Source organism: Eubalaena glacialis, chromosome 2 (assembly GCF_028564815.1).
Source record: "Eubalaena glacialis isolate mEubGla1 chromosome 2, mEubGla1.1.hap2.+ XY, whole genome shotgun sequence".
Taxonomy (NCBI): Eukaryota; Metazoa; Chordata; class Mammalia; order Artiodactyla; family Balaenidae; genus Eubalaena; species Eubalaena glacialis.
In genome coordinates, this window is record NC_083717.1 from 130,710,179 (window position 1) to 130,854,357 (window position 144,179).

The window sequence follows — 144,179 nt, forward strand, 5'->3', positions numbered from 1 at the left end:
AAAATAAACAAATGGGACTCAATGAAACTTAAAAGCTTTTGCACAGCAAAGGAAACTATAAACAAGACGAAAAGACAACCCTCAGAATGGAAGAAAATATTGGCAAACGAATCAACGGACAAAGGATTAATCTCCAAAATATATAAACAGCTCATGCAGCTCAATAGCAAAAACACAAACAACCCAATCAAAAAATGGCTGGAAGACCTAAATAGACTTTTCTCCAGAGAAGACATATAGATGGCCAAGAAGCACATGAAAAGATGCTCAACATCACTAATTATTAGAGAAATGCAAATCAAAACTACAATGAGGTATTACCTCACACCGGTTAGAATGGGCATCATCAGAAAATCTATAAACAAAGGGAACCCTCTTGCACTGTTGGTGGGAATGTAAATTGATACAGCCACTATGGAGAACAGTATGAAGATTCCTTAATAAACTAAAAATAGAATTACCATATGACCCAGCAATCCCACTACTGGGCATATACCCAGAGAAAACCATAATTCAAAATGACACATGCATCCCAATGTTCACTGCAGCACTATTTACAATAGCCAGGTCATGGAAGCAACCTAAATGCCCATCAACAGACAAATGGATAAAGAAGGTGTGGTACATATATACAATGGAATATTACTCAGCCATAAAAAGGAACAAAATTGGGTCATTTGTAGAGCCGTGGATGGATCTAGAGACTGTCATATAGAGTGAAGTTAAGTCAGAAAGAGAAAAACAAATATCATATATTAATGCATATATGTGGAATCTAGAAAAATGGTACAGATGAACCAGTGTGCAAGGCAGAAATAAGAGAGACAGATGTAGAGAACAAACGTATGGACACCAAGGGGGGAAAGCGGGGGGCAGGGGGGTAGAGGTGGTGGGATGAATTGTGAGATTGGAATTGACATATATACACTAATATGTATAAAACAGATAACTAATAAGAACCTGCCCTATAAAAAATAAATTAAATTTTTTAAAAAAAGGCTGTGTAGATGGTAGACCCCACACACACAAGGCATTATGGCACTCATACTCATGATCACATATTCACACACACACACACACAAAATGCCTGCAGCTGTCCAGAGAGATGAATGGCCCAATTGCCCCGCAACCAGTACCCAATTCCATGGCGACTGGATTTCCAGAAAGCCAAAGCTGAGGGACGCTGGGGTCCCCGGCGTGGGAATAACTGCCAAGGTCCCCATCAGGTACCCAATAACTGTGAATGAGTGGACCTTATGAACAAATGGGGCCACTGGGCAGTTTGACCAGCATTAAGACAAAGACAAAGCACCTCATCTGGAGTCTTGTACATCCACAGAAATGGTCTAGCCAGAGGCAGCCAACATTGAACATGGGATCTCTTCTCCCTGGAAAATTACCCTTCCACCACACCCACCCCTTTCCCAATTCTCCCCTCACCCTGGTGAAAGCTCACAGGCAGTGTCCCACCCACCCTAGCTCACTTCCCATTCACTCACTCATTCAGCAAACATTAACAGGCACCCACTGTGTGTCAGTCAATGTGCCAGGCCCTGGAGAGACAGGGAGGCCAGACACAGCCTGCTTCTCAGCCCTGCTGGGGACAGGGAGGGAGCTGTCCCTCTGTTCCTCTCATTCCGGGCATGCTCCACACCAGGCCAGCTCTTCAGAGAACCATGGCTTCTCCATTTCTTCTTCCTGAGGTCTCACCCTCGTGCAGGAGCAGCAGCTCAGAAAATCTCTGTCTTTTCACTTGCATTATAGGATTTTTTTTTTAAATAGCAGCAGCAGCCTTACCCTCCAAGAAGCCTGTTAGGCTTTGGCTAATATTTACATGTATTTGCATTTCCTTTGTACACACGGCTGGGGAAAGAAAGGGTGGGGAAGTGAGTTTTGCCAGGGAATGAAAATGCACCCTGGGCCAATCCTCAAAGTGCTCTTGCAATTGCCAACTTAAAATCAAGATGCAACTTGTTTAGCTAAAATTCAGGTAATTTCTGTCACTCCTACTCTGGCTCTTCTTCCCCTGCAAACTTGCAGCTCCTTAGGTGGCCTGTGCATCGGTCCCATTCATGTGTGAGGGAGCTGTAGTTGGTCTTGGGCTTATATGCACTGGAAATTTTCTTTTTCTATTTTGCAGGTTTGGGTCATTTTCAGAGAGCTCTGTGGGCACCCTCTGGTGGCTGACCAAAAATTTTACCTGCAAAAATTATAGTTGAACTGGGAAGGCTTTATTTGGCAGTCAGGCTCTGTGGCTGGATGGTGGACATTGTGAGTTTATTCTCTGTACTTCGTACCACCTCTTTCATCACACGATACATGGCTGGAACCGTGGTTCTGCCCTCTCAGAAGGACTGGAGCTAAGAAAGGGCAGAGCTAAAACACAGGGCCTCCTTGTGGGCGCAGTTTTTCCAGATCAGCCTGGGTGAGGAGGATGAGGGCAGCACTTCCTCGGGCTCTCAGAGGACTCACCCCTGAAGGAGAAGCCACTGCATTCCCGGAGCAGGCCAGGCTTGAACAGCATTCTTCCCAGAGTTCCCGCTCCTCCGCTGGTCCTAGGGGCAGCCGTTCCTGAGAATCGTCCTGGTCTGTGGGGAAGGGCAGGGACGGGAGGGAGCTTGGAGGAAGAGAGGCAGGAAGGAAAACTCTCCACCTGAGGATGATGCCCCAGACCCTCAAATCAGGGGATCTGATGAGCATAGATGTTCTGTCAACACGATAAGTGCCCGCACCTGATTTTCCTTAGCTCATTCTCCAAGGATTTTATTAGTCTCAGGAGAGTCCCCAAAGTCAGCTCAGGTTGCCTTCATTTTGCAAAAAGAGGTCCCAGGAGGTTAAGGACAAATGTGACGTCACCCAGCCTGTCAGCGCAGGCCAAGCCTGGAGTTTTCTCACCTGCCAGGTTATGATGCTTTGATATTTACCTGCAGCCCCTGTGGTCTCAGTCACCTCCGCCCCGCACTCTATCAGAGCAAACCACTCTCAACCAGCAAACCGTGACGAGACCTCTGAAGAGCAAGATCTTAAAGAAGGGTACACTTTGAGGCACAGGGAAGTGCCGTGTCACAAGTGGGTTCCAGAAGCTGGCAAGAGAACCAGGTGGCTCAGATTCCAGATTCTGCAATCTTAGGCCCAAACCGTATCATCTACCTGGAAACAAAGAGGTGTTGTCTACCACGGGCAGCCTTTATTGCCACCATTTTTCATTTGTTTTCTTTCAAAACCAGGCCCCAGGGCACAAGGGAAGCCCAGCTCCCAATGACCCATCAGTCACCCCACACTGGTGGTGGCAGCCCCGTTCTGCCCGGCTGGGTCTGAGAGCACCACGGGGCAGCGGGAAAATGTCGTTGGTGGGCAGCCCAGAAGCTAAGATGTGACTGGAGCAGAGCAAGAAAAACAAACAGAACAAAACAAAACCCAGTGTGACCACACCTGTGGGAACAGACCATTCAACTACACTCAGAACAATCAACCCGGAGGCAGGGCAGTCCAGGGAGCTCCTGTTGAATCTGAACTGAGCGTGTGGGTTTCTCCCTCTAACCTGTGCTTGCAGCAGAATGAAAATACTATTGCGAGGTCACTATGTGCCAAACACGCAGGATGGAGTAGGTATCGTGCTCATTGCAGCTAAAGGAGAGCTGCCGCCCACTCTAAACCCTTCGTACGGATTACCTCATTAGTCCTCGTGACAACCAAATGAAGGAGATACAGCTAATCCCCCATAAAAGAAGACACTGAGACAGAGAAATTAAATAATCTGCATCATGCATATTGCCAGTGGTGGAGTCAGGATTCAACCCTGGCCATCTGGCTTCAGAGCTGGTGCTCTTAAACCACTTCACCCTGTGGTTTCCTCCAGTATGTGCTAAGAGCTCATTAAGCCTTCATAAAAGCTGCACATAGTATGTACTAGCACCCCCGTTTTACTGATGAGAAAACAGAATCATAGAGGAGCTAAATAAGGTTATACAGCTAGCAAGAGGCAGAGCCAGAATTTGAATCCAGGTAGATAGACTGCTGAATCCCAGCTCTAATCATCACATTCTACCACCTCCCTTTAAGCCAGGGCAGTTTTCCAATGCTCCCACTCACTAGGTTTTGCAAAATTCCTGCTGGATGTTGGCAAGTGCCACTCTGGCTTTACGGCTCACCCCAGAGCCCAGGGAGTGGCCCTCCTGCCCTCCCAGAGGCAGATGTGAAGGGGCACCTGGCCCTCCGCACACTGCTCCAGGGATCCCCCCCAGGAGCCAGTGTGTTCATTGCCACTGCTGACTAGCAAAGTAACCTGAGTCTTGATTCTGCCCTGGTCGCCTGGGTTTGTCTATCTGGGGCTTCAGACCTGGGAAGGTGTCCTTCTCTCCTTAGCCAGATTATTCCTATTTCCTTGGAAGCACAAATGTTTATTTTATGGGACATAAAGGCAGAGCCAGTTCCTTCACTGGGTATCAGGCTCCCCAGGGCTCCCCCTGGACGGCCACTCAGGAAATTGGGAAGGCTGGCTCAACCCCAGTGCTGCTCTGAGGGGCCAGCATCCATAGGGTGTTACTGCATTTTCCATTTGAATTAACGTTGATTAAATCAAACATTTAGCTGTTTGATTAAGAAATACCTCAGGCAGATTTTTCTCCTTTCTGGCTTATTGATCACATACCTGGTTACCTTCCAAAAGAGATTCTGGCCTTTGTCTTTTAAGGTTCATGTTCTGCTAGGTTGAGTGGTTGAGTTGTATCAAATGGGGTCGACACCATGACACCAACTTTAAATTGCCTGGTGCCTGTACTGGCTGTCTCCCATCTGTCACTCCAGAGCTCCCTTCACACTTCTCCAACCTGCTCTGTGTGTGTGCCAGGGGGCTGACCTACAAGGACACGTCAATGGGTTCCTTATCTTCTGGCTTTCGTTGGGTCCATTCGATGGAGGTCACTGGCAGTAAATAAGTAGGCAGGAGGTGAGAGAAGCCAACGGGGTTGTCCCCCTGGCTCTCTTCCTGCCAGGCTACCATGGATTATCTGTGTCCCGCCACTGAGGCCACAACTCATATATTCTAGTAACCACTGGTGGTTATAAACTACCCCCAACACTTCATAGCTTAAAACAACCGCAAACATTTATTTTACTGATGAAGCTATAATTTGGACAGGGCTTGGTGGGGCAACTCATCTCTGCTCCACGTGGCATAAGCTGGGGCAGCTTGACTAGGGTTGGAGAATCCACGTCCAAGATGGCTAGCAAGTTGGTGTAGGTTATGGTCTGGGCAAGCTTAGTCAGGACTGCTGGCAGAGGCCTCAGTTCTCTAGGTGGGCCTCTACTTGGGGCTGTTAGACTTCCTCCCAGCAAGGTGTCCACGTTCCAAGAGCAAATGTCCAAAGGAAAGGAAATGGAAGCTTCCAGTCTCTTAAGACCTGGGCCTGGGAACAGATACAACATCACTTCTGCCATGTTCTATTGGTCAAAGCAGTTGCAGAGGCCCCTCTGATTCAAGGGGAAAGAACATAGACCCCACTCTTGATGAAAAGGGTATCAGAGAATTTTATCTATCTTTAATCCACCACATTTTATAAGTGCCCCTCCTATGGCTATTCCCTCCAGGTTCCAATAACTGGTCTCCTCCCTTGCTCCATCAGGCCGGGGGTGGAGCAGCTCGCTCCCTGATAGTGCTTGCCCAAGGTGCTACACCACCCCTGGCTTCCCTAAACCCTGATCGCACATCTGTAACAGTCTCTTTACTAAACTCCCCCTCAAAACATCCAGTTGGAGTGTGCCCAGGTATTTGCTGGGACCCTGGCAACGTTTATCTGTCAAGTTCTTTTTTGCCCACACAGGAATATCCCATGAGACCACCCTCCTCAGGACCTTTCCTCCCAACTCCCACCAGCCCCCATACTCCCCACACTCCAATCTCCTTTCAACTTTACCTAGTGCTTTCCTTCTGGCCCTTGGAAGACCTCTGCTCAGTCATTAACTGTGGTAATTTATCAAAATAATTCGTGCTTCCATGCTTCCAGGGTGCTCAAGGCTTCATGCCCACCTCTCCCAGGAAAATGCTTACACAGTTATAGAACTCTATAGTTAAATCTAAATCCAAAGAGAAATGCCTAAAGACAGAAATTTGTGACCCTCCAATTAAGTTAATAAGGGCGTCCTTTTGGTCAAGCTAGCCTTTCAGATCCCCTCAGACCACACAGACAACCTCCAAACCTTCCTGCTCTTAGCCTCCCCTAGACATTTACCTTGACCTTGGATCCCCAGGCAGAGATTGACGATCTATTTTCCTTTCCTTGGCTTTTCCCTGATGACTCTCATGCCTTCAATGTGGGAACTGTAACTGATAAATTCAGGACCAGGGCCAAAGGGCATGTTTACTGCCCCAATGCCTCATTTCATTCAAAGACAAGTGTATTTCCAGCAATTGAGAAGGAACAAAGGTTGTATTTCTATGACACTGTAAAAGATAGCATTTTCTGGATTCTTATCTGGAACTCTGATAAGAGTTGGTATCTGTCACGTACTTAATCAGCAGAGACGAGAAAGGCAGCACTAAACTATCTCTGAAGCACTTTCTTATCTTCTATTACTTCCAGAACTTCTTTTCATTAATTAATTCATTGAAGAAATATTTATTTGAACATTTGCTGTATGTGGCAGGCACTGTATGAAGCACTGGGAACAACGATGAGCAAAAACAGGTGGACTAAAACATACATGACACAAAGAATTACACAAATAAATGCGCTATAACACACTGTGATGCCAGTTTCCTTGTAATATGAGGGTGTATAATAGGGAGATAGTGGTAATCAGTGAGGTCAGGGATAGGTTTCCGTCACCCTTAAGTTCCACTAATGCTCCCACCCTCTACCAAGCTCAACCCTGCCCTGGGATAATGTAGAACAGATAAAATGAAAGTGTTAGCCCTGTTGCCTGTAGCCCTGAGCTGCTGAGTGCTAGGGACCTCCACCTACAGCAGCCCTGTCAGGTCCCTAGTCAAACCCACCCACCCTTTGAGATATCAGGAGAACCACTCCCATCGGTGGCAGCTATGTGGAGTCTGTCTAGGGCTTCTTCTAAAGCACAGTGAACCTTGTTTCACAGTGACACATCCAGGTCTTCCATGATATCTACCTGTTGCCATGTCAAGTTGTCCAAGGTCTCGCTACCAAGCAGTCCCAGCCCCATTTACTAGGATGCCTCAGAGGTAATGTTGCCAGAGACGTCAGTGGCGTATCTGGCTCAACTCTTTGTCCAGGTCTTTTTTTTTTTAATTGAAGTATAGTTGATTTACAATGTTGTGTTAGTTTCAGGTGTACAGCAAAGTGATTCAGTTATACATACGTACATATGTTCTTTTTCAGAGTCTTTTCCTATATAGGTTATTACAAAATACTGACTATAATTCCCTGTGCTATTCAGTAGGTCCTTGTTGGTTATCTATTTTATATACAGTAGTGTGTATCTGTTAATCCCAAACACCTAATTTATCCCTCCTCACCCCCTTTCCCCTTTAGTAACCATAAATTTGTTTTCTATGTCTGCGCATCTATTTCTGGTTTGTAAATAAGTTCATTCGTATCATTTTTTTAGATTCCACATATAAGTGATATCATGATATTTGTCTTTGTCTGACTTTCTTCACTTAGTGTGATAATCTCTAAGTCCATCTATGTTGCTGTAAATGGCATTATTTCATTCTTTTTTATGGCTGAGTAATATTCCACTGTCTATAGATGCCACATCTTCTTTACCCATTCATCTGTAGATGGATATTTAGGTTGCTTCCATGTCTTGGTTATTGTAAATAGTGCAGCAATGAACATTGGGGTGCAAGCATCTTTTCAAATTAGAGTTTTCTCTGGATATATGCCCAAGTTCAGGTCTTTAAAGAGCTGGGTTTTATACCTTCCCTGAGTCCATGTGCTATAGGATCCTATGGAAGTCTTTCTGCCATGAAGCTGGGTATTACTATCCTGATATTTACTTTTAGTTGCTCCTCTCCTTATAGCTAATCATGGGGGAAACTACACATTTAGGCAGTATCCAAGGTTCTCTGGGCCCCATGTTCACTCTGTCTTCTAAGGAGAGCCAGGCGCAGTGGGCAGCCCCCCGGGGATTCTGTGTCCTCCAGATGCTGCCCATGTTACTAGAGCAGACACCCCATCAAGCCCTGCCCTGCCCTGCTCCTCCCTGCCTGTGTGTACAGAACGTGTGTCTGCCTCGCAGCTGAGGCCCACGTGTTAGGATGAGTGTTCCCATCTGAGGATGCTAGTCTGGTAAGGCAACAAACAGTTGCTGAGAGAAACATGAATCAGAATTGGATATAAATGCTGGTGCTGCCACGTACCAGCTACGTGCATTTGGGCACCATCCTGAAACGGCCTCAGTTTCTTCATCGGCCAAAACAATGAGATAATCATTTCCACATTCCAAGAATAAATAAAATAACAGCAACCCTACACAATACTGGGAACCCAGACGGCTATACTCAGCCATCTGCTCCAAGACTAAAGCAAAGGTGCAGATCATGAAAAGCACACCCCATTTGCTGAAATAAGACACTCTACCCCGGAGAGGAGGACTGCATCCTGAACACTTTGGTGGCAGAGAAGTCAGATCCTGCAAAGAGCACCAGGGTAGGGGCTGAGTTAGGCTTTCAGGTGCAGTGGAAGTTCAAGGGCTGCGGCAGGAGGAGGCCTGCCAGATCTAAGAGATTCTGTCAGTCCGAAGGGAACAAGTGTGGATATGGGCAAGGTTTCAGACAGAGCGGGCCCACTGCCCTAAAATGCTGCACTGACCTTGACTCAGGCCAGCCTGTGCACGCCCGCCCCATCCCGTGGGGAAAAGGAGGGAGTAACACTGACAAGTGCCCCACGCTCCCCTAGAAAGAGCGAGCTAGTGCCTCCCCACTTCTGGGACCACCTACAGGATCTGCGAAGGGGTCTAACACCACCACCACCACCAGCAAATGGACCTTGACGACCCCTCCAAGCTGAGTCCAGAGAGGAAGAGCCTCCCTCTGCCTGGCTTGGAAAGAGGCTGCAAGAGGCAACAGCCACTGGGGCTCAGCACAGCGGGCCAGCTTTCGGAGGGTCTGAATAAATGCATGCTGTGCTGCGCGCCCAGAGGACAAGACTGCCTCTCCTTGGGTGACCTTGCTGCCAGCAGCGGCTTTGTTAGCGCGTGGACTTTCATCATATTCAAAAGAGTCTACATTTGAAAGAAGTTAAGCTGAAGGAAGCTGGGAAAAAAGGAGTCAGAAGAAGCCCGCTGGGATAACATAACCCTTCAACCAAGTTGTCACCCGGGGCCTAAGTGGGTAGTGGGCAGTACACAGAGGGGGGCTTTCTCTCTCACACACACTTTGCCAAAAGCAAGGCTTACCCGAATCACCGTGATCATCATCGCCGTTACTGAGAGTTGACCATGTGCCTGGAACCTTCCTGAGCACTCCCCACCCATCGTGGCATTCAACCCTCACCAGCACTCCGAGGTAAGTGTACCTCTGTTATACAAACAAGGAGACCGAAGCTCAGAGATGACGGAGCACCAGCCCCGGGTCATCATTGTTGATAAGTGGTAAAGCTGCAAGATTACTCTTTGTGAAGAGTAATGAAGAAAAGTACAGCATCTTCGAATTAGAGTCCCCTCGGGATAAGGGCTTCAAAGTTACAGACTCTCAAGATGAGAAGGGACTTTAAAGTCACCCCAGTCACTCACTCCAGGCTTCTCTGTCTCCTGTTCACCAAGGGCAGGAAGGACGGATCCCTGGGCCCTCGGTGAAACATCATCTCATCCCTGTGCTCTTCCCCAGACGGCACACACTGTAAACTGTGCCCGGGAGGATTCGGGTACTTCCTTCTTATCCCACCTTATTTAGGAAGTTCAGAGCGAGATCTGGCTTCGCCGGCCTGTGACCTGTGAGTCACACAGCACCCCTTGCTTAGAAGGGTCCCATGCTGGATTTACTGCTTTGCTGTCACTGCCTTGAAATTCTTAATAAAATTTTTAACAAGGGATCCTGTATTTTCATTTTGCAATGAGCCCCGCAAATGTCATATCTGATTGTGGACAGAGCTTTAGGTTTAGGGCAGGGAGAGGCAGCCATTCAAACTACAGTTAGCGTCTTTTGCCTGTACCCTCTTCTCATAGAAGTGGGCTGCCTAGTGACAACACCACACGTGATGAAGCCCAAAGGGCACTGATGTGCCCCTTTCCAACAAATGCAGATAAAACAGATACTTTAAATGTGTCAATATGGGAGAAATTGTTTTCTCAAAAATTTAACTGTATTGTACCTGGTATTGATACCAACCACTAAAGCCGGCCACTGTCTCTCTCAGGTTTTACTTGATTTCATAAAAACCACAACGAGCTTGCCACCCTTTCCTCATCACCGCTGAGTTCGGGAATTTCAAGTGTACAATCATAGCAATCGTCCTAATTTTGCACAGATTTCCACAGCAATACAGACGGTCAAAAGGAAGAAAAGGAGCATTGTTTGTTGTCCAATTATGGGGAGCATGCAGGAACAAGATTGGAAGTCCTGATGTCAAAAACTCCTGTGTTGATCATACCCTACACTTTCGGACATGTTTTAACAGTGTTTAAAAGCCAGAGGCCTGGATAAAGAGAAAACAAGCCTTAATCGTTTTCCTAGGACTGTGATCCCCTGAAATAGCATTTGCTTTCACACAAAGACAAAAGGGAAAATACGAGTAGAGAATCTGTGTTTGTGGAGAATTAGGCTCCTCCAAATCTTGATTTCATGGCACTTAAAAGTATGTCGGTGATATGAGCCCAGGTAGATGTAAAGGACTAAACTAAATCAAAATTAAGCAGAGTTTCCAAGGTTTTTTTAAAAGAGAGGAGCCACTATTTAGGTCTATTACCCCTACACACACACACACACACACACACACACACACACACACACGCACACACACACGCACACAATTTTACCTCTTTAACTCAAAGCCCAGGGATTTTTCTCTTCTAGGTCTGGTGTTAGAATAGCTGACACTAGTGATATTTATTCCAAGGCACCATTCATTCATTCCTTCCTTCATTCACTGACAAGGTCAGTTCAAAACATGTGGGTCCCCTGAATAGGCTAAGAGTTCAGCACCCCTTCCACCAATATGCTTTTACTATTTGTTCAGCGTCTGCTTAATGGAGGTGGGGAAAGCTGATTTGATATTAATAAAAAATGAAAATGTCTTTGTTGATAACCCACATGTCAACTATCCTCATCCTCTTCTGAGTATTTTCAAAGCACAATTCCACTCGCAGAAGAGCACTGGTGAGCGATGTAATTTACTGACATGTTCGACACGATGATGTAGAAAGGCATTTACATTGCACAGCAGACAGTGCTGTGCTTGAAAATTCCCAATACCACATGTGTAGGACAAGGATATATGTTCCAGGCAGACAAAAGAAAAATGTGTTTAAAATAAACCTGCTCCTTTATCCTCACCTTTTTATTATTACTCTTGCCCTCACTCTTCTTCTTGCCTTCAGAGTCTTTGACATGTCAGTGGAATTAGTGCATCCCTGGTTAATCCAGGCGGTATGACCAGGAAGCAGAACAAAGGCAGCAAACTCTTCTAGTGCTTGTAGTGAGCAAAGACTGGCCATCCCAGGGTGGCCACTGAACCTGTATTCCCCTCGCCTCTCCCAAACATCTCCTCCACCCCACACCCACCTACACAGTCATGCTCACACAGTCTTTGAGAAAACCCACCTCCCCAACGGCCCACATTCACTAGAAAAGCCAGACTCTGACACAGTCTGTTAGTGTAACTCAAAGGGCATGCTGCCCATCTCTTACTTGCCTGGACCTCCCCCATCGGGGTTCAAGGGCCCAGGGCCCACTCTGAAATTGCTTCTGTAAACTAGATGTATGATCCTCTCTGAAGGGTCACCCTTATCTGGGATCTCTTCAGTAGAAGGCCTCCTGGGAAAGAAGACCGTAAAATCTGGAAACAGACAATGGGGAGCTAGAACCGACCAGGACTCTGGGGACCAGGGAGAAAAGGTCCCAAATGCCTGCAGGAGTGGGACAGAGAGGAGAGGGGCGTATAAGAAGCTAAGGGGAAAGCCTCCTGCTAACAGACCCATGGCAGGTAAACAGCAGGAGCTGTTAGAGTTGGCTACTCCTCCCTCCTCCTTTCCATTCCAGAACTCTCCTGAAGGCCCTCCTGGCACGTGCAGAAGTGCGTAGTGATAGCTTCCTGCTCCCATTTACTTCTTGCACAATCTTCTCTCCTATCCATAGAGAAGGCTACTCCTTGAATAGTTTTGACTGGGAACCAATAGTGATGACTAAAAAAAATCATTAACTGAGCCTCAGAAGGAAGGAATATCTTCAGAATGAGACCTGCAAAATCCTCCCCTCATGTCATTTATATTGAATGGGTGTTACCCCCGGACTTTAAATTATTTTAATATGCCTTTCAAGTCACTTTCCTCTCTGCATAAGCTCCCTGTTGAACCATTCCTGTCTGTGCTGTTGCCACCATTGCTGGTGCCCCTCAACAGTACCCACTCTCCCCACCCTCACATTCTAGGTGAAGAAACAGGGAATACAGTAAAACAGCAACAACAGCAAACTCAAAGAGGGTCAAGGGTGCAAATGTCCAAAGAGTGTTGCAGAAAGAAAGTGCTAGAGGAATCAAGAGGGCAGAGAGAGTTTTGACCAGAGGCAAGCAGAACAGGAGTAGCATTAGAAGTAGAGGTTAGTGGCAAGGATTTTGAGACAAAAGGCAGCTCTACTCAGGCAAAAGTGAATTCCTCAGTCCAAACTAGTCCATTCATTCCAAATGGAAGGTCTCAAGACAGTGGTGCACCGGTACATGTTGGACAATTAGACATGGATTTGTAGACTTTGCCAATTTCCATGGTGTCAGTACTCCCGCCAAGGCCCATTTCATGCTACCAGCTTATGACCAAACACAGAGTTGGAAGACACACATAAAATTGACTCTCCCCAAGCACATGCAAGTTAGCTCAAGCACACCACTGGGGCAAAACCTCTGATACCTATTGCTTAAATTTAGCCAGATTTCACTAGCTCCCAAACAGCACTTTTCAAGATGGCGATGGGCTGACACAAAGCACAAAGCAGCTACATCAATACTGGATGTGCTGCTTTCATACATAGCACAGGGAACTTGGCCTATTTTTAGCACTGCAATTCCCTGCATACTCTTTGCAATTCTCTGGCCCACCTCTAGTCTTAGTATTCCCTTCCATAAAGGAAAGGACATCTTATCAGCCTCTGCTCAGCCTTTTGGGCTCAAGAGAATGTGTACCAGCCCCAACTACACTGTTTACCACCATGGCTGGTCAACCTGATATCACCTCCCCAACTTCTGTTTGGATCTGCCTGGAAGCACAGGTGGTCACATACTCTGACTCTATCCATTCGTAGTGCTAAAATGGTGACCTTAAGCCTCTAACCTGGTAACCTGTACTAATATAACTCTTAGAAGTAAAAATACCTCAAGACTCTCTAAACTCAAAACTGCTTTTGTGCTGCAAAGAGAAACTGGAAACAACAGAAAGCAAGAGTTAGGGCTCCTGAGCAGACCTCTTATAGAAATCTCAGCTTGCCCTGGGGGCCCTTCCAGCATTACTCCACTTGCATTTTATAGCCACTCAACAAAACGGACTCTACTGTAAGGGTCAGGCCATAGCAACACTTCAGGACCTACCTCCAGTGCAAGTAGGGTGGTGGGAAGCAATTGGCTGAGGGTAAAAGGGAGCCTGTCAGAGGCAGGTGAGGCAATGTCTAGTCTACGAGTCTATACAAAGGACTTTTCTTCTATCCTGCAAGTGTCTCAAAGGCAGAGCAGTTTCAAGTGTAAGGAACGAAAAAACATTTTCCAAGTCCTCCCTCACCCTCTCTTCCAGGTGGAGATAAACACAGCCTTTCTCAGAGAACAAGATAAGCCAGAAATAAGTGAAGAGACAAAAAGATGTCCTGAAAAAAATGAATGTAAATATATATGTGAGAGGTTTTTTTTCTTTTACATCCAAATACTCCTGCCAATTATTTTTGAAGAAGTGGTTATGGTTCAACTGGAAGGAACTATTCTAGGTAGCTGTTCTGAAACATAGTCAATAAGTCCATTTATCATTTCTTGGAGTGATCTGAGCTTTACAACCATTCTCTCTTTCTCTTGGCCTCTACCCTTTGCTTTCCAAGTGAATTGCACTAAATTCATTATGAGAGATTTTATTGTCTCATATTCCCCCTTGCTAAATACCTGGCTGATTTCATTGTTTTCATGAACCTAAAAACCTAATTGACAGAGGGATGTCCATTCCCTTCAAATTGCACATTCATCTGCTGGAGGAGGCTCTGAGTGTATACTAGCTAGCGTTCCAGAGTCCCTGGATATTGATCCTGATATTGCACAATTTTCCAATAAAGACCTGAATCACACAGACACAAATTAGCAGAAGTACTGAAAATCTTCCTGAAGATTCACTGGGTAAGAGATGCAGGTGGTTTCTTTGACTCGAAAAGCCTACAGGCAATTGCGTGCCATGTTGGGAAGGGGAAGAGATTTCCACTGGGAGAACTTATCATTCCTTAAATGTTTATGTTTGTTTTCTCAGTTATAAAATTACCACCAAATATGTCTATTGTCTGAAGGGACTGATTTTTTTTTCTTTTACTTCAGCCTTCAAGATAGCACATACATGACTTTTTAGAACATACTTTGATAAGTCAGGGGACTCTCTTTTGTTGCAGGAGAGATGTGTGGGCTCACCAATTTCTTTAACATTTCTCTTTTTCCTACCTGCACAGAAACACCACCCTGCACATTCTCAACACTCTCCCAGGAAGCACAGCCTATGACAAGAGAGAACCTAATATGGGACACACCTTGCACCTGACATTTATAACCCTTTTCCTTCCTGCAGTGAAATCTTAAAATTTCAGAATCAGATGAATTTATCTGAAGTGACCTCTACAATTTAATTAGCTTCACTTTTGCTATCAGCAAAATGGGGAGAAACATATCTGCTGCTACCACACAATGAAGGAAGAATGGATAGCTTGACTTCCCTGGGGAAAGTGGCATTCTATAGAGCACACGGTAAGTGCTGGTGGAGATGGGAGACAATCTTACCAAGTAACTTATGATCCAGGAGCCCAAGACAGGCCAAAGTCTGTAACAGAAGCCCAGAGACAACTCCATTCACTTATACTCCAGGATAAGACCTTCATCTTCCTTTCCTAATTTCTCAAGGTGCTTAGCACATTTTTATGTACAATAAATGTGGCTAACTAATGAAATGAAAGATCACTGGTCAGGCCAATTAGTGTCTTATCTTTGGTTAACAGCTATACAATATTTATTCCTATAAAACTGAAATGGAGGAGATTGGTTCAAGATGGCATAGAAGAAGGATGTGCTCTCACTCCCTCTTGCAAGAGCACCGGAATCACAACTAACTGCTGAACAATCATCGACAGGAAGACACTGGAACTCACCAAAAAAGATACCCCAGATCAAACACAAAGGAGAAGCCACAGTGAGACGGTAGGAGGGGTGCAATCACAATAGAATCAAATCCCATAACTGCTGGGTAGGTGACTCACAAACTGGAGAACACTTACACCACAAAAGTCCACCTACTGGAGTGAAGGTTCTGAGCCCCACGTCAGGCTTCCCAATCTGGGGGTCTGGCAACGGGAGGAGGAATTCCTAGAGAATCAGACTTTGAAGGCTAGTGGGATTTGATTGCAGGACTTCGACAGGACTGGGGGAAACAGAGACTCGATTCTTGGAGGGCACACACAGAGTAGTGTGCGCATTGGGACCCAGGGGAAGGAGCAGTGACCCCATAGGAGACTGAACCAGACCTACCTGCTAGTGTTGGTGGGTCTCCTGCAGAGGTGGGGGGTGGCTGTGTCTCACCATGAGGACAAGGACACTGGCAGCAGAAGTTCTGGGAAGTACTCCTTGGTGTGAGCCCTCCCAGAGTCCTCCATTAGCCCCACCAAAGAGCCCGGGTAGGCTCCAGTGTTAGGTCATCTCAGGCCAAACAACCAACAGGGAGGGAACCCAGCCCCACCCACCAGCAAACAAAGGGATTAAAGTTTTACTGAGCTCTGCCCACCAGAGCAACACCCAGCTCTACCCACCACCAGTCCCTCCCATCAGGAAACTTGCACAAGCCTCTTAGATAGGCTAATGCACCAGAGGGCAGAGAGCAGAAGCAAGAAGAACTACAATCCTGCAGCCTGTGGAATGAAAATCACATTCACAGAAAGATAGACAAGATGAAAAGGCAGAGGACTATGTACCAGATGAAGGAACAAGATAAAACCTCAGAAAAAAAACTATACGAAGTGGAGATATGAAACCTACCAGAAAAAGAATTCAGAATAATGATAGTGAAGATGATCCAGGACCTCGGAAAAAGAATGGAGGCAAAGATCGAGAAGATGCAAGAAATGTTTCAAAGAACTAGAAGAATTAAAGAACAAACAAACAGAGATGAACAATACAATAACTGAAATGAAAAATACACTAGAAGGAATCAATAGCAGAATAACTGAGGCAGAAGAACGGATAAGTGACCTGGAAGGCAGAATGGTGGAAATGACTGCCGCAGAACAGAATAAAAAGAAAAGAATGAAAAGAAATGAAGACAGCCTAAGAGACCTCAGGGAAAACATTAAACGCACCAACATTCGCATTATAGGGGTCCCAGAAGGAGAAGAGAGAGAGAAAGGACCCGAGAAAATATTTGAAGAGATTACAGTCAAAAACTTCCCTAACATGGGAAAGGAAATAGCCACCCAAGTCCAGGAAGCACAGAGTCCCAGGCAGGATAAACCCATGGAGAAACAGGCTGAGACACATAGTAATCAAACTGACAAGAATAAAGACAAAGGAAAATTATTAAAAGCAACAAGGGAAAAACAACAAATAACATACAAGGGAACTCCCATAAGGTTAACAGCTAATTTCTCAGCAGAAACTCTACAGGCCAGAAGGGAGTGGCATGACATATTTAAAGTGATGAAAGGGAAGAACCTACAATCAAGATTACTCTACCCATCAAGGATCTCATTCAGATTCGATGGAGAAATCAAAAGCTTTACAGACAAGCAAAAGCTAAGAGAATTCAGCACCACCAAGCCAGCTCTACAACAAATGCTAAAGGAACTTCTCTAAGTGGGAAACACAAGAGAAGAAAAGGACCTACAAAAACAAACCCAAAACAATTAAGAAAATCATAATAGGAACATACATATCAATAATTACCTTAAACGTGAATGGATTAAATGCTCCACCAAAAGACACAGGTTCGCTGAATGGATACAAGAACAAGACCTGTATATATGCTGTCTACAAGAGACCCACCTCAGACCTAGGGACACAAACAGACTGAAAGTGAGGGGATGAAAAAAGATCTTCCATGCAAATAGAAATCAAAAGAAAGCTGGAGCAGCAATTCTCATATCAGATAAAATAGACTTTAAAATAAAGAATGTTACAAGAGACAAGGAAGGACACTACATAATGATCAAGGGATCAATCCAAGAAGAAGATATAAGAATTTTAAATATATATGCACCCAACATAGGAGCACCTCAATACATAAGGCAACTGCTAACAGCTATAAAAGAGGAAATCAACGGTAACACAATAATAGTGGGGGACTTTAACACCTCACTTACACCAATGGACAGATCATCCAGACAGAAAATTAATAAGGAAACACAGCTTTAAATGAGACAATAGACCAGAGAGATTTAATTGATATTTATAGGATATTCCATCCAAAAACAGCAGATTACACTTTCTTCTCAAGTGCGCATGGAACATTCTCCAGGATAGATCACATCTTGGGTTACAAACCAAGCCTCAGTAAATTTAAGAAAATTTAAATCATATCAAGCATCTTTTCTGACCACAACGCTATGAGGTTAGAAATCAATTACAGGGAAAAAAAGGTTAAAAACACAAACACATGGAGGCTAAACAATATGTTACTAAATAACCAAGAGATCACTGAAGAAATCAAAGAGGAAATTAAAAAATAGCTGGAGACAAATGACAATGAAAACACAATGACCCAAAACCTATGGGATGCAGCAAAAGCAGTTCTAAGAGGGAAGTCTATAGCAATACAAGCCTACCTCAAGAAACAAGAAAAATCTCAAATAAACAATCTAACCTTACACCTAAAGGAACTAGAGAAAGAAGAACAAACAAAACCCAAAGTTAGTAGAAGGAAAGAAATCATCAAGATCAGAGCAGAAATAAATGAAATAGAAACAAAGGAAATAATAGCAAAGATCAATAAAACTAAAAGTTGGTTCTTTGAGAAGATAAACAAAATTGATAAACCATTAGCCAGACTCATCAAGTAAAAGAGGGAGAGGACTCAAATTAATAAAATTAGAAATGAAAAAGGAGACGTTACAACAGACACCACAGAAATACAAACCATCCTAAGAGACTACTAAAAGCAACACTATGCCAATAAAATGGACAACCTGGAAGAAATGGACAAACTCTTAGAAAGGTATAACCTTCCAAGACTGAAGCAGGAAGAAATAGAAAATATGAACAGACCAATCACAGGTAATGAAGTTGAAACTGTGATTAAATATCTTCCAACAAACAAAAGTCCAGGACCAGATGGCTTCACAGGTGAATTCTATCAAACATTTAGAGAAGAGCTAACACCCATCCTTCCCAAACTCTTCCAAAAAATTGCAGAGGAAGGAACACTCCCAAACTCATTCTATGAGGCCACCATCACCCTGATACCAAAACCAAAGATACTACAAAAAAAGAAAATTACAGACCAATATTACTGATGAATATAGATGCAAAAATCCTCAACAAAATACTAGCAAACAGAACCCAACAACACATTAAAAGGATCATATACCATGATCAAGTGGGATTTATCCCAGGGATGCAAGGATTCTTCAATATATGGAAATCAATCAGTGTGATACACCATATTAACAAATTGAAGAATAAAAACCATATGATCATCTCAATAGATGCAGAAAAAGCTTTTGACAAAATTCAACACCCATTTATGATAAAAACTCTCCAGAAAGTGGGCATAGAGGGAAGCTACCTCAACATAATAAAGGCCATATATGACAAACCCACAGCAAACATCATTCTCAATGGTGAAAAACTGAAAGCATTTCCTCTAAGATCAAGAACAAGACAAGGATGTCCACTCTTGCCACTATTATTCAACATAGTTTTGGAATTTCTAGCCATGGTAAACAGAGAAGTAAAAGAAATAAAAGGGATTCAAATTGGAAAAGAAGAAGTAAAGCTGTCACTGTTTGCAGATGACATGATACTGTACATAGAGAATCCTAAAGATGCCACCAGAAAACTACTAGAGCTAATCAAAAAAAAAACTACTAGAGCTATTTTGGTAAAGCTGCAGGATACAAAATTAATGCACAGAAATCTCTTGCATTCCTATACACAAATGATGGAAAATGAAATGAAAATGAAATGATGGAAGATGAAAGAGAAATTAAGGAAACACTCCCATTTACCATTGCAACAAAAAGGATAAAATACCTAGGAATAAACCTATCTAGGGAGACAAAAGACCTGTATGCAGAAAACTGTAAGACCCTGATGAAAGAAATTAAAGATGATACAAACAGATGGAGAGACATACCATGTTCTTGGATTGGAAGAATCAATATTGTGAAAATGACTATACTACCCAAAGCAGTCTACAGATTCAATGCGATCCCTATCAAATTACCAATGGCATGTTTTACAGAACTAGAACAAAAAATCTTAAAATTTGTATGGAGACACAAAAGACCCTGAATAGCCAAAGCAGTCTTGAGGAAAAATAAAAGGAGCTGGAGGAATCAGACTCCCTGACTTCAGACGATACTACAAAGCTGCAGTAATCAAGACAATATGGTACTGGCACAAAAACAGAAGTACAGATCAGTGGAACAGGATAGAAATCCCAGAGATAAACCCACGCACCTATGGTCAACTAATCTATGACAAAGGCGGCAAGGATATACAATGGAGAAAAGACAGTCTCTTCAATAAGTGGTGCTGGGAAAACTGGACAGCCTCATGTTAAAGAATGAAATTAGAACACTCCCTAACACCATACACAAAAATAAACTCAAAATGGATTAAAGACCTAAATGTAAGACCGGACACTATAAAACTCTTAGAGGAAAACATAGGAAGAACACTCTTTGACATAAATTACAGCAAGGTCCTTTTTGACCCACCTCCTAGAGTAATGGAAATAAAAACAAAAATAAACAAATGGGACCTAATGAAACTTAAAAGCTTTTGCACAGCAAAGGAGACCATAAACAAGACGAAAAGACAACCCGCAGAATGGGAGAAAATATTTGCAAATGAAGCAACTGACAAAGGATTAATCTCCCAAATATATAAACAGCCCATGTACCTCAATATTAAAAAAACAAACAACCCAATCCAAAAATGGGCAGAAGACCTAAATAGACATTTCTCCAAAGAAGACATACAGATGGCCAAGAAGCACATGAAAAGCTGATCAACACCACTAATTATTAGAGAAATGCAAATCAAAACTACAATGAGGCATCACCTCACACCAGTCATAAATGGCCATCATCATAAAATCTACAAACAACAAATGCTGGAGAGGGTGTGGAGAAAAGGGAACCCTCTTGCACTGTTGGTGGGAATGTAAATTGATACAGCCACTATGGAGAACAGTATGGAAGTTCCTTAAAAAACTAAAAATAGAATTACCATATGACCCAGCAATCCCACTACTGGGCATATACCCAGAGAAAACCATAATTCAAAAGGACACATGCACCCCAATGTTCATTGCAGCACTGTTTACAATAGCCAGGTCATGGAAGCAACCTAAATGCCCATCAACAGACGAATGGATAAAGAAGATGTGGTACATATATACAATGCAGTATTACTCAGCCATAAAAAGGAATGAAACTGGGTCATTTGTAGAGACGTGGAAGCATCTAGAGACTGTCATACAGAGTGAAGTAAGTCAGAAAGAGAAAAACAAATATCGTATATTAACGCATATATGTGGAACCTAGAAAAATGAACAGATGAACTGGTTTGCAGGGCAGAAACAGAGACACAGATGTAGAGAACAAACGTATGGACAGCAAGGGGGGAAAGTGGCAGTGGGGGGTGGGGGTGGGATGAATTGGGAGATTGGGATTGACATATATACACTAATATGTATAAAATGGATAACTAATAAGAACATGCTGTATAAAAAATTAAATAAAATTCAAAAAAGTAAATAAATAAAATAAATCTGAGCCCAAAAAAGACAAATAAACAAAACAAAAAAAAAAACTGAAATGGAAAGACTGATAACTCTTTTTTTTTTTTAAGTTTTTGGCAGCACCACACGGCATGTGGGATCTTAGTTCCCCAACCAGGGATCAAACCCGCGCCCCCTGCAGTAGAAGTGCGGAGTCTTAACCACTGGACCGCCAGTGAAGCCCCAAGACTGGTAACTCCTGCTTTGAATTATAAAACGTCCAAATATCCAAATGAAAAGTGTCTTTTTGTTACCATTAGTGTCACTTTGTTATCATATCTCAATTTTATCCCATTTCACAAATTCCTAGGATACAAAGTAAAATGATAGAGTCTTACAGACATCTCCTGAAAAAACCAAGAGTTTATCTCATCCCATCTTTCACTTTTTGGAATTCCTTTGGTATACTTCTGTTTGACACCAGTCAAAACATCATCAGTATGTTTTAATGTGATTTGTTAATTTGCAGAGAGGAAGGTATGAATTCTAGGCTGAATTCAATGGTCAAAGAATGTCTCAGCTGGATAAAGAGCAATTGGAGTGATTTTTAGTGTGTGCTATAGCATATCTCTACCTGATTTCTCTGAAATGTTACCTGGGCAGTTAACTGTTGAAAGTGAGCTTCTAGTGTAAATTATATCATTCTTCTTGTAAAGTTTTCTTTTTACCAACTAGATGGACTGCCATATTCAGAGGAAAACCATCAGAGCTGATTAGCTTATTTTACAAGTGAGTCCTTAATAAGTATCTCCCAGTGATAACCAAGATAGTAGTGGCAAAGATAAGCTTTTAATGGAAGCTGAAAGCCTTTGAGCATCGTGCTGTCGGACTTCCTATACTGCTACTTTCCTGCTGAAAATTACTCTTTGATCACCATAATAATGCTTAAAGTATAAAATGTCCCCGATTCTTGAATGGCGATCATCAAAAAGAACACAAATAACAAAATTTGGCGAAGATGTGGAGAAAAGGGAACCCTTGTGCACTGTTAGTGGGAATGTAAATTGGTGCAGCCACTGTGGAAAATAGTATGGAGGTTTCTCAAAAAACTAAAAATAGAACTACCATATAATCCAGCAATTCCACTCCCAGGTATATATCAAAAAAAAAACAACCCACAAAAACACTAATTTGAAAAGATACATGCACCCCAATGTTTATAGCAGCATTATATACAATCACCAAGATATGGAAGCAACCTAAGTGTCCATCAACAGATGAATGGATAAAGAAGATGTGGTGCGCTTTGGTCTGGAGCCTTTGGACCGTCCGTCCCTGTGCAAGAAGTGCTGTGGTTCGGGTGGCTCCTGGTAGAGCACCTTTTCTTTCTGTCATCATTGCCCGAAGAAGGCTGGAGTTGCTCTGAGAGCAATTTGGTTTTGGATGATTATATTTGGGTTTCTGTTTTTATTCTTTTGGATCACCATTCTCCCTGTCCCTTTTTGCCTCCCTCCCTCTTAAACATGTACAATAACTATACAGAGACTGCTACAGACTTGTACATAGTTTTTGGATCAAATAGCATGAGGAGATGGGGAACCATTAAAAATTGGGGCTCCTGCTCTCCTTTGCTTTGTAAATTCAAAAGTGGGGGGTGGGGAAGAGGGATAGTTAAAATGTTTACAAAACTTTAAGCTCCCTCGGAACTTTTGCCAGTGTGGAGGAAAATAAAAAGGAACTTAAATTAAAAAAATAAAATAAAAAAAAAAAAGGAAGACGTGGTGTATGTATACAATGGAAACTACTCAGCCAGAAAAAATCATGAAATTTTATCATTTGCAGCAACATGGATGGACTTGGAGGGCATTATGCTAAGTGAAATAAGTCAGACAGAGAAAGACAAATACTGTATGATATCACTTATATGTGGAATCTAAAAAATACAAAAACTATTGAAAAATAACAAAAAAGAAGCAGACTCACAGATATAGAGAACAGACTAGTGGTTACCAGTAGGGAGAGAGAAGTGGGTAGGAGCCATATAGGGGTGGGGAGACAGAGGACAGTAAACATTATAAGCTATTGCACGGTGCTGCCACCAAGCCACCAATGGTTGGTTTACTTTCAGCACCATTAGCTTCTTTGTTTGTACAACATTAATTTGAATAGTTTATTGCATTATAATCCTATTTTTTAAGAAGAAGAAAACAAAAAACAAAGTGCAGGTGCCAGTGATGCAAAGAACATATTTTATAAACATATTCTAATTGAGTTCAAGATAGAAATCATTAATAGTGCCAAGTAACTCATTTAACATTGACCTAAAATAGACTCCTGAGCGCTTGAGAAAACACTATTTCTAATCCCCTGCATTCTAGACAGAGGAACAGCCAATCAAGTTCAGGCTAATCAAATTCTCCACCTCAACAACATTCACAGTCTTTCCGAAGCCTGTGGGCCCCTCCAGAAGGACCCCAACCCCAGAAATTGGAGGGAAGGCAAAGGGACTCTAAGAAAGACAGACTGTGTAAATAGCCAAACAACTCCAAGAATTTCTTCGAGCCAAAATTTTCTGGGGTGTCCTCTTTCAAAACCCAAATTAACTGCAGGAATTGCCACACCTTCCCTCTGCAGACACAGGCTTTTTGAACTCTTTGGAAGCAGAGCACCTGATAAATAAACCATAGCGCAATAAATTAAATTTGGATCACTGCATCTATCTCCTAGTATGAAAGAACTTCCTGGTCTTATTCTTTCAAGGTTTATATTTCAAGGCAAAACTTCATCATAATTTAGAAAGTTTCCTTTTCTATTGAGTCAATTTTCTGTTTTTGAAATATTGTACAAATAACTCACATATACTGCGTTGGGTGGGTGAATCATCTATCTTTTGATGAAAAGCATAAGTTCTCTTTAGAAGGAATCATTTATTTCTTAACATCCCCAAGGCAAAAACCTCCCAAGATAAAGCTAGGACTCTTACCTTCTCTGGCTTGACACCATATTTATAAAATAAATTCTCTAAATCAAATGATCTTCAACATATGACTTTGGAGGTATGTGCTCTTTACCGCCTAAAAAGAATGCTATTCAGAAATGTTCACTTATTCATTCAATCCTTCATTCACTAGACATTCATTGAGCACATAGGGTTTGCAGGGCACTGTGCCAGGTGTTAGCACTAAGGATGAAGATGGATAAAATTATAGATGACTAAGAAAGGATCCCTGTGCATTTGGAGCTCAAAAGTTTACAATGCATGAGCTAGGCACAAAATACAAGGAGCAATTAGGAGGAACCAATACGCTTCCTAAATCTGGTTGCACACCAAGATCACTTGAGAAACCAATTAAAAATAAAGATTCTTGGCACCCATCTACTGAACCCAGATCTACTGAATCAGAGGGGCCTGGAAGAACCTCAGAATTCATGTTTTAAAAACAGCCCAGTTAATTCTGAGATTTCAGCCAGATTTGGGAATCACTAAGCCTTAAAAAATATTCTAGTGGCTAGAAAATCCCACGCAGCCCCTACTACAACCATCAAAAGCATTTTGCTTCATGCCCGTGTTCAAGATCAGGGTCACTGAGATCCTCATTTACAAAGCCAGAAAGCTAGACTACAAAGAAATGGACTCACTTGCCCAAAGAGAATCTCCAGGGAGAGATGCATATTTGACTAGGAAGTCAAAGCTTTCTAGATGTCATGATGTTATTAGGAATTCAAATACCCATTTCAGCAGTATGCAAGACGATTCACACAGACTCACAGCTCATCAGAGCTGGGCAGGACCTCAGAGATCAGAGTTCACAAACTCAAATGGTGACAGAGCTCAGGTGGTGACATAAATGGCTGAAGTAGGCTGGAGGGGACAGAAGTTAAAGGGGCACCTGCTACTCCACTCTAGCTGGAACTTGCCATGAAGAGTATAGGCCCAAATGTGCCAGGTCCTCCAAATTTTCAAGAGAAGCCAGAAATCTGGATTTGAAAAACTAGCCATGCAAATAAAACAGACTTTTCAGTCAGATTTGACATGTGGGCCACCAGTTTGTAATTCCTGGTCTAGTCCAAAGTCTTCATTTGACGTCTGAGAAAATAGACTCGTCCTATTTCTCTTATCATTTCAGTTTGGCCTGCCACAGCGTGGGGGGAGAGTTGTTGTTGAATTTAGTTTTGCTTTTTTTTTTTCCTGGGTTTGAATTTTCAATGTTATCTATTGGTCCAGATGTTCAAAGGCAAGTTTGCTAACAGCCTCATGCAGCATTCACTATGCGGCACCGCCCAGAACCCTATTACCACGGTTGGCCAGCCTCAGCTCCAAGCCCTCTCCTGGAGTTGCCTTCAGCTGCCTCACTCAAGGGTGTGTCCCCTCCCTGTGCATCTGGCATCCAGTGACTACAGGATGGTCATGTATCAAGTCCCGGCCTCCGGGACCAACTCAGGACAACTCTGCAGGGCCATGCCAGCTTCAGAGCTCCGCATGGAATTGGCTCAAGGCTTCCTGTGGCTGCATCACAGCTCAGCTTCTCTCTGTGCCCAGTCCTACCTCCCCTACAGGTGTGGATCCCAGAGTGGTTCCCAGTACACTTCCAGCACCGTAGCTCTGCCTTTGAGTCTGCTTCCCAAGAACCTGGTCTACAACACCAAGCACATCGGGATCTCAGTGAAAATAACCTCATCTGTGACAAAGTCCAGATTTGCGAACTCAAATCAGAGAACAATTTTTTGCTTCGTGAAAATGTCTTCTGTTGTTTATCTTTTTTTATGGTTTTATTAGTGTTAGAAAATCATACCATAGCAGATGCCTCCCATTTCATGCCCCCCACCTCTGATCTTAGCTCAGCTGTGGTGGGCAGTTCTAGAAGCTCAGACTCACCTGGTGCTCACAGGGCCCCACCTCAAGTGTGGGCCACGCCTCTTTCTGCCTTCAGGCTTGGGGCCTTTTCTGATCTGCAGAGGTTCATTGGGCCCTTGAAAGTAGTCTGGAAAGGGGGGGAAGTTCCTGTCAACAAGGACTAGGAGCCAGGAGATTACTGCTCCCATCTCCCGGACTTCAAGCAAGTCCCCATCGCGAGAACCTCCCCGCAGCCCTTAAACACCCCAATGTGGGCTTTCCCCCTCCCCCTCTCCATCTCCTTGCTCCCTCACCCCTCTGCCTGGGATCATGTTCCATATCAACTACACCAAGTCCTTCTTCATGAGGCTCTTCTTCAAGTGGGACCCAGAATAAGACCAATGCATCCTCAGTTTCTAAAACTTAACAATACAGAATAGTACAAGAAGAAAGTGAAAGTCCATTTTTGAAACATCCCACCAGTCTTATTTCTATGCATTAATGCCTACTTATAGTGGGTTTAGAAACTTTAATAAACCTGATCAACCTAGATACTCTGTTCAGTAACTCTGCAGGTCACTTCAAACACTGGTCTTATCAAGTACATTTACTTCAGTAAATTGACTTCTACAATTGTTTCATTCATTCACCTATTCATTTAACAAATGTTCATTTCAGGTCTTATCTGTGCAAGGCACAGTGCTAAATACTGCAGATGTTACAAAGACATGTCCCATGCCCTTAGGATGTTTATACATATTTTTACTATTCAATTTTTCAGGACCATATTGATTGAACAAATTAAGGCATGCTTGTTTTCAAAAATCATATTAGGATTCCTTGAAATCTAGTGCCATAAGCTTTAATTAAACAGAGTTTTCACCCAGATGGTATGTACAAGATGAATGGATTCCTGGGTTCAAATCTTGACTCTGCTACTAAGCAGAAGTGTGACTTGAAGCTCATTTTTCTTGTTTGTAAAATGGGGGATAAAAATAATAACTATCATAAGCAGTTGTGAAAATAAAATGAGAGAATCAATATAAATAACTTGACGTAGTGCCTGACACAAAGTCTTCAATGCATATTCCCTATAATAACAATTATTATTTTCCTCTAACATGAACCTCAGGTCCATATGCATGTAGCATGGGTCCAGGCACCACGGGAATTGAGCAGAACAGACTGGAAATGAAAATACAGACACTGTCCAATGCTGTTCCACTCAGCACAGTTTCACCAGTTTGGGAACCTAAGGCACCACCAAAGTATAGTGCCCACCTGGTCAGTCCGTGTAACCACAGAGAGGGTGGGCTCACCTGTCCAGTTGATGCCAGTGCACAGGTGCAGGTGGGGATCTGGCCACAACTGGAGTTCGCTCCAGTCCCTCAGAGTCCTGCACATAGTGTTTACCAGTCCTGCAGGGGAAACACAAACCAGAAGAATGCAAAAGAGATGTAAACACCAGATTTGCTCAGCTGTCTGGGCAAATATCTTGCTGACATGGAGATTCACATTGTGTCTCAGGCCCCCAAGAAGTATTAGGTCAGGCAGTCGCTGCCTAAGACGTGCGGTCCCCTCAGTAGGAGGGGCACGTTCTCACGGAGCTGCTGTCTTCTTTCGTATGTAGTCCTCCCAGCACCCAGCACAGCCTCTTCCTCCGAGATGCTCAGTAAATATTTGTTTGACTAATGGATCGAGTGCTTGCAGAGCTCCTTGAATATTGTCCTTGTGTGGAGAATGTCTTAGGCAGTACATCACTTTTGAAAACCTGACTTTCCAAAGACTTCCAGCTTTTGCTTTGTAAATTGCTTTTAAAAAGAGAGAGAGAAAGAGAGAGAGAGAGACAGAGCAGATGAAATCTCATCATTCTCCTGATGCAATCGTGTGTGTCGGGTGGGAGTAGAACAAGGGTGGACACAAGTACAGAACATTTGCCACTCCATGCACAAAAGATTGCAAAACCAAAGGGAAGAAAAACATACATTGGAAAACATATCTAAGGTGGTGACAAGAACAGGTGAGAAATGAGATTGTTGAGGACAGCAAGCCGCTGCCTGAAGATAGAGTTTGTTTAAATTGTTTTTTTGTAAGACAATCCAAAAAACTGTATCTGAGTTAAATTAGAAATGCTGGAAACATCAGATCCAAATTCTACGAGGTAACAATTGGCTTCAGCAGATCCACATTCAGCAGCTCATTCACTGTCCAGTTCACCACAGTCTCTACCGCCCTCCCCTTTCCACCTGCCGTGAAGTTACGTGTAAGTTGCCATTTATCACCATGCTTCTACTGCTGTTTTTCTTACAGATAAAATTAGGAGGAAAATTACACATTTTTGCATGCCCCTCTCTATCAAAACGGGAAAAATGAAAGATAGGCCAAAAGGACCACATATTTCATTAAACTGTTTTTGCACTTTTACATACAGCCCACTTTACTCATTTGTGGTACATTCTGGACCTTATAAGCATTGTAATTTGCACCCTGTATAAATTTCTTAATGTTACTGTAACAAGTTACTACAAATTTAGTGGCTTTAAAACAACACAACGGTTGAGAATCTGCCTGCCAATGCAGGGGACACGGGTTCGAGCCCTGGTCTGGGAAGATCCCACATGCCGCGGAGCAACTAGGCCCGTGAGCCACAACTACTGAGCCTGCGCGTCTGGAGCCTGTGCTCCGCAACAAGAGAGGCCGCGATAGTGAGAGGCCCGCGCACCGCGATGAAGAGTGGCCCCCGCTTGCCACAACTAGAGGAAGCCCTCGCACAGAAACGAAGACCCAACACAGCCAAAAATAAATAAAATTAATTAATTAATTAAAAAAAAAAAAAAAAAACACAAATTTATTATCTTATAGTTCTGTAGGTCAGAAGTCCAAATGGGTTTTACTGGGTGAAACGCAAGGGGTCAGCAGGGCTTGCATTGCTTCTGGAGGCTCTAGGGAAGAACCCGTTTCCTGGCCTTTTCCAGCTCTAGAGGCCACTCACATCCCTCGGCTCATGGCCCCAGCCAGCAATAGCATCACTCCAACCTCTGCTTCAGTCATCACATGTCTCTGACTTCCACTTACCTGCCTCCCTCCTTCTCTTCTAAGAACCTTGCGATACATCAGGCCCATCCAGATAATCCAGGACACTCTCCCATCTCAAGACACTTAAGTTGATCACATCTACAAAGTCCCTTGGCCATGTAAGGTAATTCCCAGATTCCAACGATTAGGATGTGGATATCTTTGAGAGGCCATTATTCTACCTACCACACACCCTGTTTACAGAGGCCAGGAATTAATAGGTCACTGCTTTGAAAGGAATTTCTAAAGAGAAAGAAGGGCCAAAGGGAGAACCAAATATTTCAAAACTTTTGAAACTAATCCAGTTAAAATTCAACTTGCTCAAAAAAATAAAAATGAAAATAAACTCAAATAAATTCAACTTGCTCAAATGTTTGAACGTAAAATGAGGGCAATAAGGAAATAGAATTGTGAGGTGCTATTGTGTCAGCACTGAATTCCCTTTCCAAGTCTGGAGAATTGCCACTTTGTGAGTTTTGGGTGGGAATGAGGACAGCTTCCCATCATAGGGTACAGATATGCTGGATGCTGGCTTCCCAACCTCCCCTTGCTTCTGGAGCCTGGGAACTGGATACACGATCAGAAAGAGCCACATGGGCTTGGAATAGAGAGCTGGTGGTGCAGGAAGCAAGGGACAGGCAGCTTTCTCTCTTTGGCCAGGGTAAAGGCATCATCTCACCAAAACCATTAGTTCAGAGGGGAACTAGAGCATCCTGCCTCTTTACTTTGAGCCTGGTGTTCCATCCTCACAATCATTCTGTGAACTACTCAATATTTTAATAAACTTTTTCCTGCTCAATTCCATCGCAGCCAGCTTCTGTTGCTTACAATTAAGAGCGATGGCTAATGCAGAGGGTATCGGCTACAAGCAGCGTACAAGTTAAGAGCTCTGGTGTCAACCAGCTCTGAGTTTGAGTCCTAGATCTGCCACTTTCTAGCAGTATAACCTTGGCAAGTTTACTTAACCTTGGCCAGGTTACTTAACCTCATGAAATTTCAATGTAATAGTAATAGCACTGACCCTAACTCATCAGCACGTGGGTATGAAACAGGATAACACACAGGAAGGACTTAGCCCAGTGCTTAGTAATGGTGATAGCTCAGTAAATAGCAGCAATTATTATTAATTTTTAAAACTTTGAGTTAAAAATGTCAGCAGGGAATGACATTTTTCATCTCCTGAAGTTGGCTGAAGCCCCAGGCAGACGTCAAGAGAGGCTGGAAACACTGGCCTGGAGTTGATGGTGAGGAACACAATCTCATGCAAATAGCTAGAGTGTGGATGAGAATATCAAGGCTATGAGGGAGGTGTGGGGGTGGAAGGGGGCGGGGGGTGAGGGCCAGAGGTAGATTTGGGGGTGGAGGGGGGACATCTGCCTTTAGAAGAGTAAGAGAAAACAGCAAGCAGAACAGAAAACAGGAAATTAAGGAAGGTAAGGGGAGATTTCCTTAAAATAAGAAAGTATTACTTTTTAAATTTAAAATAATGATGTGAAGATTCAAGTGAGGAAGAACAGTTTCAAGCACATGAGGCAACTCAGCAGTATGTAGGTGATTACGGATGAGGTCATTGGTAAATTCTGAGAGGAGCTGAACAGGGAGAGTGGACACAAGATTACACGGGATTGAGGAACAGGTGAGTGGTGAGAGAGTGAAGCAGCGAGCATGTTCCCCATATCAGTTAGGATGGGCTAAACCGTGCTGCCATCCCAGACTAAACCCCCGCGTCCCAGGGGTCAACACAATAAAGGCTGGATGTCTCAGTTACATAAAGCCCAGTGCAAGTCACACCCCCGTCTTGTAGCTGTGCCCTCCCTCGACACAAGGCAGAGGAAGTAGAGAATGATGGAACGGAGACCCTAGCTCTCTTTTTCCTCCAGTTTTATTAAGTTATAATTGACAAATAAAATTGTATGTGAAATCATTACCACAATCAGGTTAATTAATACATCTATCGTCTTACATAATTACCTTTTGTGTAACTATAGATATAGATATAGACCACATCTTTATCCATTCGTCTGTTGATGAACACTTAAGTTGTGTCCATGTCTTGGTTTTTGTGAGTAATGCTGCAATGAACATGGGAGGGCAGGTATCTCTTTGAGACACTGATTTCGTTTCCTTCAGATATATACCCAGCAGTGGGATTGCTGGATCATATGGTAGTTCTATTTTTCATTTCTTAAAGAGTTTCCATACTGTTTTCCAGAGTAGCTACACCAATTTATATTCCTACCATCAGATCCTGGCTCTTTATTACCTCCATGTGGAAGCCACCATGCCACTTCTGTTCATGGTGCATTGGCCTCAACCTAACGAGACAAGACATAGGACATATAGTGAGCACTGACTGTCTGCCACAGTGCCTTGTTCAAGAGGAAGAGAAGAAGAGCAGGAAAGGTAGCAGAGAGGAGAGCCTGTGCTCATACGGAATTCAGAGCCTTGAGCAAGCTTGAGGCGGAAGAGGACAAAAGCAGGAAGGATTTCAGTTATCAAGGCCCAGAGGAAGCTTGAGCCTACCCCTAATGTAGTAGTTGGTCCTCACAGCCTTACATCTTCTGCCCCTTGAAAAGCCTGCTTCCTATGCCCACCTCCAAGCCTTGGATAGCACATAAATCAACACCAGAAAACTGTTAATCCAAAAAAGGCTATTAGCATGGATTCAAGACCTTCCTGCAAAGTAAGACAACCATGCCTCACGCTTGCACTTTGCAGAAGGCTTTAAATTGCATGATTTCAGTTGATTTTTATTATAACATTGTGAGACAGATGTGGCCTACAGAACTAGCATTCTCATCAAAATCCTTACCTTACAGATAAAAGAACTAAAGTGCAGAGAAAGAAAATGACCTACCCGAGGCCATCTGCTAAGGCTTAAACCTGGGTCTCCAGGCTCCTGGTCAGTCTCTCTCTTCCACGAGACTCCATCTGCTTCTTTTTGTACATTTGGCTGATCTTCCCTGCAGACAGAGTGGACAATGAGCTTGTCATGTCTTTTGAACAGTTTGTTAAATTTATTTTATTTACAACACTTGGCAGAAACATTAAAGAAATTGTTTCAGCAACTTCCACTCCAACTGTGGACTCTAGCAGTCCCAGTTCTGTCTGGGAACAGATTTAAATTGGCCTAAGAAAGGAACGGCACCACATCCCAGCTCCCTCCCCCATGCACCTTGCTGCGGGGACACTTTGCTAGTGACCCAAGGTCAAACTGGTGGGGCACAAAGTGCTGCTGGTGTGTGCTGTGCCTGGGCCAGTCCTTCCTCTGCACCTCCACAGTGTTCGCTTTTCATCAGGAGTCTCGAAAACACTATGTGATACTCAATGAACGCAATCACCATTCACTGGGTGCTAATAGCTTCCTGGGGTTTTGAATAGACTGTCCTACTGAACCCTCATAGAAACCCTGCAAAGTAGGTATTATTCTCAGTTTCTAGAGGCCAGAAAATTATCGAAGACAAATTATCTAAGGTTCTACAGTTGCAAATAGCATGCCTGGGATTCAAAGAAAGCTAAGCCCATCTCTCTCCAAGGTCTGAGCACTCTCTACTGGTCCACTAAGCCTCCTGGCTGAGAGACATGATGGGGAGAAATGAAAAGAGATCAACAATAATCTTCTTAGAGCATTGCACAGTGATCTTTCTAGTAGAGGATATTTTCTCAAGGAAAGAAAATAGGAAGGGAGAAAGAGAGAGAGAGGAGAGAGAGACTATAGATACTGTTTGGAACACTCTATACATAGTTTAGATATCTGAAGATATGTAGTCCTCTGTTTTAACAGCCACTGGTTAATGCCCAGGCTGAGTAGAGGACGGGGACCTGGGAAACAGCAGCCGAGAAGTGAGAGGAAAACTGGGAGCGAGGGGCCATGGGCGCCATGGGCAGAGAGGAGAGCCCACACCTTTCCATGTCAACATCACCAGCCTAGTTAACAGACTGCTTTCAGGTTTTTCTTTTCCTGTAATGATTGAAACAGTTTAAAGATTAGCATTTGGAGCTAAAGGGAGGACACTAAGGGTTTTGCTGAAAACAAAAATAATACACACTTTTTCCTCTTCCTCCTAAAGCTGGTCCCAGGCTGCAAGCACAGAGACGCTTGATCACTGAGGCTCAGGTGGCTCCTTTCACCCGCTGTTTGCAGGAAGGAAGTGACAGCCCCACATCAGAGCTCACTTCCAGCTCTACCTCACAGTCACTTGCAAACTCAGCCCTGGTGCCTGGAACTGCCTCTGAGCCCACATTTGCACATCAGGGTGTGTGTACGTGCTGCGTTTAAAACTTTAATCGTGCTGCGATTAAAACTCGAAGCAGCTACTATTTTCAGCCTGAGCAGCTGCCCAGTCTTCACAGCCAGGTTGGGGGAAGCAGCTCTACATGCCTAAGCTGCCCAGCGTGAAACATGAAGAAAGCATCTGAGGAGGTCAAAACCTTCAAGCTTTCTGGAAATATGAGTTTCAGACACTCATTTCAGCGATATCCCTACACAAATAGACACCTTTCCTTATTGTCAAAGCCCATTGGAAGGAGCCACAATGGCAGGTCATGTCTTGCACGGGTTTCCTGAAGTACCAGCATGATGGAGGGGTAGGGGTTAGGGTGTTCCCATCCCAGGCTCCCAAAGTATACAGGATGCTAAGGGATATGTCAGCATGCAGGATAGGGTGGGCACGAGCCCAGGGCTCCCCCAAGGCAACAACCACGGCTCCCAGAGCAGGACTGGAGAGAGGGGACAACTCTGATTTTAAGACATGGCTCAAATACTGAAGGACCAGGCCTTATTTTCCCTTTGCCCTAAAATGGCCACAAAGGAAAGAGTGAAGGTCATCAAGTTCAAAGAGTCTCCTCAGAAACAAGCATGGGCTCAACTACAAGGCACAGGCCAATGGGTCCCCTGGTTGACCTATGAATAGGGTCAATTGCCTCAAGTGCTTCACCTGGGCTGATCCAGTCCACATCTGGGGTGGATGAAAGGTTGTGTGCGTCCCATCAAAGGGTATGAAGTACAGCACTAGGGAAGGGATGGTCTAAGCCAAGCCATGATGTACCTGCAGAAGCAACTCAAGTTCCACCCCAAAACCAAAGATGAGTTCATGCTACTCCCAGGGGTGTTCTCCTCCCAGCAGACACCTGGGAGTCACTTTGACAAAACAGAAACCCAGTCTGGCTGTGCATAAAAGGGAAGGCAAGCCATGGGTGTGGATAGGAGGCAGGAGAGGGGAAGGAGGGTTCACTTGGGGCTCCCACGGAAGAGAAAGCTGGCCTCTTTGTGTCTTGGTCACACCCTCCACGCTGCCCCCAGCACATTCCGTTGTCTCAGCCTGGCCCCTGCAGTTGGCCAGTGTCCTTTCTTGGGCTACAGGCCTTGGTCTGGCTCAACTGAGGGAAATCACGGGAGGTTCAGAAACTCACAAAAGCAACCTGACAGCGCTGGCTCAGAGCTCGGGTCGCCTGACTTCTAGCCCAGTGGTCTTTCCCACCAGAACAGGGATGACTCACCCTGTCTCTTCAGCCACAAAGAGCGGTCTTAACAAAACTATCACCAGGACCTCTGCAATTGCATTCAGTCATGTGATCATTCTTTGAGTAGCTTGAGATCCAACTCCCAGGACACCTGGGGAGGGACAGCCATCTGACTCCTTTCCCCTTTCTAATTGAAATCCAGGGGAAATAGCAGCTTCCCACTTTGGCAAAGAAGGCTGAAGCAAGAGGTCTGAAGTGACTGGGCCAAGGTCACACAAGTAGTTGAGGCTGGAGGTGAAAGCAGACAGACGACGACTGCACCACCCAGATCACAGCAAGGCTCACCTCTCACCCAGAACCCTGCAGACAGTGGACCTGCACCTGCAGGCTGCTCTTCCCTGACACTCTGAGCCCCCCACCAAATGGCCTGTCCACTCCCACTCACCCAATGTACAAAAATACCATCCCACCCCGGCAAGGGGACTAGACGGCTGATGCATTAAGTTGATTCTAAGGGTGGGAATCAGATTTTTATCTTCTTGTCTCAGGTAATGTTATGTAACCTCAATTTTTTTGGTTTATTTATTTATTTATTTATTTTTGGCTGCGTTGAGCCTTCGTTGCTGTGCACACGCTTTCTCTAGTTGCAGCGAGTGGGGTCTACTCTTCATTGCGGTGCACGGGCTTCTCATTGTGGTGGCTTCTCTTGTTGCAGAGCACGGGGTCTAGGTGTGAGGGCTTCAGTAGTTGAGGCGCGCAGACTCAGTAGTTGTGGTGCACGGACTTGGTTGCTCCATGGCATGTGGGATCTTCCCAAACCAGGGATCGAACACGTGTCCCCTGCATTGGCAGGCGGATTCTCAACCACTGCGCCACCAGGGAAGTCCCTAACCTCAAAGTTTTAACCCAAATAAATGTCTCTAAGGCTGAGGAATTTCAGGGTAGGTAGGATAGGAGGGCTTAGCCCCAGGGGCTCACAGCTGCCCAGGGGGCTTTGTCCACAGCCCCAGGTCTCACCTGGGTGTTTCTGAGCAGCAGTGAGCGCCTCTGTGCCTCAGCGTGGAAGGTCACTGGAAGCCTCTTGAAATGCAGAGTTCACCCTGGTTGTTTGGCTGCTTTGCATGCCTATGGGGCAAGCAGGCTATTTTGAGCAGATTTCATAACTCTCTTTGTAGCTGCTGCGGCTGCTGATTGCACATGTGTTTCCAGCTCCGTTCTTGTGGTGAGAATGTTTACAGAGATGGCACATTGTCAGAGAATGTAAAGAAAGCAAGATTAGGAGATTAGGAGGACAATTTCCATGTCTAGACAGAGTTCGCACAGCCGGCGTGTGCTCCAATCGGGGTCCCCAGAATTCGGCACCTTGTGCTGATCACCCTCTGAACCCCTCATCCCATCCCAAGAACTTTACTGTGAAATCTCCCAGGGGGTGGCAAGGAGCAGAAGAGAGCTCTCTGGCATCCTTTCTGAGAATAAATCTAGGGCGGATTTCTGAATGTTGTGGGAGGGAAACAAAGTATCAGAAAAATCTGTGAACGTCTGCACACATTTTCTTTTGGTAATCTCAAATCTCAAGCCTGATTCTAGCCTCGGCGCGGGCTGCCTCTCTGTTTTCGGCCGGTGGGGTCGTCTTCATCACTGTGTTGCTTGCTTATTTATTTATCCCAGTCTGTTTACCTCCTGTCAGCCTGATAACAAGTCTGCTCACCTATTTTGTTTTTAATTTATCCCTTTGCTCCTATTTTCCACCTTTGCCGACTGCGCTCAGGCTCTGTAGGAAAGCGCTGCTACTCAGTTGTATTCAGCTTTCATTTTTGAGCCCCACCATGTTTGAACAACTGGCTCCATCGATTCCCCCCTCTTGAACCTTTGATTCCATTTGTTACATGCCCCTTTCGCCCTGTTCTTCCCTCCTGGCTCCTGTCATGTCCTGTGTCATGATTGCCCATGATAAGCTACCTCAGGGAAGGATCTGTGTCAATTTACCCTTATTACCACCATCACAGCCTTCTGGGATGGTATTTACAAGAAAAATAATACTAGCCCACATTGAGACCACATAGCAGACACTGGACTAGTGCTCTATATGCGTTCTTTTATTTTCACTTAATCCTCATAACAATCTTCCAAGAAGGTTGCTGTTATTTTCCCAACTTTACACATAAAGAACCCGGGGCTCTGAGAGGTAAAGCCATTTGCCCAAGTACAGGCAGCTAACTAGTGGCAGAACAGGTTTCAAATGTAGGTCTACTTAACTCTGGAGCCTGAATGCTTAAGGACTCTTGAAAGAATTTAGGGATGAACAAATAAATATTCAAGATCCCCGGACTTCGGGTCATTTTGCTTCTCATATTTGATTCTGGTTCTTTTCTGACTTTCAAGATGGTAGAACAGTCTGCAAAGAGTTCTATGATCTAAATCCAGAATGCAACCCGCATTCTCCCAACAACTGCTGGGGACTTAATGCACCTTTCCTTATGCAGCCTGGCAGAGCGAGGACCGTGGCCTCACTCGCCGTGAGGTCCCGGGATCGACACCGTTGCCCTCTGCAGGGATCTCCCCAGCCAAGCATGCAGCAGGGTGTGCCAGGCTCCGCTCCATAGAGCATGCGCGCCAGCCACAGCTGAAACTGGATAAACTGCGGCAAGACCACGATTTACCTAGAAAATCAGAAGGGAGGCCAAGGAAACCACCAAAGAGAGAAACAAACAAGGTCCTGACAGAGCCAAAATAATAAGCCAATTTTCTGGCAAAGTGACAGCAGAAATCTAAGTTTCTCTGAAACTCTTTCATACATCTGACTTCCCTGAGCTAAAAGGGCCAAAGGAAGCAGCTTCTCATGGTCAAGCTACTAGCCTGAGAGGACAAGAGCTTAAGTCCTAATCTTACCCTGACCCCTGCCTCCTGCCAGTTTATAATCCTGGGACCGGTTACCCAAGATGACAGAGTTTTCATGCTTTGACAGGGGAATGTCATGCCGGTCCTTCTTTGGAGGCCATCACTGGGGAGGGGAGGGGGATAGTGTGAAAAGGTGTCAAGGACAACTCAGGGACAATCACTGCTGTGTCCTTCTGCCCCTCCTGCCAGCCTGAGCAGGGACCTGTGTGTGAAACATGCCTTCCTGACCCTGACTCTGCCTTGTGTCTGGGTGGATTCCATTCAGCAGGCGTTCCCCCAGCTTCTCCCAGGTGCCCCGTGCCAGTCACTTCAGGGGACTGAGAGGCAAGATACTGGAAGGGCTCTAAAGATCAAGCACTCAGTGCTCCCCTGCGATTTAAGGAGAATCCTGAATTCCTACAGGTTTTCCCTTCCTCCCTCCTCTTAAAGAGGAAGCATTCTTACTTTCTAGAAAAGGGGCTAAGTGATCCACGTAATAAAAGGAAGGAGAGAGGGGAGGGAAGAGAAAGGAGGAGATAGATGTGGGGTTGGTGTAAGAGATGGTCCAGAGCAACCTCCAGAGGCTGGAAGACTGGAAAGAGGTGATAAGTAAGTTACATCCATGTGGCTTATGAACTGGATCTTGTTCATGCTCTTAGAGAGACCCTGGCAAATAATGAATTCTTTAAAAAAATGTATTTTCAGTGGCATATCTGCAGAACTGTGTTGCTTTAGATGTGGTTCCATGCAAAAAATAAGTAATGTGTCTCTACTTTCAAAAACTATGAAAGGAAGATTTTGAATTCCTTGATAGCTTTAAAGATGCTATCAGTTTGAAGTCTTGGTGCACAAGGTTGCTGTCTTGATTCTTAGATTCCTGGCTTCTTCCCTTTCCTCCTCCCCATATAGACCAAAAGTGGAGGAGGATGTGGCTCCTTGAGGACAGGGAAGATTTCTGATCCACAGCGGAGAGCCCAAAATAGGTGCACAATTAATGCTTATTGAATTAAATTAAGAATTCAAGCACCAACAATTTCATGTCATGAAAGGATGCCCATAAGATTATGTCATGTGAGCAAAGAATTTATGCCATATAATCTCAATGTATACCATATATCATACTTATATCATATAATCTAAATTTATATATCATATCATATTTATATCATATAATTTCAATTTTCAAAAAATATATACACCCACACATACATATAAAAAATAAAATCACCAAAATATTAACAGTAGAGCTCTGAGTGGGGTTTTTTTTTGGTGTGTGTGTGGGTTTATGTATTACCCAAATTTTCTTCAATAAAACACATAGTTTCCCTCCAGAAAATACTTTTTTAAAAGGCAAGAAAATTAAGGTCCGGTGCATTCGGTTGATAGGATAGGTCTTTTGAGGAGAGGGGCATAGTCTAAACATAGACCTGAGATCCTGAGAAGGTCTCAGCCAGGGAGAAAATATTGAAGAAACCACTCCCCAGTTCACCATGGCAACCTTCCTGGCAACAATAGACCATTTTGTGCCAGTAGGTAGGTTGGCTTACAAGAGAGAAGATATGAGTTCTTCCTTCAGTTAGGAAAACCTATTTGTTGTCAATCCCATGGACTTATAAACTTCTCCAAACCTGGAGAAATATTCCCCTTCAGAACAACCATACCATTTTTTGGTACCTTTCTTGACATTTATCACTCTCCACTTTGCATTGCATCAACTCATGGGAAAGACAAGAGGATGGAAATTGAAATCAAAAGATACAAATTCAGGACCTGACTGTACCACTTACTATCTCAGGGACATCAAGCAAGTCATTTATCCTTTTCAAATCTCTCTTTACTTGCCGTTCAAGGAACGGAACTGTAAGAATAATAAAATGGAAAGGAAGGACACAAAAGTCAGAACCAAAAAAAAGGCAAGAAGAACAAATATGCTCCCTACAGGGGTTGATAGTGCTTCTGTTTTGGAGCATCATTTTGGTCTGTGTTTCCTGACATCCGTTTTTGTGCCTATCCAGCATGCAACCATCCTTTCTATCAGCCCGCTAACCTTCCTTTTGGAGACTTCATTAATCTTTTTTTTCAATTGAAGTATAGCTGATTTACAATATTGTGTTAGTTTCAAGTGTACAGCACAATGATTCAAATATATATATATATATATATATTCTTTTTCAGATTCTTTTCCCTTATAGGTTATTACAAAATATTAAGTATAGTTCTCTGTGCTATACAATAGGTTCTTGTTGATTATCTATTTTATGTATATTGGTTTGGCCAAAAAGTTCGTTCAGGGTTTTCTGTAACATCTTACAGAAAACCCCGAACGAACTTTTTGGCCAACCCAATAGTAGTATGTAAATGTTAATCCCAACCTCCTAATTTATCCCTCTCCCCAACCTTTCCCCTTCGGTAGCCATAAGTTTGTTTTCTATGTCTGTGAGTCTGTTTCATTTGTATCATTCATTTCATTTGTATCATTCATTTCATTTGTATCATTTTATTTATTTATTAATTTTTGGCTGCCTTGGGTCTTCGTTGCTATGCACGGGCTTTCTCTAGTTGTGGCAAGCGGGGGCTACTCTTCGTTGTGGCGCGCAGGCTACTCTTCATTGTGGTGTGCGGGCTTCTCATTGCAGTGGCTTCTCTTGTTGAGGAGCACAGGCTCTAGGCGCGTGGGCTTCAGTAGTTGTGGCACGTGGGCTCAGTAGTTGTGGTGCATGGGCTTAGTTGCTCCGCAGCATGTGGGATATTCCCGGACCAGGGATCGAACCCATGTCCGCTGCATTGGCAGGCAGATTCTTAACCACTGTGCCACCAGGGAAGTCCCTGTATCTTTTTTTTTTTTTAGATTCCACATATAATTGATATCATATGATAGTTGTCTTTCTCAGTCTGGCTTACTTCACTTAATATGATAATCTCTAGGTCCATCCATGTTGCTGCAAATGGCATTATTTCATTCTTTTTAATGGTTGAGTAATATTCCATTGATAGATATAGATATCTATATATCTACATATAGATATCTATATCTATATCTATATATATCACGTCTTCTTTATCCATTCATCTGTCAGTGGACATCTAGGTTGCTTCCATGTCCTGGCTATTGTAAATAGTGCTGCAATGAACATTGGGGTGCATGTATCTTTTAGAATTAGAGTTTTCTCCAGATATATGCCCAGGAGTGGGATTGCTGGATCATATGGTAGCTCTATTTTTAGCTTTTTAAGGAAACTCCATACTGTTCTCCATAGTAGCTGTACCAATTTACATTCCCATCAACAGTGTAGGAGGGTTCCTTTTTCTCTACACCCTCTCCAGCATTTATTATTTGTAGCCTTCTTGATGATGGCCATTCTGACCAGAGTGAGGTGATACCTCATTGTAGTTTTGATTTGCATTTCTCTTATATTTAGCGATGTTGAACATCTTTTCATGTGCCTGTTGGCCGTCTGTACATCTTCTTTGGAAATTGCCTCATTAATCTTGAGAGTGGCTGTCCCTCCCACTGTAGACACCAAAGGGACTAGCTCCCCAAAGTGAAGCTGGGCCAATCAGAAGGTTCTCTCAGGACTTGATCTTGAGTGAGTGACCTACTGTCACAGAGGCAGTTGGACAACTTACTCACCTTGGCCCAGCAGCATGAGAACCAGTTTCTGTGGCCTCACTTTCCAGAGCACCTTTGGTTCTTATCTGTTTTCCAAACTTGGTCTTTGAGCATCCCATCTATTTTGGGAGTTCCACTGTGATTGTACAATATTCCTCGAATGGCAAATCAACTGATATTCGAAAAGAATAAATGACTTATCTGGTGCCCCTGAGCAAGTCAGTGGGATAGCAAGGTCCTGAATGTATATGTTTTGATTTAAATATACTTTCAACAAATTCCTCTTTTCTGCCTAAGATAGCTAGAAATAATTTCTGTGGTTTGCAACCTAGAACCCCAGCTTATTCACAGAATAGAAATAGAAACATGGTAAGTTACGAAATTCTCATATCTAAAAAGAAGATGTAGACCGTTTCCTCATTTAGTTCTAGGGACTAAATTCAAAAAGTGATTTCTCAAGGGGGAATACATATTGGGGGGTGGCATTAAGTAACATTAAAAAAAAATTATGTCCCTTTGAGACCAGATGCTCTTTGAGAGCCAAGAACTTGATGTTTTATATCCTGTTCACCTACAGCACCTTGTTCATAATAATACCCAATATATTTCTGCTGAATGAAAGAATAAATGAATGAGGTCACTTTCTAGAAACTTTTCTTAGCTGCTCTCTTCGATTATCATTTTCCACCTTTGTCTAGGAGAGACACAGGCCATTCATAAAAATGCCTCTGACCCTCTTGTTCTTCAAACTCCACATGTACCCACAAGCATTAGCAGGCCCTACTTGATTGCCTACACAATGGGTACTTTCCATATCTCCTGACTCTTCACTCTCCCTCTCTACCAGCAAGAATACAACCTGTCAAAATTTATTCTATGTGCTTCTGTCCTTTCTATTCACCTAGTCCAAAGCTAAAGGTCAAAGGTGACCTAGGATAGCAGAAGATCATGGACCTCACCCCTGATGACTGCACAGAGCAAAAGAGCCAGAGCGCCGGGTCCTCTGCCCCCTCAGCCCAGGAGCCCTTCCCCTACATCCTGGGCTGGTTTAATAACAAGATAGAACAAACAGGATTTTGAATGCCACCCATACAACTTTACATGGTTAGAATGACGAGCCAGACTTCAGGTACAGAAGACTGGAGACTACTGCTCAGCGGGGCCTGTCGGTTCCATCTGCAGGAGACACATGCCCAGGTTACCATTCCGCTAAGACCTTGCCTTTTCCAACCCCATTGGTTAAGGACATTTTCTGCTTCTGTATTGAGTCATGTTGATAATAAGATACCCATTTTCTTAAATTTCTCATTTAAACTGTAGACATTGTGAATCTTAAAAAGTGGACCAATAATCCAATAATATTTTCCAGAATAGTTTTTTCCTCAGGAAGGTTGGGAATGACCATGAATAGCAGCTTCCGTTCACCCTACACAAGCCATTGCCTGGAGTCCCCCTGACGTAAGTTGCATTTCCTCCGATACCAGGAAACATCAGAATGTGGAAATAGCACTCTGGAAGGCAGAAGTATTTCCACCCTCTCCTCCTCTTGCCCTGAGCTTCCTGGGCAAGATGTGTGCAAACTGGAAGAATAACTTCCTCAAATACGAAACCAGAGCAAGGAATATGGTGTCCTAACAGGGCTGCAACCTGCCACAATACAGCGCCTGCTTTGCACTGAAAAAAGCAACTCCTACTTTGGCCTGAGGCCGATCCCCATGATAGAATCAAACTGTTTCAATCACCCCTGATGTAAAGCATCATGGTCCCTGCAGAGTGTCCAGAGAAGCAGTTCAGCTTGGTAGGATCTGCATTTCACCATCTCCCCAGTATCAAGTAATGTAAAATTATGTTCCAACAGCATCAGGAAAGCAAAGTACTACAGAAGATCTGAATTAAAAGCCCAGGGCCATCTCAACTCATTAGCATTTCCATGGATGGCTGGGCAGCTTCCTTCCCCCTTCCCACAGCAAGAGTCTCACTGCCAGTGCTTGAGCCTTGCTCACCAAGTCAAGGCAATTCTCCAGGAAAATAGGTCAGCTGATGCAAAAAGGGAGGCGACAAACCAGAGCTGAGGCCACCAGTGGCATTCAGTGGAGCTTCAAGAGCTTACCCCTTTGCTTTTCCTATTAAGCACTTATTTAAACTGAAATTTACATGTTTGGCTTCAGTCCAGGGACTAGCATTTTGTGAAAGAACTTGAGCCCAGCCCATTTTAAGCATACAATAATGAAAACCAGAGCTGTTTTTTGCCTAGCATCTCTCACCCAGGAAGGGAGAAAACATACTCTTGCTTTGTGGCCTGAGGATGCAAATTTACCTACTAGGCCCCCTAGGCTATTACTTTCACAGATTTCCAGGCATCCCTCTCAGTAACATCTTTCAGAAAGCAAAGCTTTGAATAAGTAAGGAAAAAAACTTGAGTGAACATGTGGCAATTTTAGAAATGTTGAGTTCTCTGAGCTCTCAGGGTCTGGGAAGTTGGGTAAACATGGATCAATGGTCAACAGTCATGTCGCTGTGGTTCTTCTGTTTGAGCCGGAAGATGACAGATGTCTCTGGGCAGCATTTGTGGTCACTCGATTGCTTCTCACAAAGCAATCAATGAAACAGCAAAATGGCATTTTAAGTGCGATGTTGGACAGGGTTGAGGGAGACAGAGTGTGAGTAGGAGGGTGGGAAAGAGGAAGGAACAGAATTATAACCTGAACACAGAGTCAGGAAGCACTTGTGACTGAGGTCACCCTTCCTCGTGCCCACATGTATCACTATAATAACCACTCAGTGAATCAAGACAAAAGACAAACCAAAAAAGTGGTGTCCAAAGGGACTTTTGGCCTGAAATACTTCACATATGAATCTACTTCCTTAGATGCTTTATCAGACTGCTGCCATCTTCAAAGAACGTTGGCATTATTGTCACAATCCTAAAATCAATTCACATCAGGCACTTGAAGCTCTCCCAGGTATGAGAAGTGTGTGGTTTGCTTGTCCGTCCCTATTGACCAAGTCTTGACTTTCTAAAATATTCCCCTACCTTGAAGGTAGATTTCAAAAAGTGCTCCAGCTACAGTTCTTTTCAGTTCTGATCCTCTCCCTGATATATATATTTATAACTTCCTGTTCAAATGGCAAAATGAGAGTGTGACTGGGAAGGCCAACAGGATTATGGTCTGGAAGTTATGGGACAGGGAGGGGGGAGCCTCTCTTTGGGGACCCCTTTGCTATCCCCTACCCTGTGTCCATGATATCCTGAAAGTCACATGAGACTCACTGCAGCTTTTTTTCCCAAACTGACACTTTTAAGACAAAGATTCAAAAATCATTTTGAGGAACAGCCTATAGAACTAATGCTCTGTATCTTTGCATCTCAGATTGAGTACTTCCAAAAATAAGCGTTAACAATACAAGTGGTAAATGTCCACTGACAGATGAATGGATTAAGAAGATGTGGTGCATATACAATGGAATACTACTCAGCCATAAAAAAGAATAAAATGATGCCATTTGCAGCAACTGCATGGACCTAGAGATTGTCATACTAAGTGAATTAAGTCAGAGAAAGACAAATATCATATGATATGACATATGTGGAATCTAAAAAAAAATGATACAAATGAACTTATTTACAAAACAGAAATAGACCCACAGACATAGAAAATAAACATATGGTTACCAAAGGACAAAGGTGGGGGTTGGAATAAATTAGGAGTCTGGGATTAACATATACACACTACTATATATAAAATAACCTACAAGGATCTACTGTATAGCACAGGGAACTCTACTCAATATTCTGTAACAACCTAATTGGGAAAAGAATTTGAAAACGAATAGATACATGTATATGTACAACTGAAACACTTTGCTGTACACCTGAAACTAACACAACACTGTAAATCAACTATACTCCAATATCAAATAAAAATTTAAAAATAAAAAATAAAACAATACAGGTGGCACTTCCACTTTTATTAACTCACATAATTCTCACACCCTCACTGGAAGTGGGTACCATTGTGCCCAATCAAAAGATCATGAAACTAAAGCTGGGAGAGGTCGACAGTTTTAACTGAGGTCATACAACTGATATACAGCAGAGCTGGGCTTGAATCCTCTGCCCCTTTCTACCGCATCATAATTTTCTCTCAAATTAGTAATAGAATACTCCCATCTAAGGACTGGAGAAGTGCAATACTTATCACATTCCCTTACAGGACCCCCATCTGAATCAAGGGATGCAGTGCACTCAAAGCCTACAGGCAGGAGTCATGCCCTGTGGAGCCCTGCTGAACTGCAGGGAACCTGCCCCACTTAAAGAGGTATATTCATTTAGTTGCCTTATTTTTTAGATTCCACATATAAGTGAAAATGTACAGTATTTGTCGGACTTATTTCACTAAGCTTAATACCCTCCAGGTCCATCCATATTGTTGCAATTGACAGGATTTCATTCTATTTATGACTGAGTAGTATTCCATTGTGTGTGTGTGTGTATGTGTGTGTGTGGGTATGCCACATCTTCTTTATCCATTCATCTGTCAGTGGACACTTTGGTTGTTTCCATATCTTGGCTATTGTAAATAATGCTGCTCTGAACATTGGGGTGTGTGTACCTTTTTGAGTTAGTGTTTTTGTCTTCTTCAGATACATACCCACGAGTAGAACTGCTGGATTATATGGTAGTTCTATTTTTAAGTTTTTGAGGAACCTCCATACTATTTTCCATAGTGGCTGCACCAATTTACATTCCCACCAACAGAAACAGAATCACATGGGGGAGAGGGGTTGGGAGAGGAGTAGGTAAGTGAAGGGGATTAAGAGGTACAAATTACTAGCTATAAAATAAATAAGCTACAAGGACGTAATGTACAGCACAGGGACTACAACCAATATTTTATAATAACTGTATATACTTAATATATATAATATATAATAACTTTATATATATAGATATATGGAGTGTAATCTATAAAAATATCTAATCACTGTTATATATCTGAAATTAATATGGTATCATAAGTCAACTATACTTCAATTTAAATTTTTTCTTAATTAAAATGAAAAAATAAAGAGGCAGTTGCTACACAGTTCCAGCTCAAAGTTGCCATAAGAATGGGGATTCAGGGCTTCCCTGGTGGCGCAGTGGTTGAGAATCTGCCTGCCAATGCAGGGGACACGGGTTTGAGCCCTGGTCTGGGAAGATCCCACATGCCGCGGAGCAACTAGGCCCGTGAGCCACAATCGCTGAGCCTGCGCGTCTGGAGCCTGTGCTCCGCAACAAGAGAGGCCGCGATAATGAGAGGCCCGCGCACCGCGATAAAGAGTGACCCCCCACTTGCCGCAACTAGAGAAAGCCCTCGCACAGAAACGAAGACCCAACACAGCCATAAATTAATTAATTAATTAAATAGGTTGCTCTAGCACTAAAATTTCAAAAAATATATTAAAAAAGAAATGGGGATTCAGTGTCCCCAGGGATTCCAAGTTTCAAGAGAAGCTAGCAATCTGAGTGTGTGTTTGTGTGTGTATAAGAGAAATTGCCTCATTTTTTAACATGGGTAATTAATGCACATATTTGAAACCACTGTGCAGACTAAACAAACATGTCTTTAGGATAAATCTGGCCCCTGGGCCACCAATTTAAGAGGATGGCAGGTGTAATATAATGTAATAGCAGGTCAATCGCTATCCTTGCTTGGGCCAGCTACCTCCCTAATGGAGAACCACATATCCACTTCCAAGATTCTTCAGATTCGATTCCCTGTTTGGGGTGGTCTGGCTACTGGAGTTTCTCCTCCAGCTCATTCTCAGTCACCTTCTTCCAGGGGAGGCCCCTCCAGTGCAAAGAGCTCTAGTCCTATGATCAGGAGCCCTGGGCTCACTGCTTCCGTGTGACATGGCTCAACCTCAATGTCCTCAGCTGGAAGACTAATGACGATGACATTAAATGCAGCAATGTGTTTCGTAAACTTTACAGGTCGTGCAAATGGAAGGTGATGACCACAGCTGAATTCCATTCATATCAGGATTCATTTGGGTCCCACAGGAAACTCTCCCCCACTCTCATAAATTGCTTAATATTCAATACCCAATCTATTTCCTAGACATTTAGTCAACCTGCCTTGTATCATTTGGTATTGGTATTAACTCTCCTATTTTCAACGCTTCACACAAAAGGTTTTTAGTTCCCCAGTTAGACTGCAAGCTCTCGAAAGCAGAGATTATTCGCTATATTTCCCAGTGTCCACGTTAGTACTTGCCCATTGTGATCCTCACCAAAAATACGCTGACTAAATTAAGAAGACAGTTTGCAGATTCTTAGATGGTCTGCATTCACTTTTTGCCCCTTTCCAGTCCCAGAGAGGTAATTAGGTTTGTTGAGAGTAGAATGAGGGGTGACTTATAGGGAAACTGAGGCAAGTTTGATGCGGAGAAAACCAAGAAAGAAAAGAAGTTCTCTAGGTGGTCACAAAGCACCTAGCGGGGTGGGATAGGGAGGGTGGGAGGGAGGGAGATGCAAGAGGGAAGAGATATGGGAACATATGTATATGTATAACTGATTCACTTTGTTATAAAGCAGAAACTAACACACCATTGTAAAGCAATTATACTCCAATAAAGATGTTAAAAAATAAATAAATAAATAAAACTTTGAAGCAAGAAAAAAAAAAAAAGAAAAGAAAAGAAGTTCTCAGCCTGAAAAGGCCTCTAACCTGATGTTGGGAAGTGACCTCAGGGTACATAGCAAAAGGTAAGGTGATGGAGACATAGAGATGAACTGGGAATTCTGGATCCATATAAGCACAGGAAGGAAGGAATGCCGTGTGTTTCTACCTAGTCTTGCCCTCCCCTCCCACTATTTCCTCTTGTAAAGCGAGGGAACAAAAAAAACAAACCCATACCAAACCCAACCCAAAAACACAAACAAGAAGATTAAATAGGAAATTCCAGCCAGAAGCAAGCTTGGGTTGAAGGGAAGAGGAAAGGGAGAATCCTGACCTTCCTTGGTGTCTGGGTGTCTGGCAATCCTGTTACCCTCATTCCAGAAACCTGAGTTTTCTAGTGTGCAGATGAGACAGCCCTGGTGTGTTGATATGATGCCCAGTGTGACGTGGGAAAGGGAAGACTGGCCACACACACCCCCATGATTACCATGACACCCTTGTACCAGCACCAGTTCGAAGCATCTTCACACGAGTGCAGTGACTACAACTTCAGATTACATGTCAGATAGAATTGGCCACTTCCTGTTTCAATTTATGATCTGGATAATTACCAGGACTCGTTAAGTTCTTTCTTGCTGGTTGGAGTCTTGGGCTTTCCCAACTGAATCTTAGTTTTACCAACAGTATAAAAAAAACTCTGATGAAGCTAAGTCTTTCAGGAGCTCAATCATTCTTTCCCAACCTCAAGTTTGAGAACTTTTGAGTCTAACATTTACTGCACCGTGTACACCTCTTCCCCATCTTCCTCTTCGGCCCCAGCTTGGTTCCTTGTACACCTTTCCTCTCATTCTTACCTCTCTTCCTGAGTCTACAACAGGAGATTTTGATCTAGGAATCTACAGTAGAAAATGTGATATTTTACTTGTCTGTGGTTTAATATGGATAGGAAAACATTATTGTAAGGCTCTCCTTTTACAGCTTAAATAAATAAAATACAAGGTCCAGGGGGAGTTAAATGGCTTCTCCAAGCTTACATTAGCTTCAATCCTGGGATGAAACTCATGTCTCCCAAATTCTAAGCCATTGTGCTTTCCCCTACTCCACACTGGACTCTTATAAAGTACCATCACATCCATGTTTATGTCAGGTCCACTCAGAACAGACACTCTCAACTGCAGTTCTGTAAGGAAAAGTGAACAGGGGACTCCTAACACTCAGGGGCTGTTCTGCCCTGGCTTGTGCCAACCGCTGGCTGTGAGCATGTCCACCCATCCATCCTCTGCCCCCAGTGGCTGATGACTCCTTGCAGTGGGGTTAGAGTGGCAGACCCAACACAGGAGAGCAAGTGCTGCCTATCGCTTCATAAAGGGCAACTGAATTTCAACAGATTCATTCCCCACAAAGCAAAGCAGAACATCCTGGACTTGTCCTGGGATCCTCCTTCCTCAGCCCTACACACCCCTTCTTCCTCCCTTCTCAGCTGCCTTTCTGGTCTTTCAGATTTTTGTTTTTATTTTCTTTTAAATATATTCCCCCAATAGTTTTTACTTGTTATTGTTTTCATAATTTTAATTTTTAACTTTTTATTCCATATTTCCTATTTTTAATCTTTAATCTCTTTCAGTATTTTAACTTTTTAGTTCATGGAATATTTGTATTTTGTCTTAGATTTTATCTTCTTTGCTTTTTATGTTTTTAACCTTTTACCTCATTGGTTCATAACCTGTCTTTTGTTTTAAGTCTTATCCACTTTATTTTATTATTTTAAAAAGTGTAACCTTTTACCTTTATTGGACCTGTGAGCTTACTTTTAACTTCTCTTTTACTCTTTTTTTCTCTTACCTTACACTCTATTTTTTTAATGTCTTCCTAAGTTTCTACTCTACCTTCATTTAAAAGTTTTCATTGATTTTAATATCAATATTAGTCAGCAAGAAACATGGTAGGAGAGAGTTCATACCATAAATACATTCTGAAGGTCTTTTTCCTTTGGCTTCCTACCACCACCTCTGATTTTCCCTTAAAATTACCCTAATTTTAGGAATGGCTTTTAAAACACAGCTTGCAGAAAGGAACCCTCCTACACCACTGCTGGGAATGTAAATTGATACAGTCACTATGGAGAACAGCATGGAGGGTCCTTAAAAAATTAAAAATAGAATTACCATATGACCCAGCAATCCCACTACTGGGCATATATCCAGAGAAAACTATAATTTGAAAAGATACATGCATCCCAATGTTCATTGCAGCACTATTTACAATAGCCAAGACATGGAAGCAACCTAACTGTCCATCGACAGATGAATGGATAAAGAAGATGTGGTATATATGTACAATGGAATACAACTCAACCATAAAAAAGAATGAAATAATGCCATTTGCAGCAATATGGATGGAACTAGAGATTATCATACTAAATGGAGTAAGCCAGACAGAGAAAGATAAATATCATATGATATCGCTTACAGGTAGAACCTAAAAAAGAAAAAAAGATACAAATGAACTTATTTACAAAACAGAAATAGACCCACAGACATATAAAACAAACTTATGGTTACCAAAGGGGAAAGGGGTGGGGGAGAGATAAGTTAGGAGGTTGGGATCAACATATACACAGTACTATATACAAAATAGATAACCAACAAAGACCTACTATATAGCACAGGGAACTATACTCAATATATTGTAATATGCTATAAGGGAAAAGAATCTGAAAAAGAATATATATATATATATATTCAGGTATACATATATATATACACCTGAATCACTTTGCTGTACACCTGAAACTAACACATTATAAATCACCTATACTTCAATAAAAAATATACATATATATTAAAAAAACAGAGCTCTCATGAAGGGAGTTATAAATATGGAAAGGGGAGCCTAGACTAAACCCCAGAATGCCGGATTAGAACCAGAGGTATTAGTGTGAACTCATGGCATATATATGTGTACACATACATTTACATATATACACACACGAAATATGTACACACATATGTGAAATATATCATATACACATACGTCACACACATATATTTATTTCATAACTCTGTCTGCTGGCAAAGCAATAATACCCCAGTAGCAACAACCATATCTGCTGCCCAGAGCTTGGTTTCTAAATACTACTCTCTATTAAAAGAATGAGGATTCCTTGAAGAAATGACAGCTGCTAGAGCTGAGGCAAGAAAAGTTCAAGGTGAACCTGAAATATTTTGTTGTGTCCAAGAAAACTCAAATAATGATGCAGAATGTGGAAACAACAACATTGGACCCAATTTTGAGGAGTTCCTATTGGTTAAATCTGGGACATTTTGACCATCAAAATAAACAATGATAGTAATAAATTTTAACCCATTGAATAAAAGAACACATGAATCCATTTAGGAATAAATAAATGCATATATACATGATAGAAAGTTCTTCCTTATGGTAAAATGCCAACTAATAAATGTTGAAAGAATGATAGAATTAGAAAATCACCATTTTGTACCTATCTTAGTAATAACTGACTCAGGCAAGAACCATTAACAAGTGCTAAAACTAGTGGGTAAACATTTGATGAGAAGAGGATAGATACATAGCTTCAAAATATCTGTCTACAAATAACTTATGATTTTCAAAGGGAAAAATAGTAATTTTACAACAGAGAAATCTGAAGGATACCAACTTAAACCATATGCCTTCTGCCATGAGGCACTGTGAAGAATACAATATCACTTCTGTAACATTCCTACTGAAAATACATAATCTGAACCTAACCATGAGGTAACATTAACTAAACTCAAATTAAAGGACTTTCTGCAAAATAACTGGCTTTATTCTCCCAAATATGCCAAGGCCATTGAAGATAAGGAAAGGCTAAGGAACTCTTCCATATTAAAAGAGATTTAAGAGATATGATAGTTCTTCCTGCCAAAGAAGGAGACATCACACGTCCTGTTTCCTATTTTCTGAGCTGGTCTTTGCCCTCCCTGGCTTTTCTAGGGCTTCATGGGATAATGATCACTGGATAACAGGATTTACCGGAGGAGAGGAATGAAAAAGACAACAGTTTATCCTTGCAAAATTACGTCTATGTTTAAAATCTGCACACCGTGTGGCTGATAGGGTCTTGTGCTCCGCCCGGGTGTCAGGCCGGTGCTTCTGAGGTGGGAGAGCCGAGTTCAGGACATTGGTCCACCAGAGACCTCCAGGCTGCACATAATATCAAACAGCGAAAGCTCTCCCAGAGATCTCCATCTCAACACTAAGACCCAACTCCACACAACAACCAGCAAACTACAGTGCTGGACACCCTATGCCAAACAACTAGCAAGACAGCAACACACCGCACCCATTAGCAGAGAGGCTGCCTAAAATCATAATAAGGTCACAGACACCCCAGAACACACCACCTGACAAGGTCCTGCCCACCAGAAAGACAAGATCCAGCCTCATCCACCAGAACACAGGCACCAGTCCCCTCCACCAGGAAGCCTACACAACCCACTGAACCAACCTTAGCCACTGGGGGCAGACACCAAAAGCAACAGGAATGACGAACCTGCGCCTGCAAAAAGGAGACCTCAAACACAGTAAGTTAAGCAAAATGAGAAGAAAGAGAAACACACAGCAGATCAACGAGCAAAGTAAAAACCCACCAGACCAAACAAATGAAGAGGAAATAGGCAGTCTATCTGAAAAAGAATTCAGAGTAATGATAGTAAAGATGATCCAAAATCCTGGAAATAGAATGGAGAAAATACAAGAAATGTTTAACAAGGAGCTAGACGAACTAAAGAGCAAACAAACAATGATTAACAACAAATAAAAGAAATTTAAAATTCTCTAGAAGGAATCAATAGCAGAATAACTGAGGCAGAAGAACGGATAAGTTACCTGGAAGATAAAATAGTGGAAATAACTACTGCAGAGCAGAATAAAGAAAAAATAATGAGAAGAATTGAGGACAGTCTTAGAGACCTCTGGGACAACATTAATCACACCAACATTCGAATTACAGGGGTCCGAGAAGAAGAAAGGAAAAAGAAAGTGACGGAGAAAATATTTGAAGAGATTATAGTTGCAAACTTCCCTAATATGGGAAAGGAAATAATCAATCAAGTGCAGGAAGCACAGGGAGTCCCATACAGGATAAATCCAGGGAGAAACACGCGAAGACACATATTAATCAAACTATCAAAAATTAAACACAAGGAAAAAATATTAAAAGGAGCAAGGGAAAAACAACAAATAACATACAAGGGAATCCCCATAAGGTTAACAGCTGATCTGTCAGCAGAAACTCTGCAAGCGAGAAGGAAGTGGCAAGACATATCTGAAGTGATGAAAGAGAAAAACCTACAACCAAGATTACTCTACCCAGCAAGGATCTCACTCAGATTTGATGGAGAAATTAAAACCTTAACAGACAAGCAAAAGCTAAGAGAATTCAGCATCACCAAACCAGCTTTACAACAAACGCTGAAGGAACTTCTCTAGGCAGGAAACACAAGAGAAGGAAAAGACCTACAATAGGAAACCCAAAACAATTAATGGATTAAATGCTCCCACCAAAAGACATAGGCTTGCTGAATGGATACAAAAACAAGACCCATATATATGCTGTCTACAACAGACCCACTTCAGACCTAGGGACACATACAGACTGAAAGTGTGGGGATGGAAAAAGATATTCCATGCAAATGGAAATCAAAAGAAAGCTGGAGGAGCAATTCTCATATCAGACAAAATAGACTTTAAAATAAAGAATATTACAACAGACAAAGAAAGACACTACATAATGATCGAGGGATCAATCCAAGAAGAAGATATAAAAATTGTAAATATTTATGCACCCAACATAGGACCACCTCAATACATAAGGCAAATGCTAACAGCCATAAAAGGGGAAATCGACAGTAACACAATCATAGTAGGGGACTTTAACACCCCACTTTCACCAATGGACAGCTCATCCAAAATGAAAATAAATAAGGAAACACAACCTTTAAATGATACATTAAACAAGATGGACTTAATTGATATTACAGGACATTCCAACCAAAAACAAAGGAATACACTTTCTTCTCAGTGCTCATGAACACTCTCCAGGATAGATCATATCTTGGGTCACAAATCATGCTTCAGTAAAGTTAAGAAAACTGAAATCATATCAAGCATCTTTTCTGACCACAACACTATGAGATTAGATATCAATTACAGGGAAAAAAACGTAAAAAACACAAACACATGGAGGCTAAACAATAGATTACTAAATAACCAAGAGATAACTGAAGAAATCAAAGAGGAAATCAAACAACACCTAGAGACAAATTACAATGAAAACACGATCATCTAAAACCTATGGAATGCAGCAAAAGCAGTTCTAAGAGGGAAGTTTATCGCAATACAAGCCTACCTCAAGGAACAAGCAAAATCTCGAATAAACAATCTAACCTTACACCTAAAGGAACTAGAGAAAGAAGAACAAACAAAACCCAAAGTTAGTAGAAGGAAAGAAATCATAAAGATCAGAGCAGAAATAAATGAAATAGAAACAAAGAAAACAATAGCAAAGATCAATAAAACTAAAAGCTGGTTCTTTGAGAAGATAAACAAAATTGATAAACCACTAGCCAGACTCCTCAAGAAAAAGAGGGAGAGGACTCAAGTCAATAAAATTAAAAATGAGAAAGGAGAAGTTACAACAGACACCGCAGAAATACAAAACATCCTAAGAGACTACCAGAAGAAACTCTATGCCAATAAAATGGACAACCTGGAAGAAACGGACAAATTCTTAGAAAGGTATAACCTTCCAAGACTGAACCAGGAAGAAATAGAAAATAAGAACAGACCAATCACAAGTAATGAAATTGAAACTGTGATTAAAAATTTTCCAACAAACAAAAGTCCAGGACCAGATGGCTGCACAGGCAAATGCTATCAAACATTTAGAGAAGAGCTAAAACCTATGCTTCTCAAACTCTTCCAAAATATAGCAGAGGGAGGAACACTCCCAAAGGCATTCTATAAAGCCACCATCACCCTGATACCAAAACCAGACAAAGATGTCACAAAGAAAGAAAACTACAAGCCAATATCACTGATGAACATAGATGCAAAAATCCTCAACAAAATACTAGCAAACAGAATCCAACAGCACATTAAAAGGATCATACACCATGATCAAGTGGGGTTTATCCCAGAGATGCAAGGATTCTTCAATATACGGAAATCAAGCAACGTGATACATCATATTAACAAACTGAATGAGAAAAACCATATGATCATCTCAATAGATGCAGAAAAAGCTTTCGACAAAATTCAACACTCATTTATGATAAAAACCCTCCAGAAAGTAGGCAAAGAGGGAACTTACCTCAACATAATAAAGGCCATATATGACAAACCCACAGCCAACATCATTCTCAATGGTGAAAAACTGAAACCATTTCCTCTAAGACCAGGAAGAAGACAAGGTTGCCCACTCTCACCACTATTATTCAACATAGTTTTGGAAGTTTTAGCCACAGCTATCAGAGAAGAAAAAGCAACAAAAGGAATCCAAATCGGAAAAGAAGTAAAGCTGTCACTGTTTGCAGATGACATGATGCTATATAGAGAGAATCCTAAAGATGCTACCAGAAAACTACTAGAGCTAATCAATGAATTGGTAAAGTAGCAGGATACAAAATTAATGCACAGAAATCTCTTGCATTCCTATACACTAATGATGAAAAATATGAAAGAGAAATTAAGGAAACACTCCCATTTACCACTGCAACAAAAAGAATAAAATACCTAGGAATAAACCTACCTAGGGAGACAAAAGACCTGTATGCAGAAAACTATAAGACACTGGTGAAAGAAATTAAAGATGATACCAACAGATGGAGAGATAGACCATGTTCTTGGATTGGAAGAATCAGCATTGTGGAAATGACTATACGACCCAAAGCAGTCTATAGATTCAATGCAATCGCTATCAAACTACCAATGGCACTTTTCACAGAAGTAGAACAAAAAATTTCACAATTTGTATGGAAACACAAAAGACCCCGAATAGCCAAACCAATCTTGAGAAAGAAAAACGGAGCTGGAGGAATCAGGCTCCCGGACTTGAGACTATACTACAGAGCTACAGTAATCAAGACAGTATGGTACTGGCACAAAAACAGAAATATAGATAATGGAACAGGATAGAAAGCCCAGAGATAAACCCATGCACATATGGTCACCTTATCTTTGATAAAGAAGGCAAGCATATACAGTGGAGAAAAGACAGCCTCTTCAATAAGTGGTGCTGGGAAAATTGGACAGGTACATGTAAAAGTATGAAATTAGAACACTCCTTGACACCATACACAAAAATAAACTCAAAATGGATTAAAGACCTAAGTGTAAGGCCAGACACTATCAAACTCTTAGAGGAAAACATAGGCAGAACACTCTATGACATAAATCACAGCAAGATCCTTTTTGACCCAGCTCCTAGAGAAATGGAAATAAAAACACAAATAAACAAATGGGACCTAATGAAACTTAAAAGCTTTTGCACAGCAAAGGAAACCATAAACAAGACCAAAAGACAACCCTCAGAATGGGAGAAAATATTTGCAAATGAAGCAACTGACAAAGGATTAATCTCCAAGATTTACAAGCAGCTCATGCAGCTCAATAACAAAAAAACAAACAACCCAATCCAAAAATGGGCAGAAGACCTAAATAGACATTTCTCCAAAGAAGATATACAGATTGCCAACAGACACATGAAAGAATGCTCAACATCATTAATCATTAGAGAAATGCAAATTAAAACTACAATGAGGTATCATCTCACACCGGTCAGAATGGCCATCATCAAAAAATCTAGAAACAATAAATGCTGGAGAGGGTGTGGAGAAAAGGGAACACTCTTGCACTGTTGGTGGGAATGTAAATTGATACAGCCACTATGCAGAACAGTATGGAGGTTCCTTAAAAAACTACAAATAGAACTACCATACGACCCAGCAATCCCACTACTGGGCATATACCCTGAGAAAACCATAATTCAAAAAGAGTCATGTACCAAAATATTCATTGCAGCTCTGTTTACAATAGCCAGGACATGGAAGCAACCTAGGTGTCCATCATCGGATGAATGGATAAAGAAGATGTGGCACATATATACAATGGAATATTACTCTGCCATAAAAAGAAATGAAATGGAGGTATTTGTAATGAGGTGGATGGAGTTAGAGTCTGTCATACAGAGTGAAGTAAGTCAGAAAGAGAAAAAGAAATACAGTATGCTAACACATATATATGGAATCTAAGGGAAAAAACAAAAGGTCATGAAGAACCTACTGGCAAGATGGGAATAAAGACACAGACCTACTAGAGAATGGACTTGAGGATATGGGGAGGGGGAGGGGTGAGATGTGACAGGGTGAGAGAGTGTCATGGACATATATACACTACCAAATGTAAAATAGATAGCTAGTGGGAAGCAGCCGCATAGCACAGGGAGATCAGCTCGGTGCTTTGTGACCACCTAGAGGGGTGGGATAGGGAGGGTGGGAGGGAGGGAGATGCAAGAGGGAAGAGATATGGGAACATATGTATATGTATAACTGATTCACTTTGTTATAAAGCAGAAAGTAACACACCATTGTAAAGCAATTATACTTCAATAAAGATGTTAAAAAAAAGAAAAAAAAAGCTATATATAAAATGGATAAACAACAAGGATTTACTGTATAGCACATGGAACTATACTCAATATTTTGTAATAACCTATATGAGAAAAGAATTTGAAAAAGTATATATATATAACTGAACCTCTTTGCTGTACACCTGAAACTAACACAACATTGTAAATCAACTATACTTCAATTAAAAAAATACAGAAAAAATAAAATAAATAAATAAGCAACAAGGATCTATTGTACAACGCAGGGAATATAGCTAACATTTTATAATAACTGTAAATTGGAACATAACCTTTAAAAATTGTGAATCACTATGTTGTACACATGAAACTTATATAATATCGTAAATCAACCATACCTCAATTAAAGAAAAAGGATGTAAATTCAATGAAAAAAAAAAAAAGACAGTATGGTACTGGCACAAAAACAGAAATATAGATAATGGAACAGGATAGAAAGCCAAGAGATAAACCCATGCACATATGGTCACCTTATTTTTGATAAAGGAGGCAAGAATATACAATGGAGAAAAGAGAGCCTCTTCAATAAGTGTTGCTGGGAAAACTGGACAGCCTCATGTAAAAGAATGAAATTAGAACACTCCCTAACACCATACACAAAAATAAACTCAAAATGGATTAAAGACCTAAATGTAAGGCCAGACACTATAAAACACTTAGAGGAAAACATAGGCAGAACACTCTATGACATAAATCACAGCAAGATCCTTTTTGACCCACCTCCTAGAGAAATGGAAATAAAAACAAAAATAAACAAATGGGACCTAATGAAACTTAAAAGCTTTTGCACAGCAAAGGAAACCATAAACAAGATGAAAAGACAACCCTCAGCATCGGAGAAAATATTTGCAGATGAAGCAACTGGCAAAGGATTAATCTCCAAAATTTACAAGCAGCTCATGCAGCTCAATATCAAAAAAACAAACAACCCAATCCAAAAATCGACAGAAGACTTAAATAGACACTTCTCCAAAGAAGATATACAGATCCCCAACAAACACATGAAAGGATGCTCAACATCACTAATCATTAGAGAAATGCAAATCAAAACTACAATGAGGTATCACCTCATACCAGTCAGAATGGCCATCATCAAAAAATCTACAAACAATAAATGCTGGAGAGGGTGTGGGGGAAAGGGAACCCTCTTGAACTGTTGGTGGGAATGTAAATTGATACAGCCACTATGCAGAACAGTATGGAGGTTCCTTAAAAAACTACAAATAGAACTACCATACGACCCAGCAATCCCACTACTGGGCATATACCCTGAGAAAACCATAATTCAAAAAGAGTCATGTACCACAAGGTTCACTGCAGCTCTATTTACAATAGCCAGGACATGGAAGCAACCTAAGTGTCCATCAACAGATGAATGGGTAAAGAAGATGTGGCACATATATACAATGGAATATTACTCAGCCATAAAAAGAAACGAAATTGAGTTATTTATAGTGAGGTGGATGGACCTGGAGTCTGTCATACAGAGTGAAGTAAGTCAGAAAGAGAAAAATAAATACCATATGCTAGCACATATATATGGAATCTAAAAAAAAAAAAAAATTGTTCTGAAGAACCTAGGGGCAGGACAGGAATAAAGACACAGACGTAGAGAATGCACTTGAGGACACGGGGAGGGGGAAGGGTAAGCTGGGACGAAGTGAGAGAGTGGCATGGACTTATATATACTACCAAATATAAAATAGGTAGCTAGTGGGAAGCAGCTGCATAGCACAGGGAGATCAGCTCAGTGCTTTGTGACCGCTACAGGGGTGGGATAGGGAGGGTGGGTTGGAAACGCAAGAAGGAGGAGATATGGGGTATATGTATATGTATAGCTGATTCACTTTGTTATAAAGCAGAAACTAACACACCATTGTAAAGCAATTATACTCCAATAAAGATGTTAAGAAAGAAAAAATAAATAAATAAAAGGCATTCACGGAAATAAATAAATAAATAAATATTATTGGCATCCCTAAAAAAAAAAAGAGAGAGAGACATGATAGCTAAAGGCAATGTGTGATCCTGGTTTGGATCCTGGGAGGGTGGGGGCGGGGGGAGGGCTATAAAGTACATTATGGGGACAATTGAAAAATTTTAACCTGGGCTGTGAATTAGATAATAATAATATATGAACATTAAACGTTCTGATTTTGATTATTGTGTTGAGATTATGTAAAAGAATGACTTTGTTTCTAGGAAGTCACACTGAAGTATTCAAGGATAAAAGTCTATGATATCTCACTAGCTACATCAGGGACATTTGGGGCATCAAAATAGATAATGATAGTAATGAATTATAACCAAGTAAATAGAAAGAAGAACCCATGAGTCCGTATAGATATAAATACATACATAAAAGGAAATGGAAGGCTCTTTTTTAGAGAATTATTCTCCAATTGTTCAGAAAGAGTATGTGTGAGTGAGAGCACACACACAAATGACAAAACAAGTAGGGAAATTGTAACAACTGTTGAGTCTCAGTAAGGGAGAGTTTGAAAGCAGTGTGCCAACAGCTGGCACTCAGATGGGAAGGAAGGTAGGCTGATTGTGGGAAGGCGCTGGATGGATTGAATCTTCACTTCATTTCACTTTACTCTTATGGGAGAAAAACAGTAGAGGATTCTTTTCTGTACTCCATACTCGAGCTACCCTCTAATACATTTCTTTCCAGATTGTTTCATGTCCCTCCTCAGCAAGGTCAAAGGAGCAGAAGTCAAACTCTTGGAGAGTTCACTGCCTTCTTCATGAGAGTTATGCTGGCCAGACCGGGGACTATTTCAACGGTTTAAAAAAACATCAACACATATGGACAATTAATCTCCGATAAAGGAGGCAAGAATATACAATGGAGAAAAGACAGTCTCTTCAGCAAGTGGTGCTGGGAAATTTGGATAGCTGCATGTAAATCAATGAAGTTAGAATACAACCTCACACCATACACAAAAATAAATTCAAAATGGCTTGAAGACTTAAATATAAGACAAGAGACCATAAAACTCCTTAAAGAACACATAGGCAAAACATTGACATAAATCGTACAAATGTTTTCTTAGGTCAGTCTCCCAAGGCAATAGAAACAAAAGCAAAAATAAACAAATGGGACCTAATGGAGCTTATCAGCTTTTGCACAGCAAAGGAAACCATAAACAAAACGAAAAGACAACCTACGGACTGGGAGAAAATATTTGCAAATGATGTGACTTAATTTCCAAAATATACAAACAGCTCATACAATTCAATAACAAAATAACCAACAGCCCAATCAAAAAATGGGCAGAAGACGTAAATAGACATTTCTCCACAGAAGACAAACAGATGGCCAGTAGGCACATGAAAAGATGCTCATTATTGCTAATTATTAGAGAAATGCAAATCAAAACTACAATGAGGTACCACCTCACACCAGTCAGAATGGCCACCATTAAAAAGTCCACAAATTATAAATGCAGGAGAGGGTGTGGAGAAAAGGGAACCCTCTTACACTTTGATGGGAATGTAAGTTGGTGCAGCCACCATGGAAAACAGTATGGCAGTTCCTCAAAAAACTAAAAATAGAGTTGCCATATGATGCAGCGATTCCACTCCTGGGCATATGCCTAAACAAAACTATCATTCAAAAAGATACATGCACCCCTATGTTCAAAGCAGCACTATTTACAATAGCCAAGACATGGAAACAACATAAATGTCCATCAACAGATGAATGGATAAAGAAGATGTGGTATATATACACACGTATACAATGGAATATTACTCAGTCATTAAAAATAATGAAATAATGCCACTTGCATCAACATGGGTGGACCTAGAGATTATCATACTAAGCGAAGTAAGTCAGACAGAGAAGGACAAATACCATAAGATATCACTTATATGTGGAATCTAAAATATGACACAAATGAACATATCTATGAAACAGAAACAAACTCACAGACTAGAGAACAGAGCTGTGGTTGCCAAGGGGAGGGGGTTGGGGGAGCGAACACCCTCAGGAGTTTGGGATTTTAGCAGATGCAAACCATTATATACAGAATGGATAAACAACTAGGTCCTACTGTATAGCACAGGAAACTATATTCAGTATCCTGTGATAAACCATAATGGAAAAGAATATGAAAAAAATACATATATGTATAAATTAGTCACTTTGCTGTATGGCAAAAATTAACACAACATTGTAAGTCAACTGTACTTCAATAAAAATTTTTAAAAAATCACCAACCCTGCCTTTTCTGGTCAGTTGCATTAGGCAACACAGGTCCATACAGGAAATCAGGAAAGCCTGTTTCAATCCAGATCACAGGCCAATGTAATCCCTTGGAATATTTCTCAGTATACAAGACGGTGGCTGACACAGGCTGTCTTACATCCACTGTCTGGCTTCTTCAAGGAGAAGATGTATAGAATGAATGTGTCCTGAAGGACAAGTCAGTCAAAGTTGAGAACCTTGGTTTTAGTGACAGTGTACCTTTCTGCCCCATAACTCTTGTTAGATCCTCTCGTAGAATTCCAGTGAGGGTCATTGTACCATCTTTCACACCCAATTCCAGGAAGTAATTTTCCCCTTGACTGAAGAATGAGACCCTCGGGCCACCCAAGCCCACTGCTATCAGACACCAACCACACTCTCTGGGGAAATTCTTGACTCCTTGAGTAAATGACTCAGCACTGAGCCCCACTCTGGTACCAGTGCCCTGACCCAGAAAATTCCAAGCGCTCCCTAATTCCAGGAATTGGTTGATGCTCTACCTTGGACTGGACGAGCTTGACTTGCCAGATATGGGAAAAGCCAGCTCACCTGAGAAAAGAATTTTACTGGGTGATATGCACTAGGTCTTCAGTTGTTTCTCTTTGGGCTTGGCAAGGTTCCTAGTGTTTGCTCCTTAATGAATAAGTCTTCTCCTGGAAACACAGTAGTGTGGCAAAAGTAAGGAATTCAATGTGTTGGCTTTTTAAAATGCTCGTAAGAAATCTCAGTTTTAAGACATTAATCTCTCCATATTAGTAATCTAAAGTTGAACAACTGTTAGAGGAGAAAAGAGGAACAATATATATATAGCCTCAAAATATTGCTCCACACATAATATTTATTAGTTACAAAGGGGAAAGCAGTAAGTTTACAATGGAGACATCTGAATAACACCAACTCAAACACACGCTTCCTGACATGATGCACTAAGGAGAATGCAGTAACGGTTAGCGAGAACGAGTGAAAGACTCCTTCCTCTTACCTCTGGCCTGCTCCTAAGCTCCATCACTCATGTGGCTGGAACCTCTTCTTTCCAGCCCTCATTAATTCCTTTGGAAGCTGGACATGATTTCTTTTAACACCTTTCCTACACCCACTCTACCAACCTCCAAAGTTCACATTGTTTGCTCTCCATACGGTCTTTTTGTGATGTTGTTTAAATCTCAAATTACTCTGTGTCTTCCATGGCAGGGTAGCTTATCTCTAAGATGCTGAACACCAGACCTTGCAGTAAGAGCAAGGAGACTGCCAGGAATCATTTAGGAGTGGATGGGTTAATTTCCTATGGGGTAAGGGCATTCCTTTAAAGGCTCACTAAAATTCATTACAAATAGAATTTGGTGGTACTAAGAGGTAGCTCATGGGAGTCATTAAAGAAAAATTTTTTTATCTGTCTGCCCCCAAAGTTATTATATTAGAGCTCAGTCTTGTCTAATTACTATCTTTGAAGTTAACATTTAGGACCAAGTGGAAAGAGCCAGCTTTCCCAAAGTTTTAAGTCTAAGTATATCCATCCTGGAGTCAGTCTATACTCATATTTTTCTGGGCTCGTTAGGAAGACTGGGGATGAAGAGTAAGTTAAGGGACTTTCACCTTCTACTGGTGGTCTGTTGCCATCTTATGACCTTTCAGAACTTTGCCTCAAAGCCTGAAGGAAGAAATTTCTTTGCTCCCCTCCTACCAGTTGGTTGCTAATCACTTCAAACCTGCTTCATCCACACTGGGTCTCAACTACATGGGACTTTCCCTCCCAGTGCCTATTAGATACAAACTAAAGAGAGCTAGGGATTGCAGGACAAGAAAACCAAAACAAGATGAAACAAACAAAACTGTAAAACTTATATCATGATAATCAGAAGAATTATCTGGGAATTTTCGAAACCTAAATAGTACTATAAGCTTCTTATCACATTAAAAAGTACTCTATAATCAATCTATGTTGTAAGATCTGTTTGACCATTAGATGTGGAAATGAGAGCAGATTCTGAGACATTGTTATTAGAGCTATGAATTTGATGAATAAGGTTGTGGAAGTCCAGGTCTTGGTTAACTGCTGAGAAGTTTGTCTTCCCAATTCTATAAACCCAGGTGACTTAATCTGTCTTGTTGGGTCTAGGTGATGCTCCCCTGTATTGAACAACTGATTTGTGAAAATAAATCTAACCAAATAAAGTACCTAGGAAATTTTCTGGCCCCAAACTATTAATGAACTGCTTGGAAGGGTGTGCTCAGGTCCCTACTTGTATATATCTTTATTATTTCTACTACTATACTACCACCCAGCTAAAACCATTGTGAACTCCATCACAGTTTTTAAAAGGGCAAATTTACTATTCCAAAATTACAGAATCAGAGTGTTAGCAAAGCTAGTCCCCAAGAGCAATCACCCAAAGGTGGTGGTATCCTCCAGGTACACATGTCCCAGGATCAAGGAGGAGACCATTTTCTTGAGCATCATTGCTGAGACCCTGGAAATCCATATGGGCACTGACTGCTGGAAGGGTGCCACTTTGCAGCAGGACTACCCCAACCCTGACTGCCAAGAAACCAAGGAGAAGCAAGAAATGCTTCTAGGCTTTCCACTGCTCTCCAACTTCCACTCCCACCCAATCAACCTGTGTAAGCTTCCTATTAGACAACTGTAGCTAAATATTATGCTTCTGCAGTATCAAAAGCTAAGGTCACAGAGAACTTGCATGCTGAAAGAACCCAGCTAAAGAGAGCTGCAAGTTATGATCACAGAAGAGGATGCTACCAATAGCAGTATGGCTATTTCCTTCTTGATAAATTCCCAGCAAGCCAATATCTTATGCAGAAGGAGGTGGCCTTTGAGCATAATTATTCCACTATTGATCATTGACAAACTCTGTATTAACTTGTAAGGAAATATCTTTGGAGTTACACAGGATTGTATGTGTTCTTTTTAGATTTCTTTATATTTCAGTAGACAGGAATTGATTATGGATGGAGATCACAAGATCAATACACTATTGACCCTCATTACTGATGCTTAATGAGAACCTGCTCCTTAACCCACTGTCAGAGTTAGGATCTATAACTGATCAAGTGGAAATTGCATGAAAGAGATGCCAGTGTTGTTTTTACTTTGTATATTCATACCATTCTCCACTGGGCTGGATATGTGCCTTGTTATGGAATAAAGAAGGAATAACATTCTCACATACAGACCCTGTTCTGTCATCATTTGGAATATAGTGGCCTGCTATAAAATTTCTGCCACAAAGAAGGGCTACATACAGGTCAATTATTCTAAAATAAAGTCATAATTTTGGGTAGGCATCTCCATAACATTTGAATTCAGGAGCCAATCTACCTGGGTTTGAATCCCAGCTCTGCCACTAGTTTCATTACTAGTTGCATGACTTATCTGTAAGGTGGGGATGGTAACAGCATCTGCCTCGTGTGATTGTTCTGAAGGTTAAATAAGTTAGTTACATGAAGTGCTTCGAACAGAACATACAAAACATAGTAAACTCCATGTAAGCGTTAGTTGTGAACATTGTTATTTGACTGGAATGCAGTACAGTCATTTATCCAGTACAGTAAGTTAACTCATTTAGGTAACTATACCTAGACATCTTTTAATAACCCATTTATGTCCAAGGTGATAGTTTACAATATCTGATTTAATTTTTTCCCAAACTAAAATTCGTGCAGCCATTGGGACATTGACCACCCTTTTGATTAGGCACTGCTACGCACCCAAAGCTACTCAAAGAGAGATGCTTGGTCATGTCCTCAAGTACTTTTTGGCCCATGTGGGAGCAAAGTGCTCTTCTTTTTACTCTCGAGTTTTAAAAATACTTAAGTACGTGGCTGTATTCCAGTTACTGCTCATAGAGCATCACCTCATATTCACTGCTCTCAAAATTTATCAAAAAATCAACTGTAAAAGCATTACTTATAAAAGTTTGCCTGGAGGATATGCATTCCTCAAAATGATAAATCATCATCATCATCATCCTCCTCTAAGAATCTTATTACGTTTATTGTTCTTTTCATTAAGAGTATCCTCTCAAAAGTGATTCAAGGAGAAATTTCTTTTTGGTCTCAGAATCAGAAATGATAATAAATGTTAATGTTTATTGAGTGTCACCAAGAACCCATTACTTTTCAAAGTACTTTATGTGTATTAACTCATTTAATCTGTGAAACACTTCTATGAGTAGATACATAATTATCTTTTTTTACAGGTGAGAAAACTGAAAAACAAAGAGATTAAGTAACTCATCCAAATTTACATAGCTAGTAAATTGTAGAGTTTAGAACTCAGGTATTCCATCTCCAAGAAATAGTCTCTAAACCTCCACCCTATACTGCCTCTTAGAAAATTTGTTCTGGTCCTGAACAGCTAGTTTGATCTTGTCTCATTGATTTTTCTGAATCAAAAACTGATTTGAATTCATTGTTAGGAACTTCAGAGCTAAATTTCTAGCCACATAAGAGATCTTATGGCATAAATTTTACATCACAATATAAATTTTAACTTTTTTATTTTTTTATATTCTTCCTTTGTCCCACCATCCTTATCCACTTACAAAAATCATGTATGCCTAATATCAAAACCTGTCCAGAACAGTAAGGAAAGGAACATCGCAAGCCAGTCTTACTCATGAACATAGATGCAAAAATATTAAAAAACATTGGCAAACTGATTTAAGCAATGTAAAAAAAAACATATAATAACCAGATTGGTTTTATCTCAGGAACACAAGAATGATTTATCATTAAAAAACATGTGAATAGGGACTTCCCTGGTGGAGCAGTGCTTAAGACTCCACGCTCCCAATGCAAGGGGCCCAGGTTCGATCCCTGGTCAGGGAACTAGATTTCACATGCATGCCGCAACTAGGAGTTTGCATGCCAAAACTAAGGAGCCGGCGAGCCACAACTAAGTAGCCTGCGAGCCGCAACTAAGGAGCCCACTGGCTGCAACTAAGACCCGGCACAACCAAATAAATAAATATATATATATATATATATATATATTTTTTTTAAATGTGAATAATGAAATTCATCATACAAATTCAATGAGAAAAATCACATAATTACCTGAAGCCATGCAAGGAAAAAAATGTATAATAAAATATAGCATCCATTCATAATATTTTTTTAAATCTTAACAAACTTGGAATAGAAGGGAACTTCTTTCCCTTCTATTAATAAAGGGATTTTAAAGATAAACCTACAGCACATAGCACATTAATGTTGAAATATTGAAAATATTCCCTTTGAGATCAAGACAAGTGTTACCATTACCTCTCTTTCTATTCAACACTGTACTGTACCTGGCCAACAGAGAAATGCAAGATAGAGAAGTTAAACCATCATTATCTGGTGATGATATGACTACGTATATAGAAAGTAAAGCTCTACAGGTAAATTACTAGAATTAATATGAATCAATATGCAAAAATCAATTGCATTATACATATCAATAAAAAAAATAAGAATCAATGTGTTTAAAAGATACCATTTAAAAAATATTTATGGAGAAAAATTATAAACCATATTTAAACCCATTTTTAAAAGCCTAAATAAAAGTAGAGATATACCAGGTTCATGGGTTGAAAAACTCAATAATTCAAAGATGTTGATGTTTCCCAAATTGAGGTCATCTCAATCAAAATCCCAACCTTTTGTTTGTGATACTTCACAAGAGGATTCTAAAATTTATATGGAAATACAAAAGGCCAAGAAGAGACAAAATCCTATTGATAAAGGGCACGGTGAGGTAACCTGTTCTACCAGATATTAAGACTTTTTATAAACTATAGACTCGGGACAGTGTAGTATTTGTGCAGGAACAGACAGATCAATCAAATTAAATAATGATTCCAAAAACGGTCCCATACACATATTGATGTTTGATGTCTGACATAGCTGGCTGTGTAAAGCAGTTAAGAAAAAAAGGACTTTTTATTACTGGTGCTGGGACAATTATCCACATGGAAAAATGTAAAAATTGGACTCCTACCACACACAAATGCTCCAGAATTTAACTCCATAATTAAAGTACCAAAAGCAAATGGTAAAATATAAAACTTTAGATGAAAATATAGGAAAATATTTTAATTACCCATGGATAGAAAAAACATTTGTAAATAAGGCCAAAAGCATAAACTATAAAGTTAAAGCTCAATAAATTTGACTGCATTAAAATTAAGGACTTCTGGGACTTCCCTGGTGGTACAGCGGTTAAGAATTCGCCTGCCAATGCAGGAGACTCGGGTTCAAGCCCTGGTCTGGGAAGATCCCACATGCCATGGAACCACTAAGGCTGTGTGCCACAACTACTGAAGCCCGCATGCCTAGAGCCCGTGCTCCACAGCAAAGAGAAGCCACCGCAATGAGATGCCCACGCGCCACAACGAAGAGTAGCCCCCGCTCACCACAACTAGAGAAAGCCCGCGCACAGCAACAAAGACCCAATGCAGCCAATAAATAAATAAATAATAAAATTAAGGACTTCTATTTATAAAAAATCCTATAATAAAGAAGAAAAGATGTCATAAAATTGGGGCAATTCATATAAGCCACAAAAGAATCATGACCAGAACATACAAATAACTCATATGAATTAATTTTTTTAAAAAGCAAACAACTGAGAAAAGAGTTTGACTAGGCACTTCCACAAAAGAGGAAATCTGAATGACCTACAAACGTATGAAAGGATGCTCAGTTTCATTAGCAATCAAGGAAACACAAATTAAACTACAATGAATTATAATTTTATACCTATAAGACTGACAAAAAATGTAAAAGTCTTTAAATTTAAATTTTCAAATAATATGCATTGGTGAGAATATAGAGCAAAAGGACTCCTCACCCACTGCAGGTGAGAGGGAAATTGGAGCAGTCACTTTGGAAAATGGTTTAACATAATCTAGTATGGAAAGGTGGTGAACTCAAACACCACAAGATTCTTATATATAGGCACAGAACTGGCTTTGTTGGGGAAACTTAAAGCAGACAGCAAACCATGCTTGGTTCACTGTTAGCTCAGTCTCCCACAAAGAAGTATGAAGGGCCAGGGTACCACTAGATGCACAAGGAAGCTCTACTCCAGAGGCAGGAGCCCATGAGAATGGCCTTGCTAATGGGTGGAACGAGGGGTGGGCATGGGGTTTGGTCAGTGTCAAGCAATCTGAATTTTTTTTTCTTTAAATTTTTAAATTTTGTACACAATTTTAAAGGTTACTTTTCATTTACAGTTATTATGAAATATTGTCTATATTCCCTGTGTTGTATAATACATCCTTGACAAATGTTACACCCAATAGTTTGTATCTCCCACTCCCCTATCCCTAAATTGCCCCTCCCTTTCTCCCCACTGGTAACCACTAGTTTGTTCTCTATACCTGTGAGTCAAGCAATCTGAATTTTTTTTTTTTTAATTTATTTTTTGGCTGCGTTCGGTCTTCGTTGCTGCACGCGGGTCTTCTCTGGTTGTGTCGAGTGGGGGCTACTCTTTGTTGCGGTGCGCAGGCTTCTCACTGCGGTGGCTTCTCTTGTTGCAGAGCACAGGCTATAGGCGCACAGGCTTCAGTAGTCGCAAGCACGCAGGCTCAGTAGTTGTGGCTCACGGGCTCTAGAGCACAGGCTCAGTCGTTGTGGCGCACGGGTTTAGTTGCTCCGCGGCATGTGGGATCTCCCCGGACCAGGGCTCGAACCTGTGTCCCCTGAATTGGCAGGCAGATTCTTAACCACTGCGCCACAAGCAATCTGAATTTTAGATGCCAGCTATTCAGTGAGTTATCTGGCAACATCACTGCCACGTTTCCCATGACCTTATGGGAGACTGGGTGAAAGCACAGCCCCTCCTTCTGGGTTAAGGGGGAGCTTCTGATTCCAGCTCCCTTGAGGCTGGGCAACCTGATCCCCAAGCACATTTATCAGACAATCACACTTGTCTCTTCCCAACTAGTAAAGTTGACCATGTGCTCTACAACCCATTAATTTCACTCCTAAGTATATACCCTAGGGAATCTCTTATACATATACAATAATACTCACAGCTGCATTGCTTATAATAGCAAAAAATGGAAATAACCCAAATATCAATAGTAGACTGGATAAATAAATCGTGGTATATTCAAATACGGGAATACTACAGAATAGAGAAAATGAATGAAATTCAGTTATATGTATCAATATTTTAAAATCTCAATAACATAATATTTAGAATAAGAAATCAATTATAGAATTCAAAAAAGGCAAAACAAAAGTATATATTATTTAGGGATATACTTATAAATGGTAAAATTATAAAGAAAAGCAATGGAATAATCATCACAAAATGATAGTTTTAATATGATTACATTATAATATTATTAATAATATGAATATTATTAATGTATAAGAGATTTGGTGGAGAAGCGGGGGTGGGGATACAGTTGTAGAAGGACCCAAAGGGCGCTTCTAAGACACTGTCAGTGCTCTTTATCTTAACATGAGTGATTGATGCACAAGTGTTTGCTTCATTATTATTCTTTTAACAGTACATATACATTTTTACACTCTTCTATTAATTAAGATACTTCACAATTTAAAAAGCAGAGAAAAGAAGTTACAAGTACATGAAAAACAAAGACAAAACTTTGAGCAGACTTCAAGTATTATCCTTGGGATAAAGTTCTCAGAACATTATTGCTAAGTCAAAAGGCATGAACACTTTGGAAGGGTCAACATTTATACACACTTCAGCAGTACCCCTTACTTTAAGCTTTATTTTATTATGTATGCATTTATGTAAATTGCCTTCACTCTTCTGCATCACTATGAAGCCTGAATAAACCAATAATAAGTTGAGGTGCGAGTAGATGCAGGGAACAGAGCCCTGTTGCCTGTGTGGTGTTTTTCCCAGCAGAAACATAGATTTCCAAGGAGACATGCAAACGTGATGGGGGTGTTATCCCAGGATCACAGATCTGGAGCCTTCTTCATGACTCTATGTAAGGGACCAGAAACTCTTTTCACCTTCAGCCTGTGAATACCCTTCTCGGCTTTCCTGCCTGTCCATAGCTGGAGGCCATTTCAGGCCATCTAATACCAGCTTTCCTATCCACCTGGAACTCACTGCAGCCTTTTCCTATTTGTGCGTGAGATTCTTTATCAGCTCAACTTGATCGAAGTGCCAAGTGACTTCAAAACCACTGGTAGCTCTCAGCAAAAAGCCTAACATAAACATCCTAAGAAATACTTCCTTTTTTCAGAGGCTTTGCAGGGTGTGAAAATAAATATTGACTGGGCCTGGGAAGAAATCAATCTCCCCTGCTACAAACACCACAGGAAAAGCAGAAGGCTCTGCAGCTCCCATGTCCTCGGTTTATGTTGTCCCAGAGACCGCCCTGCTGATGCCCCATTGCACTCTTCCCATCTCTAGCAGAGCCCTTCCCAAGCAGAGGGAAATACTTGTCTCTATGCCTGTCTCCCTCCTTCCCCATTTGACTGTGTCTTGCGCATCTTTTATCCTCAGCACCAGCATGGTGCTGGTACCTATAATGGACTCTACTGCTGAAAGAAATCACCCTCAAAGACCAGTAGCACCCCACTCTTTTTACCCAAGGGAAAACGTGGGTCCAGATTGGCAAAGAAACATGTTCAAAGCCACAGAGAGGGTGGTAAGAGGTAGAATCGTTAGTCTTCTGAATCCCATTCCCATTTATTGCCAAGGCATGAAGGTTTCAGTAACAGCTGTATTGTATACTAGTTCTTGGACTCCTCAAGTCTTCATCTCTGCCCTGGCAGAAACAAAATGAGCTAATTAAATGCTTGCCACCAGCTTATTTTGGAAACTTCATGGAGTGTGTGAAAGCCTGAATGAAATTCAGGCCACTCTTGATTATTTCAAATGTGGAGGAAATCATCCAAGCATGGGAAGAAGGTGAGGAAGCTAAACCCGTGGCTGAGGGTTATTAATATTGTAATGCTTTTGCTTATTGGTGCAGAAAAGCAACCCTTGGCTATATAAGGGACTAAAGCTTTAAGGCTATCATGGAGGAGAGTAAATAGAATCCTTCAAGGTTGAAGAAGAGTCCAACCAAATACTCTATCTAATTGCTTTGGAATAACCAAGAGCACCCTGCTTACTGTGCGAGAAAGAAAATCAATGGACTGTATTTAGAGGAAACTAAAGGCACAATTGGGTCATTCTCTGTGGGGCTAGTCGAGAGTGGAACCTCGGTGCAGACCCCCAGAGGGGAGGCAATTAAGTGAAAAGAAGTCCATGCTGCCTAAAACAATCTAACTCATAAATATAAAATAGTTCATTGCAAAACTTAAAGGCTTCCAGGGGATCTGCAGAACTCCTCATTGTTGAGAGCTTTTATGAGCTCTGTGAACCTTCCCTGACCCTTCCCTCCAGCACATACCCCAGTAACGTGTGATTTAATCCAGTGTTAACACTGATAAGGCTTCGGGGTCACAGCATTAGTCTCAGTCACAGAGATTTCTGGGAGCCAAATTAAATCTCTCCTATTTCTCATGAAGAAAGTCCTCTTAGGCTTTCAGTCCAGAGCTTTGCATGCCCAGCTTTTGAACTTTCCTGTCCAAAATTACTGACATGGTAATTTCCATCACATGGTGAAATCACTTCCGAGAACAAAAGATGCTTTGGAGAAATACGTGTCATTCTTCAATAGCTGGACTGACCCAGACCAATCAGACTTAGAAACACCTGGCCTTGAGCTATGGTTGTTCCAACCCATCACCTCTCTGTATGTACCTTTTAGTGGCAATATTTAGGAAATCACTAATATCTGTGAGAGCCTCAAGCTGGGATTCAGGTGGACATTTAAACAAGGCAAATTATATGTTACAAAATAAGTTATGGATCAAGCTATTTCCAATACAGTGTCAAATTAAATGATTCTAAAAACACTTTAAAATTAAGTAAAGTAGAGCTCTTTTGCAATACGGATTTTCAGTGGCCAGTATTAATGCATTCTCTGTTAGCAAAAAAAAAAAAAAAAAAGGGTAAAAGGGAGGGGGAAAGTATAATTCATTCTCTGTTAGCAAAAGAAAGTGTAACTTGATTTGTGGATTATTCTAAAGTCTGCCAAAACATGGCTCATCCTTCCCTTGGAGCTTTTCATTCAGTCCACTGGCCATCAAACCCAGGAACCCCTGCTCTATAATCTGTTGGATCTTCTCCCTCCTCATGTCCTTCCAGCTGCTGGCAGGAGCCTCTGTCTGGTGCCCTTGCTCCACCTCAGGCCTCCGCACACCTCCTGACTTTACGTCTTCTCAAACTCTCTGTTGCCTAGAGACAAAGTCCAAACTCTTCAGCAGCACCCGTGACCCCTCTCAAGACCCCTTGTCTACCCTCCAGCCTCACCTCTGTCTGCCCTCCAGCATCCAATGCTCTGGCTGAGCTAGAGTCCCCTTTCCTCCAACAGGTCTGGCATTTTATGTCTCTGTCTTTTTTCTACAAGACTCTGCCTAAAGTAACTTTTCCTTGCTCTTTTACCAGAAAAAATTCTACTTATTCAACACCCTGCTCCTCAATACTTCTTGACACTTCCTCCTTCCCTCTCTTCTGAACTTCCACTGTTTTCTAGAACATATCAGTTACATGTTTATCATCCCAGGTGTTGGGTTGGCCAAAAAGTTCATTTGGTTTTCCCGTAAGATGGCTCTAGTAGCGCTTAGTTGTCTTTAACTTCATTCGAAACAATTTTGTTAGATTGTATTGTGATAGCTGTCATATCAGCGTGCATTTAAAAAAAACTTACCAAAATTGGTGAATTTCTGTGTAGCCATTTTAATATTGAAGATGGAAGAAAAAAGCAACATTTTCGGCATATTATGCTTCATTATTTCAAGAAAGGTAAAAACGCAACCGAAACGCAAAAAAAAGATTTGTGCAGTGTATGGAGAAGGTGCTGTGACTGATCGAACGTGTCAAAAGCGGTTTACAAAGTTTCGTGCTGGAGATTTCTCGCTGGACGATGCCCCATGGTCAGGTAGACCAGTTGAAGTTGATAGTGATCAAATCGAGACATTGAGAGCAATCAACAATAAACCACGCGGGAGATAGCCGACACACTCAAAATATCCAAATCAAGCGTTGAAAATCATTCTCACCAGCTCGGTTATGTTAATCGCTTTGATGTTTGGGTTCCACATAAGCTGAGCAAAAAAAACCTTCCTGACCGTACTTCCACACGTGATTCTCTAAACAGAACGAAAAGTTCCACTTTTAAAACAAATTGTGACAGGCAATGAAAAGTGGATATTGTACAGTAATGTGGAATGGAAGAGATCGTGGGGCAAGCGAAATGAACCACCACCAACCACACCAAAAGCCGGTCTTCATCCAAAGAAGGTGATGTGTATATGGTAGGATGGAAGGGAGTCCTCTATTATGAGCTCCTTCTGGAAAACCAAACGATTAATTCCAACAAGTACTGCTCCCAATTAGACCAACTGAAGGCAGTGCTCGATGAAAAGCATCTGGAATTAGTCAACAGAAAATGCATAATCTTCCATTATGATAACACAAGACCGCATGTTTCTTTGATGACCATGCAAAAACTGTTACAGCACGGCTGGGAAGTTCTGATTCATCTGCCGTATTCACCAGACATTGCAACTTTGGATTTCCATTTATTTCAGTCTTTACAAAATTCTCTTAATGGAAAAAGATTTCAATTCCCTGGAAGACTGTAAAAGGCACCTGGAACAGTTCTTTGCTCAAAAAGATAAAAAGTTTTAGGAAGATGGAATTATGAAGTTGCCTGAAAAATGGCAGAAGGTAGTGGAACAAAACAGTGAATACGTTGTTCAACAAAGCTCTTGGTGAAAATGAAAAATTTGTCTTTTATTTTTACTTAAAAACCAAAGGAACTTTTTGGCCAACCCAATACCTGACCTTGTGGGCAGGGCCTTGCTGGCCTTATTTGTGTATCTCTGCCGCTCTCAGTGTCCAGCGTATGGAAGTCACAGTACACCTTTGCTGAAAGAATATATTCTATTGGATTTCCAGAGAAATGGTATTGTCCCCAAGAGTTGAAATTGGGGATGTATCATATACTTTACAAGGAGGGACTGCTCGGTGAGGTGACACCCACACCCAGTTATTTCACAAAAGCACTTATTTTATCACCAGGTTTGGATACGTAATGCTTATACTGCTGTGTTGACAACATTACATCTTTCTGTTGTCACAATTTTCCCAGGGAGATGTTGCTTTTTTCTCTCTATCCAAGAAAGGCACTCTTGAAAATGTCTTCTCTAAACTTGAAGATTGGAGCTGCTTCTGACTCAGGAACTGTAATGCTACCTGTACATATCCTTTGGTTTTTTAACTTTGTCATAAAAAGTAGCACCACTCAACCTGTGGATTTATCTATCCAGTAGAGTTCTGGGAGGTGGGGACAGTATAGCATGCTGGCTCACCCCTGGCTGGCACCAACTAGGCACTCAGGAAGTGATCGCTGAATTATAACTGTTGGCCTGATTTTTTAAAAAATATTTAGGGGATACTGCTCCTCAGTCTTAGTGACTTCCCTCTTCGCTCCTGGGTCTAGTTGATCATTTAGTTATACACTCCACTTTCAACTCCAAGAAGGGACATATTCACCCTCACCAGGACATGCCTTTTAATATGGTTTTGGTTTGTTGCAAATTGTGTTATTTTTAAAATTTCTGTATTACTAATTTATATATAATCACATGGTACAAAATTTGAAAGGAATTATACATATATTAAATATAATACGTAATAGATTAAATGTAATAGATCACATGATACAAAATTCTAAAGGAACCAAGATTGAAAGGGAAAATTCCTCCCCCTCCCGTCTCCCTCTTCCCTTCTTTGAAGGCAGTCAACGTTGCCTGTTTTCTGTCCTTCCAGAATAGTCTGTTCCTATACAAGCAATCCATATTTTTTCCTTATTACACAATTGCCAACACTTCATGTACACTGCTCCACACTCGCTCTTTTCACTTAATGTACCTTGATAGTTGTTTCGTATCTGTTCATAAGAGCATTCTCGTTTTCTTTCTACAGAGGCACAGTCTTCCACTGTGGCTCTAAATTACTCCTGAAGTATGGCAGGTGGAGTGCCCAGACCCTGAGACATTCAGGCCACCTCTCGGTGGCTGCTGTAGCACAAATGTTGTGGATCAACCACGAAGCAGCCTAGATCTCTTGAAAAAGAATATTGCCCCATATGTATCTGGCACTTCTATGGACTAAAGCCATGCTTTGAGCTCTGTTGTACCATATCTAGATGAGCCAACTGGCACAAAAGACGATGAAAATAGAAAAGTATACTTGTGACCTCTAGTGCATCCACAGGGCTATAAATTCTGAACACAGCCTTTGGTTGATGGCTCAGGATGAACATATGGTTTCCTTCGGAATTGCTCAGCAAGTCTCTTTTTAATTTGTAGTAGAAGATCCAATGAAATTATTTATTGGTGAGATATACTTGTTCAGCTTTATCATCTGTGTACCATTTAGACTTTATTTATATTATATACAATTTTATATATATATATATATATATATATATATATATATATATATATATATATATATATATGGCTACAAGTTCATCTCCATCATCACCCTTATATGATTTATGATTGGAGCAAGGATCAATACAACTTTGGAAGATACATTTAAGGCACTTTCTCCCCTCCTCCTCCTCCTCCTTCTCTCTTTCTCTCTTTCTCTCTTTCTCTCTCTCTCTCTCTCTCTTTCATTCTCTGCATTGTACAATACATTAGCTATCAGCCACATGTGACATGAGTTCTTGAAATGTGACTAGTGTTAAAAGTGTAAATCATAATCAGACTTTGAAGACTTAATATGAGTTTATATATATATGTATATATATACACTATCTCAGTAACAATTTTATATTGGTTATATATTGAAATGATATTTTGACTGTATTGGGTTAAATAAAATATATCATTAAAATTAATTTCACCTATTACTTTTCATTGTGGCTACTAGAAAATTTTAAATTGCAGACGTAGCTCACATCATACTGATATTTCTATTGGACAGTCTTGGGCTATGCCATGCGTTTATTTCCTACTTTACATGAAGGCAGACTAGCGTGATAAAAGTACATTCTGTTTTAGCTCCTAGAATCCAAGTTTTGTCTTTCCTCTTGTTTAATAAATTTAAAGAATTTTAAAATTCAGAACCCAAAACATGATTTATCAACAGGTAACAAAGAGAGGAACCAAAAAACGAGTTATTGAAAGTACAATTGGTATTGAGGGCTAGGAATTTCAGGAGCATCAAGGAAGACGTCACATTCACCAGCACGTAACATTTGGAAAGGCTTGGAGGGACTCCTAATTCACTGGGAACGGCTTAATGAAGCGTGGCTAGGAGGAACAGCAACTGAAAAGTCAATTCCTGACTTCACCAGGTCTAAGTCTTACAACAATGACGCTGCTCTCCAGACATCCTCTGATGCTCTCTTCATCCAGTTTCTTTTTTCCTCTGGCTGATTTCAACTTGAAAACTCAAAAGCAGAGTGTTAATCAGACTCAGGTGAAAAATCTCTAGGATCTCAGACTGCCAAAATAAAAATGTCATATTTTCATGATTTCTTTTATAAAGAATATGAATGATCAGACCTGTATTTTCATTATCAAAAACAAATCTTTTCCAAGTTTTGATCATAGGAAGAACATTTTTCCAGGCACCAGGAATGCAAAGTACACAGCCCCTGTCCTTCGGAGGCATAGAGTCTACTGGGGACAGACAGAGCAATCGCTCTCTCCGTTCTCTTTCCTCAATATCCTCTTCTCCCTCTGCTCTTTTCATCCTCATTCCTTCGCCATCAGGAAAGGAATATTTTTGTTCTAAGTATCTGGTCTCCTTGGACAGACTCAGGGGGGGTTCATTTACTACCACCAAGTAGCTAAATCCCTGCGGGTGCCGATGCTAAAGCACGTCTGTGGGAGTTGCTCGTGGGAGAAGCAGTTCAGTCCCAAACTGCCTGCAGTCCGGAGTGTGGGCCCTTGTGACACTGGGTTTGTGGCTCACATGTGACTCACCCCGGGTGTCTTCTGCCCTCCGCCTCTGATTGAGTATGGCTGGCTGCTCCTGAACAGAAGTGATGCGGGCCTCTCTCTGGACAGTTTAGCTGCCCGGCCTGAGAAACTTCCCCCTGCTGAAGTGCATTTTATTCACAAAATATGGCCTATATTTTGAGTCAGACCATTCTACCCACAGCCTCCAAATTTCAGGAAAACCCAGTGAGCCAGTCCTGAATGGTGCAGAAACAATGGAGGAAACTTCATTACGTTTGTATAGACTGCTGAGGGATTTTTTTGGCCCCAGAGGGGGCGGACAGTCAAGGGGAGGAAGATTGTTGTTGGATGGTGTCTGTCCCCTTTCAAAGTCACACCCCGGCATTTGGCGTTTTATGCTATTTCTTCTCCTTGGCTAGATCCAGTCTGTTAGTTCCTTGGCTCACACCCTTCCTTGACTTCCAGTTACTCCATGTTCTTTTCTCCGTGTTAATGGGTATCAGAGCATGTACTGTAAATTAGCATTTATAAAAATCAATTACTCTGCTTCATAAGACAGAGCAGAAACTCAGATTGTCTTCACCAGATCATTTGTATTTATCTGTTAATTATAAACCCTAATTGTCTCTTTCTATCATATTAATTTGCACAAATTGTACAACTTCAGAGTTTAGCAGTTTTCAAGCCCTTGAAATACAATTATTCTCTCAACATTCTTTTCAGAAACATGGTATTCATTAATGATTAGGTTGGTAAAAATTAGCAGTTCTGATAATTGGCCTTGGCTTCTCCTTGGCTTTTTTTTTTTTTTCCTTCCCCACTAAAATCCTCATTCTCACAATTATGCATGGTTGTTAGCCTCTGACTGTGCCCAGCTCTGATTTAACTGGACTTTGTAGCCCATGAGACTTCACAGGGTTTGGGCTCTAGTCAAAGTAGAATACAGTGCTAAGCCAGTGAACTTCTTCCAAGTAGATCTGACTTCTGCCCCCTCCCCAGCAGAACCTGGGCTTCTGTCCCCTGGGGTTAGTCTACTTGCCCTAACCCTTGCTACAAAAAGGCTTATACTGAAGGGAGGAAGAAGGCTTTCCAGACTCCAGTCCCAGTTGTGAAACTGTTGCGGACTCTTACCCTTTGCAAGTTGGTGAGCAAACATGATGAAGAAGGAACTCTCCAGGCTTTCCCAGCCACCTCTTGACTGTGGTTCTCTTTCTACTCAGCATGGCAGCCACTTAGGAGGAGTCATATGTCACATAGCACGTATTGAAAGGCCAAAACAAGTTTTCTTCTCTCAAGAGGCTGCACAAATCTGGGTCATGTGAAGGAAGTGATTCAGACTGAAGGACCAGGCATCCTGACTGCCTAAGAACCCGGTGGCTTCCTGCCTAGGGCACTGAGGGCATGTTCTAGAGGACTTGGCATCCAACTCTGATGACACTGGCAGACAAGCTGCAGGCTCTGTCCCAAAGGAGCAATGAGGAGGGGGACCCCCTGTCCCCTGCTGCTCCACACAAGGGAACGAATCCTCCACATGAGGATTCTGTCCTGTCTCACTTGGGAAACCCAGTCGTGTTCCCCTGAGTAGTGGGATTAACCAAGCATGGGATGGTCATCCAAGATCATAGGAGCAAGCATCTGATACAGCTAGAATTCTTTGAATTCTCTTACTGGGTATCTAGAAATGGTTAACCATGATTCTTGGTTGCCAATCAAATGGTTGCCATGATTCTTGCCCCTTCATAAGCAACAGTTCAGAAGTTAGGCCAAATTTCCTCATATATATTATCTGAGATAGGACCCCAGCCAGGTACAAATTTGCAAGTCAAGACCTAAATCTGTGAGCTGTGGTTCTCCAGGGATTTTGTTCAGTTTATTGGTTGAGGGGGAGGTGCTGTGGGAAAGCTGGCTGGCCGGAAGGGATACAGGAGAACAGTTTTCCTACGTACTGAATGGAGTATGGGGTTATTTGCTCCATCAAAAGGGAAAGGTCTCTCTGTGTGTTCCAGAATCAGTAACTCTCTCAGATCAGGTTACTTTTAAGAAAAAGCATGTTTCCCCACATACAAACCACTCACCAGCCAGATCTGTCAACAGTCAGATCTGGTTTCCTCCCATGCTGGCTTGAAACCAGCTTATGCCACAGAAATGTGCTCCAAATGCCTCCTAACAATCTCTCCCCATCCCACAGTTTCCGTCAAATGGGCATTCCATGCTCTCAAACCACAGCCTTGCCTCAGGGATGAGATCGGCTGACAAGGTGGGAAGTTATTCCTGGAAATTGACAAATTTTGTCTGAAAAGAAGGCATTTACTCAGACATGTGGATCTAAACTGTCCCTTCTGTGAACTAGAAGACAGGGGGACAAGCAATGGCCAGAGGGGTGAGAACACCTCTATCTGGTTAGCACCTTGAGAAAAGGGTGGGAGGTGGAAGCAGGGCTTTCCACAGCAAAGAGCCCCTTTCCAGCATCCAGGTATTTTTGGTCGTCTTGTGCTAACTGTGACAGTGTCTTTGCCTGTTATTTTTCCACCTCAAGGCCCAGTGTGAATCAACAACAGTGTGCTAGACGTGCAGACCTACCCTTGCCAGCTGCTCGCCTTTGCTTCCCTCTCACCCACCCCTCCTGGAGAGGCACCTCCACGCTCCCTTCCGGAGCCTCAGGCATCACCGTCCTTAGACCTTGTACGGCACAGATCCTCAGATGACTCAGCTAACAGGTCATCTGCCGATGCCAGACTAAGTAGAAGCCATGGGCTTGATGAAAATTCAGCCACTGGTTGTCACTGAGTTCCAGAACAGGTGAAAAGAGAAAGCCTATGCCAGCTTGCTGGAACCACAGTTCCAAACCAATGGAGGCAACAAAAGAAGCAATCTGAACTCTGCCTCAGGCAGGTCTGCTGCTAACACACACCGCACCTTTGTAAGAATTAGGAAATCAAGAAAGATATAAACCAGGAAGTTAGGGGGTGGCCATCTTACACCTACAAGATAAACCAATTAGCAGAGAAGGCCAGTCTGCAAACAAGAAAGGACGAAGCCAAAATGTGGTGAGAAATGGCCAGGTTCTGATACCTTTTCAGTTTCTGGTTCCAGTCGCTCCCTGAGGTGCAGCTGCATCTCCGTCCTTGGATTTTGTGATATCCCTGTAGCCTGGCTCCTCATAATAAAGGCTTGTTTTCAGTTTAAGAAGCTCAAGTTGAATTGGGGAACTTGCCAGCAGACTCCTCAACAATACACCCACCCCTACTCATCCCTGTGTGTCCATTTCAGTCATCTCTGCTACCTTCCTTTCCCTTCCCATCTCTTCTCTTCCCTTTTACTCCTCTTCCTCCTCCTTTTCTTTCTCTCTTCCCCCCTTTTCCCTTGTCCTCCCCCCTCCCCCTGCCCCACCACCTTCTTCTTCCTCCTCTTCTCCTCCTCCTCCTCCTTCTGCTTTTCTCTCTCTTCCTTCCTCTCTCCATCCTCACTGCCCCTCCCCCTCCTTTGCTTTACTGATCTGCTGTCAAAATCCAAACGCAGCGGCAGCAGCCTCCTTCATGTCCTCCCAGCAACAAAGCTACCATTCCGCTGCTCTCACTTCTAGATTCCCCCCAAAATTTAATGAGCTAGCCATTGTGCCATCTCCCCTAAGACTTGGTCTGACCTAGGAAATCCAGAATCACATGCAAACGTAGGTGCAGAGCCCATAGCCACTACGGGGAGGCATGGACTGAACCATCCTGAATACCAGTGTGCCCAGGTAAGGGCTTCCATGTCTCCCAGTCAGGTTTTCTGCTGCTCCCTCTATCTCCCACCACGTGTTGCTTGCACCTCTAATGACCCTATCGTTTTCCATTCTATTAAATCTTATTTATATATATGACCCTATAGCAAAACATTCTTGAGTGTGTTGTGGCCACATCATAGGCACTAAAACCATGAACCTTAATCTGATTGGTGTGCATGAATAGGGGGAGGTAATACTTGCAGTTTGATTTTTGATGGCTGGTTCAAGAGATGATATGCATTTAGGAACGGAGAACCCTCCCAAAATATTTTTTCTTCTATTTTTCTGATTATTCTGTCTTCTCTGATCCATAGTACTTTATATATATTTATTAAACATTCATCACACCGAGTTGTCCTTATTTATCTAAATATCTAACGCCTCAACCGGACTGTGAGCTCTCTGAGGGCTGGGGCCATGTCTTTTTCATCTTTCTATCCCTAACCTAGTACAAGCCTGACACAAAGAAAATGTCTACTAAGATTGTTTGTTGGACTGAACTGAATCCAAGTCCATGTGAGATTTGGGCTGAGGACATCTCACCTGCTGGCAGTCATTTACCTGATTTTCTGAGTCCTCTTCAAGGCCAAGTGTGGTGAAACTTTTCTTGGAAACCACAGTTTTGGCAAGACTACAACCTTCGTTCTCTGAAAGGGCTCACTTTGTTTATTACAGTAGAAGAGCATGATAAATAATTTTTCGTATAAGAAACATGCTTCCGCCTTTTGACAGCTTGGACAGCCTATTGTTTAAGTTTGAAAAAGGAGCCCAGAAATAATTTCCAGAGGAAACATGGCTCAGGTGTCTTCCTCTGATGCAATTGGTATCTTGAGACTATCCAGAAAGGTAACTTACACACACATATGAATACACAACAGAATTGAAGTGCTCTTTGTGTTCCCACAGGGTGTCCAAATGCTAACATTTGCCATCTGGCCTGCTCAGATGGCTGATTCTGACATCTTCCCCAAAGTCTGGATTTGCCTTTGTTTACTAGTCAAACATTTCTGGAATCTGAGCACCGTGCTCTTTGTGCTAGGCACAAAGGTACCAAAGATGGAAAGCTGCATTCTGCTCTCAAAAAGTAAGTTTAGATCATGAAAAATAATTGCACAATAATGCTGTAAAAAAAAAAAAAAAAAACCATCATGTGCTAAAGTAAATCTGACAACAGGATGTAATGTGAGTGTAGGAGAAGGATCCATTAAGTCTGCGTAGGCAAGACAAGGAAAGATCATATAGAAGTCAACTTTTGAGATCAACCATGGAGAGCAAAATGATCAGAAGGCAAAGGATGGAACCTGAGGAGCCACCAACATTAAAGGAAAAAATCAGGAGGACTCTATGGGGGAGACTGAGGAGGCACACTTAGAAATGTAGGAGGAGAATTCAGAGAGAGTAAATCCATGAAAAGCAAAGGAAAGAGCATGGACATTCAACCTATGATGAGCGCACAAAGTAACCTTAGGATTTGGCTTTTTAGAAGTCATACTGATCTTTAAATACACGGTCTCTGGAGTACCTGCATAGAAACCTGCCAAAAACGTCTAAAATTTTGCTTTGAAGTTTGGCCAGCAGCATCTACATCACTTGGACACTTGTCCAAGGTCCACCCAGGAGATTCATGTGCACATTAAAATTTGTGAAGCAACCACACCTTTTCCCAGACAAGTGGCAGTTTGGGATGAATGATGAGATGGGTGACTTGCAAGGAACTGGTTTCACAAGGTTTCAAATTAAAAAATCAACTTGACAGCTCAACATAACAAAAAGTAATACATACAGAGCATTCCTTTCCATAACCTTCATTTAAACATTGTGAATCATATAGAAGATATTACTCCCATTTACTGACCATAAAACAGGAGCGTGAAGAGGTTAAATGCCTTGTCGATGACCACAGTGATAATAAATAACAGAGCCTGGACTTGAACCCAGATCTTCAGATTTACTGGAAGGGAGGACAGTTCTGTTCACCAAAAAGAGGGGGAAGTCAGAAATGGGTCTGAATGAAATATCATTTAAGACAATTCAATTTCATTTGCTCTAATGCTGGGCTTGTCAAGCAGCCTTCTGATGACTGCTCTTCCTTTGAGTTCTAATTCTGAGATGGGTGTCCTGGAACAAAGAGAAATGACAAGGAAACAGACAAAACTGTATATGAATAAGCTGACATTTTTTTCTGAGATGGTTAGAATAGACCAGTTTTTCCAAAAATGACTTGCCTCACGTGAGCTGATAAATTGAGTTTCTGAATCATCAAAGCTCAGACTCTGCCATAACTCATGTGAGCTTTACAGTGAGAAATGCTACAGCAAAGGGTTGGGAGAGAGAACATTGGGAATGGACGGCGCTGGGAATCAACCCGGCTTGGTGTTGGCTTCCTCAAGATGACCAACTCCTCAAAAGACAATGTCTAAAGAAGCTGGGTCTGATCTGGGCCAGCAATGTTACCCAAGAGGTTTAATCTGGTGGGTGAGATGTGGCATCAGATGCTTCTGGGTTGATGTAATCATTTTTCTAATTAATCGGTGGACAAATTATGGTTCTATGGAGGTCAGTCTAGTATGAAAAAGTATTTGGCCAATAATGGTATCCTCTTGTTGGGAAAGGAGTTGGTAAGAGTTAAGTAGGGCTCTGACCAAATGGTCTTGGGTTCAGGGCAAATGGTCAGCCTTGAATGGGAAGTGGAGTAAAGTTAAGAAAGCAAAACACCCAACAATATATCATGGTGTTTACAAGCATGGATTTGGGGATCAGGTAGGCCTGGTTTCAGGTCCCAGCACTTCTACTTATGGTGTAACCTGGGGGAAATCACTTAACCTCTCTAAGCCTCATCTGTAAGACTGGATTAATAATAATAACTGCCTCACAAAGTTGCTACAAGGATTAAATGATAAAAAATTATATAACACACTTAACATAGTGTTATAACTCAGAGGAGACATTCAAAAACTGGAAGGTATTAACATCATCATTATGATCTGGTCTGGGCATTCCCAATGGAGTTGATAGTAAAGGCTTCAGTGGGTAGACCCCTGGGTGGGATAGGCGTCAGGAACATCAGAAATGAAGCAGAAGACTTCACCTGCTAGTGGAGATGTGGCTTTGGAAATATTACCAGGCCTGGACTGGGCTGGGTTCATGCCTGGTCTGGGCTGAACCCCTTGGTGGAAGGCCTTAAGTACTACATCTACAGGGGCCTAAAGGGCTGGACAAAAATAAACAAGTTTCTAGACAGAAATTTATTCCTAAGTCCCAGCTCTAGCTGCCAGTCAGTTAGCTCTTTTCTCTTTCTAACAATGATAAAAGCTTTGATAAAGAAATACCTTAAAACTGTTGACTAAAATAATCTATCAGTCAGCCTTGTCTTTCACAATCCTCATCCCACCCTACCTCTCCGCTAATCTGAAAAAATACTGAAAAGTGTATTGGAAATGTCTTGTAATTTATTCTGTGATGGAATGATTTCCCTAGAATATAAACAAAGGGAAAGGCCTTTAGGTGACATTCACTCAAGCTGGTAGGAGAAGATATAAATATTCCCTCTAGCCCTTGGGCAAATTGGAGAAGATCACTCCTAGGATTTCCTGATAAGATTAATACCCAAAATTTCCTGGTGGGCATTGTTATACTTTTGGAGGTGTAGAAAACTGTTTCCAGGGCTCCCAAGAGAGACCCACTGTGACCCAAGATGGCTAGTTAACCTCGGGTGACAGGCAAATAAAACTTCCATATTACACTACTTCATCTGGGCTGCCAGGGCTGAATTCCCACAGGTCTGCTGTCTGTCCTCCAGGCCCAGGGCCAGGCTCTCTTTCTGCAGACCACAGAACTGCAAATCATTCTTAGTCAGTAGGAAAATAAAGAATTCTTCTCCCGTTTTCTATCGTCACTCTGTAGCGTACAGATGATCCTACCTCTGCAGAATTACTCTCCCCTTTCTCTTTTTCTGTTCTGGGGTCAAAGTTTAGCCTGAGACACCAGCCTTTGAGTCCCTTCCTTCTTAGTTTAGAGACTTCTCAGTGAAATGCTAGAACTCAGAGGTCAAAACCATGAACTTGGTCAAGGATGCCTTTTCCAGCCTGAGAGCTAGGGCCAGAGCTGCTCAAAGCGTTCAGCAAAGGCTGGCAAGAGAGTCTGCTGTTACTTCGACCTCTGTTTCTCCAGCTCACAACATGAACAGGTTTTATTTAATCAAGCATAAATCATACAAAAATGTTTGCTAAAGTTGAAGACAAAGTTAATAGAATACAACTGGCAGAGGGGGTGGGTAAAGATGGGAGCCAGGCAGATCAGAGAAAAGACAGCCTCTTCAATAAGTGGTGCTGGGAAAAATGGACAGCCTCATGTAAAAGAATGAAATTAGAACACTACCTAACACCATACACAAAAATAAACTCAAAATGGATTAAAGACTTAAATGTAAGACCAGACACTATAAAATTTTTAGAGGAAAACATAGGAAAAACACTCTTTGACATAAACCACAGCAAGATCTTTTTTGACCCACCTCCTAGAGTAACAGAAATAAAAACAAAAATAAACAAATGGGACTTAACTGAACTTAAAAGCTTTTGCACAGCAAAGGAAACTATAAACAAGACAAAAAGACAACCCTCAGAATGGGAGAAAATATTTGCAAATGAAACAACAGACAAAGGATTAATCTCCAAAATATACAAACAGCTCATGGAGCTCAATATCAAAAAAACAAACAATCCAGTTAAAAAATGGGTGGAAGACCTAAATAGACATTTCACCAAGGAAGACATACAGATGGCCAAAAGGCACATGAAAAGATGCTCAACAGCACTAATTATTAGAGAAATGCAAATCAAAACTACAATGAGGTATCACTTCACGTCAGACAGGGTGGCCATTATCAAAAAAGCTAGAAACAATAAATGCTGGAAAGGGTGTGGTGAAAAGGGAACCTTCCTACACTGTTGGTGGGAATGTAAATTGATACAACCACAATGGAAAACAGTATGGAGGTTCCTTAAAAAAAACGAAAAATAGAACTACCATATGACCCAGCAGTCCCACTACTGGGCATATACCCTGAGAAAACCATAATTCAAAAAGAGACACGCACTACAATGTTCATTGCAGCACTATTTACAATAGCCAAGACATGGAACCAACCTAAATGTCCATCAACAGATGAATGGATAAAAAAGATGTGGCACATATATACAATGGAATATTACTCAGCCATAAAAAGAAATGAAATTGAGTTATCTGTAGTGAGGTGGATGGACCTAGAGTCTGTCATACAGAGTAAGTCAGGAAGAGAAAAACAAATACCTTATGCTAACACATATATATGGAATCTAAAAAAAAAAAAAAAAAGGTACTGATGAACCTAGTTGCAGGGCAGGAATAAAGAGGTAGACATAGAGAATGGACTTGATGACATGGGGTGGGAGGGGGAAGCTGGGACGAAGTGAGAGTAGCATCAACATATATACACTACCAAATGTAAAATAGTTGACTGGTGGGAAACAGCAGCATAGCACAGGGAGATTGGCTCAGGGCTTTGTGATGACCTAGAGGGGTGCAGTAAGGAGGATGGGAGGGAGGCTCAAGAGGGAGGGGATATGGGGACATGTGTATGCATATGGCTGATTCGCTTTGTTGTGCAACAGAAACTAACACAGTATTGTGAAGCAGTTATACTCCATCAAGGATCTCTTAAAAAATAATAATAATAAGTTATACAATGAAAAGAATGCAAGCACTGTTTAAACTCTTGATAAGTATTTTACAAAGAAATAAAACTTTAAAATTCTAAAAAAAAAGAGAGAGAGAAAATGTATTTCAGCTACAACCCTCAGGTTAGGTTATGACCATAATCTATCCCATCCCACCCCCCAAAAAATCCACCCTGCCTTTTTCTTAAAGGAATTGCTGGAAATGTTAGCCTATTTTAATTATGCCAACTGAGAATGTCTCCTTTTACTCTTTTCTTGTGTTTGTCATTAGAAAAACAAAAACAAAAACCTTCAGTTTAGGCCATTTCATACTGCTTCCTTCTATAAGTCTCAAGTCTTTTTTGGAGTTGAGCTATGTTTTCCTTTAGGGAGATGTTGTCCTGCTGAAAAGAGGAAGCAACAGGCTGGTTTGAGTCTTGGAAGCCTCCCAGACCATCAGGAAATCCTGGGGGCCTGGATATCAGTCTCTTTGAAACTTAATTCCCCTAAAATAAAAAGAAGGCCTCAAGGGACCTCTATGAGCCCCAAATCTCCAGGGCTGGTTCTCTGGGGCCAGTGATTTGTAGCCATTAACAGGGTTAAGCCTCTTCCTTATGGAGCCCTTTGTCTGTCCTCTCAAATGTCAAATGGTTATGAGGGCAGGAAACCCAAGGGCAGCTTCCACTTGGAGCACGCCTAGGAACTGAGGTACTCTGCTGGGGGGTGCTCCCATGTATATTTTCATTTACACTTGACCTGGTCTTCTACTCCCACAGATTTTCCTTATTCTCTTTCCCCTCTACTATCCCAAAGGGAGAGCGCTCAAGGTTTCAACAGCCCAGCACCTTAAGAAAATAATAATAAAAATTTTTTTTAAAAAAAGAGCGAACTCAGATGACCACAGACCCTTGGCATCCCTCCAGATGCTACAGCTTGAGGTAATCGTGGTCAGTATCAGGGCATGAGGGTTATTTGCAAAATATCAATCTGTCAACAGGCACAAAGTTTTAACTGCCTGTTAAATGGCAAAGGGACCCATGCAGAGACTGTGTGAAACAAGTTCCAAGTTCTAAAAGCAAAGCCTTACATATGCAAGGTTATGCTCTTTCAAATGAAAACAATAATAAATAATCTGGCAATGTTTACCACCAAGATCTTGAAAACAATGGTATTATCTAGGTTTCTAGATCCCTCCAATTTTTTTTTTGAAGGACTAATCTGTGCAAAGACTGATGGGCAGTGACAGTCCCTCTGTCTATCAGCCCTGAAACCTTGGCTTGATCAGTTCAGAGGGTTGAAATAGAGCATTTGACCCAATGGAGATACACATTCAAGATGGCTACTTAGAATGGTAGAATTTCAGAGCTTATAGGGGACTTCAGAAAAGACCAAAGACCAGAGAGATGCAGTGACTTGTTCAAGTCAGTCACACTACTCCAAAGCCAGGACTAAAGCACAGATCTCTGAAGGTCCATTCCAGGGCTCTCTGCCTTGTAGTCACCTCTTTAGCTTAGCAGAGTCTTGCCAACCTAAGAGTCACAAGGAGGAAGACAGACACTTTGGCAGCAGGGGTGGGTGGTACAGATAGCACTGGGAATAGCATGTCCGGGGTTTGCTAGTAGGGAAAATTGCCTGTAGCTACTGCTCAAGTCACCAGAAAAGGTTGGAGAAAAACCAATATCAAAAGGGCCTGACTCTGAAACATGAAACAATGCGAAGAACAGAACAACTATTCACTCTTGTGGCAGCCAGTCTCCCCCAGTGAAGCACAACTCTCAGTATTTGCTCACTTGTGAAGCCCACTCACATCACTCAAGTGCAATGGAAGTCACGCTAGCCTTTCATCTTTCACCTTCGAATGCTTACTCTTAGGATACATCTTCTCAGAACCTGGCCACCCAAGCTTTGAAAAGCCCAAGTTGTCACATGGAGAGACCAGGTGCAGTTGCTTCAATGGGACAACTCCAGCTGAGCCCTCAGCCAGCAGCCGGCATCAACTCCCAGCCACACGAGTGAGCTTCATGGTTGACCAGCCCCTTCAAGTCTCCAGATGACCACAGCCCTACCGGACATCTGACCATAACTGCAGGAGAAACCTCTGGTGAAAACTGTCCAACGCCCAGCCAACCCAAAAACCCATGAGAGATAATGACTGTGTTCTAAACCACTCAGATTTGAGTGGTTTGTTACACAGCAGTAGATACTTGGAGATACACAAAATGGAACAGACAAGGAAATCATAAAGATCACTGGAAAGGCATCATTTTTAACTAAGGACTTCCATGAGTTTAAAAAAAAAAAAAAAAAAATCACACAACCTGAAAGAGAGGTATGAATTTTTGTGGAGCAAATGCTGGCAAACTGTGAGGTCTACATGAGCGAGTAACCAAAAGTATCAGACATCAAAGTCACTGAGGGGAAACAGAAACTGTTCAAATCTAACCTTAATGAACACCTAAGGGCATTCATTATGCACGTCACCCTAGCAATAAATACTCCAGAAATAAATCAAATGGAGGACAATGCAGAAGAGCGAAGGAATGCAGAGTAATCAAGGGAAGAAAGAGGCCTACGCTCTGCATGGTACAAAACCATCTGGAGCGCTCCAGAGGACGGTGAAGCCACGTGGGATGAACAGAATGTCATGCTTTGGTGACTGCAAGAGATTGCCCAAGTCGTGCAGTGGAATAACAAGCAAAGTTAAGAGGCATAACAAGAAATGTTCCAAATGTGCATGGAGAGAAAGGTCAGGGCAGGAGACAAGAGGTCTGGGAGTGACAAGGAAGAGCTTTTATGAACAACAGCAGCAACAAAAGCTAATGGAGCAATGATCACACAGTAATCAGGCTTCAGTGCTAAATGTTAACAGTCACTGCCCAGGGTGGGCCTTGGAGTAATTCAGCCAGTTACAAGATCTTAACAGAGACCATCAAGATCTCTCCCTGGGTCCCAAAGTTCACAAAGGTCGCTGCTAGAGACCTGCTTAAAAAGAAGCTTTGGATTTTATTCCTTCCTTCAATGATCACAAAGATTAAGGAGCAAGTACCTGCATCAGACTCACTTGTTCCAGGAGGAGACATTTGATGGAAATCAAGACTGGCTGAAAATGGGGTTCTAATGACCTCGGGGAGCACAGACCTCGCTGTAGAGCAGAGACACTGCTTTGGAGACGATTTCAGTTCTGTGCGCCCCATCACTGTCATAATGCAGCCTGGTATTACCTCTTCATTTACGTCTCCTGCAAGACCTCGAACATAGCAAGCTAAATCAGGTGGAGGTAATTAATCATATACTAATAGCAAATATCCTTAAGAGAGCTTCTACTATCTACCAGAAACTGGGCTGGAAATTTTGCATACATTAATTGCAAGAACCATGTGACATTATTTTTACTGCTTTGGTTTTATAGGTGAAGAAACTCAGCTTAATAGCCCAAGATGACAGAGCCAGGAATAATGATAATAACAACAATAGTAAATATTGTACTGAGTCAGGCCCCATTCCAAATGCTGTAACATATATTAACTCATTTCACTCCCGTAACAGCAATGTGAAGGAGACACTATTACTAACTAATTTTAGATACCAAGTACACGGTAGAACTGGGATTCAGTCCCACCCTGAACCACCTCACGGTATGGACTCCCGAGCTAGATGTCCATGTCTGGTTGACTCTAAAAGCCTGTATCCTTTTCTTTGTATTCCACGTCCCCCATGACTTCTCTGGTATGCTTCCAACATCTAGGAATCCGAAATTAAATCTTCATAACACGACAAATTCTTAAAAATCATCCTGAACACCATCCAGGGACCTGCAATTGGCTACATAGATGATGGTGCAGGAAAATGAATGGTACCCATTCAGACCCTAAACTATGTCCAATGGCCTTGTTATTGGCCCTTGCTAAAGGGAAAAGGGATGCTGACTAGGGCCAATTGTTAGAATTTGGAGTTGCTCTTGGGATTTTTCCCTATGAAAGTCAGAACTGAGAACGGCTCATTGAACTATGGGTGAAGGAAACAGGGAACAGCTCACTGACAAAGTCTATATCCTGATATGAGATATACCTACAAGATTAAGAAGGCAAGTAATATTATTTTATTGCAAAAGAAGAAACCACAGAGAAAGCGGAGAGAGGACCAAGCTGCAAATATAGGCACAAATGATCAGCTGCTAAAAGAACAGAGAGACTCGGGCTGAGGAAAAGGCAGGAGGGACGAGGACACAGGTGCAGTGTGAGATGTGCCTCTCCTGCCCACGGAGTCTTTTCTCCTTTTATCCGTGCATGCTGTCTGAAAGCTAGCAGCCTTCACACTTTTATTAAGAATTCCTTTTCTCTTCAGTTAATTTTCAGGCAATAAGAGTCAAACAATTTAGGGTTGTTGCTGAGGTTTTGTCTTTTCCAACAACAAGAGAAATGACTTAGATCCTGAGTTATTGGAAGCAAACACCCTAATACCTAAAGTAAATTTCAAGGCCTAGAGAGCCCAGCAACCCTAAGTTTTATATAACCGACTTCACCATGGGGTCCCTACACCAACAGCCAGGTCCAGGGGAGGTAGGAGAGTTTACAATGAAAATCCTAAGCAAGTATCATTTAGTTCCTCCCTATGTGCATTTCTCCACAGGCTCAGAGCCCATTTCGCATGCAGCTCTCACTTGCTACCTGCCAAGGAATGTGTTTTCAATACACACAACCCAGAAGACTCAGCACGAAAACAAACACAATTTCAGAGTTCTCCAAACACTATTTCAGAGTCAGAACAAAGTCTTTGTAGAATCTATAAAGAGAGGAATATCTCTGAGAATCAACCAGAAGAAGGGATGAAAAACAGAAGAGGTATCACAGCTAAAGGAGGGTTTATAGTCACCCTGAGGGCAGAGGGCACAGCAAAAAGGCCCTTTTGTTCCTTCAGGAGGGCACAAGGAAAATACACTGACTCACATACCCATATACATACGACTCACGTATGTGCACACGCACATATACACAAACACACCAATCTCAGACTGCGCCATCCCTCCTCAGCTGTACACTCTGAGGACCTTTAGGCTGAAGGCTGATCATACCCTCAGCTGATCAAAGTGAGCACGTGAGTGGGAATCCTATCCCCACCTACAAATGTTGCCAGAGTAGCTATCAAGGCTTGTGGTGTGTGGGGTGAGACCCAGGATGCATAGGCTTTTGTATCAGTTATCCATGCAAGAAATTACCCCAAAATTTAGCTGCCTAAAACAAGCATTTATTATTTCTTCTGGTTTCTGACCACATGGTCACCCTGAAACAACTGGGTTGTTCTGGCTCAGGGTCTGTCGCCAAGGTTGCTGTCAAGATGTTCGCTGAGGCTGCAGTTGTCTGAAGGCTTGACTAGGACTAGAAGATCTGCTTCCAAGATGACTCACTCAATAGCTGTTGACTGGAGACTACAGTTCTTTGCCACATGGAGCTCCACATGGGGCTGCTTGAGTGTCCTCACAATATGGTAGCTGGCTTCCCCCAGAGTATGTGATCAAGAAAGAGCAAGGCAGAAGTTATAATGTCCTTTATGACCTAGCCTCACATTATTTCCACACATAATAATGTCACACATTACTTCCACAGTATCTTGTTGGTTCACCCATGTCAGCCCTAGTCAGTGTGGGAGGGAACTTCACAAGGGTATGAATTCCAGGAGGCCAGTATCACTGAGTCCCTTCTTGGACACCGATCCCTACAGCTTTACAACTGTGCTCCTCCCTGGTTCCTAGTATCCCACCAGTTCTTGCAGGTTCCTTGGCCGGCATCCTAGTTCTTCTGCTTGGTAAACCTCAAACTGCCAACTGAACTGTGCTCACTTGTGACTTCAAATACTTTTCTATTGTTTGAAACATTTACAGTAAGAATATATTTTATAATTTAAAATGTTTGCAAAATAAAATACTGCCAAACTGATCGTTTCCCAAATTTTTCTGGTCTTTCCACTGTTTGTTTGTTTACTGTTATTATGAAATGTAAGGCTATAATTTTCTGGATTTCTTACCAACTAAAAAAAAATTGTGGTATATATGCGATTATTCAGATTCTCTAGATTTCTCCATTTTAATTGAATTTAACTACTTGGTGACCACAATTGTAGCTATCCTTGCATGAATATATCTTAAGAACATGGTTACAATTTCTGAGTTGCACCAACCTCTAATTATAAAGAGGTCATATTTCATTAAATACTTAAGAGTATGAGTTGGCTATACAGACTAGAAAATCCAATGAAAAGTGGCTTAAACAATAAGGAGATTTTATTCTCTTACAGCTCATGAAGCTCCACATCTGTTCTACATCTGTGTGATTCAGTAGCTCTACAGTGCCACCAAGGGCTCATGTTCTTTCCATATTCTGCTCTGTCACCCTCAGCAGGTTGGCAACTCCCTCTTGTAGTTGCAAAAGAGGCTCTGTCAGCTTGTTGGTATCACATCCCCTCACAGCCACATCCAAAGCCGGAAAAGAACCTCTTTCTCTTCTGCTTCTCCTTTTTAAGAACAAGGAAACCTTTCCTCACAAGTGATCCAGAAAATTCCCTTTGTTTCTCATTGGCCAGAATGATATCCATTTTTTAATCAGCAAAAGGGATGGAATTACCACGATGGACTTATTCATCCCTAACCCTGGGTCTTGGTGGGGGGGGGCGGGTTGGGGGGGACATCCTCCCCTGAAGATGGTCACTCAATACCTGAACTAATCATGGTGCTGTTAACAAGGAAAAGGAGAGCATTAGCTATTGGATAGGCCATCGGTAGTGTTGAGTCAATGGTTTGAGCCTTCATCAGTATACTGCCAGACATCATCCTCCTCTTCCCAACCCCCACTGGCACTCAGATATCTCTGAGAGGTCCCACAGGATGCTGTCTCATCAATGCCCAGGAAGAAGCAATGACAAAATCACCTCCGCAAAAGAAGTGCTCTTGGGCCTTCCTGCTCTTCCCATAACTCACACCTAACCTCCACAATGAAGTGAAATTGCAGAGGAAGTTTCCTCTTCTCCTCAGTCGAAGGTGTGCTTCTTGAGTCTCCTCTTCCTAACCCAGAGTTGTCCTTTTCCCAGGATGACAGACAGTGAGAAAATGCACTCTCTTTAAGGAAATCCCACTTTCAGCCACCCACATGGCATTGCATGAAGCATGGTCCTGTGGCTCTCTTTACAATCACATCAGAAAATAATAGGTTGGGACTTCCCTGGTGGTGCAGTGGTTAAGAATCTACCTTCCAATGCAGGGGACATGGGTTCAATCCCTGGTCAGGGAACTAAGATCCCACATGCCACGGGGCAACTAAGCCCACGTGCCACAACTACTGAGCCCACGTGTTCTGGAGCCCGCACACCACAACTAGAGAGAAGCCTGCACACCACAACTAGAGAGAAGCCCCGCATGCTGCAACTAAGAGCCCACGCACCACAACTGAGACCCGAGGCAGCCAAAAATAAATAAATAAATATTTTTAAAAAGAAAGAAGGAAAATAATAGCGTTAATACTAGTAAAGTCAGGGTTATTCAGCCTGGAATAACATCAGGTGCAGGACATCAACAGTACGGCGGGTATGACTTAGGCCCTTAGGCCAAGGCCAAGCTCAGGTAATTTTCAAAGTCTATTCACCAGTATGACATCAAGCTCAGGGCTGCATATCTTTCCTGTCATTTTGTGATCTCTGGTTCCAATATCTGTAAGCAACTGTTTAAGTCAGAACACACACATAAGAATAAGCAATAACAGAATGCAGGGGGTGGCAAACTTTTTTCAGTAAAGGGCTAGATAGTCAATATTTAGGCTTTGAGGGCCATATAGTCTCTTTCACAACTACTTGCTGTTGTAGCAGGAAGGTAATATGTAAAAGAAAGAGCATGACTGTGTTCCAATAAAACTTTATTTACAAATCAGGCAGAGGGCCAAATTTGTACCACAGCCCATGGTTTGCCAGCCCATGATACAAGGCATAGGGCAGCTTAAATCCAAATAGAGAATAGTTTTCCCACAAAGAAATAAAGAAGTCTAGAAATCTTTACTTTGATAAAATATACACATAATTTACATTAATAGTATTTAAACATTTATTGTCAGAAAAATCTTGAGTTCACAGTTTTCCCCTCCAAACAATGGAGGTACTCAAGATATTTTTACAGAACAAAAGTCCCAAAGCTAAGTTTAAGCTTTCATCTCTTAGGAGACAGACACTGTTTTAAGTTTTTTTAAAATTTATTAAAGTATAATTGATTTACAATGTTGTGTTAATTGTTTCATATATATATTCTTTTTCATATTCTTTTCCATTATGGTTTATCACAGGATAGAGAATATAGTTCCCTGTGCTATACAGTAGGACCTTGTTGTTTACTGTTTTAAGTTTTAAGTGACAGTCTTTCTAGCTTCTGATAATAAATCAAGTTTAGAAAAAAGTTAGGTTTCAAGTTTCAGCCAATACACCTATTGCATCAGTGCAGCTCACTACTGCAGAGACTGAAGTTCACTGCAGAGTCATCGGGAGGCTAAAAGTCCCAGCACCAACCTCCACCAAACGTTTGATGCCATCACTTATGTCATAAAATGGAGAAGCCGTGACAATGCCCAAGAATGTTATAGGAAGAGATAAAGCTGCATCGCTCCCAATCTGTAAGATATTTGCTGCCCAGAATCACCTTCTCCCACTTCATATCCCACAAACACATATTTTATCAGAGAATTGAGTTCCAAACTGAACGGATTTCTAAACTCCTTATTTTACTACACACTTTTACTCGAAAGGCACAGATGCTCTTCTGACTACGTCCCTGAAGAAAATAGTAACTCATCCTCTGCCTCCAATGCTGCTCTAGCAGGAGGATTAAGTCCAGGAAATTTTAATCTCCTTTAAAATAATGCCCATTGATTGTACATAGTAAGCACTTACTGTCCTGATCCACTCTTGTGTGTACTTACTGAAACTTATTTACTCTCTCCCATCATCAATCACGGAATCCCTGCTCAGAAAGGCACTGGAGCAGTGTCAGCAAGCTTGCTGTTCCAAAGCTTGGACAAGCCCTGACTTCACACGCAGGGCCAGGACTTCTGCAGGTGTGTTCTCCTAGGTGGGGAGTGGGTGTCAAACACCCTAAAATGTGTAGAGAAGACACAAACTAGCAAACAGTAGGAACTAACTAAAGCTCAATGCCAGGAAGATCCGTTAGTGGGTAGATGGGTTTTTTATATTTAGATCACTGAACTATGTAAAAGGAAAAAATTATTAAATTTAATAACTGCCTCATATGTTATAAGAATAAGGCAAGTCATGGTTTTCAGCCTCAATCAACTGCCTCATATAGACCTTCTGAAAAGTGTGGTGATTGCCACTATTTTATCATAAGGGCCTGTCAAGCAGCTACAGGGGAGATAAGGTAGATTGTAACAAAAAGAGACCTGGGGTATTTAAACCAAAATATCTGTTTGTGAATCTAGCCTTCTGTAGCTTTCAAGAACACTGACATCAGATTCTTTCCTATCTGCCACTCTCATATAACTCTGTTTTCTTTGCAACTTTTTCATTACAGACATCCAAATCAGTTTCTTCACAACTCCACGGTACAGGGTCAGGGGTTGGGCAGTGTGATTTTTCACATTTTTCCCTTCCATTTCCTATTCCCAATGAGTTCGCTATGGTGGAGGAACCCACTACTTGGATGGCATGGCAACCCATGATAGAAACACACCTTCCTGCTCTTCTTTTCCTGAACACTTCTGATTTAAGCACACTCAACAATAGCCCAAGCAAAGACTTGAGCCTACCAGACTCCCTCTGACCATGACCCTGGGGCAGTGTTCTCAAATTTCAGTGTCATCAAAATCACCTTGAAAGCTTGTTAAAACTCAGATTCCTGGGTCCCACTCCCAGGGTTTCTGGTCTGAAATTTTGCATTTTTAACCAGTTCCCAGGTGATGCTGATACCGCTGGTCTAGGGACCTCACTTGGAGAACCACTGCACTGGGGCATTAGACCAGGATGTGGACTGATAGAATCACCTGGGATAATAATAAAATAATAAATAAGTCTGTGAAGACCACCAGGTACATCTGCCTTCACCTCCGGCAGAAGCAAGATTCACTGGTTACCAGATCCAGGGTTTGGAAGCAAAGGCAAGTTGAGTCAGGGAAGGCCGGGCCTGGGAATACAAGTAGATCCTGAAGCTCAAACACAGACTGCGGGAGACGGCGAGCCTTGTAATCACAGCCCAGGGCTGGAAACAGATGACCTGTCTGAATTCCTGCCCCACTCTCATACTGTGACCATGGACAAATCCCTTGCTATCATTAAAATAGTTTCTTCATCTATAAAATGGTGTTGGTAATCATAGCTACAACCTCAGGGAGTTGAGGTAATCCATGTAAACCATGCAAAGTACAGTGTTTGGAGGATTCCAAATAAGTTGATTGTAAATGCTCAATAAATTCCTAGCATGAGAATAAGGCCAAGACTTGGGCCTTATCGGACTAAGGGGTCTAACAGGCAAAGATCTGGGTACAAAGCCTAGTCTGAGGCTGGATGATCAGTCTACATGGGGAAACGGAAGGTAAGATACAAATAATACATTGGCCAGAGATGAAAGTAAGGTCTATGACACAGATTTTCTGCCCAGCCGGGGACAAGGTATCTTCAGGTGCTGTGGACATACCATGTGGTTGGTATTTAGGTGATTGGGCATCAGAATATTCATGGTAGGCTGGGGCTCAGGGCAAAGCACCCAATTATAGGAAAATTGAGATACAAGACAGGAACCAGTTGTGTTGCCAACATCAAAGGGTGACCAGATATTATGCCAAGTTAGGATTGGGTCCAGATTCTGGAGCAGGGCTATGCATACAGATAAAGGTGAAGGAATCCAGCTGTAACGGTCAAAGAGACGAAGCACAGAGGGCAGAGATCAGAGTATCTACAGGTCTCCACCCCTTTTTGGCTCCAAACAACAATCAATATGAAATAGTCCACGAGTCCTGAATCTCCTTCCCTTAGGAACAGAGTAGAGGTCCACCCTCTGGTATCACTCTTCCTGTCTCTGACCACCCAGCCTTTGGATTCCACCTGCCCAGATCTCTAGCCCTAACCCAGGTGATCCCTCTGGAATTGACCCCTCCCCTGCCTAGACCTGAATTCTACTCCTTCTTTGCTAGAATGACAGTCCTTTCCCCTGTGACCTGTCCTGTCACCTCGCTGCCCACAATGAAAAGACCAAACTATGCTGAAGCTTGTGCCCCACACACCTTGCTGTGACAGGCAGAAAAGTGAGAATTAGTCCAACTCCACAAGCCTTTTTTAAAAATAAGCAATGGTCTAATAATACTCATAAAAATGATTTTCCTACCCTCACAGTTTCATGTTGCCCAAATAAGCACGACTTTGCTGTTTGCCAATTCCAATTACTTAGTAATGGCTGCCTGGGGTGTATGCATATTTCTTAATTATTAATTAATTTTCTTTTTATTGTTTTTTTTAATTTCTGAATCAGATAAACATGCATGTTTAAAGTTAATAGTCAAATAATTCTACAAGGTTTACTACAAAAAGATGGTGGTTTCTTATCTCCCTTAGCCCCATTTCCCCCTTTCATGAGGTAATTACTTTCCCATCTTTCCACCAATTAAATGAAATTGGTCTCTGGGTCTCTAAATAACATTTTTGTATTCTGCTACTTGATTGTTTTTTCTCCCAGTCTTACACATGATTTGTTAACCTTCTGCTATAAATTTTTAAGTTTTTATTCTTTTTCTTTTATCCATCCCACTGTACTCACGTACCTTTCCCATCTTTTCATCTTCCCATCATAAGTATAATTCCATGATTTTAGATAGACCAGTATTTGGAATTTATAATTTTATCACTGGGACTTCCCCAGTGGTCCAGTGGTAAAGAATCCATCTTCCCATGCAGGGGATGCGGGTTCGATCCCTGGTCGGGGAACTAAGATCCCACATGCCGAGGGGCAGCTAAGCCCATGTGCCACAACTACTGAGCCCACACACCTCAACTAGAGAGCCCGTGTGATGCAAAACTACAGAGCCCACACGCTCTGGAGCCTGTGCACCACAACTAGAGAATAGAAAAACCTGCACGGCACAACTAGACAGAAGCCCATGCACCACAACAAAAGATCCCGCACGCTGCAATGAAGATCCCACGTGCCGCAACTAAGACCCAACACAGCCAATAAATAAATAAATAAATAAATAAATAAATATAATATAATATCACTATATGAATGCTATTCACAGATGAGCCATGTAATCACTATAATTACTTTTCCTTTTCTGCACGACTTTTCATTTTCCCTGGAATTAATAACTGCCTTGTCTTCATTTACCTAGTTTTCTATGTATTTATCACTAATTTAAAGCCTATCTTTGACAGTTGTCTAACTCTTTTCTCAAGACTTTCAACACATGGGATATTCTACTGATCTCATCTTCCTGAAGAAGGGTGTTCTAGAGCTTTCCGATCTGCTCCAATACCTCTATGCCTGGTACACTCACTGTCTTCCTGGTGTCTCCCTTCACTGTCCTTCTGGGAATTCCTTTTTCTCCCAGTTTCCTGTGTCTCGTATCTACCCCTTTCTTGGTTTACACCTTTACTTTCATGGAACACAAGGTATGTGGGAAGGAAATGGTTTTGAGAATTTGTATGTCTGAAGATGGGTTTATTCTCCCCTCATATAAAACTGATACTTTGAATGGGTGTCAAATTCAAGATCGGCAATCATTTCCCTTAGAATTTGAAGGCATATTTTCTGTTGTCTCCTAGATTCTAATTCAGCTTTGGAGAAGTCCCAAGCCATTCTGATCCTGATCCTTTACTTTTTCTCTTTCTAAAAATTTTTAGGATCTTCTTTGTCCTCAATATTCTGAAATCTTATGAGGAATTCTTGGTGTGAGTCAATTTTCATCCATTTTGAAGGTTTTTAATGAAACTTTCAGTCTGGAAACAGGACTTTCTCTAGAAAATTGTCTTGAATTGTTTGGTTGGTGGCTTTCTCCTCTGTTTTCTTCTTCAGCAACTTTTATTATTTGGATGTTAGACCTCTTGAACTGGTTGTAAAGTTTATTTTTATTTACCTCTCATCCTTATTCTCCATCTCCTTTTATGTTTGCTTTATTTCAGGGATAGTCACTCAACCTTATCTTCAATCTTTCTATTGAGTTTTTCATTTTTGTTATTATATTTTTAAATTCTAAGAGTATATTTTTTATCCATTTAATTTTCCTTTTTAAATGCTCATCTCCTGGTTTAGTCTCTGCTTCTTTCAAGTTGCTTTGTTTCTGTTCTCTCTCTCTCTTTCTCTCTCATTAGAGGCTCTCCTCTGATGTTTTATAATTTTTGGTTATCTGCTCATATTTGAATAGGGACTGAAAACCTGATTGTAATACAGGCACACCCCCAAATATCATAGCATGTTTATCCTAAAGAATAATCAAGATTGTTTCTTTATCTTATTAATTGCTTACAACATAGCCATCAAGAAGGATTCTGTGAGTGTCACATTGAAAAGTGGACTGGTTACTATTAAAGGTGGGAAAGAAGAAATAAATGGGCAAAGTCCACAGCACGCTAGATATAGGAGAAATCATCAGATCTCTCTTCCAAGTTTCTGAAAATACTGAATGTCTTTCCACTGAAATGTTTAAAGGATGAAGCAGATAAACTGCTTTTCCAAATGACTTAAGGACAAGTCCCTCTAACCTGGCATTTGAGTCAGACGTTCTTCACAAAATTGACTTGCTGTACTATGTAGAGATGCCAACAACTGCCCCCAACCACATGCCTTTCTTGGAGGACTTGTTCACATCCTTGGGAAGGACATTCCTGTGTACCCCCTGTCCTCCACCACAGCTGAATGGGCCATAAGTGGACCTAACTCAAACTAGGCCACTCGGATTTTCTCTCCCAGGAAAGTGGAAATAGGACACTGAGAAACACAGTTAAACAGTGGGGATTCCTTGAACTGAAAGGTTAAATACGGTGAAAGGCAGAGTTTATGCCATGACCAAACTAAGTCAGAAAATCCATGAGACAGAGAATGCCAATATGCAGAAAGCAGCAGAAGAGAGAAGACGTAAAAGAGCAGAGATAAGAGAAGACAGGATGTCACCAGCGACTGAAGAAATCATTTCAGGTACTGACTTTCCAGATGACTTGGTGTATGGCCTTTACCTGCCCTGTGTCCTTTCAGTAAATTCACTTTGTACTCAAGCTAGTATGTGTGAGCTTCTGTTCTCTGTCATCAAATGAGAAGCTATTCACCAAGTATAATAGTCAGGATCCAACAGGATAAAGATGCCATACCCAAACATGGTAACAGAGGAAAGTCTAATAAAAAGAGATAATTTTCAAAGAGGGGCAGAGTATAAGGAAACCAACCTTGGGTGTGGCCACAGCAAAGCCATGGTAAATAAATGGTGTCTATTTCTATAGTCACCAATGGTTATTTTTTTTCTTTTTTTTTTTTAATTTATTTATTTTATTTATTTATTTTTGGCTGTGTTGGGTCTTTGTTGCTGTGCACGGGCTTTCTCTAGTTGTGGCAAGCGGAGGCTACTCTTCATTGCACTGCGCCGGCTTCTCATTGCAGTAGCTTCTCTTGTTGCAGAGCACAGGCTCTAGCTGCATGGGCTTTAGTAGTTGTGGCTCGTGGGCTCTAGAGTGCAGGCTCAGTAGTTGTGGCGCACTGGCTTAGTTGGTCTGTGGCATGTGGGATCTTCCGGGACCAGGGCTCAAACCCGTGTACCCTGCATTGGCAGGCAGATTCTTAACCACTGCACCACCAGGGAAGCCACCATGTTTTCTTAAAGACACCTAAATACATCTCAATTTTAATAAGATCCTCTATATACACATTTATTTGCTACTAAAAATTGAAATAGCATATCGAAAAATTTTATTACAATCCAAATTTTTGAAAACCAGAAAATCTAGTTAATGCACTCTGCTCTAATTAGGCTCTAGCCAAACCACCAATGTTTTCTTTACATTCCTTCTGCACAAGTTACTTTGCTTCCAATTCTTGATGTTGGGTTTCATATCATTGACTTCAGGCTTCGAAAACACACAGGTAATATTTGATTCTTATTAGTACTTCTTTCGTTCAAAGAAGCTGAAAAGGCATATATCTTAGCCTGGAGAGAGTAAGAACTTCCTGGCAAGACCTGCAATCATAGGTAGATGGACACAGGCAACACACAGCAACCTAGCAGGAAGGGAACTGAGAGAATAAATATTCTGACACTACTCCCCTCCTGCCCTCCAGTACACTGTGGATGCCCCTACTGTCAAACCTACCAGAAGACAGAGGGCAAGGGAGCCACTGACGCAGTCAATAGGTGGAGAAGGATGGAGAGTAGACCTGGGGAGGCAAATGGAAAGTATCTAGTGCTCAAAGTAACTTCTGTCCACATCTTCAGGGCAAAGCTAGCCCTCTTCTCCTGACCCCTGGGTAACCTCTTTTTAGCCCATCTGCTAACTGGGAGTGGAAGGAGCAAAGCAGAAATTCAAACTTGTCCTGAATTCAGCTTCCTCATAGATGAGTATATTTAATTACAAAATAGCACCAACCTTTCATTCACAGATAAGACGTGTTAGTCACAGATTTCCTTCAGAATTTAGAAATAGGAGTTCTAAGGTGTCCACTTTTGAGCACATAAGGATACAAATGTATGGAAAGCCCATTTCACTTTCCTGCAGAATTTCCAGGGCAAGAGTCTATGCCTTCTCCTTCCCTGCTAGTTCCCCCAGAGCTCCTTAGGCAGTAATTCTCAATCTATGAGGATGAAGCATAAAATAATCAGTAAATGAGAAACCGCACGCACGTACGTACACATCCTCCTTGGAGGACAGAGGCTTCATAAATTAGAGGTTTTCTCTTGGAAGAAAAGCTCAGAAAAGTAAAATTCCTGCTTTAAAATATTATATTTCCTTCAAATTTACCAACATTCCTAATAAGAATACGTCTGAGTAAGCTTCAGTTTTGACAGAAAGCTGGCACGAGACGGTCAGAAGTTCCAGAACCACCTCTGTGGCTCTGGAATGTCTTCATCTCCCCAGCAGGGCCTGGCGGAGCCCTCTCAGGGCACGCATTAGAGATGCCAGGAAGCCTTGATTGCATGTCACCACCGCTGTCTGGTTTTTGATAAGCAGATAAGATTGGTGAGGGGCCTTTCATCTCTAGGTCATGGTTAGAAGCCCTGTGTCACTGAGTGACAGTTAAAAGCTGCTCCTACTGGAGATGGTGGGAAATGAGTGGGTGTGCTCAGCCCACCTCTTCCTAGATGAAAGCCCCCTCACAAAACTACCTCAGTACATCTGGCACAAATGAACCAGTACAGATTCCTGTGGGGAGGGGAGGGGAGGCTGGGAAGAGGCTCTGAACTCAGACTCTGGGAGTGAGGGGGACCCAATTATGACAAAACAGCAAACAGCCTGGAAAGGCTACTTGTAAATTGCTAGTTCTAATCACAGGATCTCAAAGAGTAAGAAAGGCCCCCTTCACATTATGCTGGGGAGCTGGGACCACATGAATATTAACATCCTCCCTTCGTGAGTGAGAACCTTTCCAGAGGTGTGATATTCCTACACAAGGTGACTAAAGTAGGCGCCAAATGTCCCAATACTCAAAGACTTTCAATGATCTCTATTTTCTACTCATGGGTACTAGCATGAATGGGCAGAAAGCAGTATTAGGTTATAACTCTTGGCAGAATTAGTCCTAATGCCTTCCTAATGTTGGTGCTAAATCATTCCTCAGATCACCACTATTGCAGGCCCAGAGAGACTGGGAATATGGCTTAGGGTAGGAGGCAGGGGAAGGACAGAGCATGGCTAATGTCAATTTGTCTGTCTGACAAGGACAAGCCACTAGGCCACCAAGGAGATCGGTCCAAACAAAAACAATGTTTGCCCATACTTACAGATCAGCAAGGCCCAATGGGCTAAAGTACACAAAAATCTGTGCCCTCCCATGGGTGTGTCCTATGGAAAATGGGGGAAGGATCAAACTGAGGGGATTCAAGGACCTACACAGTGGACTACAGCAGCAGACACATTTATTTACCCTGGCTTTTGTTAAAGTAAATAAAAGCAGACTACCTTGGCAAACCTTTTACAGACTCCAGAAAGTACATTGTATAGGCTCAGTGGCACACTCTCTCTATTGAGGAGAATAGAGGAAAAGGACAGTTGGGGAGAAGAGTGCCAACAGGTCATAGCAAAGTTTCAGTCTGTGAGATGAGACTTATCATCCATTGTGTCCTACATTTGGGACTAAAGATGCTCCCAGATCTGGCAGAAAACATCTGTTAGCATTTTCTGTGAACTGACCTTTTGTTGAGTAGATTGCAAAAGAGTGTTTATATTATGATTTCATTTTATGTAAAATCATCAATACAAATATAGACATATGTATATATATACACATATATACATAGAGAAGTGACGGGAAGAATGTTGTAAAAGTATGCAGAATAATTATTCCTGGATTGTAGACATTCAGGGAACTTCATAATTTTCAAAATTGTTTCATTTTCTATAATGAAAATGTATTACCTTCATAAACAGAAAAAAACTATTGAAATAATTTTCCTTAAACTAAGCAGAAACCAGCATATTCAGAAATTTTATTATAAAAGGCTAGAGAAAGAACATTTATTAAGTGCTTCCCTTGCACTCAGGACTATGTTTGGCACAGACCCTGTGAACTGTTATTTTTATTTTACATATAAGAGTTGACTTCTCATTAGAAACCAGGTAAGTAAGGAGTGTATTGAGAGAACAAAACCATCAACCTTTAATTCTATATCCATTCAAATTATCCATCAAAAGTGAAGGAAAAATAGAGACTTTCTCAGACAAAAAAAAAAAAAAAACTTGACAGAATCCATTGCCAGCCATTCTAGCCTGCAAGAAATGTTAAAAATTCTTCAGGCAGAAGGAAAATATTGTAGGTCAGAAACTTAGAGGTATATAAAGAAAGGAAAAGAGAAAGAAAATTCAAAAAAAATAAATAAATAGAATAAAGAAAGGAAAAGAATCAGAGAAGAAATAAATGAAGGTAAAATCTTTTATTTTCTTATTAAAAAAAAGAAATAAAAGCTCAGAGAGTTTGATTAATTTGACCAAGACTTCTGTAAGTGTTATCAATCTTTCAGCAAAGCAGAGAATCCTAGGGCTGGATACTCTCCCCTTCTGCTTGGGAAAGAATCCCAGGGGAAGAGGAAGTTTTGGGTAGAAAGCACCAGCCTGGGAAGTGGCTCTCAAAGTACTCCCTGAGTGTCCCTTGGGCTAATGGCAGAGCTGAGCTTTGTGGGTCCAACAATACAAAGAATGTTGCCTGCCTCGCAGAGATGTGGCCCAAACAAATGAGAACAAGATGCTTCATGATCTTTGAGTAGCAGGTGTAGCTATGAGGAGTCATGTGTCACCCATGACACATGTTCTGGGGAAGGCAGCAGACTATTTTCTGAGGGCTGGTTGACCCTACATCAAAGCACAAAGCTAGTAATCAGGAAACCCTGGTTCCAGCCACCATGATAATCATTCAAAATAGCTGAGCTTCTCTGAGCCACCCTTTCCTCAGTTGTAAGCAAAAGGGTTTTACCTAGAAAATCTCTAAAGTCTTTCTAGTTCTAGGAATCTATAATCCATGATCTAATTCCAACCATTGCTTCTCCTGGATTCATTAAGCAATTGCCCTAGCACGTTCAACTGGTCTACCAGACACTGCTTCAGGGCCTAAAACTATGTGTGCTAACGCAGAGATGTAAGACATCTTTTGTAATCTGTGTAGGATTTTGCTACTTAGCTTTATTTCATAACCCACAATTATCTTTGAAAACCAAACAAGTCTATTTACTCTCTATCATCTGTGTTCCAAATGGGGCCAAACCCTTCTTCCCCCTTCTTTATGGAAAATCCCAAAATCTCAGGTGGGAGTCAGTATAACTCAGGAGATTTGGCACTTTGAGCTTGGAATCTTTCCCACTGGGTCCCAAATGCTTTATTTCCGAAGAGCTGCTTTTGTAAGGCAGGCAAGAAAGGCTGAGTTAATGGTTAGAATTTATAAATGGTTTTTGCAAATTAAATAGAATTCTATAACTAAAAAGCAACCAGCAAAAATTCAAAATGCCAATTAAAGCCCCCTGGTGCAGAAGGTAGACACTTTCTTATCAAAACGGGCCAGAAGAGTGAATCAAACCACCCAGGAAATCATATATCCACCCCTTAAAAATATTAACCGGGAAAATCTCAGAGACAATGATACCATGAACAATTATAAACATGGGCTGCAGATGGCTGAATCACAATAGTCAAACTCAATTGCTATTTGAAAAGAATTAAGCCAGAAATGAATTTAAATATGTGGTTCAGAGGCCGGCTTCTAATGTTTTATCTGGTGCAATCCATATCCTGCTTTCCAGGGTAGGTGGAAAGACACCAAGTCTTTCAGATAGGGGGCTGCCTTCTCTGATTTGGAAATTCTTCATAAACAGCATCAAGCCACTATCCAGCCTCCTTAGCTTATCCTTTTGTTCACTGTGGAGGCACCGTGAGCTAGAGATGCACTAACATCTTCCTCTCTTCACATTCTTTGCAGGACAACTTTGGCCCAGGGAATCCGTCAGAAAGCTCCCTCTTCATGGTCTCCGAATAGTCATTTGCAGGATTCATTCCAGGGAATCAATTTTCTGAAGACTATTTCATAGACTTTAATAGGTTCTCTATTTAAAAAGCAACCTTGGGCTTCCCTGGTGGCGCAGTGGTTGAGAATCTGCCTGCTAATGCAGGGGACACGGGTTCGAGCCCTGGTCTGGGAAGACTCCACATGCCGCGGAGCAACTGGGCCCGTGAGCCACAACTACTGAGCCTGCGCGTCTGGAGCCTGTGCTCCGCAACAAGAGAGGCCGCGATAGTGAGAGGCCCGCGCACCGCGATGAAGAGGGGCCCCCGCTTGCCACAACTAGAGAAAGCCCTCGCACAGAAACGAAGACCCAACACAGCCAAAAATAAATAAATAAATAAATAAATAAATAAATTTAAAAAGCAACCTTTGTAACTCTCTATTCAAATATATTTCATGCATGTCTATTGAGTCATTCATTTGACAAGCCATGTGTTATCTGCTTGCTCTTTAAAATACTATGTTTGGGCTTCCTTGGTGGCACAGTGGCTGGGAGTCCGCCTGCCAATGCAGGGGACACGGGTTTGAGCCCTGGCCCGGGAAGATCCCACATGCCACAGAGCAACTAAGCCCACGTGCCACAACTACTGAAGCCTGCATGCCTAGAGCCCATGCTCCACAGCAGAAGCCACCACAATGAGAAGCCCACGCACTGCAACAAAGACCCAATGCAGCTAAAAATAAATAAATAAAATAAAATAAATTTATAAAAATATATATATTATGTTTTGATTTAGTCAAGGATGTGTGTGTGTATGTGTTTAGAGAGAATTTTTTTCATTTCTAGAGAAGTGTTATATCTAAGGGTACATCTGAATCCAAGTTAGTAAAAGACTATTTACCTTCCCTGCCTTGGCATGTTCTACCCTTTAAAGAGGCTAATGAGTGACTCATATTTTTGGCTGGCTGACTTCTTCTTGAATATCAGGTCTTCTCTGAGTGAGCAACTCATCTTTTACACAGATACTGGATGCCTGCCCACCCATCCCAGCTTAAATACTGTTTGTCCTGCTTCCTCTGATAGGAAAAAATATTCAAATTCTCTCTTCCCACTCACTTCTTGAGCTAAGAGAATGGGAGGGGGGGTTGGAAGAATTTGATGGCACCAGCTCTGAGATTCACCCTCATTGTCTCTATTTTTGAACATGTCACCACTAATCACCAGATGACCCTAATTCCATTTACAATTTCTTCTTGCATCCATGAATGCTTTCAAACCTGATTCTAAATACCAGCATAATGTGTGGAACTGAACATACCCAGGTAAATGGGAAGGAAAGTCAGTTAGATAACTATTTATAGTTCCATATATTTACCATATACTGTTTCTTACTTCCTCTCTCTTGGCAATAATTCTCATCTTCCCCTTCACCCAGCTAATCCCCCATTCTCTCATCCTTAAGGTGTCATCTGTTCCAAGAAGCTTCCCCTGACCCGGAAAGTACCAGCCTTGGTTATCTATCACTTCCCTCTGGCTGCTTACAACTCTACCATTGCATTTAACTTCACTACATTATAATTATCTGTCTATAGGTCTATTTCCCCAATGAAAACAGGAACTAAGTGTTTTTCATTTTTTATTGCCTAAACTTGATCCAGTTTGGCACATAAAAAGCATCCAGTCAGAGTGAGAATGAATGGGCATTAATGTTGTTCAGCTGCTCTCTGAGTCATTTAAGGAAATAAGTACTTTAGACTCAAAGGCAAAAAAATGTATGCAAATAGTAAAAAAAAAAAAAAAAAAATCTGAAACCCCCTTTTTTTAAAAAGCAATATACGTGGCTGCCTGTTCTTCCATGCACCGGTGCACATATCTCACTCTGCCTGGTATTAAGATTGGATATTTATGTAACCCACCACTCTGTCAGCCCCACCACCTTGGCTACTACCACAGATATCTACGTCAGCACACCACCAGCTCCACAACCTCCTGCACTACTCCTTCCACCGCCTCCATCACCTCCAATACATGGCCCACTTCCACCTCCATCTACACCAATGTCTTCACCTCCTCCTCTATCTATCTCTACTTCCTCGACCACCTCCTTCACCTTCTCAGCCACCATCTACACCGCCTCTATTACCTCCACCACCTTCACCAACTCTTCCACCACCACTTCCACCTTCACTCCTTTCATTACCATCTCCATAACCTCCACCACCTCAACCGTAACCTTCACCACCTCTGTTATAACCATCACCTCTACCACCATCTCTTCCACACACCCCCATCTCCAACTCTATCCTTTGTTCTACCTCCATAACCTCCTGTACCACTTCCTCCATCATCTCCACTACATTCTTCTCCTCCACCTCCATCCCCACCACCATCTCCTCCACCTGCACATTCGTCACCCCCACCACCACAGGCTCCATCACCACTAGCACTTCTCCTCTTCAAGGCTCATCTTCCTCACATGTGTCTGGGGAACATAAAGGAGACTGATTTCATAATTCTTTCTCCTTCTTCACTCTCTCTTGCTTTCTTTCCTGTTCCTGCTACTTTTGTTCTCTTTTTAATACCCCTGTACCCGACAAACATCTTTATACCTATTATAAACCTACCAGAGATTCTGTGCTCAAGACATCTTTGAAAATGAAATTGCTTTGCAAATCTTCACTGGAAGCTGTGGAAACTTAAGCCGAGATCAGAGAAGGTAGAGAATAATAAAAGTGTATCCTTCCTGTCCTCTGGCAGCGAGGACCTCTCCTTCCATTGTTCTCATATCTGTTTCTACTGTTTTTCTCAAACCATCACTAGAAAGGGTCCCATCTGGTGGTCATAGAGCAGAAATGTAGGGTGGTTCTTTCCTTTCTTCTAGGGATTGGAACCAATATATTCTATGCAAGAAGGTATAGAACAAGCTATTTCACTCACTGAAAATTGCTTTAGCCAAGGCAGAAACAGCCTAGGAACAAAGTATAGCATAAACTGGGCATGCTGCCTGCTGCAAAGATAAAACTGGAGTCTGGACAGCAAATTTAAAAGGTCCACCCATTCCCAAGTGATTGAACTCTTTCTGTCATAGATGCATGTGTATCACAGCAGAAGAAAATATTTAGCCTTATGTTGCACGTGTTCGGGATGACTGAGAACAACGTAGTAAGAATTCAAGGCATAATGAGATATACACACACAAAGGGAATTTACCATAAAAATTCAATTCAGCAGGTCTCTGTCTTCTTTAGGAGACTGATGGGAAGGCATGGGGATTTTCAGGTGTTAAAGTGGTCACAAGAGGGAGGTAAGTTTGAAGGATGAGCAAACCCTAGGTCTTTGTAACTCCCTGGAACAGACTATACACAGATAAAACAAGAATTCTCAGAAAAGTCACTGGAACAGCTAGTTCCAAAGCCACCAACTTGGTTCCTCCTTGGTATTTCAATTCTGAATCCTAGCTTTTAAGAAAAAAGATGAAGAAATAAAGACATGTATTTTTTTCCCAAGCACATTCAAAAGCTTAAGGCTCCAAATGTCCACACACAAACATAAGAACAAACTTAAGAATAATGAGTCATATTCAGCCCTACGTTTCACCCTCTCACAAGGTAGAACAAAGAATGACTATAGAAAAGAGGAACTTTCCAATGTTGTAATGATCATCAACATATTCTAAGAAATGCCATGCTGAATGTAACAACTTTGCTATGGATGTGACCAAGGTACACATAGTGAAAATCTTGTTTCCAAGGGAATTTCATCAAATCTCATCCAGTGACAAGGACAAGAAAAACTTTTGTTTGTATTTCTTTAATCTCTTTCAATCTAGTGATGTTGTTTTTAATCAATCTAAAGGTTTGGTGTCGCTGAATTTAAAGAATCAGTGTCAAGCATTTGCCACGTCCTCTGCCCAGATCCACATCGCTCACTCACTCACTCCCTCACGCTGTTTGGGTCTCAGCTCAAGTGAAACCCTTTCAGAGAGGCCTGCTCAGGAAGCCCCACCCAAAAAAAAAACACATACACCAAAAATTATCACTCTCTGTCCCCTCACCCTACTTTATTTTTTGTTCTTTTTCTCATTTATTTTACTTTTCTTATTTATCTCACACTGCTTTATTTGTCCTTTGTATAACCACCCCCTGCCCTAAGAATATCACTTCCACGAGAGTCTTGACCTCTTCATATCTACTTTTGTTCATTCACAACTGAATCCCCAGATCTAAGAATGGTGCCTGGTACAAAATATTTGCTAAGTAAGTATTTAATTAATTAATTAATTAGTACACATTCTGCAGAGGAAACACCTACAGTCTAATTAAAGGAATTATTATATCTCCAAACAACACAAACTGTTAATACAAGTAAAAATTATCGAGATTGGTTCAAGATGGCAGAGTAGAAGGACGTGTGCTCACTCCCTCCTGCGAGAGCACCAGAATCACAACTAACTGCTGAACAATCAACAACAGGAAGACGTTGGAACTCACTAAAAAAGATACCCCACATCCAAAGACAAAGGAGAAGCCACAACGAGATGGTAGGAGGGGCACAATCACAATAAAATCAAATCCCATAACCACTGGGTGGGTGATTCACAAACCAGAGAACAATACCACAGAAGTCCACCCACTGGAGTGAAGGTCCTGAGCACCAGGTCAGGCTTCTCAACCTGGGGGTATGGCAACAGGAGGAGGAGTTCCCAGAGAATCAGACTTTGAAAGCTGGCAGGATTTGATTGCAGGACTTCGACAGTACTGGGGAAAACAGAGACTCCACTCTTGGAGGGCACACATAAAGTAGTGTGCACAGCAGGACCCAGGGGGAAGGAGCAGTGACCCCATAGGAGACTGAACCAGACCTCCCTGGTAGTGTTGAAGGGTCTTCTGCAGAGGTGGGGGGCAGCTGTGGCTCACCATGGGGACAAGGACACTAGCAGCAGAAGTTCTAGGAAGTACTCCTTGGCGTGAGCCCCAGAGTCTGCCATTAGCCCCACCAAACAGCCTGTAGGCACCAGTGCTGGGTCGCTTCAGGGCAAACAACCAAAAGGGAGGGAACCCAGCCCCACCCATCAGCAGACAAGTGGATTAAAGTTTTACTGAGCTCCGCCCACCAGATCAACACCCAGCTCTACCCACGACCACTCCCTCCCAACAGGAAGCTTGCACAACCCTCTTAGATAGCCTCATCCACCAGAGGGCAGACAGCAGAAGCAAGAAGAACTACAGTCCTGCAGCCTGTGGAACAAAAACCACATTCACAGAAAGACAGACAAAATGAAAAGGCACAGGACCATGTATCAGATGAAAGAACAAGATAAAACCGCAGAAAAACAACTACATGAAGTGGAGGTAGGCAGCCTTCCAGAACAAGAATTCAAAATAATGCTAGTGAAGATGATCCAGGACTTCCGAAAATGAATGGAGGCAAAGATTGAGAAGATTCTAGAAATGTTTAACAAAGACTTAGAAGAATTAAACAACAGACACCTAGAAGAATTAAAGAACAAACAAACAGAGATGAACAATACAATAACTGAAATGAAAAATACACTAGAAGGAATCAGTAGCAGAATAACTGAGGCAGAAGAATGGATAAGTGACCTGGAAGACAGAATGGGGTAATTCACTGCTGTGGAACAGAATAAAGAATAAAGAATGAAAATCAATGAAGACAGCCTAAGAGACCTCTGGGAAAACATTAAACGCACCAACATTCGCATTATAGGGGTCCCAGAAGGAGAACAGAGGGAGAAAGGACGCGAGAAAATATTTGAAGAGATTATAGTCAAAAAATTCCCTACCATGAGAAAGGAAATAGCCACCCAAGTCCAGGAAGCAGAGAGAGTCCGAGGCAGGATAAACCCAAGGAGAAACAGGCCAAGACACATAGTAATCAAATTGACAAGAATAAAGACAAAGAAAAATTATTAAAAGCAACAAGGGAAAGATGACAAATAACATACAAGGGAACTCCGATAAGATTAAGAGCTGAGGGCTTCCCTGGTGGCGCAGTGGTTGAGAGCCTGCCTGCCAATGCAGGGGACACGGGTTCGAGCCCTGGCCTGGGAGGATCCCACATGCCACGGAGCAACTAGGCCCGTGAGCCACAGCTACTGAGCCTGCGCGTCTGGAGCCTGTGCTCCGCAACAAGAGAGGCCGCGATAGTGAGAGGCCCGCGCACCGCGATGAAGAGTGGCCCCCACTTGCTGTAACTAGAGAAAGCCCTCGCACAGAAACGAAGACCCAGCACAGCCATAAATAAATAAATAAATAAATAAATAAATAAATAAATGGATCATCACATTTAAAAAAAAAAAAAAAAAAAGATTAAGAGCTGATTTCTCAGCAGAAACTCTACAGGCCAGAAGGGAGTGGCATGACATATTTAAAGTGATGAAAGGGAAGAACCTACAACCTAGATTACTCTACCCAGCAAGGATCTCATTCAGATTCAATGGAGAAATCAAAAGCTTTACAGACAAGCAAAAGCTAAGAGAACTCAGCACCACCACATCAGCTCTACAAGAAATGCTAAAGTAACTTCTCTAAGTGGGAAACACAAGAGAAGAAAAGGACCTACAAAAACAAACCCAAACAATTATGAAAATCGTAATAGGAACACACATATTGATAATTACCTTAAATGTGAATTAAATGCTCCACCAAAAGACACAGGCTCACTGAATGGATACAAAAACAAGACCCACATATATGCTGTCTACAAGAGACCCACTTCAGACCTAGGGACACATACAGACTGAAAGTGAGGAGATGGAAAAAGATATTCCATGTAAATGGAAATCAAAAGAAAGCTGGAGTAGCAATACTCATATCAGATAAAAGAGACTTTAAAATAAAGAATGTTATAAGAGACAAGAAAGGACAATACATAATGATGAAGGGATCAATCCAAGAAGAAGATATAACAATTATAAATATATATGGACCCAACATAGGAGCACCTCAATACAAAAGGCAACTGCCAACAGCTAAAAAAGAGGAAATCAACAGTAACACAGTAATAGTGTGGGACTTTAACACCTCACTTATACCAACGGACAGATTATCCAGACAGAAAATTAATAAGTCAACACAAGCTTTAAATGACATAATAGACCAGATACATTTAATTGATATTTATAGGACATTCCATCGAAAAATAGCAGATTACACTTTCTTCTCAAGTGCACACGGAACATTCCCCAGGATAGATCACATCTTGTGTCACAAATCAAGCCTTGGTAAATTTAGGAAAATTGAAATAATATCAAGCATCTTTTCTGGCCACAACACTATGAGATTAGAAATAAATTACAGGGGAAAAAATGTGAAAAACGAACACATGGAGGCTAAACAATACGTTAATAAATAGCCAAGAGAACACTGAAGAAATCAGAGAGGAAATCAAAAATACCTAGAGACAAATGACAAAATGAAAACATGATGATCCAAAACCTATGGGATGCAGCAAAAGCACTTCTAAGAGGGAAGTTTATAGCAATACAATCCTACCTCAAGAAACAAGAAAAATCTCAAATAAACAATCTAACCTTACACCTAAAGGAACTAGAGAAAGAAGAACAAACAAAACCCAAAGTTAGTAGAAGGAAAGAGATCATAAAGATCAGAGCAGAAATAAATGAAATGGAAACAAAGAAAACAATAGCAAAGATCAATAAAACTAAAAGCTGGTTCTTTGAGAAGATAAACAAAATTGATAAACCTTTAGCCAGATCCATCAAGAAAAAGAGGGAGAGGATTCAAATCAATAAAATTAGAAATGAAACAGGAGAAGTTACAACAGACACCACAGAAATACAAAGCATCATCAGAGACTACACTACAAGCAATTCTATGCCAATAAAATGGTGGAAGAAATGGACAAATTCTTAGAAGGGTACACATTCCAAGACTGAACCAGGAAGAAATAGAAAATATGAACAGACCAATCACAAGTTATGAAGTTGAAACTGTGATTAAAAATCTTCCAACAAACAAAAGTCCAGGACCAGATGGCTTCACAGGTGAATTCTATCAAACATTCAGAGAAGAGCTAACACCCATCCTTCTCAAACTCTTCCAAAAAATTGCAGAGAAAGGAACACTCTCAAACTCAGTCTATGAGGCCACGATCACCCTGATACCAAAACCAAACAAAGATACTACAAAAAAAAAAAGAAAATTACAGACAAATATCACTGATGAATATAGATGCAAAAATCCTCAACAAAATACTAGCAAAGAGAATCCAACAACACATTAAAAGGATCATACACTATGATCAAGTGGGAATTATCCCAGGGTCGCAAGGATTCTTCACTATACACATATCAATGGATGTGATACACCACATTAACAAATTGAGGAACAAAAACCATAAGATCAAATCTTGGAAAGAGAATGCAGAAAATACAAGAATCGTTTAACAAGGATGTAGATGAACTAAAGAGCAAACAAACAAGGAGGAAAAACACAATAAATAAAATTTAAAATTCTCTAGCAGGAATCAATAGCAGAATAACTGAGGCAGAAGAACAGATAAGTGACCTGGAAGATAAAATAGTGGAAATAACTACCACATAGCACAATAAAAAAAAAAGAATGAAAAGAATTGAGGACAGTCTCAAACACCTCTGCGACAACATTAAATGCACCAACATTCGAATTATAGAGGTCCCAGAAGAAGAAGAGTAAAAGAAAGGGAATGAGAAAATATTTGAAGAGATTATAGTTGAAAACTTCCCTAATATGGAAAAGGAAATAGTCAATCAAGTGCAGGAAGTGCAGAGAGTCCCACACAGGATAAATCCAAGGAGAAACATGTCAAGAAACATACTAATAAAACTAACAAAAATTAAACACAAAGAAAAAATATTAAAAGCAGCACGGGAAAAACAACAAATAACATACAAAGGAATCCCCATAAGGTTAACAGCTGATCTTTCAGCAGAAACTCTGCAAGCCAGAAGGGAGTGGCAGGAAATATTTAAAGTGATGAAAGGGAAAAACCTACAACCAAGAATACTCTACCCAGCAAGGATCTCATTCAGATTCAATGGAGAAATTTAAACAATTACAGACAAGCAAAAGCTAAGAGAGTTCAGCACCACCAAACCAGCTTTACAACAAATGCTAAAGGAACTTCTCTGTGCAAGAAACACAAGAGAAGGAAAATACCTACAATAACAAACCCAAAACAATTAAGAAACTGGTAATAGGAACACACATACCGATAACTACATTAAATGTAAATGGATTAAATGTTCCAACCAAAAGACATAGACTGGCTGAATGGATACAAAAATGAGACCCGTATATATGCTGTCTACAAGAGACCCACTTCAGACCTAGGGACACATACAAACTGAAAGTGAAGGGATGGAAAAAGATATTCCATGCAAATGGAAATCAAAAGAAAGCTGGAGGAGTAATTCTCATATCAGACAAAATAGACTTTAAAATAAAGAATATTACAACAGACAAAGAAGGACACTATGTAATGATCAAGGGATCAATCCAAGAAGAAGATATAAAAATTGTAAATATTTATGCACCCAACATAGGAGCACCTCAATACATAAGGCAAATGCTAACAGCCATAAAAGAGGAAATTGACAGTAACACAATCATAGTAGGGGACTTTAACACCCCACTTTCACCAATGGAAAGATCATCCAAAATGAAAATACATAAGGAAACACAAGCTTTAAATGATACATTAAACAAGATGGACTTAATTGATATTTATAGGACATTCCATCCAAAAACAACAGAATACACTTTCTTCTCAAGTGCTCATGGAATATTCTCCAGTACTGATCATATCTTGGGTCACAAATCAAGCCTTGGTAAATTTAAGAAAATTGAAATCGTATCAAGTATCTTTTCTGACCACAGTGCTATAAGACTACATATCAATTACAGGAAAAAATCTGTAATAATTACAAACACATGGAGGATAAACAATACAGTACTAAATAATCAAGACATCACTGAAGAAATCAAAGAGGAAATCAAAAAATACCTGGAAACAAACGACAATGAAAACAGGACGACCCAAAACCTATGGGATGCAGCAAAAGCAGTTCTAAGAGGGAAGTTTATAGCAATACAATCCTACCTCAAGAAACAAGAAACATCTCACATAAACAACCTAACCTTACACCTAAAACAATTAGAGAAAGAAGAACAAAAAAAACCCATAGTTAGCAGAAGGAAAGAAATCATAAAGATCAGATCAAAAATAAATGAAAAAGAAATGAAGAAAACAATAGCAAAGATCAATAAAACTTACAGCTGGTTCTTTGAGAAGATAAACAAAATTGATAAACCATTAGCCAGACTCATAAAGAAAACAAGGGAGAAGACTCAAATCAAGAGAATTAGAAATGAACAAGGAGAATTAACAACTGACACTGCAGAAATACAAAGGATCATGAGAGATTACTACGAACAACATTATACCAACAAAATGGACAACCTGGAAGAAATGGACAAATTCTTAGTAAAGCACAACCTTTCCAGACTGAACCAGGAAGAAATAGAAAATATAAACAGACCAATCACAAGCACTGAAATTGAAACTGTGATTTAAAATCTTCCAAAAAACAGAAGTCCAGGACCAGATGGCTGCACAGGCAAATTCTATCAAACATTTAGAGAAGAGCTAACACCTATGCTTCTCAAACTCTTCCAAACTATAGCAGAGGGAGGAACACTCCCAAACGCATTCTATGAGGCCACCATCACCCTGATACCAAAACCAGGCAAAGATGTCACAAAGAAAGAAAACTACAAGCCAATATCACTGATGAACATAGATGCAAAAATCCTCAACAAAATACTAGCAAACAGAATCCAACAGCAGATTAAAAGGATCATACACCATGATCAAGTGGGGTTTATCCCAGGAATGCGAGGATTCTTCAATGTATGCAAATCAATCAATGTGATATACCATATTAACAAATTGAAAGAGAAAAACCATATGATCATCTCAATAGATACAGAAAATGCTTCTGACAAAATTCAACACCCATTTATGATAAAAACTCTCCAGAAAGTAGGCAAGAGGGACCTTACCTCAACATGATAAAGGCCATATGTGACAAACCCACAGCCAACATCATTCTCAATGGTGAGAAACTGAAACCATTTCCTCTAAGATCAGGAACAAGACAAGGTTGCCCACTCTCACCATTATTATTCAACATAGTTTTGGAAGTTTTAGCCACAGCAATCAGAGAAGAAAAAGCAATAAAAGGGATTCAAATTGGAAAAGAAGAAGTAAAGCTGTCACTGTTTGCAGATGACATGATACTATACATAGAGAATCCTAAAGATTCTACTAGAAAACTACTAGAGCTAATCAATGAACTGGTAAAGTAGCAGCATACAAAATTAATGCACAGAAATCTCTTGTATTCCTATACACTAATGATGAAAAATCTGAAAGAAAAATTAAGGAAACACACCCACTTACCATTGCAACAAAAAGAATAAAATACCTAGGAATAAACCTACGTAAGGAGACAAAAGACCTGTATGCAGAAAACTATAAGACACTGATGAAAGAAATTAAAGATGATAAAAAACAGATGGAGAGACAGACCATGTTCTTGGATTGGAAGAACCAACATTGTGAAAACGACTATACGACCCAAAGCAGTCTAAAGATTCAATGCAATCACTATCAAACTACCAATGGCATTTTTCACAGAACTAGAACAAAATATTTCACAATTTGTATGGAAACACAAAAGACCCTGAATAGCCAAAGCAATCTTGGGAAAGAAAAACGGAGCTGGAGGAATCAGGCTCCCAGACTTCAGATTATACTACAAAGCCACAGTAATCAAGACAGTGTGGTACTGGCACAAAAACAGAAATATTGTGTAATGCAACAGGATAGAAAGCCCAGAGATAAACCCACGCACATATGGTCACCTTATCCTTGATAAAGGAGGCAAGAATATAAAATGGAGAAAAGACAACCTCTTCAATAAATGATGCTGGGAAAATTGAACAGCCACATGTAAAAGAATGAAATTAGAACATTCCCTAAAACCATACACAAAAATACACTCAAAATGGATTCAAGACCTAAATGTAAGGCCAGACACTATAAAACTCTTAGCGGAAAACATAGGCGGAACACTATGACATAAATCACAGCAAGATCCTTTTTGACCCATCTACTAGAGAAATGGAAATAAAAACAAAAATAAATAAATGGCACCTAATGAAACTTAAAAGCTTTTGCACCGCAAAGGAAACCATAAACAAGATGAGAGGACAACCCTCAGAATGGGAGAAAATATTTGCAAACGAAGTAACTGACAAAGGATTAATCTCCAAAATATACAAGCAGCTCATGCAGCTCAATATCAAAAGAACAAACAACCCAATCCAAAAATGGGCAGAAGGCCTAAATAGACATTTCTCCAAAGAAGATATACAGATTGCCAACAAACACATGAAAGGATGCTCAACACTAATCATTAGAGAAATGCAAATCAAAACTACAATGAGGTATCACCTCACACCGGTCAGAATGGCCATCACCAAAAAATCTACAAACAATAAATGCTGGAGAGGGTGTAGAGAAAAGGGAACCCTCTTGCACTGTTGGTGGGAATGTAAATTGATACAGCCACTATGGAGAACAGCATGGAGGTTCCTTAAAAAACTAAAAATAAAACTACCATATGACACAGCAATCCCACTACTGGGCATATACCCTGAGAAAACCATAATTCAAAAAGAGTCATATATCACAGTGTTCATTGCAACACTATTTACAATAGCCAGGACATGGAAGCAACCTAAGTGTTCATCAAAAGATGAATTGATAAAGAAGATGTGGCACATATATAAAACAGAATATTACTCAGCCATAAAAGGAAATGAAATTAAGTTATTTGTACTGAGGTGGATGGACCTAGAGTTGGTAATACAGAGTGAAGTAAGTCAGAAAGAGAGAAACAAATACCGTATGCTAACACAAATATATGGAATCCAAAAAGAAAAAAAATGGTTATGAAGAACCTAGAGGCAGGACAGGAAGAACCTAGATGCAGACGTAGAGAATGGACTTGAGGACATGCGGAGGGGGAAGGGTAAGCTGGGACGAAGTAAGAGAGTGGTATGGACATATATGCACTACCAAATGTAAAATAGATAGCTGGTGGGAAGCAGCCACATGGCACAGGGAGATCAGCTCGGTGCTTTGTGACCACCTAGAGGGGTGGGATAGGGAGGGTGGGAGGGAGACACAAGAGGGAGGAGATATGGGGATATATGTATATGTATAGCTGATTCACTTTGTTATAAAGCAGAAACTAACACACCATTGTAAAGCAATTATAATCCAATAAAGAGGTTAAAAAAAAATATGATCATCTCAATAGATAGAGAAAAAGCTTTCGACAAAATTCAACACCCATTTATGATAAAAACTCTCCAGAAAGTAGGCATAGAGGGAACCTACCTCAACATAATAAAGGCCATATATGACAAACCCACAGCAAACATCATACTCAATGGTGAAAAACTGAAAGCATTTCCACTAAGATCAGGATGAAGACAAAGATGTGCACTCATGTCACTCTTATTCAACATAGTTTTGGAAGTCCTAGCCATAGCAATCAGAGGAGAAAAAGAAATAAAAGTAATACAAATTGGAAAAGAAGAAGTAAAACTGTCACTGTTTTCTAATGACATGATACTATACATAGAAAATCCTAAAGATGCCACCAGAAAACTGCTAGAACTAAGCAATGAATTTGGTAACATCGTATATTAACGCATATATGTGGAATCTAGAAAAATGGTACAGATGAACCGATATGCAAGGCAGAAATAGAGATACAGATGTAGAGAACAAACGTACAGACACCAAGGGGGGAAACCGGTGGGGGAGGGGTTGGTGGTGATGGGATGAATTGGGAGATTAGGATTGGCATATATACACTACTATGTATAAAATAGATAACTAATAAAAACCTGCTGTATTTAAAAAACGCAAGTAGGGCTTCCCTGGTGGCGCAGTGGTTAAGAATCTGCCTGCCAATGCAGGGGACACGGGTTCGAGCCCTGGTCTGGGAAGATCCCACATGCCGCGGAGCAACTAAGCCCGTGAGCCACAACTACTGAGCCTGCGCGTCTGGAGCCTGTGCTCCGCAACAGGAGAGGCCGCAACAGTGAGAGGCCCGCGCACCGCGATGAAGAGTGGCCCCCGCTCGCCACAACTGGAGAAAGCCCTCGCACAGAAACGAAGACCCAACACAGCCATAAATAAATAAATAAATATATATATTTTAAAAAATAAAAAATAAAAAATAAAAAAAAATAAAAAACGCAAGTATAAAATTATCACTCAAAACTGAAATATGTTTTTGCACATATTCTCAGCTTCAAGGTTTCAGGCCAAATGAGGTCAAGATCAGCAGCTCCCGTGCCTATTTTTTAAAGTCTTTCATTCTCCTCTGCTTCTGAGTTGAAGAAAATGAATCCCACCCTTTGTAGTTTCCCAGCCTGCTTTCCATCTTGGCTCTTTTTCCTCCTTGTTGAGAAATAGGAAGGAAGAGAAGAGAGACTGGGAGACAGGAATAAAGGTGAGGGACGATCAAGGGGAAAACATCAGGGACAAATTTGGTCTAGCATGGGGGTCCTTACCTCTAATCCCTGCCTTTTTTTTAAATTAAAGATTCATCATCCAAGATAATCAAGATGAGGCAGGGAGATATTTGGGGGTATACATGGAAATGATCCCACCTTTTAATCTACAGAACTTTGAAATGATCCCATCAAAAGTAGAAATAATCCTTACATGGAGAGATAAATTGTGTGTGAAGATTATTAACAGGGAAATTATTTGTGTTAGAAAATGCATATACAGAAAGTAAGAATATATGGTCACCTCTGTACCCTTGCTTCGATGATGGGCAGAGAAGGCATTAGCCAAGAAAGTTCTGACCCTGATGCCTGAGTGAGAGGTTTGGGTGTATAGGAGCTTTCTGTGGGATACTAAAATTATCTGTCAAGATGGAAAGCCCAGGGGACAGAGAATGTGGCCCCCACAGGGAAAGTAAATAACAGCTAGTATTTTTCAAGTACTTATTACAGTACTCCCCGCCCATATCCATGGTTTTGCTTTCTGCAATTTCAGTTACCCATGGTCAACCACAGTACAAAAATACTAAATGTAAAATGCCGGAAATAAACAATTCATAAGTTTTAAATTGCACACTATTCTGCGCAACATGATGAAATCTCACACTGGCCTGCTCCATCCTGCCCAGGATCCCCAACCAGCAACATTGTCATGGCTGCATGATCCAGGATCACCCAAAGCAGATGATCTTCCTTCTGACATATCATCATAAGGTCAATAGTAGCCTAACACTATGTCACAATGCCTACGTCATTCATCTCACTTCACCTCATCACGTAGGCATTTTATCATTTCACGTCATTACAAGGAGAAGAGTACAATACGATAAAATATTTTGAGAGAGACCACACTCACATAACTTTTATTATGGTATATTATTATAATTTTTCTATTTTATTATTATTGTTGTTAATCTCTTACTGTGCCTAATTTATAAATTAAACTTTATCATAGGTTTGTATGTATAGGAAAAAACATAGTATATACAAGGTTTGGTACTATCTGTGGTTTCAGGGATCCACTGGGGGGTCTTGAAACGTATCCCCTGTGGATAAGGGGAGACTACTGCATGTTCTAAAGTGATTTTACAGGGTTAATTCATTCAATTCTCAACAAAAAGCCCATGAGGTGTTATTATCAACCCAACTTTATAGACAAGAAAACTAAGGACCAGAGGGGTTAAGGCCCATGCCCAAGACCACACAGCCAACAAGAAGAGAAGCTGGTACTGAAGCCCAGACAGTGTAGCCCTAGCCCATGTCCTGTACTACTACTTTCCTGCTGAAAATTACTCTTTGATCACCTTGATAATGTTTCAAGTATAAAATGTCCCCAATGTTTGAATAGCTATCATCAAAAAGAACACAAATAGGGGCTTCCCTGGTGGCGCAGTGGTTGAGAATCTGCCTGCCAATGCAGGGGACACGGGTTTGAGCCCTGGTCTGGGAAGATCCCACATGCCGCGGAGCAACTAGGCCCGTGAGCCACAACTACTGAGCCTGCGCGTCTGGAGCCTGTGCTCCACAACAAGAGAGGCCGCGAAAGTGAGAGGCCTGCGCACCGCGATGAAGAGTGGCCCCCGCTCGCCACAACTAGAGAAAGCGCTCACACAGAAACGAAGACCCAACACAGCCAAAAATAAATAAATAAATAAATTTTTAAAAGAGCACAAATAACAAAAGTTGGCGAAGATGTGGAGAAAAGGGAAACTTCATGCACTGTTAGTGGGAATGTAAATTGGTGCAGCCACTGTGGAAAATAGTATGGAGGTTTCTCAAAACACTAAAAATAGAAGTACCATATGACCCGGCAATTCCACTCCTGGGTATATATCTGAAAAAAACAAAAACACTAATTCAAAAAGATAGATACACCCCAATCTTCATAGCAGCATTATTTACAGTTGCCAAGATATGGAAGCAACCTAAGAGTATATCAGCAGATGAATGGATAAAGAAGATGTGGTATATATATACAATGGAATACTACTCAGCCATAAAAAGAATGAAATTTTGCTATTTGCAGCAACATGGATAGACTTGGAGAGCATTATGCTAAGTGAAATATATCAGACAGAGAAAGACAAATACTGTATTGTATCAATTCATGTTTATAGAGCCATTTCCCCTAAAGCATGCCCATAGTAAGAGCAAGTGTTAGGCTGGGAAGGATTTCACCCTCAACAGCGTACTGGACCCAGAAGTTTCTTCCAACCCTTTGCTTTTTTAAACAAACAAACAAATAGCTTCAAACAAAATTACACCACTATGATGAAAGACACTGTGATTTAGCATTCATATCCTCCTTCAGGAATGAAGGATTTCTTATCCCTTGTTATCTCCATGGGAATTGCTTGACTGAAAAGAGCCACCTCACCCAAGCTGATGCACTCTTTCAGCACAGTCTTGTTGGATGACTGGTTGTTGTGAGATATAAAGTCTAACTCAACTCAAAAGGGTTATCCCAGCTTCAAAACTTCCCTTATTGTATCCGCTCTACTGAGGCTTCATTGCAACCTAGCTTCTGCCTCTGATTGATCCTGCTTCTTTCTCTTCCTTCCCTCCCCTCCCCTTCCCTTCTCCAAGTGTTGACCCCAAGAGCACTTTCTAAAAACCTCTCACACGCTAATCTCCATCTCAGAGTTGGCTTTCCAGGAAACCCAACCCACTATACCTGTTATGCCAACAATTATCGTTAGCCCAGAATTCCTAGGTAAAAATGTTTCAATTCAGTAAGTAACCCATGGTTACCCTGGCCACACCAGCCTAAAGGCAAATACAGATGACATCAATGACCTTTTTTTTTTTTTTTTTTTTAATTTATTTTTGGCTGTGTTGGGTCTTCGTTTCTGTGCGAGGGCTTTCTCTAGTTGCGGCAAGCGGGGGCCACTCTCCATCGCGGTGCGCGGGCCTCTCACTATCGCGGCCTCTCTTGTTGTGGAGCACAAGCTCCAGACGCGCAGGCTCAGTAGTTGTGGCTCACGGGCCTAGTTGCTCTGCGGCATGTGGGATCTTCCCAGACCAGGGCTCGAACCCGTGTCCCCTGCATTGGTAGGCAGACTCTCAACCACTGCGCCACCAGGGAAGCCCCAATGACCTTTCACAATGCAAAATACCTGGAATTCTAGCCTTACCCCATTTCTTGGGTTCGCTTAAAGGCTCTTTGGAAAGAGCCACATATATCTATGAATTACCATCTTCCTCTTGACGCCTTGATGTTCTACATGGCTGCTGGTGTGAATATTGTGGTCCTCAGGAAGCTTCTTTAAGAAAATACTCCCAAAAAAAAAAAAAAAAAAAAAAAGAAAATACTCCCAGATTAGGATGCAGCTCCACTTGTTCTACATTTCCAATCATTATGTCAAAGTTAAAAGAAATCACCCTCAGTTAAGGATATGCCTTATGTTCTCTATTTTCTCATATTTTCCCAAATTTCTCTATCTAACTATATAAGTTATATCTAAATAAGAGAGAGGAATTTTTTCAATTGTAATTACTTAATTCATTATAGAACCTTCCACCACCTACATCAGAAAACAAATTCACCAGAGACTGAATGAAAAGATACATTGACACAGGCTTAATATAGGGGGAAAAAAAAAAAAGTTCTTGAATTTGTTTTTACGCATAAAATCTTTGAGCAAATTTTAGGTATAATTTTTCATTTCCACCCCTCAGGTTAGTTAGTTAGTTAGTTAGTTAATTAGTTAGTTAGCTTTCCTTTTGTTATTAATTTCCAGTTTTATCACATCATAGTCAAAGGATATAGTTTTAGGAAGTTGAGCCTTTGGAATTTATTTAACTTCCTTTTTTATTTAAATCACACAGGCCTGAAAAGAATATATTATATATGATTATCATGTATCTTTTCTTATTTATTTTATCTGTTTGCTCTATCAGTTTCCAAGAGGATTGTTTTAAGTTCCAACTATATTTGTTGATTTGTCTTTTTCTTCTCTTAGGTCAACAGCTGACATTGTTGCCTTTTATATTTTGAGATCTTATTGTTAGTATCATATATATTCATGATTGTTATATCTTTTTTACTAATATATCAATACAATGCCCCTTACTGTCACTTAGGTTTTTCACCTTAAATTCCATTTTCTCTTATATTCCAAGTTCTACCTCTGATTTCTTTGCTTCATATATGCCTGGTGTATCTTTTTCCATTCCTTTATTTTCTTTTTTTCTGTATAATTTTGTACTTAAGACTTTTAAGTCTTATACATATCACACATCTAAATCTTTGGTTTTTTAAAAATATGACTTTCTGACTTTTGATTGGTCACATTAACTCACTTATATATATTGTGGTTATTTTACACTGACACTCACTTTGCTGTCTTATTTCGTACTATTTATCAGTTTTTTACTCGTTTTTTCTTATCCCTTGGTCTCCTTTAAATAGTTTACATTTTATATTGCTGGTTTAAATGTCATAATCCCATAGTTATTGTTGTGGTAATTGCCCTAAATCATTAAGATCCATACTTATACTCAGTTTTCCTAACAATGTCTATATTTATATCCTCTCCATGAGCAAAAACTTAAGTGTCTTCTCATCTTCTGATCTCTCCCTACACCATTCCCCAAATTTCCAATGAGTTTAATGTTCAAACATGACTTACAAAATTTGTCTTCTTACTTAGAAGTCACTATTCACATACATTTTGAGTTTTAATTTCCACAAATACGGACTTAAAGGAAATCAGGCATATCTAGTCATCTACCTAATCATTTCTCTCCTGCCTGGAAATATGTCCCTGATAAATATGCATTATATATAGTCAAATCAAGTTTTTAGTTTTTCTAAATCCTGCTTTATCCCAGCCACATCTCCAGCCCTGTGGTTTTCTGGGGAGATGTATACAAAGGGAAATAAAGTAATGATTTCTGAACACTATGTGACTTCCCTTTTTATAAGTTATTCAGACTTACTTAGGCCAGACCCAAAGTAGTTTCTCTGCCCTTCTCGGACTATTGCCTACGCCCAGCCTATGTCCTGAATCTTATCACAGAGGAGAAAGGAAAGGGCCAAATAAGGGACACTTGCCAGCACAAGTCATAGATGCCAGAGAAAGGCAGACGGCAGTAAGAGTCTACTAGTGCCAAGCAGGCATGGGCTGGGAGACAGCTGCCCCAGGCTCTGAGGCCCAGAATGAAGAGGGTCAGCTTCAAGAAGCTGGAGAAACAGAAAAAATGAGGCTAAGCCCACCCCAATATGTTCCAGGCATATACTCAGCAGCACCCTGAACCTAACTTCCTATCTCAAAGGCTGAAATATTTAAAGGTGCAAAGTTGAGATTAACTGTGATGCCTGTGATGTGCAGCTCAAAAACTGTGTATTGAACACCAACTATCAATGGAAAAACACAGGTGAACAAGACACTGTCTCTGTCCCCATAGTGCTCATAGACAATTAGAAAAGACAAATGTGTACAAGACTGTGAGATGTCCATGATAATGAAAATCTTCTCAAAACTCGGCAATTCCCAAGAACAGTCACTGGCACTCGTCATCCTAGGGGTACAAGAACAATTGGGAAGTTGAGAGAAAAAAAATACTTTCTCTTCTGGACCAATCCCCTAGCATAGAAATAACTAGAATGGCTTCCCTTCCCCCAAATTGTCTCTTTCACTTATTACTAATGCTCATAATTTCTTTCAGAGGAGACAAAGCCTGTCTTTCTACAATTAGAAAAAACAGGCTTAAAATAGAAGTGCTGTGGGATGGTAAGCATAAGAGGAAATTAGGTCAAACCCATGTGTGAATGACTAATGTCAGATCATTGCCAGTTTTGATAGCAGACAGAGGTTAGTGGTTCAGAAGCCCTGAGACCCTGGAGGGCCCGAGAATCCCACTGAAAGAAAACTGGAACACCAAAGAATATGTAGGCATGTGTCAAAATATTGTTCAGCGTTTGCTCTGTTGATTTCTATTTATGGAAAAACAAATAGAACCTGAAGAGATATTGCCTGTCACCTCTCTTCAAGTCACCTCAGAAGAGATGGTGTTTTGAAATCCTAGTCTCTGTCTTCATCTCCTGGCATCTGGCCTTCTGAATTCATATTCTGAATCCTACGAATCATGAATACCTCTAGCCTAGCTATTTCCAGATCTCTGCCCAGACCCCTGCCCAGACCCCTCCATGGTCCAGTTCCTTCCTCAGCAGGCTAACTTGATCATGTTTCAACTGATTCCCAGAATGGCCCTTAAATTTCCTCCAAGGCGTCTCCAAGGTATCTCCAGATCCTTCAAGGACAATGATCATCTCTCCTGCCTCCCATGCCTGTGAGTATCTGATCATTCCTCCATCATACTAACTTCATCCACAACTGCTCTCTATGGTTCCTCTCATTTATCCCTCTCTCCAAACAATTAGGTCCCCACGTGGGTAGACAGTCAGGTTAGAGGGTTTTCTAGGGGGAGGGGTGAATCTGATGCCTTTTAGGTGCCTTCAGAGCTCCAGCTTGGTTTAATAATCCCCGGGCACCACTTTGCGTGCGGGAAGGTATAAATATATGCTAATAGGAGGTCTGGTTCTTTGTCACAACACATTGCAGGCTGCATTCGTGCAAGATAGAATAAAAAGATTAGATGTAATCTTGAAGTCAGTCAGAAAGCGAGAGGAAACCAAAAAAACGGAGCTCAGACTGTCAACAAGGAGAGGCAGAAAAATGACTTGAATCGAATTGCAGTTTATCTCGTTAAGCGTCAAAGGAAACCAATTTCTTTCAGAAATTGGAAGGCAATTTAAACATTTCTACAGTTTTACTAAAGTTTGAAATTTTCCAGTGAAAGGATAAGGTTTTCTTTATTTCTGCATATCTGACATTTTCCCTGTACTCTCAGGGACTACAAGGCCCTAGATAAGAGGATAGTTAAGAAAAAGAAAGCACAGTTACCAACAAGTAAGGAAAAGAATCTATTAAAGAAATACTCATTTGATTTCTCTAGCTCTTTCAGGTTCCATGCCAAAAAAAACTATGGAAGCTAGAACTGTGTACGAAAAAGCCAGGCTACAAAATCTGCCCTAGCCCTGAATAAATCATCAGGCTGGATTAATTGACAAACATAGAAGTCACATTCAATCTATGAAGGTCAAATAAAATATACCAATCTCAAGGCCAAGCTACATTCCATTGAAGTTGATGACATCACAAACTAAAGGCACTGTTCATAATGAACTCAAATCTTCATGGATAAGCCTCTTTCCCCATTCCCAGAAGCAGGAACATACTGACAGTCACCTATGTTTTGAAAAATGTTAATTGTTACTATTCCTGCCCATGCTGAAGTATATAATTCTCCCCAACCACTGTATTTAATAGAAATCACTAACTAAACCTCCATCTTCAGAGTTAAGACCAAACCTTCCCCAGCACCGTGGTCCATCTGGAAGTGATTTGCTAGCCAACAAAAGCAAACTTTTTTCCTCTGTTACCCTGGGCAATGAGTTCTCAACATCGCCAGGAACACAAGGGCTTAAAGGAGACATCTACTGTTAATGGCCCTTACCTCAGGAAGAGGATCAACTAGAGTGAGGAGAGAGGTGCCCGCATTTTACTCAGTATTGAGTATTGTTTGAATCTTTTACAGTGAAAAAGTCAAGCATTGCTTCTATGATCTTTTAAAATGCACTCTAAGATGTTCTGAGATGAATATGCCAAGGTCAACACCTCTGAAACACGGCCAGCTCTCAGGTGTGCTTAGTGGGCAGTTCTTGGGTTAATGTTTGCTGGACAAAGCTCAAGTGTAACTTGCTGCCGTTGTGGCTTTGGTCTTCATTCCTTCCTTTTCTCACACTCTCGTTCAGTCTATAAACACTTACTGAGTGCTCACTACCTCATGCTCTGAAAAAAGAGAATGATGTGAAGCTAAAATTATTCCACTTAAAGAAGAAATAAGAAAAAAAGAAGAAATCCGAAATGGCATCTAGGGTAGCCAGTTGGTCTTTGTTATTATGAAAAACAAAATCTCAGACAGATTCGTCAGGGAGAATATTCGGGAACCAAAAAAAGTGTCTTCCCTGGTTTCTTACTCCTACTGACAACTTTTCCCTTTCAATAACTTGTTATGTGCCAGGAGCAAACAATATGAAATCCATTCTTAATGAGCAATAATTATAGCTTTAAGAAGCTGTACAATCAGTGTTCAGTGATTTCATTATTAGATAGCACCATAAATTATGCTAATGCTGATAACAGTTCTGGATGAGAGAGGTCCAGATCCAGGAGACTGCACTGGAATTATTTACATCCTCTATTTCTGAAACAATAGACCCAGCAATTTGAAAATCAGATGATCCGATTTATTCTGGCAGGACACACATGTAACAAGTTGCATCAACCATAAAATTAAATAGGTTTCTTTTTTTCTTTTTTCGCTTTTAACTTTTTCTCCTCATTCTTCTTCTACCTTGCATGTTACCGATCTCCTTTGAGGAGAGATTTCTAATTATTGTAAATCTTGCTTCTAAAATTACTCAGTGATGGTGGTTGATGATATCATGTGACAAGGATGGCTTTAACACACTCATGTCTTCATACAAGCTAAGCCTAAAAATGCAATGCCTGAAAAGTCACAATTGCCTACCTGGATGCAGAAAAAAAGCACATGGCTTTGGTAATAGGAAATTATTGCCTCTTTTAATCAAACATCCAAATTTTAAGGGTTAGCTATGAAAGGAGAAAATCCAGATGGTTATGGAGAGCTGGCTCAGGTCTCCCAACTGCATCCTTCCTATGTTTAACACTTCCCCTTGGAATTTTCTCACTTCTGTTAATAGTAACACAGGCTACCATTTCTTGAGTACTAATTGTATGCCTGGCCCTGTGCAAAGGGCTTCATGTACACTACTTCAATGAATCCTCATAAAAAACCCTATGTAATTATTCTATGGTTCCCACTCAGCAGATGAAGAATAAAAGGCTCAGAAGGCAAAACACACACACACATACACCCCTCACCTAAGAATACACAGTTAGTAAGAATCCTGGAGAAGCCAGGATTCAAACCCAGGGGAACCTGAGATTGTTGCCCTTGACAGCAAATGTGAGGAATCCAACATAACTCTGACTCCAAATGAGGGGTCTTTCCTGAAGCCTCACAAGGGGCAGCAAAGGAGGAAACTGTACCACACGATGCCCAGAAGACTTCCTTAAAGTTCTCATTAAGTGTTTCCAAAGATGTGGAGAAACTAGAGCACTTGACACTACCTCAGGCGATGCCAACCATGTAATCACTTTGGAGAACTATGTGGCAGTACCAGCTAAAGCTAAACATTCACATACATCCTGTGACCAAGCAGTTGCATTCTCATTGGACCTTTCTGTCCCTCCAAAATCCCAGTCATCATGGCAGTTGGCCCCCCAAACATTTCCTCTTACTATTCCTTCAAACTTCACCCCCACCCCTTGCTCCCTCCTCCTACCTTCTAGATTTATTATTTTCTTTCCCACTGGCAGCTTCATGTCCTTTCCTATATAAATCAATTTGGCTCTCTCTGGCACCTATATTTCTCCTCTCTACTCATTACCATAATCAACAGAATGAAAATCCCAGCAGTCAAAGAGATCAAACCAACACTTCTCTTTAGAAGAACATTAGTGTACTTTTACAGACAGATCTTAATTATTTGTATCTATCTCTTCTGAGAGATGGTTAAGCTCCCTGAGGGTAGGAGGTATATATCCCCAGGCATTCAGTAAATGTGGAGTTGTAGTAAGTGAACACCCTTATTCAACACTTAAAGTCATGAAACCAGGGGCATTCACAAAGTTCTCATCTACCACTCCAGAGCCAGCAATGGATTAAGGTAATAACCAAGGATGCTTGGAGTTGGGATCATAAAACTATGTTTCAGAGGCATTTGCCTGAAAGTTATAAGAAAAATATAAGATGGTTGACTTTCATGATCTCAGGTCATTTTTATTACTTTTAGTCTTTTTATCTCTTCCTGTCTTAGTGAACAAACATAACCAGACAATTCCAGGATCAGGAAGGAAGAGAATAACAGTAATTCCCTTGTAGTTTTTGGAGGAGAAGACAAAAGGCAAGAAGTTTAGACTATTAAAAAGTCTATCTTTTGAAATGTAAGAAACAGGTCAGGAAACCATACTGACGTCATTTTTTGATTTTGACTAGAGCAGAACCTTGAAGGGTGATTACTTTCATTTTATTACATAGGTGGAAGAGGCATTGACCTATTTGCTCAGGAAGCTGCTCCATGGTAGGCATCGCATAATAATAAACCTATCTTTCAAACTTGGTATACACCAGCTACCAATCACTGACAGAATCTCAAAATTCAAACTCAGGAGTGCAAGGGAAAAAATAAAGGATGAGTTCAACCTAATACTTAAAGGAAGAATGATTTGGAGGAGGACCTTCAACATGGTGGAGGAGTAAGACGTGGAGATCACCTTCTTCCCAACAAATACATCAAAAATACATCTACATGTGGAACAATTTCTACAGAACACCTACTGAACGCTGGCAGAAGACCTTAGACCTCCCAAAAAGCAAGAAACTCCCCACGTACCTGGGTAGGGCAAAAGAAAAAAGAAAAAACAGAGACAAAAGAATAGGGACGTGATTCGCACCTCGGGGAGGGAGCTGTAAAGGAGGAAAAGTTTCCACACACTAGGAAGCCCCTTCACTGGTGGAGATGGGGCGTGGGGGCGGGGGGGAGCTTCAGAGCCACGGAGGACAGCGCAGCAACAGGGGTGCAGAGGGCAAAGTGGAGAGATACCCACACAGAGGATCGGCGCCGACCAGCACTCACCAGCCCGAGAGGCTTGTCTGCTCACCCGCCAGGGCAGGCGGGGGCTGTGAGCTGAGGCTCTGGCTTCGGAGGTCAGATCCCAGGGAGAGGACTGGGGCTGGCTGTGTGAACACAGCCTGAAGGGGGCTAGTGCACCACAGCTAGCCGGGAGGGAGTCCAGGAAAAAGACTGGAACCGCCTAAGAGGCAAGAGACCATTTTTTCGGGGTGCGTGAGGAGAGGGGATTCAGAGCACCGCCTAAACAAGCTCCAGAGATGGGCGCAAGCCGTGGCTACCAGGGTGGACACCAGAGACGGGCATGAAACGCTAAGAAACCTGGGTGCAAGCACAGGTCACTATCCACACCTCCCCTCCCGGAAGCCTGTGCAGCCCAACACTGCCAGGGTCCCGTGATCCAGGGACAAATTCCCTGGGAGAACACACGGCGTGCCTCAGGCTGGTGCAACGTCACGCCAGCCTCTGCCGCCAGAGGCTCGCCCTGCATTCCATACCCCTCCCTCCCCCCGGCCTGAGTGAGCCAGAGCCCCCTAATCAGCTGTTCCTGTAACTCCATCCTGTCTGGGCAAAGAAGAGATGCCCTCAGGCGACCTACATGCAGAGGCAGGGCCTAATCCAAAGCTGAACCCCAGGAACTGTGTGAACAAAGAAGAGAAAGGGAAATTTCTCCTTGCAGCCTCAGGAGCAGTGGATTAAATCTCCACAATCAGCTTGACGTATCCTGCATCCCTGAAATACCTGAATAGACAATGAATTATCCCAAAATTGAGGCGGTGGACTTAGGAGCAACTGTAGACTTGGGGTCTGCTGTATGCAACTGACTAGTTTCTGATTTTTATGTTTATCTTAGTATAGTTTTTAGCGCTTGCTATCATTGGTGGAATGTTTATTGCTTTGGTTGCTTTCTCCTTTTTTCTTTATTACTTGTTTTATTTTTTTCATTGTAATAATATTTTTTACTTTTTATTTTAATAACTTCATTCTTTTTTTGCTTTCCTGCTTTTTTTTCTCCCTTTTCTTCTGAGATGTGTGGCTGACAGGGTCTTGGTGTTCCGGCCAGGTGTCAGGCCTGAGCCTCTGAAGTAGGAGAGCCGAGTTCAGGACATTGGACCACCAGAGACCTCCAGGCCCCACGTAATATCAATCGGTGAGAGCCCTTCCAGAGACCTCCGTCTCAACACTAAAAACCAGCTCCACTCAATGACCAGCAGGCTACAGTGATGGACACCCCATGCCAAACAACTAGCAAAACAGAAACACAACCCCACCCATTAGCAGAGAGGCTGCCTAAAATCATAATAAGTTCACAGACACCCCTAAACACGCCACCGGACATGGTCCTGCCTACCAGAAAGATAAGATCCAGCCTCATCCACCAGAACACAGGCACCAGTCCCCTCCACCAGGGGGCCTACACAACCCACTGAACCAACCTTAGCCACTGGGGGCAGACACCAAAAACAACCGGAACATGAACCTACAGCCTGTGAAAAGGAGACCCCAAACACAGTAAGTGAAGCAAAATGAGAAGACAGAGAAATATGCAGCAGATGAAGGAGCAAGGTAAAAACCCACCAGACCAAACAAATGAAGAGGAAATAGGCAGTCTACTTGAAAAAGAATTCAGAGTAATGATAGTAAAGATGATCCAAAATCTTGGAAATAGATTGGAGAAAATACAAGAAATGTTTAACAAGGACCTAGAAGAACTGAAGAGCAAACAAACAATGATGAACAACACAATAAATGAAATTTAAAATTCTCTAGAAGGAATCAATAGCAGAATAACAGGCATAAGAACAGATAAGTGATCTGGAAGATAAAATAGTGAAAATAACTATCACAGAGGAGAATAAAGAAAAAAGAATGAAAAGAATTGAGGACAGTCTCAGAGACCTCTGGGACAACATTAAAGGCACCAACATTCGAATTATAGGGGTCCCAGAAGAAGAAGAGAAAAAGAAAGTGACTGAGAAAATATTTGAAGACATTATAGTTGAAAACTTCCTTAATATGGGCAAGGAAATAGTCAATCAAGTCCAGGAAGCGCAGAGAGTACCATACAGGATAAATCCAAGGAGAAACATGCCAACACACATATTAATCAAACTATCAAAAATTAAATACAAAGAAAAAAATATTAAAAGCAGCAAGGGAAAAGCAACACATAACATAGAAGGGCATCACCATAAGGTTAACAGCTGATCTTTCAGCAGAAACTCTACAAGCCAGAAGGGAGTGGCATGACATATTTAAAGTGAGGAAAGGGAAAAAACTACAACCAAGATTACTCTACCCAGCAAGGATCTCATTCAGATTCGATGGAGAAATTAAAACCTTAACAGACAAGCAAAAGCTAAGAAAATTCAGCACCACCAAACCAGCTTTACAACAAATGCTAAAGGAACTTCTCTAGGCAGGAAACACAAGAGAAGGAAAAGACCTACAAAAACAAACCCAAAACAATTAAGAAAATGGAAATAGGAATACACATATCGATAATTACATATCGATAATGTAAATGGATTAAATGCTCCAACCAAAAGACATAGACTGGCTGAATGGATACAAAAACAAGACCCATATACATGCTGTCTACAAGAGACCCACTTCAGATCTAGGGACACATACAGACTGAAAGTGAAGGGATGGAAAAAGATATTCCATGCAAATGGAAATCAAAAGAAAGCTGAAGTAGCAATTCTCATATCAGACAAAATCACTTTAAAATAAAGACTGTTACAAGAGACAAAGAAGGACACTACATAATGATCAAGGGATCAATCCAAGAAGAAGATATAACAACTGTAAATATTTATGCACCCAACGTAGGAGCACCTCAATATATAAGGCAAATGCTAACAGCCATCAAAGAGGAAATCAACAGTAACACAATCATAGTGGGGGACTTTAACACCCTAGTTTCACCAATGGACAGATCATCCAAAAAGAAAATAAATAAGGAAACACAAGCTTTAAATGATACATTAAACAAGATGGACTTAATTGATATTTATAGGACACTCCATCCAAAAACAACAGAATACACTTTCTTCTCAAGTGCTCATGGAACATTCTCCAGGATAGGTCAGATCTCGGGTCACAAATTAAGCCTTGGTAAAATTAAGAAAATTGAAATCGCATCAAGTGTCTTTTCCGACCACAACGCTATGAGATTAGATATCAATTACAGGGGAAAAACTGTAAAAAATACAAACACATGGAGGCTAAACAATACAGTACTAAATAACGAAGAGATCACTGAAGAAATCAAAGAGGAAATCAAAAAATACCTAGAAACAAATGACAATGAAAACACAATGACGCAAAACCTATGGGATGCAGCAAAAGCAGTTCTAAGAGGGAAGTTTATAGCAATACAATCCTACCTCAAGAAACAAGAAAAATCTCAAATAAACAACCTAACCTTACACCTAAAGCAATTAGAGAAAGAAGAACAAAAAAAAACCTGAAGTTAGCAGAAGGAAAGAAATCATAAAGGCCACATCAGAAATAAATGAAAAAGAAATGAAGGAAACGATAGCAAAGATCAATAAAACTGGTTATTTGAGAAGATAAACAAAATTGATAAACCATTAGCCAGACTCATCAAGAAAACAAGGGAGAAGATTCAAATCAACAGAATTAGAAATGAAAAAGGGAAGTTAAAACTGACACTGCAGAAATACAAAGGATCATGAGAGATTACTACGAGCAACTATATGCCAATAAAATGGACAACCTGGAAGAAATGGACAAATTCTTAGAAAAGCACAACCTTCTGAGACTGAACCAGGAAGAAATAGAAAATATAAACAGACCAATCACAAGCGCTGAAATTGAAACTGTGATTAAAAATCTTCCAACAAACAGAAGTCTAGGACCAGATGGCTGCACAGGCAAATTCCGTCAAACATTTAGAGAAGAGCTAACACCTATCCTTCTCAAACTCTTCCAAACTTTGGCAGAGGGAGGAACACTCCCAAACTCATTCTATGAGGCCACCATCACCCTGATACCAAAACTAGACAAAGATGTCACAAAGAAAGAAAACTACAGGCGAATATCACTGATGAACATGGATGCAAAAATCCTCAACAAAATACTAGCAAACAGAATCCAACACACATTAAAAGGATCATACACCATGATCAAGTGGGTTTTATCGCAGCAATGCAAGGATTCTTCAATATACACAAATCAATCAATGTGATACACCATATTAACAAACTGAAGGATAAAAACCATATGATAATCTCAATAGATGCAGAAAAAGCTTTCGATAAAATTCAACACCCATTTATGATAAAAACCCTCCAGAAAGTAGGCATAGAGGGAACTTTCCTCAACATAATAAAGGCCCTATATGAAAAGCCTACAGCCAACGTCGTTCTCAGTGGTGAAAAACTGAAACCATTTCCTCTAAGATCAGGAACAAGACAAGGTTGCCCACTCTCACTGCTATTATTCAACATGGTTTTGGAAATTTTAGCCACAGCAATCAGAGAAGAAAAAGAAATAAAAGGAATCCAAATCGGAAAAGAAGAAGTAAAACTGTCACTGTTTGTAGATGACATGACATTATACATAGAGTATCCTAAAGATGCTACCAGAAAACTACTAGAGCTAATCAATGAGTTTGGTAAAGTAGCAGGATACAAAATTAATGCACACAAATCTCTTGCATTCCTATACACTAATGATGAAAAATCTGAAAGAGAAATTAAGGAAACAGTCCCATTTACCATTACAACAAAAAGAATAAAATACCTAGGAATAAACGTACCTAAGAAGACAAAAGACCTGTACGCAGAAAACTATAAGATACCAATGAAAGAAATTAAAGATGATACAAACAGATGGAGAGATAGACCATGTTCTTGGATTAGAAGCATCAACATGTGAAAATGACTATACTACCCAAAGCAGTCTACAGATTCAGTGCAATCGCTATCAAACTCCCAATGGCATTTTTCACAGAACTAGAACAAAAAATTTCACTACTTGTATGGAAACACAAAAGACCCTGAATAGCCAAAGCAATCTTGAGAAAGAAAAACGGAGCTGGAGGAATCAGGCTCCCAGACTTCAGACTATACTACAAAGCCACAGTAATTAAGACAGTATGGGACTGGTACAAAAACAGAAATATTGATCAATGCAACAGGATAGAAAGCCCAGAGATAACCCACGCACATATGGTCACCTTATTTTTGATAAAGGAGGCAAGAATATACAATGGGAAAAGGCAGCCTCTTCAATAAGTGGTGCTGGGAAAACTGGACAGCCACATGTAAAAGAATGAAGTTAGAACACTCCTTAACACCATACACAAAAATAAACTCAAAATGGATTAAAGACCTAAATGTAAGGCCAGACACTATAAAACTCTTAGAGGAAAACATAGGCAGAACACTCTATGACATAAATCACAGCAAGATCCTTTTTGACCCACCTCCTAGAGAAATGGAAATAAAAACAAAAATAAACAAATGGGACCTAATGAAACTTAAAAGCTTTTGCACAGCAAAGGAAACCATAAACAAGACAAGAAGACAACCCCCAGAATGGGAGAAAATATTTGCAAACGAAGCAACTGACAAAGGATTAATCTCCAAAATATACAAGCAGCTCATGCAGCTCAATATCAAAAAAACAAACAACCCAATCCAAAAATGGGCAGAAGGCCTAAATAGACATTTCTCCAAAGAAGATATACAGATTGCCAACAAACACATGAAAGGATGCTCAACATCACTAATCATTAGAGAAATGCAAATCAAAACCACAGTGAGGTATCACCTCACACCAGTCAGAATGGCCATCATCAAAAAATCTACAAACAATAAATGCTGGAGAGGGTGTAGAGAAAAGGGAACCCTCTTGCACTGTTGGTGGGAATGTAAATTGATACAGCCACTATGGAGAACAGTATGGAGGTTCCTTAGAAAACTAAAAATAGAACTACCATATGACCCAACAATCCCACTACTGGGCATATACCCTGAGAAAACCATAATTCAAAAAGACTCATATATCACAATGTTCATTGCAGCACTATTTACAATAGCCAGGACATGGAAGCAACCTAAGTGTCCATCGACAGATGAATGGATAAAGAAGATGTGGCACATATATACAACGGAATATCACTCAGCCATAAAAAGAAACAAAATGGAGTTATTTGTAGTGAGGTGGATGGACCCAGAGTGTGTCACACAGAAGTAAGTCAGAAAGAGAAAAACAAATACCGTATGCTAACACATATATATGAATCTAAGAAAAAAAAATGGTTCTGAAGAACCTAGGGCAGGACAGGAATAAAGATGCAGACATAGAGAATGGACTTGAGGACACAGGGAGGGGGAAGGATAAGCTGGGACGAAGTGAGAGAGTGGCTTGGACATATATACACCACCAAATGTAAAATAGCTAGTGAGAAGCAGCCACATAGCACAGGGAGATCAGCTCAGTGCTTTGTGACCACCTAGATGGGTGGGATAGGGAGGGTGGGAGGGAGATGCAAGAGGGATGGGATATGGGGAATATATGTATACGTATAGCTGATTCACCTTGTTATAAAGCAGAAACTAACACACCATTGTAAAGCAATTATACTCCAATAAAGATGTTAAAAAAAAAAAAAAAGGAAAAATGATTTGCTTTTGAGTCCAGTTTGAAAGGCTGTGTGTCAGGCCAGGTTTAGAGGAGAGAAAAGTCTTTTGTTCAAATTCTTCACCCAAATATAATGAAATGGACTAAAAATCTGAGGTCATGTAAAAGGCCTCAATGGTTAGGCTGTGAAAAGCCTATTTGAAGTATAAGCCATTTTTCTGAGTATTGATATATTGCAGGTATTTATGGAACATTATATCACACAAAACATTTCCATGTTTAGAAAGGAATGTGCCATTCCATCCCAGTCCCCTAGGACAGTCACCTCAGTTGGATGACTATTGTATAAATACAGAAGTTAGCTGCTAAGAAATGCACCTTTACTTCTTAGAAAAGTATTCCTGTGTTTACCTTCTGGTGGAGCTGGGCTTGCTAGACATAAACCATTCCTCACCAGCAACAAGTAGGGGTCTATTTTTGTCATTCATAAAATAAACCAGGGCCTAGCCAAAGGAAATGAATCTTGGAGGCGGCCCTGTCGTAGAAGTGCTGTAGAAGTTACGAATGGCTCTGTGGCCTAGGCCGTAAAGAGTCTTCAGGAAGGCTGGTTCTGAGCTGTTGATATTAAAAATCACCTCATTAATTATGTTTGTAAACAATGCAGCTGTCTGTGCTTTGCAAGCTGGCTTCCTCAGCATCATAATATTTGTAACAATAATAACCATCATTTCAAGCCTAGCAATAAATAGTCAGTCCAAGAACCTCAAGTGAAATCGCATCTGGGAACTGCCACCTGGTCAAAATACTTCTTCACAAGGTAGGAGGACTGTTGTTTGTTTTCCACTCAGAAGGCACTTATCAGCATCAACTGTTCCACTAGAATTGTTCCCATCTCAGTTTTTGAAAGGAACAGGTGAATAGCTAGTGCAAGAAGAGGAACAAAACCAAGAGAGACACCAAGAGCCAAAAGAAGTGGAAGAGTGGTCCAGAAAAGGCCATCACGTGATAGAGCTGTCAGAGGGGGTGATGGGGAAGGGGCACAGTCTTTCCTCTGGTGAAGGATTGGTGAAGTCAGGATTGTAGGTCAGGGTACCAGTTAACCAGTCACGCCTCCTCAGCACTCATTCAGTTATACTTTTAGTCTACAAATATTTACTGAATACCTACGATGTGTCAGGTGTGTACCAGGTGCTGCAGAAAATTCACAAGCAAATATCCACTTTAGATGTCCGTTGGTGATACAACTGAGACATACCTAATCAACTAAGTAATTACATAATGCAAGTGGTCTGGTATTTATTTTCTTTAACGTCATATTTTTGGAGCACATATTTCTAAAGTTAGCCCAGCAGTTAGCCCTTAAAATTGATTAAAAAACAAGAGGAAAATCTGTTTTCTGTGTCACATAGGTAAGCTGGAATTACTAGACCTCTTTCCACACCAGAGGACAACACCTTCATACCTCATCTATGCCTCTTCCGCATGTAAATTCTGATTCTGAACTTCACTGGAGAGAGATAAATGTGTATCTAATTCCAAAGCATTACCCATTTTCCCTGTCTCTGTCCCTCTCTTTCCTCTCTCTACTCTGTGTATATATTAATTTTATAGATCTTTTTATTGTCTGAACTACACTGGTTGCGTGAGAAGCAGAACAATAGGCCAAGAAGTTCCATTTCACACATGCCATCCTTATAATTCAAATAGGACAATAAAAAGAGAGAGAGAGAGAGAGATCTATAAACTGGTGATAAATCAGTGTCCTAAACCAAATTAACCATCGAAATAGATTATCATAAAAATAATGCCATGAAAAATATTCTTCACCTTCCTGGTTCAGCCATCTGTAATGGAGAGAGGGAAGGCATGTGTGTGTCTGTGTGTATGTGTACATGGGACACACACATTCAGAGATGCACACATAGACCATACACACACACACACACACACGTGAAGAGACCCAGGGACCATGCAGTTTATACATACTTCTTGCCCCTCCAGGAGCAGGAGAGGGCTAAGAAACCCCAGGATTGATCATTAGTATTTCCCAGCTTCTAAAGCTCAGTTTTCATTCAACATGGTAAATGAAAATACCATGTGCTAAGTATCGTGTTGGACCCTGAGGATACAAAATGAGATAAAGGGGACACAAGGCTTGTCCTTATAAAATGTCCAGGGAGGGCAGAATAGATAGACATTAACCAAATAACTACACAAATAAAATTTTTGAAACTAAAAATCCTGATACATGCATTGAGAAAAGGCACAGCTGCTCTGAGAGCAGAGACCAGGGGACCCTAACCCAATGTGAGGTCAGGAACAAACAGATGTTCAAGCTGCAGAACAAGTAGGGTCTAGAAAGATATAAATAGTCAACAAACAAGCAACATCCTACATCAGTAGGAGGTGTGAAACACTCTTTCATAGGAGAAACCTGCGATGGAAAAGATAAGGAAACGTGACTGAGGCCCCAGGCGAAGAGAGGAAGGGGTCGTTCCCATCAGAGGGAACCACATCTACAAAGACTCCGAGGACAGAGGAGAGATGGCACAACCCAGAACTGGAAGAAGGTCACAAAATGCAGAGAGCAAGGGCAGGATGGCGCCGGAGGAGACACAGGAGGTGGGCAGAAGCCAGATGGTACGGCATGGTGAGGGAGAGGAGCGGTGATGGAAGGGGGTCTTGGGTTTTCTTTTGCAAAAGCTTACGTTGTTTCCATGTGGAGAAGGGGTTGACCTGAGGGAAGCAAGATACTGGGAAAACAGGTATCAGTCTTCCCACGGGCCTCCACATGAGTCTAGGTGGGAGACTGGATCTGAGTCTAACGCTAATTAGCTATTTGACCTTGGATAATTTGCTTCACCCCTTTAAGCCTCAAATTCCCCACCTGTAAAATGGCAATAATAATGGTTTTAGTGGGGATTAAATGAGATCATGCCTGCAGAACACCCGGCCCACTGTAAGCCTTCAATAAATGTTAGCGATTGGTGGTGTTGGAGATGGAAAGAAATAGACAGATTAGAGAGATATAAATAGTCCACCAGGCAGCAATCACCCTACCTAATTCATCACTAGGAGGACAAGTCTTCTCTCCTAGGAGAAAGGTCGGGGAGGGATGAATGAAGGAAAAGTGATTGGTACCACTGTGATCAGTTTCTTAAATTTGAAACAACTTTTGTTCCTTATAATAGCACTGCAGGTAATATTTACGCCATGAAAGGTATCTGAGACCATTTACAAAATTAATTACTAAAAAGTGCTCGAGTAATATTTTAAAAAACCTTTGGGAAAACAGTAACAAAAAGAGTACAGAAAGGTCAATAACTTGCCCAGGGTCATGGGCTGTTACTGGCTACTGCCAGGAGTGGAACCCAGGTTGAACTCCAAGTTTGTGCTTTTTCCAGGAGGGGGCACAGCCTCCAGAGAAGTCCAAACCCAACCCTCTCCTTCCAGAAGCTTTCAGTCTAGTCAGAAAAACAAATGGCAAGCTACAAGAAACAAGGTACAAGTAAAAGTCCAGCTCTATCGTATATATTGAAAATTATGGTGGACATCCCTGGTGGCACAGTGGTTGGGAATCCGCCTGCCAATGCAGGGGACACGGGTTCGAGTCCTGGTCCGGGAAGATCCCACATGCCGCGGAGCAACTAAGCCCGTGCACCGCAACTACTGAGCCTGCGCTCAACAGCCCGAGAGCCACAACTACTGAGCCCACATGCCACAACTACTGAAGTCTGTGCACAACAAGAGAAGCCACCGCAATAAGCCCGCACACCGCAACAAAGAGTAGCCCCCGCTCGCCACAACTAGAGAAAGCCTGCGCGCAGCAACAAAGATCCAATGAAGCCAAAAATAAACAAAAATAAATAAATTAAATAATTTTTAATAAAAAGAAAATTATGGTGACAATATAAATTGTTTTGATGTTTCAGTAAGCAATGTCGAACTAATAGTGCTATAAAATAGTTCTTGCCTTCGGATCTAATAACGTCACTTGGAGGGCTCTATCAAACAGCATACAGCTCGGCAGAAGACCTAAATAGACATTTCTCCAAAGAAGATATACAGATTGCCAACAGACACATGAAAGAATGCTCAACATCATTAATCATTAGAGAAATGCAAATCAAAACTACAATGAGGTATCATCTCACACCGGTCAGAATGGCCATCATCAAAAAATCTAGAAACAATAAATGCTGGAGAGGGTGTGGAGAAAAGGGAACACTCTTGCACTGTTGGTGGGAATGTAAATTGATACAGCCACTATGGAGAACAGTATGGAGGTTCCTTAAAAAACTAAAAATAAAACTACCATACGACCCAGCAATCCCACTACTGGGCATATACCCTGAGAAAACCATAATTCAGAAAGAGTCATGTACCAAAATATTCATTGCAGCTCTGTTTACAATAGCCAGGACATGGAAGCAACCTAGGTGTCCATCATCAGATGAATGGATAAAGAAGATGTGGCACATATATACAATGGAATATTACTCAGCCATAAAAAGAAATGAAATGGAGGTATTTGTAATGAGGTGGATGGAGTTAGAGTCTGTCATACAGAGTGAAGTAAGTCAGAAAGAGAAAAAGAAATACAGTATGCTAACACATATATATGGAATCTAAGGAAAAAAAAAAAAAAGGTCATGAGGAACCTAGTGGCAAGACGAGAATAAAGACACAGACCTACTAGAGAATGGACTTGAGGATATGGGGAGGGGGAGGGGTGAGATGTGACAGGGTGAGAGAGTGTCATGGACATATATACACTACCAAATGTAAAATAGATAGCTAGTGGGAAGCAGCCGCATAGCACAGGGAGATCAGCTCGGTGCTTTGTGACCACCTAGATGGGTGGGATAGGGAGGGTGGGAGGGAGGGAGATGCAAGAGGGAAGAGATATGGGAACATATGTATATGTATAACTGATTCACTTTGTTATAAAGCAGAAACTAACACACCATTGTAAAGCAATTATACTTCAATAAAGATGTTTAAAAAAAAAAAAAGCATACAGCTAATATTATACATAAAATAGATAAACAAGGTCCTACCATATAGCACAGGGAACTATATTCAATATTCTGTAACAAATCATAATGGAAAAGAACATGAAAAAGAATATATATATGTATGTGTATATATATGGAGATATAGATATATATATATATG